Raw genomic sequence first — 144,179 nt, 5'->3', positions numbered from 1 at the left:
CAGTGACCGTGTTTCCAAATGGGGCCATCCAGGGGTCGGCAGGAGGTTTATGTAGGGGTGGGTTTGCGTGTGGGGGTGTGTGTGTGTGAGCCTGGATTTTCCTCATTATTTAGCAATAATAACGTTGGCTACCATTTGATTGTTGAAACAATGACTTCATTAATCCATTCTGAGCTCCGTGATCTAAGAAGTTACATTGTCTGTCAAATGAATGTGGATCTTTTGAAGTTATGTAAAAAACATCTTAGTAGTCCAGAGAGGGATACTGTACTTTAACAAAAAACAGATTGCCCGTGCAAAGAAGCCTCCTTTGACGTTGTGCCTGAATTAGACATGAAGCACCAGCTTTTAATATCTTTCACCGGCTGGAAGACAATAGAAATAATTTGTTTTTGACAGAAGTATGAAAATGAAGATCTTTATTTAAAAGCATTTTACATTGGTAGAAAGCAAGGAGATACTCTGATATTAATATTAAACATATAACATTTTTGTTTCTGGTAGATGACAGGACTCAACTGCAGACATGAGAGTCTAGTAACATGGTAATATAATTAAAATGTGGGCTTGTCTTGTACAAAAAAGGCAAGCATATGTATGCTGAACATTTCTATTGCATACATTCTACATTTCTATTCTATTCTATTTGAGTTAAAACAGGTGTATTTTATTTATAGTTCAATCAAAATTAAATGAATATTGTTTGTTCATAGATAGATAGATTAAACCCTAACATGCCTCAGCAACCCACAACCATAGAAAAGTAATAAGAAAAACGCTGAACACAGACCCTCTACAGTTCAATATCAAGCCAGTTTCTTTTTTCATTTTCTCTTCTCATTCTTCAGAAATGGGATGAAACAGTGTCTTGTTGATTAGTCTTACAATTTTGAGTCGAATTTGTATGGTAGTAAAAATTATTTTCAAGAACCTCATTAGTCAGGATCAGCATCTATAAAAAAAAGCACTTTGCAAAAAAAGCCATAAACTACGAACCAAACAATTACATCTTGTCTATGTCTTGCTGAGCCTCCATGAGTCACTGGGTGAAAAGAAAGGTACACACCGGACAGCACACTCCATCACCAAATGACTTTAAATGCATTTTTCTTCTTCACAAGAACATGAAGTGCCCAAACATCCGAGGCCCTTCTTACTCTAAGAGAACGGTTCATGCAGTCCACAACATCAACCACTATTGGGTTAATTCCACAAAACGCACCTCTGGGATTTAACAGCCAAAAATTATTTTAGGTTAATATAATGAAATTCATGCTTTTGCCCTGATACTTTCGTTTGGTAGTGACAGCTTGATGGATGTGTCCAAAACTTCAGTAAAGCTTTTACTATTGTTGTACCTTGGACTTGGTTCTCTTCTTTTACAGTTTAAAACATTGTCAACAAATAAAAATGTGAGTGACATCATGAAAGTACAGATACAAGAAAAGAAATTAAAATAATGAAATTCCCTAAATTACATGACATAATTAGCTTAAGTATTTAAACTTTTTGTACATTAGAATACATTTATCAGGGAAAGCTACTGGGTTAATCTATGATGCATGATCACAATCTGTTTCTTCCACAAATCGAATAGCTGCAATCTAAGCTTTTTGTTGCAGCCTGGAGATTTAAGTTGATGGCTTCTGGTTTCTGGTAAAGAGGCTAGAAAAGAGCCCTGAGCTTTTGGTTTCTGACAAGCCACATCAAACAGGAGGACAGAAAAGGGTTTGAACAGGTGGAGTAGCTTTGCGTGAGCACAGACAGATCTTATTTTGTATGGATCACAGCTCAGAAATGTCAGCTGTGGCGCAGTGAGAGAGAACATTTTGAACCTGATAGATCAGTGTTGTGTTGTGGTGCATGTCTGGCTGAGTAATGGACTTAACTTCACTGTGGCAGAGTGTATGTACTGAGAGCTATGGAAAGTATGGAGTCTGGTTACACGATGATTCCTTATTTTTGACCAAATGAAGGAATTGTGGGGACATTAAGTTTTTCCAGCATCAGAAAATTGGAAAATATGGCGAAAAACTATTTAAAGATGACAAAAATAGACATGGATTTCCAGGGAAAACCTGTGACTATATATCCTCCAAATGTCTTGAATATAAGCCACATGGATCATGCTTTTATGGTATAATAATTGTATCATTTAATCAGACTACTATCCAAAGAGGACACATATCTGAACAATTTATGTATTTATTTTTTGCCAATAAGATGTTTTTGTTGTGGAGCACAGTTCTCAGATTTCTGTATGCTTATTTCAGCAAGGTTTTTTTTGTCTGTTTAATCACCATAAAACAAAATTTTAGAGAAGAGATGAGGGCAGGAAGGGGACATGTGGTACAAAAAACATCCTTGGCATGTATTTTTCCAACCTCTACCTAATCAGGACAAAATGTGACAAGATGTACAAGTTAATGTCTATCTCTTTGCTCTTTTGCCAGTAGGCGAACTTCAGAAATGCTCTGAAAATGTAATCTGGGTTGGTTTGCAACTAATTCTGCAATTAGGCTCAATTTCCTTCTTGTCCAATTTGCTAATTCTCTTAAAACCCTGATAGTTTTAAGCTTGGTGCAGCAACAGAAAGCCACTGACCACAGTGTAAACCAGTAATTGGTTCACCTTGAAAGCTGATATGGCTTCCTTGACCTCCTGCCAGTCAGGCAGGCAGAAAGGTTCTCTCAGTTCTGTCCAAATGCTTGCCGGTTTTCCTGTGCTCCCATGGTCAGAAAAACAAACATTGCAAATATGTAAAAAAAAAACAAAAAAAAACTTACCTGGCTTACGGCTTGCTTGCAGAGCATGCAACCCATGAGTGTAAAAGCAAATGAAATGAGGGCGAGAGGCACATCTGAGGCTTCTGCTGGGATATCGATGTGAGGGAGAGACTGGAACAAATAATGTCCATCCGTATTTTGATACAAATACTTTAAGCAGGGTGATATTTTGAAAAAAAAATTAAAAACATGTTGTTCAGAAAATTCAAATAACTAAATAAACATATAAAAGTCAGTGACAAAGCAGCTCCAGTGGATTTTTAAATCTGCACAAACCAAACATGATTCAAATAGATAGTTTGGAGTTTCAGTGCCTGATCTCTTGCTTTACTTTGTATCCTATGACTAACCACAGTAAAGAAATAAATAAAAAACATTTATGAGGTTCTGCCTGATTTACAGTACACTATGTGCCATACAAAGAAAAAGTATTTTATCCCTGATGGAATTTGTCTGTTTTAGTTTTTTGGGGGTAGGGGTTTTGGCACGCTTCATTTTTAGACCGTTAAACAAATTTTACTATGATATAATGTAATCACATCAATGGATCATGTCTGAGCATCTAAAAAAGCAGAGGAAATATGTCCCTGGGCAAACACAATGAAGCAATGTTTGTTTTTTTTCTTTCTTTCTTTAACCCACATCTCACCCTGTCCTTACAAACTCAGACAGGAGAAACTGTCCTGTAGTGTAAACATTTATGTGATGTAGTTTTAATAGTGTGTAAAATCCGTCATCCTTGAGTAACATTTTTTCTGCATGATTGCACAGTTTAAAACTGTGAGCTTGAACAATTTTGCCTGTCATCTCATATTTGTTGAGATGACAGGCTTGTTGTAGAAAAAGCCACTGCCCTACAAAATCTGACATGAACAAAAGTAGATTTTCTAAATGCTGCAATTCCATATCAGCAACTCTGCAAACCGGTTTGACATGTTTGTCTGTGTGTCTTCTTCACCAGGTATTTTGGAGATCAAATCAGTGGATGTGGGAGTGGTGGCCATCAGGGGCCTCAGCAGCAACCACTACCTGGCAATCAAAAAGAACGGAGATCTGTACGGAGCGGTGAGTCCTGGCTCTATTTTACTCATGTCGTGTCATAATGTGTTTATTTATAAAACATATTTCATATGAAAATTGTAGGCTCAAGAAGGAAATACAAAAATATGAAATAAAAATAGTAAAGCTTATTAACAACAACAAGCCAGAGTCCAAATTTTGACCTCATTTAAATAGAAGATTCCTTGAAAATCGTAATTTCTGTGAGGCAATAAAGGAGAAGCTGATGTATCCAATTGTGCATCATCTGCTTTAGGACGTGTCTTAGTGTCAAATGAAAGAGCAATGGGTAATTACATATGAATTAGAAAGGACCAAGAATAGATATTTGTGGAACACCATGAGCAACATTTACCTAATTAGATTCAAACATTAGAGTATCGAAAGCTGCTCTAATGTTGACGAGAACAACAATAGAGATTTTATTGTGATCAAGACAAATTTTTATATCATTTAAAACTGTAACCATGGCTGTTCCTGTGCTGTGGTTGGTTATAAACTCAGACTAAACTCATGTGAACTTCCTTTTTATTGACTTACTTGAAGCATTTTATTTTTGGCAAGAACTCCTTTGAATTGCTAAACTATAATCTCAAATCAAAACTTTGCAGTATGTTAGATGGCTTACTGAAACACTTTATAAAACAATGGACAAGGCTTTAGCACTGACTGTTCCAGAAAAAGGAACCACAGTTTGTCAGCGTCAGCTCTCCTGTCTCTCTCGCCATTCAGAAAAAGGAAACACAATCCAGCAGGTTTTTCTATTCTGCTTCAGTCCCTTAGGGGAGAAGCCCTTGTTTCATCTGTTTTCTCCCTCTTTCTGCTCTTTTTCTCAGTCTCATTCTCTCCCTCTCCTTCTTTTACTTTGAAAGACCCGTTTTCAGCGTGTCTCTCTAGAGCTGCTACTCAGATGAAATGACATACAATGTAGGGGAAGGAGAAAAAAAAAAAAAAAGAAAACAAGAGATTTTGTTGCACGACCTGAAACTGAATTCCCATGACGTCTTCTGCCTGGTGCAACACAAGCCAGCAGTGGCGGCTGACTAGTGAGGGGTCGGCGTTCAATTACACTTGATGGCTTTGCACAGTGACTTCTTTATCTGGTGGTAATCAATTGAAATCATTGTTTCATTATATCACCAGATAAAATGTCAAAAACGGTCACAGTTATGTAGTTTGATCATGAATTTATCAGTGGTCACTGCATTGATTCTATTTTAAAAGCTTTTTCTCCATTAAAGGGAAAGATTTTTTTAAAATTTTTTTTAGGTTTGATCTTTCCAGTTTCTTTAAAGTAAAATGCCATTGTTACCGTAATTTCATCTAATTGAAAGGCAGACATGTACACACACAGTTTTTACGCAGAAAGTTGAAAAGCCACACAGCGTCTGTTAAATATTCTCCTTCTGCTTTGAGAACATTCAGTTTTACTTCTGGAACCAATTTGAACAGCTGTGGCCAGATTCAGATTCAGAGGGAGACAGTGAGCAGGCGTGTGCGTGTGTGGGTGTGTGGGTGTGTGGGTGTGTGTGTGTGTGTGCGTGTGTGTGTGTGTGTGTAGATACAGGGAGGGGGCAAGAACATTTTTCCTTGTGACTATCAACTGCATCCAGTTAACTGCCTACTTAAGTGACGCTAGCCTTGAGCACAGCGGCAGCTTCCAGTAAACTGACAAACAACGTTCCCTCAGATCTTTTCTCTGCTCGTGTACGAATCACTGCAGTAACATTAAGACTCAGACATCGTGTCACAATGTTCTGTACCTGCACCAAGCCTTAACCTTTGAAATGTCACACTTTACTAGATCCCAGGTCCCATGTTGAGGTTTTACTGCTGGCCTTAATTACACATGGGACTAGTCCTTAAACAATGGCTTACAGTTTGTTGATTTGTGTTGTCAGAAGAAGTGAAGGAGGACGATGTCTTTACGATGCTCTGCAGAGCCAAAAGGAAACAATTAAAAGCTTTTGCAACATATGAGTTGCAGTCGTTAAAAGGGAAAGCAGAAGTTTATTTAAAAAAGGGACATTGTGCAAAAAGATTAATAAAACGTGAATTGCACCAGAATTAGCTTAAATTATATCAGCTTCAAAGATTAATGACTTAAAGGTTAGTCATCTTCAGCACAATAATGGAAGAGTGAGTCCTTCCTAGAATCCTGTACAAACACATACGCATTTTCCATTATTCATCAAACTGGTGATATTCGTAAATGATTAAAAGACAGACAAAAAAAGGTATAATTGGAATTTCCTCCGTATGTGACAAAACAAAATTGTGACTTTGAAAGGAATAATTCTGTTATTCCAGACAGCTGATGTCTTACCTATAGACTCTCTTGGCATCTTTATTCAGTATAAATCCAGAGCATTTGGTTGACACTATGAATGGTCAAAGAACCACGCAAACTACTATAATAATAAGAGACGTTAGAGATTAATGTAAATGTTGTTTTATGAACCTTTAAACGCTTGTCACATTGTTGTCACGTTTGCATTGACTAGTTAATTCTACAGAGATTGTTTATTAATTGCACAGAAGAGGTAGGTTGTAGCAGGCGCACTACAAACAATCCTCTTGTTTTAGTATATGCACAGGATTCAACAATATAAGGTTTATATTTTAAAGTTATTTATGTTTTTTCTATCATTAGGTCAAGAATTTTATGTGTTTTCTTATTTCAATAAATACAGAATGTGCCACTAAAGAAAATTCACTTTTTTTTTTTTTTTTTACATAAAAGGGATAAAGCAAAGCAGCAAACAAAAACATACATCAAGTTTCCATCACCATGTTTGTCTGTAGGCGTGATGTTTTGAAGTGCTGTTCTGAAGATGTAATGAAATATACATCTTACAAAACGTTTTTCGGAAAGTCTTCGTAACAATCAAGATGTTTTCCGGCAAATGTGAGACGGGTCTTTATGTTCTGGGTGGCTTGCCTCTTCTGGGAGGGTTTATCACTGTTTATTGTTTTCTCCTTTTGTGGATAATGGCTCTTACTGTGGTTCCCTGAAATTCCAAAAGCCTTAGAAATTTATAACTTGATAGATGTCAAAGACATAGGTTGCCATCAATTCTTGAATTTCTTTTGATCACAGCATGATGTATGGCTTTTTGTTTCTTATTTAATATCATCAGACATGTTCTGTTCCAGTTATTTCTGGATTCTAAAGTTCTCAGGTTAGTGCAATTTCACCAGAAATATGTGGTTAACCGCAGGTAAGTCATGATTTAACAAGGATGACTAGTGTATTTTCACACAGGCCTGAATTGACTTGAATGACTTGGATCCTTTTGTATATAGTCAGGTGATCTTTGACATAAAAATTAGAATGCTGGTTTGAAACATTCACGTGTGACAAAAAGCAAAACATAAGAAATCTATCAGGGCGTAAATACATTTTCACTGCACTGTTGTTCAAGGAGACTAAAGCATTTTGGTTTATTACCAGACAACAAAGTGAGCCACATTCCATACATCGCTCTGCCCCCCCAAAGATTACATGATTATGGCTTCTAACAATCGTCTTGTAAAACTGGATTAATCTTCTGCCAGTAGAATGCCTCAGATATGTCTGTGTACAACCACACATCCTTCTGAGTGAATACATCACTCACTCATCTGGCTCTGTGTCAAGCAAAAGGCCGTTTGGAGCCACTGGCGGCACTTAGAGATGTTGCTCTTTTCAGAGTAGAAAACAAAGCACAAGCATTAAATGTGATTCAGAACACTTTGATACTCAGTCTTTGCGTGTTTCCTATCCACAGAGGGAGTTCGGCCCTGACTGTCGTCTAATTGAACGCATCGAGGAGAACAGGTACAACACCTACGCTTCTGCCGAGTGGAGGACAAAAAAAAACAAGTGCATGTTTGTTGGACTGAACCCCAGAGGAAAACCGCTGAAGGCAAAGGGGAAGAAGATGCGGAGGAAAAGCACAGCAACTCACTTCTTGCCCATGGTGGTGCATCCACGATGATGGGACGTATCAGCAAACTACAGGATATCTATTGGACTTACGGTGGTGGCTACATGGGACAGATCTGAACCTGGTCTGTAAAATGCACTGAGAAAGAAACAAAATGAAATATATGGAGTGGACTGCTTGTTTGGATAAGGACACTATTTTAAAAAAAAAGAATATATATCAGTATACAATGTATATATTATTTTCAGTTCTAAGTTATAAAGTACACTGGCACAATGAACACAAAAGAAACATCTGTGCCAAAATGTGATTCACATTTGTAGATTTGTGGAGTGCATGGAAAAAAAAGATAAAGGTATCTTTATAAACCTGAACGGAAGCAGTAAAAGGAGAGAATAGCTTGTTCATGATGGCACCACCACAAATCTTACTATATCATGTCTTTTTCTTCAGATTTATTTATTTTATGTTATATTTAACAGAAACAAAGAATAGAAGACATACTCTTATCTTTTTTTCTACCAGTTATGCTTCTCTTTTTAAACTAATAATCATTTAAGCTTGTATAAATAAAAAGAATATATTTGTCTTTAGCTTGTCTGTGTTCAATGTTTGGATTTTATTTTATAAATAAACCAAAAAAAAAAAACTAACCAATGAATTTTAAAAGATAATTATATAATTGACTTTTATATTTGGTTTGTACAAAATAACGGGAATACAAACACAGAAGTCACAAGACAATGTTTATTATTATGAAAATATTAAAGTGTTATATTGCAAAGACTTATTCAGATAAAAGCGCATAAATTCACAAAAGCGGGTAGTATGTGTGCTAATGATTTTACTACTTTCACTACCTTTCTGAAATATTAATGTTTAATTCCTAACTTTCTGCGAAATATAAATAAGTATTAATTACTTATTACTTAAGATACTATAGCAAAGTATTTGTAATACTATAGCAGTATTTTGGTTTGATCAACTGTCATAACCTCATATCTCATAAGATGTTTCACCCAAGCAGGGATCAGATCTGCAGTCAATGAAAATAGGCTGAAATATGAAATCTTCAGCTTATAACCAAGTCAAGTTAAAAATGAAACTTGTGTTTTTAATGATTTCATTGTTCACCAAAAATACTTACAGCAAGGACATACAGTAAGTCTGACCTCAAGCCACTTTTACTAGCTTGAATACTTATATCTGTTTATAGTTCCAACTGTAGGACGTTACTCTGAAGCTTTACTCTAAAAAGACACTCAAATCAGAAGTACAGTAGACCTCCTGTTTCCTGTTCATCAAACTTATTACTATCATCATTCAGTACATTGTCCTGTGTGTTTTCCTGAGACACTCGCACGTCTGCCAATTTGGGAGACGTGGCTCATAGGTTTTTGTGAGCAGTGCTTTCAGAGTGATGATAGCAAGCAGGTGAGCAGCTTTTTGAAGCAAGGCGTGAGTTGGGAATCTGTAAAAGATTAGAGTTTTGAAAGAAGCAGACGACCTGGCTGATTACTCCAGGGGTTTCCATTTCTCATTGCTCAGACCTTTGCATTACAAGTACACATGGCAAACATGGCTTCCTGGAGGATAAACACAGTCTTTTATGTGATAACAACAAAGACAAAACAGGTTTAAGAAATGGCCAACCCATTCACACACACACATGCACGCCGTGAGACAGAGACACACTCAAGCGGCTGGGTAGCGTCGTGTGTGCATCAGTGTGGTCCCAGCAGCTGGGAAAAACCTCCTCCTTGACCTTACATGTCTGAAACCTGTTGCTGAACCTCCCGAGACTGAAAGAGACATGGAGCAGGGCATATGGTGTAACATAAATATCACTGCTTTGTTTATCACCTGATTCTAATTAACTATGATGTCATGTTTTCTTTCGTTTCTCTCTGCTTCTCCTTAAAATCCCGCTCTCGCGTTGTTGCCCTCTGCTGCTCCAGCTCGGCTTTTCATTTTCTCACACTTCTTGAAACTTTTCCTCACATGTCTCCGAAGTTAAGACAGATTCCAGCTCTTTAACTGGATCCAACATGGAGCGAGGTTATCACACCGACACACACAAACAGAGTCCTCCTACCTGCCCACTCGGCTGCAGTGTGTGTAATTTGTCCACTGCGTACATCGCTATCAGCCGCTCTTCCTTGTGTTTCTGTGCCTGCCCTTGCATGTGTGTCCAAGTTAATTTCCACGTATATGACAGAATCCACCAGTGTCCGTCTGTCCCACTGTGTTTATTACAAGAAGGCCCTCGATCCTCTTATTATGCTCAGGAATCCTCGGCGTCCAAAGCTCATGTCAAAGCGTGAGTAAGTATGATGCATCAGAGGGCGATTCAGATTTCCTTTCATCCTCCCAGGGCATCTAGTCCTTTGTTTATATGATTACTTGGGTGTTCTGTAAACGACATATCAAGTACAATTACTTTGAAATGTGTTCAAGACACTGATACCCCTCCTTTTTCCCTCCCTCATAAAGTTCAAGGATTGGCATTCCTAGCCTGAAATGTCTTCATTATTTTGGTGATGCAGCTTTGGAGATTTAAATATCTCATTTAATACCTTATTGGCACAATAAATCTGGACTGAAACTTAGATATCTGAGGCAAATTTGTCCACTTGTTTGCTGTGAGAATTTGGATTGAGGTCTGCTCTTACAGTATAGCACGTGTCAGGCTCTTGGAATTGCTTGTTGCGTTTTTATTGAAACTTCAACATGACTTAATGCACTCTTGCCTTTGCCCATAATCCATTACAAGGCTTTGAGAGCGGGACATTTATTCAAGACAGATGTTTTACACTGATTACCACTGATATCTGAGTTAGTCGGTTCACTCTCTTCTTTCTGCAGAGAGTCTAATGTCTTTATTATAGCTGGTTCGCTTTTTTTAAGTTTATGATTATGCCTGGTATGCTAGGTGTTTGGTTTGTGGAGTTTGCGGCAAGGCTCAGTATGCGGTTTCTGTTTTGACTGCATCTGGATCTATCGGACCTGTGTTGGACCTCAAATGAAATGTACACTGTTGGCTTCACACATTCGCAGCTCCTCTGTTTGCTCAGAGTCCTGTGGCTGTGCTACCTGACCGCAGAAGCAGCTGTGAATATTTTACATCCTGGTGAGCCCAGAAAGACAGAAAAAAGGGGAATAGGAGGAGGCTGCAAGCTGACTTTGACAAAGACGAACTGGACTGGAGGATAGGTAAATGAACCAATGCAATTGCAGGTCTGGGGTAGCGGTGCAATCGATGGGAGGAGGGGCGATGTTTATTGAGTGGGAAGGAGGTTGAATGGGACGCCAAAGAGTGAGAGGAAGAGGGGTGATGGAGGTGATTAGAGGGGTTGCCAGAGAATTTGGGGATGAAGGGTGGGAAGTGACTTGAAGGGGTGTTTGCAGAAGGCTGAGGGTGGGGGTATTATGGGTGGAGGTGGAGGCAATCATTGGAAGCAGACCAAGGGAGTTCCTGGAACCCAGAAGGTAAACCAAGAGATCTCCCCCTTCTCACGTTCAACTAGTTTTTTTCAATTCTCTAAAGCGTTAGGGTTTGGTTTAATTTGTGGCCACAAATACATCTTACTGTTAGTTATGATTATATTCTACTGGTACCTGCACATACAATCCGTAGGTTGTAAGATTGAAATGCAAGCATACCCAGAATAATGGAAATGGAAATATATTCTGAAAAGGTTCTGAAAGTACCATCCGAAAAGAAAACATATCAGGGCCAAGTATTTTGCCATGATGAATGCCACATGTAAGTTGTACTGCATCTTAACAATATTATTACCTTTGACATATAACAAGTGATATCCTACATAAACCATATTATGCCATGTACATAATCTGTTTCAATTAGTTTGGTCATTTATCAAAAAAGAGCTTGAAAGATTAATTCTCTAACCACTTTAAGGAATGATACATCACAGGATTAAAGGAAAATAAAAAAAGATATTCTGGATGTGTCTGAGATTAGACTTAGACTTAGACTGACTTTATTGTCATTTTGCATGCACAGGGTGTATACAGAACGAAATTTCGTTGCATACGGCTCAGGACAATGTTTTGAGCTTTCAATGTTGTGAGGTTACTCCAGAATAAAATAAAATACAGTATAAAATATGAATATAAATCTAAATATAAAATATAAAGTGCAGGAATGACAGTAAAATATAAGTTATTTAGCTCTGTACATGTGCAAGGTATAAAGTGGAGACCAGATTTTAAGTGCAGTCCAGTTAAGAGTTCAGCAGTCTGATGGCAAGTGGGAAAAAGCTGTTTCGGAACCTGGTGGACCTGCACCGGACGCTGCGGAACCTCTTTCCAGAGGGCAGCAGGGAGAACAGTCCATTAAGAGTTATAACCTATTTGTTATTAATCACACTCAAGCTTTAATTTATAATTTATCAATTAAAAGAAAATAAGAGTAAAAGAAAGAGAGCCAGCTAAAGGTTTTCTTGAAAAGGAATAGAGCTTTTAACATTTTTATCTAAGACAAGTTAGCAAAAGCTTTCTTAGTCTCTCTCTTTCTGCAGTTGAAAAAAAGACTTCTCACTTTACTTGACAGTATAACATTTAATGTTAAATTTAGAAGGAGTTTTGGAGAGAAAAAAGGAAGGATCTCTAAGTCTTGGAATTGTCAGAACATCCAACAAACTGAACCAGAACATTAAGGACAAAGCGAGGAAAGATAGTGGCTCCTGTGGATCAGAACAGGCCGTTTGTTTTCTCTGAACCACTTGCATTCTTGTTCCATGGTTCTTTCACTTAAGTCCCTCTGTTGGTTAGAGAGTTTCTCAGCTTCAACTCCAACTGAAGTTCTGTCTGCCTTAAAGTAATTTCTAAAACGTTATGTTTTTGTTACATTTTTGAGACTACAAAAACTCAACTTGGAAATCCAGTGTAACATAAAAGCAGGAAACCAGCAGTAAATGCTGCTAAGCTGAAAGTAATCCAATATTTACTCTTACATAAACTATGATTAAAATATCGCTAAAACTAGGGTGAAAGTATGAAATACTTATAATTGGAAACAAAATGTTTTAAATGTAAAGTGTATTCTGTTGCAAATTTCTCTTTTAGTTTTGACTTAAACCGCTTCAACATTGGCTGAAAAATAAACCCAAAAAGTTGAAGAAATGGAGAGCTCTGCATTTTGCTTTTCCTTCTCTTTTTCCACTTCAGAGGTAACCTGTACCTGGATCGCAGTCGTGCTTCAGACTCCATCTTAACATCTCCTGAGGGCTTCAAGTTTCCTGCAACAGGTGGCTCAAACATTTGCCTTGGCCTGCGCTGAGCTGAGGCCTCTGTTTATCGCTTCAGAAAGAGTGAGCAGTGTTGAGGGAGGAATGAAACACGGACAAACAAGCCGGCAAAAAAAAGTATGTTTGCAAAGGAAAAAAATCTTGACGAGAAAGGGGCCTAAAATGGGACTCACTTGTGTTTCGTCTTGAAGTTCCTGATACAGAGATAAAAGCAGGAATGTAAACATGTATTTTTATGAACATTTTCGTCTTTTGATAAACCGATGAAACATTTTCCAGAGCTCGAGCAAGAACGGGCCAAAAATACTTTAATGTCATTTTTTCTAATTCTCTCTTTGGGTCACACATAATCGATTTTATTCCTCTCTTGCTTTTGCTTTTCTCATATTTCCTCACCTTAACTCTTCCTTCCCGCACTTTCCAGGCAAATATGCCTTCTGCCCAAAAGAAAACATATTTGTTGTTTACATTGGCCTTCTCTGCTCAAACTTTGGCACGACCCAGCGTTAGACCGTGGGTTGCTGGCAACGTCTAAGGGAGCAGAAAGACTCTATTAGTCCTTGATCTCTGGCTACCTGACAGCAGAGTCAACATGAAGGGCATGAGGGCTTGACATGGGATCAAATAAAGACAAATTTATTGGCTGCTTGTAAACGCAGAGACCACATTAACCATTGCATTTCCCAATCTACGTCTTAACACTTAGATTTGTTGTAATTAGGCAAATAAACAATATAATAGAGGAATATGTATTTCTACCACATCTTTTAATGTCTGAAAACTTGACATTTTGAACATTTATCTTTACAAAATCAATAAAGCTTAGTCGGATTTATTTGAGAGTTTTTGTGAATGCCGTTTTTTCCAAATATTCGTAATTGGTCTGGACTTTGGCTGGGCCATTTTAACATATGACTATGACATGATTGTGTTGTGAAACCTTTGCAAAAAGCTGGACTATGAATCTCTGTTTCAGGCTCAGTCTGATTTTCTTGCAGGATTGCTCTGTATTTAGCTATGTCCATCTTACCCATCAACTCTGATCATCTTTTCTGTCCTTGCAGAGGAAAATTCTTCCCATAGCATCATGCTGCCACCACCATGTTTCAAAGTTGCAGGGTAGCAGCCCTCAAAGGCCTGGAGTTGGGAGCCCTTAGTGTAAAACTATGCACTAATTACCAAACAATATATCTATACTGCACATCAAGAAGCCAGAAAATAACCAGCAAAAGAAATTACTTTGAGGGATGGTAGGTATATTTGTCTAAGTTGTTTTTTTTCTCTGAGAAAATTCATTTTTAACTTGGATTTGAAAAAAAAAACCCTCCAGCATGCCTATTTAAGGGTAGCAGATTAAAGGGGTCTAAAAAACGTGCACATGTTCAGATGAACTTTGTTGATGTATCATGGCAAAATTGAAAGAGTGTAAGGGGTATAAAAACTGTTGCAAAGGACAATACGAATCTGTTACTGTTAAAGGAAACAGGATACGTACATATACATATAGGGGAAAGTTTTTTGAAGTAGCTCATTATATGGCTAAAAAAGCCATTTTTTTCACTGCAGGAACTTCAAAACCTGTTGTGGAGGTGCTTGTAGGATGGATTGAATTAAACCAAAGCACCACCCACTAACAAAGGGGGCGCAAGCCTATACAAGGTCAATGTCTCTGTTCTTCATCATGTACCACAGTAACAACAGTGGAGGACTGATGCACTGGAGCGGTGGGTGGGCCGCAGTAAAGTCGGAACAAATGTGGCACTTTTTGAGGTTTTCCCTGTTGATATTTCAGCCTTGATTTTTTTCAACATTATTCTTTTGTTTCCATGCTGTTGCATTGTGTTTGTGCAAATGACAGCATGACAGTTTATTCAAAAGAACAAATTCTTTACAGCACAAACAGCAGTGTCCATGTAAGCTCACAAGTTACAACAAAACAGGTTACAGCTTCCTAAACGCTCCTGGAGCACTTTGTGAAGCTTTTGTTTTGTTTGAGTGCCATAAATGGACTTTTGAGTAACGATAACTTCCGATTGTGTTTAGTTTTCTCTGTATATTTCTTTCCACTCTTCCCCAACCTGCTTCTGCTGCTGCTGACCTGATGTCGGTAGGAAGTTGACCTCACTCATCTGAATCACACACCAGCTTCCAATAGTCTCATCAATGCTTTGTAAATGAAGACAAGCATGACTCACCATGTTCGTCGGTGTTGCAGGTTGTGGACTTTCAGTAGTCTAGTTCATCCTTGAAAACAATGCCTGACTGCATCACATTCATCTGCTCAAAACAATTACATGCAGGAACACCATGATGATTTCCAGCCATCATGCTGTTCAGTGCAAAATGTGGCAATCCACAACAAAAGATAAAGACCTTGTAAAATACTGGTTGAGTCTGGTAAGAGTGTAATTATTATGTTCTTATATGGGGTGAAAAGCCAATCAGTGAGGAAGAAGCCATGACTCCCAAAAGCAACAGATTACCATTTAGAAGGTAAAACTAAAAATAAAGGTAATTACCATAATGATTAGTGTTACATTTGGAGGAAAAGGTGTAAACTCGTTCCAGATAGACTGAAATTTCAGAAAACTATTGTGAGGCATTTGTGGAAGGATACCCAAATATTTAATTCAAGTCATACATCTAAAAATGCAACTTTACCAAACACAAAAACTTCTGATTTTGAAAAAAGTAAAAATAAAAAATAAATTCTACTCCATTATTTTGTCATTTATCAAATAAAAATAATGTCAACAACCCTAACTGACCAAAACTAGAAAAACTTAACTAATATATTTTGTTTCAGACAAAATTCTTTTGAAATTCTACTTTGTCTTACATAAGTAGTTGCCAAAATTGCATGTAACTACATTCATTCTTTCTCTGGTCAGACCACTGGAAATAAAAGAAGTTTGAGGGTGGAGCTGGTATATGTGTTGAGGGTAATGTGAAGTAAAACCACACTGAACATGAAGGTAGCACAAAGAGCCAGTGGGGTTTTTGTGGTCATGTGGGAAGGAGCTGTGGAAAAGACGTCTACCAGGGAGCTCGGGATATGCCTGTGGGTGTCTGTGTGTGCTTTGGATCTCCGTTATGCTACATCTATGTGGAGCTGGCATATAAACTGAAAAACCTGCGTTAGCTATGCATGCAATGCGAAGAATTATGTTGCTCTCATGCATGGTACACTGTCTACAATGTTTTTAGATAGTCTTTTTTTTTTTTAAGGTTGACATTTTTCCTCCTCTTGCCTTCCCTGTCCAAAGCAATTTGGAAAACATGTTCTTGATTGTAATTAACAGGGTTTAATTTAACCTAAATTATACAAACTGCATTTTTTAAAATATACTATTAATGTCTTTGTTATTTTAGTCTCATATGCAGCCACAGCACTATATGTTCTGTACTACAAACATTTGTTCAGGTACCTTCAAATCTTGAGCAGAGGAAGGAGAGCTACTCTGCACTTCATATATTACCTCTTATTTTAGTCCTTCAAAAGATGATGCTTCAATAAATGTTCTTTATGTCTTCCATGTATGCATTTTTCCATATAAACAAGTGACTTCTTGCACTGGAGCCGAGATTAACAGATTTATACTATAACCTACATGAAATCAGAGTAGTACTGAAGTAAAATTGACAATTGGGAGGAAAAAACAATATATGAGGATAACCCCACACCCATAACTTTCACACTGACATGGCCCTGACCAAATAATTTGACCCATTTCTCTCCCCTCCTTTCTGCTTTGCAGTAAAACAATGCCTGCTTCATTTCAGCCAAGCACGCTCCTACTGGGCCTCACAAAGGGGAAAATCACAGAGGGGATGAGTTCTGTGATGGTTTAGTGGCATTGTCTGTGTGCGCCTGCAAGGTGGGGTCTGAATATGTTGGAGTTTTCAGAAACCTTGATGAGGTTTTCAGCAATGCACTTAGCCTTTCAACACACTGGAAGATGTCCCATTGATGTCATGTCATGGATTCTGTGCTGGAATCAGCTTAAAATACAGACTCGCATACAGGAATAAGGCGATTTTAAAGGTCCTCAACTAGAATGGGTATTATACCTGAAAGCAGACCCTGTTTCAAATGAGACTGATGTTTAGGAGCAGCTTGATTGAACAAGGCATAAACTGGTGTGAGATTATCTTGGTAAATAAAAAATACCATGTTTTTTTCTGAATCATAGCTTTTATCCATATATTTCAACCAAACTGAACTGGAGTAAATTGAGAGCTTATCTGCACCAATTTCTTAAAAAGAAGAACAAGGACCATTGTGGTTTTAATAACCAACATTGATGATAAAGAGTGCACCAGAGGTCAGGGTAAGAGAATCATGGGTTCACATATCATAGTATAGAAATTAAAAGAAGAGAATACACTAACTAATGTGAAACATATGTTCGCATCACACAAAAGCAGTAAATTGTTTTTGGCCAACGTTCCAGCTGTCATACAGGTTAAGCATATATAATTACACCAAAGACTGTGGCAGAGTAATTTGCTTTATTTAATGCAATCTTAACCACTAATAAAGTTCAAGTGTCTTGTTATATTAGCAATAAACTGAGTTTGTGTTACATGATCACTAAATTGTGTCAAATGTTATTCTTCTGTATCAGTACATGATTAAAAATATACATAATAAGATGCCATTCTGCCAAATCATTCCACACCACATTCTTGCTCATGTTTTTCTAGGCCGTGTATACAAAAGCAGCAGACAGTAACTTCAGAACTTACAACAATAGGAAAAGGCCGATCGGAAAAGCTCCAGCTTTATTAGACTGTCAAAAGTGATGGCCGCCTAATAAGAACCGCAGGTTGCTGGACGCTTTGTGGTCAGAGACTAATCCAGACAGCCTCACAGTCTTTTTTATTATGGATATAATAGAGGGTGTTGCGCAAGATGACAAGAAAGGATGACCTCAAGTTCACTTACAGCACTTTGTCTGGATAAATAGTTGTGTGTGTAAAAAAGCACATTTATGAAGGTTGCTCCACATCTATATCTCAGGGTCCTTCAGTCTGAGGCTTCTTTGGAAGAGATCCTTTCTGTTACAGTCATCAGAATTTACAATAACTCTTTGAAGAAAATTGGGCAATATGAGTTATTTCCAAAGTAATTGAACTGAATTTCCAGTTCCAGTAACATAATTTGCCACATTTGCTTATTTTATATTATCTTGACACATAACATGTCGTAAAACGTACATTTTGTACAAATGCATTTCAGTTTCAAACTGCTCTCTAACATTTATTTTGTTTTATTCAATGCATGCTTTTTTGCATTTGTAATGTGCTCTCGTTCTAAACAAAGCTCAAAGGTCTCTGTTTTATTGTCTTTCCTCTGATTTCCTGCAAAGCACTTTGGATTGTCTTGTCCATGAATGGAGCAGTACAAATAAACTTTGCTTTGCCTTCTTGTAAGTAAATAAAATGTGAATGAGTCTTCTTTCATCTTGCTGACTGGCAGTATAACAACAGGCGGAGCAGGGACACAGAGTTTTCACTCTGTGAAACAGAAACCCTGGTCACTCCAGCCTCTTTCCTAGTGTTTTATTAAAGGAACCATAAAAACTTTTGTTTTTTAAACCAAGTCTTTTGAAAGTCTCTTTATACATTGACGCTGACATACCTGGTCAAGACTGTCTTTCTTGCCATCTGCACAGGTACCAGGATTACAGAGATTCCTCATGTTTCCGACTCCCCACTGCCCCAAGCTGCTAAAACAGACGGAAACCATTGTTTTGCTTGTGCTTTTGCATCTAATTGAATCATTTTTCAAAAATGTGCGTGTCCTGTGAAGGATGTCAGACTATTTCAAAACAGGACCTTAAATGCTGTGCTTGTTTTCTGTTTAGAGAGAAAACAAGTTGAGTGAGACAGAGGAAAGACACTCTTCAATTTCCTTATCTCTGATTCTCTTTGGTAACTGTCCAATATCCTTGCTGTGTGTGTTTGCGCACCCTCTTTTCCTGCAGAGTCCAGTCTATGTAACCTGTCTTCATGAGCTGACTATTTTGCTTCGCTTCCCACTCTAACAACCTCCATATGGTAGACAAAAGGATGCTGGAGTTTGTTTTGTTTTTTCGCATGAAATTAGACAGAAATTATGGCTTTATTCATGTCTCGTGAACAAACAAGGTCACAAAAAGCACTGATAGTTAACAAAACAAATTTCAGGATTACAATAAAAATAGTTCAGGAAGTTTTTAAATGGTTTAAAAATGTAAAACTCAAGGTTTAAAGGAGAGTGCAAATATGACTGGAATTTTCTCTAGCTGTGTGAAATAAATACAACAGAAACAAAAGATGAATTTACGTTTCCCACTGAGCAGGCTGCAACTACTTAAACTGATAATGTGTTATTACTGTATCCTCTACTGTTATCAATGCATTTGTCAAGCACAGACAATAGAAGAGCTCCATTTGCCTTTAACCAACAACACAGCTGGCGGTAAATTGGAAATAAAATACAATTGTTAAATGAATTAACAATTGTATTTTGTTACAATCTATTAAGTCTATATTTATGTGTGTGTTTGTTGAGCTCTCTATGTTGCGTCATTTGTCCTTCCTCGGGTCAGTTTATATGAAAAGACACAAAAAAACATCGTAAGATGAAGCATTAGAATAACACATTCTATTTTTTATCACTTTAAAAAAAGACAGACTTTAGCTTAATTTAGATATTTTATATTTCATAAAAAATATCTACCTTTATTTAAAGTGTAGTCTACTTTGCTTTGCAATATAATACCCTCAAATATAAAGCACATACCTACATAACATTCTACTTTCATAAGTACACAAACACACACATACATATATTACAATTATTTTATAGGATATTTTCAGTTGCTTCTTAAAACTGTAATCAGTACTTTGTTAAATTTTTGTGGTACGCTTAATGTCAGAAAACTTTACTATTTGGGACCCAAATCAAATTCAGATTTACAAAACATATCCAAAGAAACCAGAAACAAAAACTTTCAGAACAGGAGGGATGGGACTATTTTTCACAAATTTGGTCAGAAAAATGCCAAAATAGAGATTATATTGATTTAGTGAAGTCAGTAAAAAAAAATAGCATGATATTAATGATGCACATCTACTAATTCTGATCTGATAAGTGGAACTTGAGATATATCTGGTCCTACTAAATCTTTTTTCATATTTCAAGTTCTTATTTTCGCAATTTTGTCTAACTTCCTATTTTTTTCAGTCAACCCAGTAAACCTTTCCTCATCACTTCTTTACATGGCTCAGACTGCAGCTGCCCCAAACCTGTTTTATAACCACTGTGGCTCTCTTGGCCAGATGTATTCTGTATTCAGAGTTTATCTTACTCTTGGCTTTAAAAGCCTGGTCTTCTGCATGATTAGGAGTCAGAGGATGGGAACAGACTTCAAATGTTTGGGACGAGGCATCTCCAGAAGCAAAGGAGACAAGAAAGGAAGGGTAGACTAAGTACTTTTTGCTGACGAAATATTGAATTTAGTGTGTATTTATTTTCTGCATACGGCATTGCCCAGCACCATGAATAGAAGACAGCAAACTCTCTCTATTAAGTCCATTATTATATAACATAACCCCATCTTGCACTGTAAGCATTGAATAAAAGTTACATCCTAAATGCCATTGCTAATCTGTTTTGTATTTTTATTGCTGATTTAAAAATGTTCTAGGTTCCAAATCCATTTAGCATACCTTATATTTATTACCATCGCTGCTGTTTAGAGTTATTGTAATAGTTTCAAGGCTTGCCGTCCTGCAAGCAGCAGACCACAGTCCATACATCTGTAATGTCTGATCTTTGCATTTTGAGGATGAAGCCATCAAAGACTTCATGCTCCTCTCATATATTGTGCAACATGTTATAGGGGCACAGTCTGGTCTGCATTAGGCTTACACCATTTTCAGTATTACCCAAGACAAATACAGAACAACAGAGCAGGACAAAAATACATTTGAAATTGGCACTGATGTTTATCATGCTATAGTTTTTTATGAGGATATAGGGCTGAGGGTAATTTGCAAATATATTTTTTAACAACTCAGGCCCTAATCAGTACCCAGATGCTATAAGTTGTTTTTCTTTCTTTCCATATACTCTTTGTGGCTTTGAACCTCATAAACTTTTCACATTTGATCACATGGGAAGAATAAGCATTCATGTATTTCAATCTGGAGAGACTCACACAGAGAAGACAATAGCAGTTAAAAAGATTTAATGGTACAATTTCTTTGGCGCTCGGACCCGGCAGAAGACCGTGAGCCGAGGATCGCCGTGAGCAGGCGGTCTGCTCGGCGAGCTCGGGATAGTCTTCCCCCCGGGACCGAAACTGGTGGTGGAGTGGAGCTCGGAGAGCACAAGGGATCCTGGAGGACGACCCTCATGGTGAAGGTGGAGATGGGGAGGAGGTGGGTTGAAGCACGGCTGACGAGCAGGAAGACCCCAGGGTAGCTTGGACTTTTGAAGGAGTCTTTGGACGATGATTGGCTGGAGCGGCGTGAAGCTCCGGTCCGGATTGGCTGCGGTCGGGCGACGTGATTAGATGATGAGGTGAAGCTGGTCGAGTCTCCCAGTTTGAATTTTCGCCAAGGCTCCATTTCAATCTGGAGAGACTCACACAGAGAAGACAATAGCAGTTAAAAAGATTTAATGGTACAATTTCTTTGGCGCTCGGACCCGGCAGAAGACCGTGAGCCGAGGATCGCCGTGAGCAGGCGGTCTGCTCGGCGAGCTCGGGATAGTCTTCCCCCCCAAAGAGGGAGCCGGGCCGAGGCCTGGCTGACCTGCAGTCGGATGACTGATAGGCGCACCACGTTGGTTGGGCCCGCAGTCTGACAAGACTGATAGGCGTCGGATTGGGGCCTGCAGTCTGACAAAACTGATAGGCGTCGGTTGGGGCCTGCAGTCTGACAAAACTGATAGGCGTCGGTTGGGGCCTGCAGCTCGGCGAGACTGATAGGCGTCGGTTGGGGCCTGCAGCTCGGCGAGACTGATTGGCGTCGGTTGGGGCCTGCAGCTCGGCGAGACTGATAGGCGTCGGTTGGGGCCTGCAGCTCGGCGAGACTGATAGGCGTCGGTTGGGGCCTGCAGCTCGGCGAGACTGATAGGCGTCGGTTGGGGCCTGCAGCTCGGCGAGACTGATAGGCGTCGGTTGGGGCCTGCAGCTCGGCGAGACTGATAGGCGTCGGTTGGGGCCTGCAGCTCGGCGAGACTGATAGGCGTCGGTTGGGGCCTGCAGCTCGGCGAGACTGATAGGCGTCGGTTGGGGCCTGCAGCTCGGCGAGACTGATAGGCGTCGGTTGGGGCCTGCAACTCGGCGAGACTGATAGGCGTCGGTTGGGGCCTGCAGTCTGACGGGACTGATAGGCGTCGGTTGGGGCCTGCAGTCTGACGGGACTGATAGGCGTCGGTTGGGGCCTGCAGTCTGACGGGACTGATAGGCGTCGGTAGGGCCTGCAGTCTGACAAGATTGATAGGCGTGGGTCGGGGCCTGCAGTCTGACAAGATTGATAGGCGTGGGTCGGGGCCTGCAGTCTGCCGAACTGATAGGCGTCAGTCGGGGCCTGCAGTCTGACGAGACTGATAGGCGATAGGGCCCGCATGCTGGCGGGACTGATGGCGAAGCAGCGTGATGGACTGCGAGGCCAAGCCGGCAGGGCTGAGGGCCTGTTAGGCCCTGCTAGCTCCCCTAGGTGTGGAATAAATGTTAGAGGTGACAGTAGCGGCCTCTCGGAATGGACAGCCGAACGCAGGGTGTTCCGAACGGGTGCAGTTTAATCTTGACCTTTCTTGGCAGACACTGTGAGAACTGTAGCATAAATAAAGGATACAAAATGAATAAATAAACATAAATGATCACAAAACACAAATGCGCACATTCCTACCTCATCCTGCTTTCCAAGAGCGTTAGTTTACGAATTTTCTTTTCTTTTCTTCAGGCTCTAACACTGACTCTGCGTGGTTAGCGAAACAGGAAGTGCTTAACGCAAAATACGCAAAGAAGAAATCTACCGCTCTTCAAAATAAAGCACAAATCGACCGCTAAGTGTCACTGTGGGACCAATGAACAAAAGAAGGATTTCACCATTTAGTAGCTATTTACGGTGACTAAGGCTCCACCACCAGTTATTTGGAGAGATGCTCACCTGCAGACATTGCACGTGGAGCTACGAGCACAGCTGAAAGAATTAGTAGGATAAAGGATGAGAAGGCCGGGGATGACCAGCGGCTGAGCTGAGGGAGAGAAGCTGACGGGACGCCTGACGATGGCGATGTGGCAACGCCTATTCTAAAAGAATGGCCCGAGAAGTGGCAAGGGGGAAGATCTCAGCTGAGAACAGTCTGAGGTGGCAGATGAACCAGACAGCAGTTGTAGTGGTCAGGGAAGAATTTAGTATTGGTGTTAGATAGTCTCTAACAGATGAATACTTTAGATGCAGATTTGAACTCACTCTGTATCAGAAATCCATAGAAGGCTAGGAGGAAAGCGCATGAGTGGAGCTCTGATGTAGGGGACGAAGGCACCGGATTGGTGTGCAGTGATGGGATTCCCAAGTGATGGGAATGAGATGGGTTTCCAGCTATCAGGATTAGAGGAGCTATGCTTAGAAATCCCTTGAGAAGGAATTCACAGCGGGTTTGACTAGACTAGATGACCAGACTAGACTAGATGTGCTAGGTTGCTAAAGCTTAGCATGAAAGTTGCTTCCAGCGAGCAGACTGCGGATGTAGGAAGGAACTGAAGAAGGGAAGCTGTAGGAATGCTTTGCACGGAGGCAAATGTGGGAGTTATAAGTGGACCTGAAGGGGCAGACTGGCTGCCTGTGATCTGCTGTAATCAGATTAGGTTGTACGGATATACGAATCCTGCTTAACTAAGTAATTAATTAATGCAACTACGGATGAATGCATGGATGTAATTCTCGAAATCCTGGAGTGTTTTTTTTTAATCTTATGCTGGGGGCAATGAGACGAAGTTGGATCGCTAAATAATAGGGGCCTGTAAATCCCCCCAAAAGCTCTTTAGAGAACGCAAGGAAAAGGGTAGAACAAGTCAGGATTCCTACTGCGCGGTAGACAAGAGCACGTACACGAGACCGAGAGTCGACGTTGGGCCGGAGTTTAGTTTCCTGCCAATGAAGATCGCCATACGTCCTGCTGCAACGGGTGGTAGCGACTGACAGAAGGGGATTACCGAAACGCTTTTAGGTAATCGGCCACATAACGGGGAAGTTAGATCTTCGTAAGCCGTATTGCCAGCGACGGTCCGGCTTGGTGGTAAGCAGTCGGATTATCGGGGAACGGGAGGCTTGTTTTATACGAGCGAGCTTTGTGGTCGGCTACGACTAGCTCCAACGGTAATTACTGACCATTATTTACCAGAAGAACGTTGGCTGGTTTTATCCCGTCGCGTGTAACGAACTGACGGCTGTACGGATGACGTGACCACCTAGCGCGCATATCTGCGTACTGACTGTGTGTATGCCTCCTTGATATGGGTTGGAACCAATGGATGACGAGGAAAGAAAGCTGTCGGAGTGAGCGGCGTTGTGAACTATGAATCACTTGAAAAGAACTCGTGAAGTTCGGATCGCTGTGCAGGTGAAGCTGACTGATCGAGGGTGGAGGTTAAGATCGACGACTGGAAAGTACGCAGATGAGATCTGGTCTGCTGGCTGCAACGAAGCTGCAAAATAAGAGAGCCTACGAGCGGCTTCTGATGATCAGACTACTCGGGGTGCGACATTGGCCCGACTGAGGGGGAAGGAGAACCAACCTCCCCGCTTTGTGCACCAGGAGCGGCCCGGTGATTGATGGAGCCGCTAAGGTGTGTGTGCGTGACTGTTTCTCCCCGTGTATGTCAGCTGCCTGAGTGGCTTGCGTTCCTGATTGCTCGACTGAGATTGTCAAGCCATCTACAGTCGATGGCTGGGATTGCGGTTGTTGTGGATGCTGGACCTACTAATGAAGCCATTCGCGCGTTCCTGCAGCGTTGTACGGTTCCACCTGGTTCACCAGATGATAAGCGCCGATCTGGGTAGGCGTCTCTGCTCTCGGGTAATCTACCTGCTGGGTCCATAGTTAAGGTATTTCCTCTTTCAGACACCTGATGACTGCACAATTTTGGAGCTGCAGCGCTCGGACGCTCTGCCGTCTGTATGGATGGGCTGCTTCAATGGATCTGGAATAGAAGGGGGCAGTTGGATGGGCAGCACGGCTTTTTTTTTTTTTTTTTTCCAACCAGAAAAGAGGAATTGTAAATAAAAGATTGCCCATGACTCCGTCTGTTTTCATGTGCGTTTTATATGGAACTTTAGTCGGATCCCCTCTACTAGTCATGAAAAGCTTAACGAAAATGGTGCTGCGATTAGGAGACCAGCGGCAGCTGGGGCGGAGGCCAGAATGAGCTGAAATGCGAACTGGAACTACTGACAGAATTTGGAGCGATCTTAGCAACAGAGGGAAGAGAGGGCTACGGCGGCCTGAGCGGGGAACTAATGGAACGAGCTAGTCGCGACCCTGGAAATGCCAAGACTGACCGGCGATAGGAGGCGTGGTAAACGTGAGTTAAAGGCACTGGTACGCTGACAGAGACGTAAAGCGAAGGGAGAATGAACGAGTCAGGAGCAGGTACGTCTTACCTAGATGACACCCAATGGGCGCAAATAAAACTGCGGGTTGATGAGGCTGACGAGCCAGCTGCGAGCCGAGATAGGTGGAGGTGGGCGTAGCGGTCCGATGTGGCGTCCTCTCGGAGGTGAACTAGGAGAGACGAACAACGGATCGAGTCCATGGTGGGATGAGCAGGAAGAGCCGACGTGCGTCGGTGCAGCCACGGCGGATCGTGGAGACAACCAGCGCTTGCTGCGGGGGACAGCGCCGATGAGCCGCAGCAGCCTATGGTGAGCCGGAGCGGGGAACCGGGCAGATAGCGGAGGACTGCGACGTCAACGAGGGGAGGACGAAACTTTTCGGCTCGTCGTCGCCGATGGAGGCCGAAGGGAGGCGTGACGAGGGCGGTTAGATTGGTGAAGAGTAGCGGGAAGTCGACAGGAGCGAAGCCAGCCGGTGAGGGACACTCCCTGGATCTGGGCGGACGGAAGGCAGCAGATACCTGTTGACTGAATGTCGGAGAGGTAGGAGAAGCATGCACGTAGGTTGAAGCACGGCTGACGAGCAGGAAGACCCCAGGGTAGCTTGGACTTTTGAAGGCGTCTTTGGACGATGATTGGCTGGAGCGGCGTGAAGCTCCGGTCCGGATTGGCTGCGGTCGGGCGACGTGATTGGATGATGAGGTGAAGCTGGTCGAGTCTCCCAGTTTGAATTTTCGCCAAGGCTCCATTTTACTATCAGTGACAGACCAACAAAAAGAGATTCATAAGTGTTAACTTATGGTGTGTATTTTTATACAACCCTTCTTATTATGATACCACTAACGAAAATACAGCAGCTCAACTGCCTTTAGAAGTCACCAAATTAGAGTCTTGATATGTGTTTTAACTCTGCTGAAGAAAAATGTTCCCATTAGCATGACCCTGCCACCACCATGTGTGATCTCTGTGGCTCCTCCAGTTAGAATGTGTCTCATGGCTGCTTTTCTTATTAATGCTATGGGTTTGACTTAGACGTATCTGAAAACAAAATTTATTGATTTGAAATGAGAAAAGGTGGAGAGAAATAAAACAATACTTAATAAATACAATAAAAAAAAAATCAAATATTGTAAATTTAATGTGTAATTTGTTACAATTTAAATAATGTTTTAAAATATGTCTCCTTCTATCGCAATGGTATTTGTTTTCCCAGTTAATCTTCATCTAATGCACACTGCGCCACTTAAATAAATTTGTGAAATGTCCTTTTGGTTGTTAATGCCTAAAAATGGTTTACATTTCAACAAACTTTCAATGTACCACAACCCAGTAAACAGTTTTGTAGCACACTGATATAACGCATGTAGAGAACAATGTTGCTTTCTTTGTAATAACAAATTCAATCTGGAGAGACTCAGACGGAAAAAACAGCGATTAAAAAAGTTTATTGACATGCATGAATTTAAAGTTCTTTGGCGCTCGGGCCCCGGCTGAGGACATTGAGCTGTGAATTGCGATCAGCTCGGATGAGCATTCCCGATGTAGGTTAGGAATGTCATCCCCCGGGACCCGACACTGGTGGTGGGGGTCGGTGAAGGATGGGAGCCTGAAGAGTGGAGGTGGAGAAGGGGTGGAGGAGGGTTGAGCGCAGCTGGAAAGCGGAAGATGCCATGGATGGAGGTCCTTATCAACTGGGCCTTGGTCGGTGATTGGACGTGACGTGGCTTGGTCCAGCGTTGATAGGTCGGCGGTGATGAGCGGGACGCGCCGACTGGATGATGCAGGTGGGGCTAAAGAGTCTTCCAGTTTGAATTTGCGCCTAGGCTTCATTTCAACAAAAGTGAATAATGAGGTTAAGGAAGACTGATTAAGAGTGCTCTAAAACTTAGAAACCCAAATCCTCTCTAATGCAACAAGAGATCCAAGCTTTACCTCAGCTGATAGATGTTCACTGGCTGTAGCTGTGAAAGAATAAAGAGATGTTGAATCACATCACATTTCTACTTGTGAGTGTGTGAAAATGCCTGACTGGACTGAAATAACAAAGAATGTCTGAAATCAAAACCCTTGTCAAGGTAAAGTAAGAACAAAATACTGTTTACCAGAAAAATAAGTAGGTTGAAAATATGTAACTTACAGATTTAGCTCTCTATTTAGTTGAGTCTAATGTCTCTTTAAGAGTTTTAATTAAGAACATTTCAAATGTTTTTTGTCTTGCCTTCTTGTACCTACTTCCTTTTTAATAATTCTAAAATAATATAACTCCATTATGAAAACAAGCATTGCAATTGAAGGCAGGTCAAAAGGGTTAGAACAGCAGTGGATTATCAGTATCTAAAGTCATGTGAGGTAATAAGTTAAAAGACGTTTTTGATACCTGCTCAATAGGAAGGCAGCTGTAATTGTGCATGAAGACACTCCATTCCCAAATGTGATAAATATTAAACAGCTTTGACCAAAGCAGTGAAAACCTTCTAAATCATTCCTGCTTTTGTTGTTTCTTGGTTCTAAGTGTAGTTTTTCTTACATTCAAATAATGACTTTTATGTTTTTTGATGCACAGCAGCAGCAGTTTCTAAGGATTTTGCTGTTTGAACTAAAAAATGTCTATAGTTGTACAGCATAAGGTATTAGAGTAGATTCAGTATTTCGTTTTTTTATGCCACTTCCTTATTATGTACCACGACATACTGAACAGTGACATGTCTCCTGCTTATTTGACTTGTCTACGAAGCAACCATGCATTCAAAGTTCAATTGTTGCTGTAACATGATACATGGGACAATAGAAGCATATGTTTAAGTGTGAAACATCTTGCAAAACTCAGACCAAAGCCTTGGATCAACCTGCTCATCAAAGACAGAGGGGGAATTACCCTACACGCCCCTTTACAAACAGACACACAGGCATTCAGGCGGAGACAGACACAGGTCTAATGAGTCCCAGCTGTGAATGCTTGCGTGATACGGCTAGACAACAATTAATGTGGAGAAGAGGAGGAAGATTTTGACCCAAAAGGAGATGGATGGCGAGTAGCAGAAACAGGAGAAGGGATTCAGTGTAAAGGAAAGGTGATAACAAAGATAACAAAAAAGATGGGGTGTTAGAAAATGGAGAATGAGTTATGTATCCTCAAAACCTCCAAAAAGACAACAGATCCTATTTTCAAATAATAAATATTCTAATGATTATGGAAGACTCACCTACATATGAAAAACAGACACATTTAAACCAAAAGTAAAATATTTCTGTTAGAGCATCACCTTTTAGTTTGTATCTTTATCTGCTGTACTAATACAGATCCACAGTGTGCCTAAATGTCCATCGCCACTTTCACCTAATAAAACACTGACTTCACACACACCCAAAAAGAAACTAATATTAACTTCAATTTTTGAAGTTCAAAAGTCTTCACTTAATTGTGCTCATTGAATTTTTGAAAGAAGCTGTTGTACCATCATGGGCATGACCTTTGCACTGGGAGATTTTTTGCCCCATCAGTTTACGGAGGAAACACCAAAAGATTCATCATGTCACCAGCATAAATGAATGTTTTAAAGGGGTTTCAGTATAGCAGTCCTGTTGTTCAGTAAGCATGCGACCCTTCACTATAATTTAACATTATTTAGTGCTCTCTGAACAACTTTATCCAAGTGCAGTCATAAAAAATAGAAAAAATAGATGCAGAGCACTAGATTTGCTCTGCATCTAGTGCAGTTACACACTAGATGCTCCTGTGTAGTTACACAGGAGCTGAACTGCTAAGAGTGTTCCTATAAAATCACTTGGAGAGCTGCTTGAGGCAAGCGCGGTTAGTCCTGCTATAAATTATATTGTGACCACTCTATGCAAGTGAATGCAGGCTGCACTTCACAAGCCACACAACACCCAGGTCGCAGATATGCAGCCACCAAGAGTTCTGTACAGCTGTTTTGTGTGTGTCTGTTTGTGTTTGGGAACCTTTATGCTCCATCACATGTAAAGAGGACAAAAGTGCATTTCTGATGCACTCCAGAAATCTCTCCATATGTTTTCATCTATGTTATTTTTAACTCTCTGGTGACCCTGTGAGATTTTTTGTGCACCAGTTGTGTACAGTCTGGCAGGATCGCACTGACCCTGCATGCGCTGTCAGAATTATTTTGTGTGTGTGGTTTTGGGAACTCAATTGACAGGCTGACAGGACAACTCCTGTTTCCCCACAGTCACATTCTCGTGAGCATTGTGCTGAGACCGCAGGAGAGTTAAGGTTGTGATATTGTCTTAAGTTAGGTGTAAGTAGTACCTAAGATCTACATGAAGAATTTTAAAGCTGCATGAAGCAGTGAGGAACAAACTTGTGAAGAACAACAATGCATAAACCAGTTCCGATAGTCAATTAATTAGCATCAAAAAAAGCATCAGCACCAAACCCAAAGTTTTTCCTGTGAGAATATTCTTGCTAAGGTGATAGTGAGCATAGTGAAGATGAAAGAGAAAAACATAGTAAAAATCATTTAAATAGTCTTCAATTGTGACTTCATTATACTGTACATACTGTATATATACATGATAGATAGATAGATAGATAGATGTGGTTTGCAGGAGGTGTTTAACAAGGGACGGTCATTTGACACATTTTTGAACACCACATACTTAACAAAAAATGGCCAAAGTTCTTTTAGTCATTGACAGGAAAACCAATTAACTAATTAAAGACTCTAAGATAGAATTCTGCAAACTTCTTTACAAAACCCCACTTCAACAAATTAAAGTAATTTCTTTGACGTGGTCCTGAAATACACCTGTCATCTGAAAACAATTCAACACTGATTGACTTAAATGCTTCTTAAATGCTTGCATATTTTTCTTTTGAGACTGTTAATCAAACAAACAAAGCAATAATCACCTTCCTGAAAAGATTTTAAAAGGTAAATTCAGCTTTAAAACGACCACAACATGTGGGCTAAAAGCATCTAGATGTCCCCGCACACATAAAATATTGTAGAGGTTCGGGCAGCAGAGAAGAACATGAATGCATAAAATCCATGTAGTTTTTTACCACACATGCACACATGCAGCAATGGTTTTGCATTTGGCCACCTCAGACTCACCCAGCTATTAAAGTTATTGGGTGGCAGCCCAGAAAAGGGTCTGTATGTGAGGTGGGTTTGCAGAGTAAACAGACCTTTAAAACAATAACAAGTCACTGTTAAAATATTCAGCGCTGGCGGCGGCTCTGTGGACTAATAAGCCGTATGTTAGCAGGTGACTTTATTGAAATTTTAGGGGAAACGTGTAGAGGTGTTTGCTTTTGAAACATAAAACACATCAGGCAGCTGAGTGTTGCTGAATCCTAAATAATGACACATTCAGATTTTTGATAGGGTTGGATTGTTTACCTAAATAAACTTGTTCCTTCACTCTTAAACGTTTTCAGAAGGTAAAACCTTATATTTAACTAAAAGTATTAAACGACAAAAGCTGCTTTTTTATTTTCCAGTGCCATGTGATTAAAAATAAAGGGCCACTCTAAGCTTGTTGCATCCTAGTTGGGCTAATTTTTTAATATCTTTTTGTAGTTATCTTGTGTGAAGATGGCATATTTTGCAAGATGCAAATGTTTGCTTATTGACATTTTTAATCAGTCTGAGAGTGGTGCTCAGGAGGAGCGTGGCAAATTTCATGGTCAGACAGCGGGAAAGCAGCGGGGTTGTCCTATCAGTCACACACACAAAAACTTGGTAAAAGCGCACACAGGGTCAGCCCAAACTAGCCAGACCGCACACATAATAATAAACTCATGGGGACTAAATGACCCCAATTTATAAAAACTAAACAGTCACAGAAACATTGCCATGTTATTCACGCTGCAATGCATTTTGGGTAAATGACATCTACTGGGTCCGACTGCGCTAGCTTGGTCCAGCCAAAACAGCGATGCGTAATGTTTTTAAGCCTTTTCAAATTGAACGAGAGCGCATTGAGATCAATGGGGATGTAGAAATCTAGAGAGGTAATGAAGATAAGGAGGATCAAACAGACGAAGAAGACAGAGTTGGGCGAAGAAGCTGGTGTTTTGCTGCTGCTGCCTTCAGCTTCGTAAATGAAACAATGAATGACATGTTCCTCTGGTCGGACTGTGTGATCCGGTAAGTACTTCTGTAGGTCTATGTCCTGTCTGGTTTAGGGTTCAATGTCAGTCCATAGTTTGACATTCAGTACCGGTCGCAGTAGCAATAACTCGGTTAGCGTTTAAAAGCGCTCCGAGCCCTGCTTTTCTCTGATGTTTCTCCCAGCATTTTACGCTCACTAGCCAGCAGCAGTAGGGTTTAGGTGCTTTGTGGATAAAAACAGCCGTCACTGTATGGTAATGATAACCTGTTTGATCCTTCAGCAGTTTTGCTCGTACAAATGACTCAAAGTCTTCTGGAGAGAAATGTTGAGAGCAGAAAAAAATTCCTTCAGAAGTTGTGTATCGTCTTTCTTTTCATGTGAGAAGACTCACCTCACCGTGTTTTTTTTAAAATTACAGTCAACAGTGACGCAGTGTGGTATTATGAAAAATTACGCCAATAAAACTGAATATGATTTTTGTGTTTACTCTGTGGATTTCAGTACAGATGAAAGAGTGGTGACTTCCATGGATGAAAAATATAAAGAAAAATACTCATAAAAAGTAACTCATAATTACTTAGCAAAATAATTATGAGTTTTGGCATATCACAAAGAGCAATTTTTAGTGAATAGGAAAATTACAACATATTTATGCCACTATGTTCAACTAATTTAGGATCCCTTTAAGACCACGGAGGGTTAAACAACAATAAAATTTGCTAAATATTTCATTCCTTTTATTATTTTGACAAAGTTTCAACAGGCTTGAGAGACCAAAGATGAAAAGTTCTGTTGAATTTTTGGATCCATCACGTCTTTTCAGAGCTTGTATATTATTTGTAGCCAAAAAAAGTTAGAATTTATTAAGGGGATTGTGTTTTGCTACAACAATAAAGACTTCTGCTTTATTGCAGCAAAACACATTGCATGATGAAAGTTCTAAGACATAATTTGTTTGGAAATTATTCATCAACTCAGACAGACTCACACAGTTCATTTGAAGCTTGGACCATTCACCTAAGCAGTCTCTACAGACCATGGCGAAATGAAACAATGTTCACACTGAAAAAAGAAAATACACTCTCGCTATCCAAGGAATGAGCAAGGAAAACAGCCGAGCAGCACTGCTAGTGAGGTGGAAAAGTATTCCTCACACATAAAAAGTCTGCTTGAAACACCAGGGACAGTGAGACTGGAAGATGTAGCCACAAAATTCTGGCCCTGAAAACTTCATAAGAAAACAATAACTGTTGATCTTTGAAAAAAGCAGCCCACAAGCCATTTTATTACAAAGCAGTAAAACTAGAATGTCTGTCTAGAAATTTCTGTTGTCTTTCTCCAAATCATGGAGAGCCGTTCCAATATTAACATAATCCTTACGACATGAAGACAACGTTTTTACATCTGGAGGTGAAGTATCTGCTATGCATTTGTAAAATTACATATAGGAATGAGAGAAGATTAACCTTTAGCAGCAAAGTTTGACAACCACCCAAACACACAATGAAGTCTGCACTACGTTTATTTTCTTTCATCTAATTTCTGAACCCCGGTATGAGCACTGACAGAACTGTGAAACAGCAGCCAAACAAAGACCAGACTTGGACAGAAGTGAGACCGAGATATATTCGTTCACACTTTCCTAAGTAAACGCCAACATGTGCATCATCAGTCATATTTACAGTAAAGGCCTCAGTGTTGCTTTCTTTTGGAGAACACTGAATTAACTTGAGGTATTTACCATGTGAGGTAATTTTGGGGATTTTATGTTTAGATTTAAACCAGCCTAAAAAAATAAAACAGTGTCTAATCAGGCAATTATTTAAGTTTTCTACTGGTCGGAAAAGGATTTGCTGTATTCCAGTCTGATGATAGGACATAGTTTTTAGTATTTTAGAACAAACCAATAACCTTTGCCCCAAACTGGAAAATGCCAGTATGTCAGTGTTGCTGTCTGAGGTGAAGTCACTTTTACACCAGGATGTATGGGGAGAGTGATAAGCAAGAGAGAAGCTCCTTCTCCAAAATTGACCTATAAGCTAAGAGTAAAGGTTGACAGTATAGTGGAGGAAGTGAACGAAGCCATTCAGTCCGTTTTGGTCACTCTTCCAAATATTAGATTAATATTAACCTTCGGTTCAGTACTTCTGTCTTTGCAGTGGAGGATGGTTGTTTACAGCGCAGGCAATTTCCAGTAAGCTTTTTAGTATCAAACCGGAACATTACATATGTCACGGGCAGTGATTGGGTAAAATTTAAAACCTTCCTGTAGTCCAGGAAGCAATCGTTTCTCATTAGTAGAGAGCCCAGACTCTCTGTACGAAGCAAAGAGCATAGGACAAGGGGCTGGTTCTTACCAGGCTGTCTTTAGACAAAACTTAAATGCTAATTTTGACATGAAAAGTTCCTAAAGTGATGCCAGCAGAAAACTGAGAAAACAGTCTGCTAGCAGCAGGGCAAATTAATAATAACTCCTCCCTGGGAGGGAATCCCCTCATCAAAGAGCATTTTAAAATCTTCACTAACACTGTTAATTTTGAACCTGTTTGGACTACATGAACTGTTAGGAAGGTAATTTTAGGGTGTAGGATAACAAATTGGCCTCTTTCACCCACTCAAGTCAATCAGGAAAGCAGAGCAGAAAGACACAGGCAGATAGACAGAGAAAGAAGGCAAAGGACAGGTAATCTTAGAGCAGCACAACCGAAAAGAAAAGACGCCTTAGACTCAGACTAAGATGTGCACAAGAAAAATATATCATAAATACCAAAGAGAAGCAAAACAGAAACGGCTCTAAATTCTCTGGTGGTCCATACTCTCACTACTGTTGCCACTCTTGATTTAATTGACTGGGAAGCAGGGAGATCAGAGTGGCAGCTTCACCACAAGGCTTTTATCAGACTTGAAAAACAATAACAAATAAAAAATTATAATGATGAAAGAGAAAACAACAACAAAAAAAGAAATAAATTTTAAAAGAAAATTGAACCTTGACAATGCAGGAGAAAAGTATGCAAGGCTGAGTACAAATTAGTGTCAGAAAGGTTGGAGAAAAAAGAGGAAACAAGTGGAGCTGGTGGTCTGTACAGTGGTTCTCAGCTATATTTTACTACCTGAGTAGGAGTGAGTTCAGTAGAAGAGCAGTAGGAGTAGCAGGCCTTCATCAAAGCTGCAGTCACTGCTCATTAGAATATATTACAGAACAGAACTAACCAGCCAGTGGGCTGATTACTGACTGGGTCCAATGGGAGGCCTCATTTGACTGGAATGTACGGAGGCTGAAATAGAAAACAGGTATAAACAGAGAAATGCCGTTTATAGACTAGGTGTTTTAATAGGGTTTTATATAAAACCCCAGGAGAAGGCCATCTGCTCTTTTTCAACAATCCCTGCTTTTATTTTCTTCAATTCTTTTATTTTAATTTTTTCTTTTGTCTTATAAGAAATTGCATTTTTGAACGTTGGAGGCTGATTGGAGGTTGAAGTAAATAAAATAAGTACTCAAATGTGGGCATGATGTGACATTTTTATTATCCATTCATGGTTTTGTTTCACATAAAGTCTCAATTTCAGATAACTTAAAATATGCAGTAGTTGAACTAAATCAATTGTGTAACTTGGAAGCATCAAAATGAATGCCACTCATGTAACTCCCATCTCTTTGCTCCTGTTATGTTTGTATCCCTTATTTTTTATTTTTATAATTTTTTTTTTTGTGTGTTGTAAACTACAGTTATTCTACCTTGCAATAGCCTGCATAAGCATCAGGGTTTTCACATTTTGTTTTGCCACAATCACAAATCTCAATCCTTTTTAAGATTTACCAAACATGACTGTGATTTTTTTTAATTATTATTATTTATTTATTTATTTATTTTTTATTCTTCAGGTGCTTTTAGAAAAAAATATTAAACAAATAGCATCATGAAGACAATGGGACGCACCAGGTAGTTGTGGGGTGGGGGAAGGTTCAAATGATGTGTGTTGTTGCATGGTGACAAAAATGTGAAAAATAAAATAACATGCTCTGATCACCAGCAAGAATTATTACCACCTCTACCATAAGATACACTGCTTGTGCACACTTTTCCACACAAAAATAACCATCCAAAGACAACCACACTGACATTTGAATAAGTCAGGTTTGTTTCTGCAGATGGGATTTAACTGGAGATGTTTTCATGACTTTCTACCAGTTGTTCATTTTTGCAGCATCTGTATGCACTAAAGGTGAGTATGCACTCATTATCTTCTTTATGTTGCCTTGGATCAGTTTACTTAATTTTTACGTCACTGAACAGTTATTTGGATCAGGGCCCTTATTATGTAGAGTCATAAAACAATTTTAGAACATATGGACAATTATTTTGTTCATCTGCAATGATCCTGTGATTCTAATATAAGTTTACCACCTGTTTCATGGCAAAAAAAAAAAAAAAAAATCCAAAAAAATACACATCAAGAAAGTAAGGAAAGTATAGCTTGTAAAATGTCTAATTTTGGAAGAATCCAATTTTTGTTCATATTGACCCTTCATAAAATCTCTTACTGTAAGACTGTGGGTTGACTTGTGTGTGCAGTGGGGGTGGAAAGTGTGTGGGGTTGATTCCTGGAACACTTAAAATTGCACACATGTGAGCAGATACGAAGCACACACACCCCAACACACACAGTTAACAAGACACGGATGATAAGTTGGGCAAATGCTCAGTGCCTGAATGCTGTATTCAATTAAGCAACAGAAGTGAAATTCCACCTCCCCTCAATCCCTTCTACATAAATGTGGCTTATTTCTTTTATAATTGGAACAGCTAATGTTAGGCAGTCATAAAAAGGACTTCACAAAATGTGCAAATAAAAATGTTGTGAAGCTCAGTATGGGAGCTGATTATGTAGAAATGTTGCTCAGACTAGGTTCATATTATTTTGTTTAAAAAAAACTAGCTATTGCTTTTGACTAATTCTGTATATTTGTTTGCTTTAAATAAAAATAAATAATAATGAAAAAATGCATTCAGAAGTTTGTATTAAATCTTGTAACTACACAGTACAGAAATAAATTTTATATGTCAAACAATATGAATTGCTTGTCAAACTCTGAAATGGAAAACTAACAAATTTATCCATATGGATAACTTTTATAAATGTTACCTGGAACTATAATATTCAGACTTTCAGACTATAATATATCCTAATGTTATAATAACATCAACTTCTTGGTTGAAGTTCAAGAACATAATTACAAGGGGAAGTTCTGTGTTTATATGTTTGATGTTCATCTGCATGGGACAAGTGAAGAGCTATTTGTCAGCAAATAGCTCTTCATGAAAAAGAGAATTTTTTTTATTACATTCCTTTTTTTAATATTTGTAAAATACATGAACAAACATAAACAGGATTCACAATGGCAGCAATGTGTAACAATAAAAAGCAGAAAATATTTTGATGACCAAAATGACTCCTTATGAAGGACATTCACAAGGACAGTAAATTACATAATTGCCTTAAATTCAAAGAGGACAGGTGTGTCTCGAAAAGTTGAAATATTAGGTTTATTTTTGTAATTCAACTGAAAAGGCAAACTTATGGAGATTCGGTTCTAAGCTAATTAGCAAGAAACATTTACCAAAGAAAGTTGTACTTTGGCAAATGTACACAAAGGACAGTTATTGACCATTTATTTTGGTTAATTACTGAAGCCTGATGGGCTATCAAACATTCAGTTTCTAAATAGGAAATCATAATTCTCTCTTTGCGATATAAGGATGAATGAAAGTAGATGTTGGGCAGTGTTCTGTTCTCTGACAGTCATGGGGTTACTGAGATCATGATGGAAATCAAGATGCTTTCATGCCTGTTAAGAAAGGCCAACAATTAATATTTTGGTAAAAATCAAACTTGACATTATAATAGTTGATCAAATTAAATGTCTTAGCAGGGAAAATGCTTATGTTTGCAAGTATATGGTAATAACTAAAAAACTTTGTTTGAAGTTAAAAAAAAACATTTAGTCTAGAATAACTTGGACACCCCTAACACCACTTTGACTCGGTTTTTAATGAATACTACATTGCTATAGATTGAAGCATTTGTCTTCTTTGTGTTGTTATTCATTTCTCAGAATAGTAAAGGTAATCTGCTCTGAATTTGTGTTAGACAGTTTTATCAATATTGATATAATCGTAAACTAAACACGGCTGGAATGGAAAGTTTTTCCCTTCTAGCCCTCCTTCTGTCTCTGCATATCTTGTTTTCTCTTAGTCAAAAATGGGCCAGGCAAAAATTTCAACAAATAAACTCAGGAAGTTTATTTTATTTTATTATATGCAAAATTAAGAAAAATATATATATATATAGTTTTTGTTCATTCAAAAACAAAATACCACCTGTATTTTTTTTTTTCATTTTTCCTCTCTGTTATGTCACCCTGCTCCCTTCTATTTTTACGACTGCCTCCACTTTTCTATACTTTCATTTATACCACTTCCCTATACTGGCCTCCCAATATCTCATCCACCTATTCTTTCTTCCATCACGCCCACAGACCCATCAGTGCTTTTGAGTCCAGACTTGTATATCCATTAGTCAGTGTTATCTTTATGTCAACAGTTCCTCTCAAATATTTACAATAGGCCCTAGTTGGGAGACAGACAACCACGGGTGGAATGATTCACCTTTTGTTAACAAAAATCCACCCAAAGAAACTCTGAAGTACTCGGAAAAACATGGACAGAAGTAATGGGGTAATAAAAAATCCTAAAACATGTTTGGTATACTGAAGTACTTGACCTTTTACAGGTACTTGATGTTTGTTCAGAATCAGTTAAAACAGGAAGCATCCAACTGGAAAGTAGCTACTTACAAGTTGCTAATTGGGTACAGTTTTCTTTTAACGTAGATGGAAACAAGTCACACTTTTATGTCTGCAAATGGTCAAATATTGCATATAGAATGAAAAAAAAACATGGTTGACTTAGGGCAGTCTGGATACATCTCAGTAATTTACTGTGCTTTTAGGTTAAACTACTAAAACAACTTTACTAGCAGATACCCACTCCATCAATCCTTCTACACCCACACATTTTTCAGCTGTTTTGGCTTACATTACATGCAGCATAAAAACCTGCATTCCAATATTTGCAATAACTCGGCCAAATAAATTTCTGTCAAAAAACTAAACAAAGTAAAAATGAAATTAGTTTTTTAGTTTAAGTATTTTGCAAACTTGAGAATGGTTTCCATTCCAGTTCTGTCTATTAGGTTTTATTAGGGAGAGAGCAGAGCCAGAACAGAAACAAATGAGTCCGTACTTCAAGCTCATTAATGTGAAGTGTAGGCAACAAGGCACTGTCATTGCCTCACACAGTTGCTGAGGACAGATGGTCTTGGATTTTTATTTTTCTAAATAAAAATCTAAAACATAGTGTGCCTTTCCATTCAACTAACACCTTTTACTGCTATAACACCTGCAAGAAATTGTTGCTTATTCTAATTTTCAAGATAAGCTCATACTTAGTCTCATTGGCTGATGAGCATTTATGAACAGGAATGTTCAAACCTTACCAAAGCTTTTCATTTGGATGTAACTTTGGATGTATTTAAGGTTGAAGATGAACAATCTTTCGCAACACTAAACTTTTCTTTCAGCATTGCTCTGTATTTAGTTCCACCCATCTTCTCTATAAACTCTGACCAGCTTCTCTGTTTCCGCTAAAGAAAAAAATCCCCAAACTCATAATGCTGCCACCACTATGTGTCAGTATGAAAGTGGTGTGTTAAAGGGTTGAGGGAGATGCTTTGGTTAACAAGGACACAATAGTCAATGAGTTGCATTGATTTATTTAGAGGAACACGAGTAAATGGGGGCTGGATATAAATGTGCACTACTTCTTTTCCCATGGAAAGTGTACCTGGTTCAGATTAAGCAAAAATCTACGAAACTAAATGTTGAAAATGAGAATAAACAGAGGCTGTCTCAGTTTGAAGGGTTATGAGCAAAAATGTAAAGAAGCTTTGAATAAAAGTTTCAATGAGACAGAAAGAAAACACAAAAACTTTAAACTATTTTCTGTCCTTTCTCCAACATTGGTGACGTAATTTACTCACAATGCATCAGGGACACATTCTTTCCAACCACAGATCAGGCAGTAGCAGCTCAAGCAAGAAAAACAAAACTAAACATACACTTGAAATATTAACTGGCAGTGGCAGAAAGGCCACCCCAGGTTAACCACAGACATGTTGCACGTGTCCGCATCGTAACACTTACTGCTGGGGACACCCATCCGCAACACAGGCCCAAAGGTCATAAAGAAAATAAGCAGATACTGTAAATCTACAATGCGCAGGATGCACATGTGTCGCAAGCAAACATGAACTTCAGGCTGTTCACTTCTACACATTCTGATGCAAACACATAGACTTTCGAGCAATGGGAAGTAAACTGAGTCACAAGTAAACTCAGATGGATAAACAAAATGTTGGGGACAGGGAGTTTATTTGGCATTTCGTTCTGACTCCTTGACTTTGGTAAATGGCATGTACTTGTACAGCTCTTCATCTAGTCCAGAGAAAGCCAAAGCGCTTAACACTACATTCAGTCATTCACACATTCACGTACTTTGTAAGATCTCTAATGACTCATCTCTAACAGTGATTTCCTGCAATAACTGTTTTAGTAGAACTGTTTTAGACACACTTTACATGCACAGAAACATACATTTTCAGATACACATATATCAATGAATCCAAACACACCGAATTCTCAAAGGACAACGTCTGACAAAAAAAGAAAATTCTGTTTTGCTTTTTTTGTTGTTTTTTTCTTTCTCAGAGAAAAGGAACAAGAATGAAAAAAAAATAACTAGAAGCGCTGATTTTGTCTTTATCTTTGGCTATGATTGTTTATTATCAAGTACCATTGTGTTGTCAATCTATGTAAACCAGTTATTCAAGATATGAAATGAAGTTGTTTGACGTAACTGAACTTTACACATAACTGTTTTTGTCAATATATAAAATGTTTAAGCCATTTTATTCCTGCAAAGTAGAGAAACATCAACAATCTGGAATGAGTTGGTCAACTAAGACGTTTACGTCTACCAGAAAGAACAAAAACAAAATCTCATTGTTTTATTTTTGAGAACTGACTTCCCTTTTCTGTGCAGTATTTTATTCTTCATTTTGTTTCTCATGTGTTTTAATACTCCTATGAATTGTGAACCTACATGCTTTGATGCCCTGACACTTTGCTGCTGTTGCACCTGAATTTCCTCACTGTGGGACAATAAAAGATTATTCTATTCTGTTCTGTTCTATTCTATTCTATAATGTAATATCTGATTGAAATGCAGACCTTACAAGGTGTGAAATGCTAACACACACACAGTAAGCATACTTATTTTTCCAGTCTGACTCTGGCAAGCACAGGCTAAGTTGCGACAAGCAACATTTAAAACACACACAAACACAAAGAGCGACATGAATCAGTGCACAAATAAAACAAAGAACAAAAGCTAGACTAAACCTCTGCATGGGAAACATGAAATACACATCTTGAACTAATGTTAGCTGATGACGGAAAATAAATATTTGGCAATGAACAACTAACATTAGTCTTGCCTATTAGTTATCAGGCTTTATTAATTGCCTTAATAGTTACAAACTGACTTCATATGAAAGAAACATTCATGCAACCTTAGTATAATATCATGACATGCACATATACTGTATGTATATAATACATGCACAGAACTTCACAATATTTAAAAATACATTCTTGAAATATTTACAGTTTGTATATTTTGTATCATGTTCAGTATCATGTTCAGTATCTGAACATGATACTGAACATATGTGAGCATGAGGTACATGAGGACATATTGTAACACAACAGCTTTGAACTGCAAACCTAAAACAACACAAATGTTTATTTTTAAAGCTATGTTCCTCATATTAATAAATCTACTAAGGTTTGACAGTGGAGCAAATTCACCATTAGTGTATAAATAAGTAAGTAAATATATACAGTAAAGGTATGCAATAAATGCCCACTCCCACTTGAATCACATGAATAAACTCAGAATTTTTTTTCTCTGATTCATAAATGTAAAACTTTGCTCTCAACATCAAAAAATTCATTGAATAGTGTTTCGGCTGCTCTCTGTTTTTTCCTCCCTACTGAATAGAGCTCTAGGGAGGACCTAATGAGTTTTTAAGGCAAAATCCTGCCTAAATGCTGATAAATTCACAGACAGTAGATGTACAGCACTTTAAGATATAGGACTCCAACAATTTATTTGGATCTTGACCAAGAAAGACCCATAATTAAAACAAACCTTATGCCGAGCTAACCAAACATCGGTGCAGAACTAGTAACAATGTTGGCACGTCACTGCTTATAATCTTTCTTATCTTTATTGGATGTTTATTTTGCACCAGAAAATGTAGACTTTTTGATAGTAGTACTGTATGATAAGTAAGTAGATTAGGTAAAACACTTGTCATTTTATGAAGATAACATCATAAAACAAAATTCAGGATCAGATACTTAATATTCTGGACAAGGAATTTTCCGACTGCGGTCACATTGACTGTATCTTTGCACAACTCCACTGCTGTTTCTCAAGACATCCACTGCAACAGCTGAGAAACATCTCTGACTGAACACTGAAACCCACACACATACGCACGCACACGCCAGCCCACGCAGAAAATTATAAACCAACACACCCTTTTAGTCGGCGCACACACAAACACACCCCGGCAGGTCACAGCCTCTTATTAATATTTCCTATTCTGGAGTGCTGTTTTGGCCAATTTCTCAGTGCTGCTGCAATGTGTGGCCTGGCCGAACAAATAGAAGAATTTCACAAAAAGCTCCATAAATTAACTTTTATTACATTTCCAAGAAATGAGTCAGTGAACTGTCACACTAATGAGGGGTTTCCTTGCTTCTAGCACCGGTTTTCTCCTTTTCTGTATATTTCTGCTTGGTTGTGGGCTCATCCTTAAGCTGTCCTCTTTCTGAATCATCACTAACAACTTTAAAGTACTTCATAATGTTTGGCTTGTTTTCTTTTTTTTATTTTACTGAATAAAATTTGCTTATTTGAAAAAATTCCAATTTATAATGGTGAGTAATTTCAGTCGGTACCATTCACATTGTTCAGTAGCATGCAATTTATTCTAACTGTGGTCCGCTTTATTACAATACATTTTGATTCAGAGTGAAATATAACTGCATGTTGTTAGGTTCAAACTAATTCTAAATACAAAATATCTAATTAAAATACAAAAAATAAACAACATAGTAACAAAAATAAAGTCAATCAGATTCAATTTGGTAATAAATATAAATGAAAAAACAAACCACCTGAAGCTTGAGGTTTGTATTTTTAAAAACATTGTGGAATTACTGCAACTTCAAGTATTTTTTAATGATGTACACTGAGTTCATTCTGTTAGGTTACATTTAAAATCACATAAATATGATTTGTTATTTTGAATGAAATTCTTACAAAATGCACTCTTCACAAACTCTTTAGTGGCAGAGGAGGCAAATGTCAGAATATATTACCGGTGATGTCAATACAGAGGATTTGATTACATTAGATGTTTCTGAAAGGGATGGACTAGTTCTTGAAAACAAATTGGTAAATAAATAAATGTAACTGTAGAACCATCTTTTTTAGCACCACGGGGTTAAATCTTTGCCAGCTTTGAGCATCTATGCAATAAATGTTTGCCAAATAGCCAAAGTTTATTCAGAATGCTGAAAAATGTCAAGCAATTTTCCAGTTTTACCACAGTGCTTCAATTGGATTTAGATCTGGGACTTTAGCTTGTAATTCTAACACCTAAATATATTTTCATACAAAACCTTGCTACTTTAGCTCTGCTTATATGTTTACCCTACACTGATAGAAGGTGAAACGTTGCACTATTCTCAAGTCTTTTGCAACTAATAGGTTTTCTTTAAGGATTGATGTGGCCATTACATAAGCTCTAACAAGCAGCCCAGTCCTTGCTAAAAGGACTGGGCTGCATAATGCTGCACAATGCTGCAATGTGGTGGCACATTGCATAATGCTGCCACCACCATGCTTCATTGGATCATGTGTTCAGGGTAATTTAATTTGCATATAGGCCAGGAGTAGACGTTTATCTGACCAGAGCATCTTCTTCCAATTCTTTCCTTTGTCCTCTTTGTGGCTTTTGGCAAACTCCAAATGGGACTTCAATGGATTTCTTTTAACACTGGCTTTTCTCAATATCACAGTGTGAACTGATTTGATTCCCACTGGCATCCCATATTCAGGACAGGCACTAGAAAAGCTGCTTGTTTGAAAGTTGTTTGAAAACCGGATATCATGTCACATGGGTGTCATCAGTCTGTATCACAAGATCAGATATGGGTCATTTATGAATAAAAAAGTATACATATTTACACCTCTGTAGGCAACATCAGTAATCAAACATCAGAGACTCAACCTCCATGTCTGACATTCAGATTTCATCAAATACCCACTCAGACGGTGTGATCAAACACTTCATGTGAGCTGCTGGGTTTTGAATGGGCCACCATGCAGCTGGGGAGCGTTCAAAGAGACGATATGCCGGCTGCTGCCGTTCCCCTCTCCTCTAACCACTCAATCATACACGCACATAAAGGAAGTGCATGCACACTCACACAAAGACACACAACTTTGACACAAGTGACACATTCCTTCTGAGACCAGATACTGCTCACATCCAGAGCTCAGGTGTTCCTGCCTTTGTAGTCTTACAAAAACCAAGAAAGGGCCAGAAAGTGAATGAGGCACAGACAGGGAAGAGATGTGATGTTTTCCTTTTTCTGCCTCTGCTGTGAAACCTCATCCTGCTTTCATTCCCTTTTTCATTGTGTCAGTCTTTGCTTTTGTGTGGATTTCTGATGAGTCCCACCTGTCACTGAAGAGGTCATCCTGCTGATATATGATTCCCATTGAAGAACTTTTTCTCCCATAGACAAACTTACACATAGAAAAGCATATTTTAAATATGAATGTATTAAACTTGTATTTAACAATTACATTAATGTTCCTCCTATAAGAAGACACAGATTCACAAGTTACAAGCAAAATGTTTGTGATTACTGTCAGAGAGTTCTTTGTATGATGATACTCTCTTGATAACTTTGCAACCACGGAATAAAAATGCCAATAACATCTGAGAAAAGGGAATTATTTCTGGAAAACCACAGTAATGTATTCACTATAACTAGCTTTAAGTCACATTGAGTACCTGAAAGGGAGTTTCCAGCTTGCCTCAGAGTAGACCTGGCTGTTTTAAGTATGATCTGCATATATGTACATTTTAATCTCCATCTCTTATTATTAAAAATGAAAAGAGGGTCTATAATTGAGGCTTAGATTTATGCATCTGTATTCTTTAATTTCCTCAGAAACAAGCCTCTAAGTGACAACTTTCTCCCTTTTTCTTGGTCTCTCTGTTACTTTTTCAACACAGGCTATGTAACCAAAGATGGTTACCACAGCACAGAAAACATTTAAGGAAATGAGTCACACTTTTATTTTTGTTAATTACCATTTGGAAGTCTTTTCAGGGAAGAAAACCTTAAAAGCAGGGAATTTATCAACATTTCACATATGCCATTTTATATGCATTCCTTTAAGGAACAGCAGAATTAGATGCCACAACTATTCCCACAGGAAGTTGTTTGTCAGGGCTTGATTGAATGAAATTCTAAAATAAACAGATCTAACTATTAAAGTTTAAAATTTCGCCATAAAACCCATGTAGCTGACTGCTGCTGCAACATTTTCTTGTTGTGTAGATCCTTTTCTATATTAAGTAATTTCTCTGTAATTTTCAAGGTTCTTGAGTTAAAGTGTTTATAAGCGAGTTCTCCTTGCTCTGTGTTCATAGCTGAGATAGAAACAAGCCTAAATTTGTGGGACCATTGTTCTTGACACATTCACAAAACAATAGCCTTTTTATTTAAACATAGCCCATTATTTTAGGTTTCAAGCTTTTACATGTCCACTATGCTTCTTTAAGTATTTTGTTTAAGATTTCTACATTGTTTACCAAAATATATTGCTAATTCCCTTTCACTCCTCTAAATCATTAAATTCAGGCGTTGGAATCGCTTCCATGGCCACAGGTGTATAAAATTCACCATCTAGGGAAACAGACTGCTTCTACAAAAGAAAAAGAAAAAAGAAAAGTCAGTGAAACACTGGGTTAGAGAATGTAATAGCCAATGCAGCATCACTTCCATCTTAATAGTTGCAGCAGCGAGTTTGATGTGGAAAACCTTGACTGAAGAGTCCAGACCTCAAACCAACAGAGCAACTTTGAGATGAATTAAAGTGCAGAGAGTGAGTCAGGCCTTCTTGTCTCACATCAGTGTTTGACCTCACAAAAGATTTTGCAGAAATGTTGTAATATAAATAAACATAAACACACACAATGGCAAGTAATTCAATACTTTTGGCAACACAATGTAGGGTTTTAGAAAGTGCCTGTTGGAATCATGGTGAAAATCATTGTGGATTGTGAAGTACAAAGTTTTATCTCCAAAATATTATTCAAAATTAATTGTTAGCGGTGGTTACATGAGATGGTCATAAATAGATTAAAATTACAGAGTTGGTGAAGTGCACAATTTGTCAATGCTATCATTGGTCTCTGAGCAATGAGCTAGTGGGTAGGAGTACTACCAGGTAGTAAATGAGAAGCTGAAAAGGTTCAGTCATTGTTTTATATAAGTTGTTGGCACAGTATTCCAGTTAATGATTTCTCAGCATGTTCAGAAAGGAGATGAAAAAAACTATTTACTTGCAAAGCAAAGTGGTGCATGCTTTAAACTTCATGGTACTGGGGATTTGTGGTCATGAGGCTGAATTGCTTTATGGTGTGTTTTGTTAGGACCACCACTGCTTCCCGTTTTACTGCTTTTGTCACTTGTTCTAGATTCACCTTTTTACTCTTGGTGTTTGTGGTATTATTTTTTACATTGGTCTTTTTTTCTGTGTCCCTCACACACCTGGTCCTTGTTTCTGTGAGTTACCTGCTAAACATCACCCCATTACTCCTTCAGAACAAATACATCCCTATGCCTCCAAAATGGTTTCTTATGAGATCAGAGTAGCTGCATTGTGCTTTCCTAATGTGATATATTTTTGTCACAATATATCTTAAGTTCTTTTAATATATCAAGGAAAATTTCAGTTTTTACTAGAGAATGCTGGATATGGACTGGATGAAAACTGGTTATGATACACTTCCTCTGGGATTAAATTGAATCCACAACCAAAATCCATTGAAATCTTACAGACAACAGTAGCTTGGTGTGATTGTTTTTCTTCCCTTTTAGTCTAATCCCCCTAAATAAAGTCCAATGAAACCATCTGCTTTTGAATGTCACTTAATTAGTAAACATTGTCGACATGACATGTGTTTATATGTCAGATATATGTTTCACTTTTGCCTAACAAGTCTTGACTGCCGAAAAGACATTAAAAAACTAAAGCGGAGGAGCAGTTTGGGAAGATGCTTAAATAAACATTTCTTTCTCCGGTCCTAATGCCTTTGCATTAATGGTTCTCATAAACCAACATGCAAATGGCCAGACATATACAAACTTTAATCTAAATGTTTTTCCATTTTGAGTCAGAGAAAATGTCATCTCACTACTTCTAACCTCCCATCTGTTCCTGCTGCTGCCATCATCCTCCAATCCCAACATCTCAGCAGTTTACAACCAGAGGTTGGGAAGCAGCTGCACAATAAAAGCAACTTAAAAGGACAATGTTTACAATTTCTCCAATTTTGAGCAGCAAAGACCAAGGAAGCCAGTTGTTTTTGTCAATGGCCTACATCTATCTCTAGCTGTCACAGCTTTAAAAAAATGTCCTGATATTTTGGGGACACTGTGCATGTTAGGAAGTGTGTCCTTGAATTTGATAGGCCTCGTTTTGGGGGCTCGAGATACTTTTAAAGCACAGCTCAGTAATACAGTTACTCCAAACAAATGTTTGGGACGAACAGCTCAGATTTTAGGATATGAATCCAAGACTAGATCAAGGATGAAATCCATAAGACCAATGATTCATAATGCAGTATTTTCAAATTTAAAAAAATCTCTGATAAATACATGATTTGTGCATAATGACCTTTTTCAACTGATAAAATAATGAGGATAAAGTCAAGGGAATGCTGTTGCTTTCAGAAGAAAATTTTGTTTTTTTGCAGTCATTAAAAATACTAAATAAGAAAAACACAAGACTTAGTGGTACTGCTTCATTAATCATTTCTATATAGAGAGACGTGTGTGTATGGCCAGGGGCACTCTCTATAGGGAGAGAAACATAGCATACAGAGTTAACGGCAGCAATAGCTCTGTCAATGACCACATCTAAGAAAGCGGCAGGTGAACACAGGAGTACTTTCCACGAGGAAATAAATAATGAGAATACACAAAGACAATAGTAACTGTAGGTCTGTTAATGACTACATTCAAGAAAGAGAGAGACAAATACAGGAGCACTTTCAACGGAGAAAACAGAACAAATACGTACAAGTTAGTTACACGCATCTCATATTTGTTGCTGCCTCTTGGCAACCATCAAGACAGAAAGAGACACAACTTAACAGAGAAGCAACAAGTCTGAGGTACTTTCAATGGGAAAAAACACAAAGTCTACGAAATTATTGGCAACAATACCTCTATTAATGGTTCTGTCTAAAAATGAGACACAGCTAAACACTATATAAGCAAGCCAGAAACACTTTCTACTGTAGGGAAAAACAGAGCACAAAAAGTAAACAGTAGCAACATCTCCATCAAGGATTTGACCCACAAAGAGACTAAGACAAAAACAGAGGCACTGGGGCAGGTGTATCTTTTACGGAAAAAGTAACAAAGGACATAACCCTGGACATAATGACTGCTTTTAAGGCATAAATACAGAGTAGGAGTAAAGTGGTCAGTGAGTCTTTCAGCAGTATAGGTCTATAGCAGAACTGCAATAAGGACAACTCAACATGACCTAAGCCACTCAACTATAGGTTCTAGTTAGACAGTTTATGCTAACTGGCTATATGTTGACTGGCTGATTTGACTTGAAAATGTAATGTTTGCACCATTTTGGTTTGCATCAATGCTCTTGTGGAATCCCACAGAAGCATTGGTCTTTACTTAAAAATCACAAGAAAATAAAAAATGTCCAAATCTGAACTCCTTTTTTGTTTTCCTGAAAAATAAGTAATTATGGAGATTCAATTTAAACACTCAGATTTATTAACAAATGGGCTTAAATAATCATGTTTTTATGCAACAAGTTTTCTAACAGGTTGCATGTTGAAGCAATCAGATTGAAACCCAGCCACACATCCACCCATGTATATATCTTTTCAACCACAGTTTGATGTGCAAGGCTTTCAACATGTATAAAGAAATGCAGACAGCTCTTTTGTATCCACACACACAGAGACATTTTTGTTTTTGCAGAATGAACTGAGACTGCACGTAATAAGTTTGTAACTTTATGTAAAATCCCACTGCAATCCAGTTTGAGCAACAACAATGCAAATTGTCCTGCCTAATCTAATAGTGCAAAAGTGTTTTATGCATTTCATTTATCTGTAAAATAGATGTGAAAAAAGATTTGATCTGCTAACACAATGTTGGCAGTTCAAATGTTTTGCATTCCCAGGATGGATTTTTAAGGACATTACATCAGTTTTGTTATATGTTTTCCCACATTTCTATCCTCAATTACATTTTAAATTCAGACATTTCTCACATCCTTTGCATGCAAAACTTTAAAGTACCTGAAGCTCTACAGCCAATCAAACAGGAAAACACACTCTACACAGACATTCATCTGTAATTAAATACCAAAAGGAATCACACGCAAGGCTTTTTTTTCTACATTTATTTTGGGCAACATTTACCATGGAGGACAGGCTATCCTGTTGATGAATCATTGTTTATTATGTCTAGAAACTCTGGGTTGCCCTCAACTCTACTAAAAAACTGTAAGTCCAGTCAAGATCTCCCTAACCTTAAGTGGAGATAACGGCCTGAGTGCCACTTGTTGCAGGATGAAGCCACCCTCATCTTCTACACATGCAATCTTTTCTTCCAAAATCCCTATCTGTGCTGTGATCTGCTGTTTGGGCAGTGCCGTCTTAAGCACCTCCAGTTAAATCTGCGCTGATGAATAGCAATCAGTGCAGCTTGTAGATATTTACATTTTAGTCATTGTAATAACCCTCATCATACACTCATGCAATCCCATTAGGAGGACATGCTGAAGTTATTGATAAGAAAATATATTTTAATTGTCTGTGCATCATCTTCAAACTGCATCTTTTGCCTTCATTTTTTAATAGTTGCTCATTTACAACTAACGCAAAACCTGGTTTCATGAATAAAGTAGAAGAAAATGGATGCATGCTTTTTATTTATTTCAAAAATAAAAACTTGAAAAGTTTGCCACATCTTTGTATATGGCCCCTTTTCTCTAAACAAAACTTGGTGCAATAAAATGCATTCAGAAGTCACCTAATTTGAAAATAAAATCCACCTGAGTGGTTTAATCTTATTCTGTTCTGTGAAGGCTTAATACGTTTGTTGAAAATTTGTGAGCAGATAGCATCATGAAGACCACCAAGATGGATCAAGGATAACGTTGCCGAGATCTTTAAAGTTAGATTACAAAACAATACATCAGAAGAACAAGAACTGCCATTAATCCAGGTATTTGCTGCAAAAATTTGACATCTCAGTTGTGCTATGAAAAAACTGCTTTATAGCCATAAACCCCAAAACTGTGGTAAAAACAAAGTCATCATAGGGAGTCTTGCACAGCAACTTAACTGTTGAGAAACTGAATTACACCTTTACACGTTTAAAGGGAAGTTGAAGAAAGAAATGACACCTTCAGGTGACATCTAGTGTAAATACAGCTTTATTAGGGAAGAAAATGTTCAATGACAAACAAAAGAGGGAAAAAAAACAGTTTCACAGTACATTTCATTCTCTTAAGATGGTGCATTGAAACATACCTCTTCCAAATCCCAATGTTGCTCTGCACAAACAAGATGCCTTCTTACAAAAATACAACCCCTCAAGCAGAACAAAAAGCCTAAGTTGAAAGCAGGGACACTTAGAAAATACCGGATTTAACCATTCTTCCTTACATAATTTGTTCAAGAATGGCAACAATCTACATGTTTTAATTTTAAGAAAGCCTACTTGCTTGCACCTCTTGACGTAACAGGGCCACCTCTCAATTCAGATGCACAAAAAGAATAAACTATAGCAACAAACTGTTGAGGTCTGAAAATATAAGAGAAAAAAAAACCATATTGGTCCTGGATTATTTGGAAGTATTAGAGCTCGCATGCCGAGCAAAGTGACTGGAAAATAACTTGGGTCCGATCATGTGAAAGTGACACAAATCGTTGTCCTACAGAGGAGTTGGTCGTTTTATAGAGAGGTAGGATATTTGTCATGGTCAATGCATGAGGTCCCAGGATGAATCATTATCCAATAGTTGTTCTTAAGTGTTTGAAGTAGATAAATTGAACAATATACACTCTAATTAAATGACTACAATAAAATAATATCAAAGAGATTTAGTCTTTGTTTAACGAAATACTTGAGTGGTTACACAGAAGCCAAATGATGTGTCTGCATCTGTGAAACTATCCAGATTGAATTGGCACATGATTAAGCAGATGTCTAAAGTCAAATTAAAATGAAGAAGACAAACAGTTCGTGGTGTAGCAACAATTCCACAAAGCGCACTGTTGTTTAGATTCAGATACAACAGATTAACAAATGGTCCTACTTATAAACTGTGATCCTTCATTTCCCTGTGGAGCAGTAATGAGGACGCACTCTGGAGTGGTTGAGTCACATTCACTTAAACAAAAAAAATAACAAAAAAAAACATCTACTGTAATATCTGAACCTGGCAGCATGATTGAACGCACCATGACGGAAAACATAACAAAATCCTTTCAGCTAATCTGAGCGATGAGAGTGTTTGTAAGAGCAGGATGTTTCAGCAAAGCTGTGGTAAAAGCTCAACGCCTGTCTCCTACGATCAGAGGAGGGATATTTTTAAATAAATTTTTCCTGATCTTAGGTTGGAGCCAATAAAAAGAAAATGAGCAAATACTTTAAGCAGATGCTTTTGAAAATTATGAGACCAAGTAAATAACTTTCTCACATGTTCTCACTATTATGTTTTATAGGTAGATCAATGGGGGGGATGACCAAATTACAAAAACTAAAAAGAATATAGAGGGAAGGAAAAATAAAACTCTACAGCAAATAAGAACCTATTGGTGCATCCCTCACCTTTTCAGTCCAATTTCTTTTCTTTACTCATTAACTATGTCCTAAGACATCTTACAAGTGAAACTGAAAATATCTAACACTTTAATGCATCTATGATCCTGATTTTATTTATTTTACATCAATAAATGTGTCTAAAGTTGCACTCCTGATTACAGTGCAGCCTTTCCTCATGATCTAGAAATAAAAGATGTCCCGTTACATCAGTTAAAAATAAATATACAGTATCTATTATATAGATCCCACTGCTGCACAAGACAACATTCCTTCATTTTTAGATAACATGAAGGGGATCCCAAAAACTGCTCATCTCAGTTGGTGAAGTTACAGCTGTACAAAGATGAATTTTTAAATCTTTTCCTGTTTGTGCTCTCAGATGGAGGTGTCTCTGAACTGGGGGGGAGGGGGTCACGTTACTGGTTCTGAGACTCCCGGAACTTGGCCTGCAGGGCGTCGCACGTCTTCTTGGCGTCGCCGAGCAACATCGAAGTGTTAGGTTTGTAGAAGATGGGGTTATCCACCGCTGCGTAACCAACGCCCAGAGATCGTTTCATCACGATAACCTGCAACAACACAAAAAAAAATGATCATCGATCATTAAGGAAGAAAGCTTTAGAAAAAAATTGGAGGCAAAAACTTTTATTTTCTTTGATTTCTCCAGAGAGAATATTAAATATGATCTATTATGCTACCTTAAACAGGCTGGGTCAGGTCTATTGGCTATACAAAACATGTTCATTAAATTCTTTTGTACAAATGTAATGATAAGATTCTTAGATAAGATTTTAGTCTGCTGCACTGCGGTTGCTGTGTGAGGGGTGTTGCCTGCCTGATTTGTGACAATCCAAAAGGTTTTTGAAACGGCTTAATTTCTATACCCAAAAAAACATCAACTTATTGCCAAAAAACAGCTGGGTGTTTTTCTTAAACAGTTAGGCTGTTTTTAGAAGCAGCAGGAATCCAAATGGAAGTAAAAAACTGTGCAAAGTGTGAATTTTGCGTAATATGTCTCTTTCAATGGAAAAAAATAAATTCACACAACTGTTGTAACACCATTGTGATGCTCTGAATGTTGTCATTCCACAAGGACAAACACTAATAGAATCAGCATGGCTCTGCACCTGCACTCATAACAATCTGAATGTAGGCCAGCAGATGGACACAGCTCTGCTGTAAAATCTCCCAGTTGTCATCATCTCTCTGGGGTTTGAGACAGATCTTATCCCGCCTACGCCAGATGTCTCACCTGCTTCGCCTTCCAGACCTCCAGCACGGGCATGCCAGCGATGATGGAGTTGGGGTCTTCTTGGGCGGCCGAGTTCACTGTATCGTTGGCACCGATCACCAGAACCAGGTCAGTTTCTGTTTTCACACGGAACAAATCACAGGTTTAAAAACCACCTTTGTGTGAAAAACACGTGTTTCACATCTGCAGTACAGCTTGTTTTATTAATTTACAGTATATGTCTTTTAGTGTTGGATTGAGTTGTCATAAAACAGCAGAAAATAATAGACAATTTACATACTTTTCGAGCAGAGTTAATGAGTACTAATGTCACATGTATCTGATTAGGCACAGTTGAAAGTGGGTCCACTGAATCCATTTTTTTAAAAGTGTGTGACGCAAACGTAAAAGATAATTCGGGGCATTTAAACACATTTGTTCAGCATTTGTTACAGCGTTTAGATTTTTTTTCATTCCCAGCCTTTTGAGTTAACCTTAAAGTACAAAGGATAAAAAAAATTGAAAGTACCAAAAGAAGACTCAAAAAGGGAAAAATAGGGCACAAAGAAAGAGAAAGGTAAAAATCAAGGAAAGACTGTAAGTAGGACAGACTCACAAAAAGACACTGGAAAGAAAGGACACAAAGAAGAAATGAAAAAGATAAGAAAGGAAGAGAAAGAGAGGAAGAAGAAACATTAGAAAGGAATCAAGGAACACAGGAGAGAGAGATGGGGAAAGTAAAGGATAGAGGCATGAAACAGGAGGGCAAAGGAATAACAGAAGAATCAAATAAATAAGCATGAAAATATAGGTGTAATACCGCAAAAAGCAAAATAAAGTTAGAATATAGCTTGAAATAAAGAAAGAAGATGTAAGACAAAAAGGGACAATTACATTATATAAAATTTCTTAACTAAATGAACAATAGTTTACAAATTCAAATGAAAGCATCAGACTTTCCATTTTATCAGTAACAGTCAATTCCACACTTTTGTATTCATTTCTATAGTTTAATTACTTTTGTCTGCAAAATACCACCATGAGTTGAAGAGTAATTGTAACAAAACTGCGGAAGAAAATGAAAAGCTGGACTCACCAGGGAAGTCCTCATTGATTTCTTCCATTTCCAGGACAATGTCATATGGGACACCTGCTTCAGCCAGCAGCACGTTGAGCTGACCGGGCATACGGCCGGCGACAGGGTGAATACCGAACCTGAAGGAAAACACACCTCAGGTGCTCACTTTGCACAAAAACTTTACTTTACAAAAACAATTCTGACTGGACAGAAGAGATGCCGGAGGTTGCCAAGGAGGAATAAAAATAAACCAAATCGAGAAGAGGAGGATTCAGAATAAATCTAAAGAGTTTGTTGACAAATTAATCTGAGAGATATGAGCAATAACAATCAGATCACATCCAACTCTCAGTGCAAACATCATCTGATTAGTGAACTCCCTTTGTTTGTAACTTGTGCACAGCTCTCAAACTCAATTGACCATGACATGTAATCAGTTTAGGTAATTAGTAGAAGGCTGCTTGTTCCTTTCACCGTTCAAGCAGAGTTTAAAAGAACTCTTGTTTCTAGCAAACAAGCTGATCTGCATATGTTATAGATGAGGATTAAGGAAAAAGAAAGTGGAGCTTTGATCTTAGAAGAATCAGCATTTTGTGTTGTATTGCTGCATCTAACGAACAACAACAGAAAGGCAGATTGCTTAAGACATATGAAAGACACAAACGATTACACAGGCTGTTGGGAATAAAGGGATAAATTAGGAAACAGAGTAAGAAGACAAAACAGAAGAAAAAACCTGAATGTTTTCTACTTTTTTTCCCTCTGACCACCCACTTTCCTCTAATCAGGCACAAATGCTCTAAGCAGCAGCAGCTGCCACGGCCAGGATCAAACGGCAGAGGCAGGAAAATTAGACGAGGTTCCGCTGTACCTTTTCTGTCCCTCGTTAGCATTTCCTTCTTTACAAACATACACTGGTCTCTACATGCAATCCCATTTTCTTATCAGCCAGATGGAAGCAGCACAAATCCTTTATTACCTACCAGTAAAAAATGAGCACTATTATATCATTGTAATCTACGTTCATCCATCTGCCCATGCATTTGTCTTCTGTGGTTCTTTATTGACTATAAGTTATAAACACTTCTTTCTAAAGCAGGATGGAATAAGTTTATATTTCTGAATGCCTCCTTTTCAAACATATAGTTGTGAAAAATGTATATTGTGGTATTTGAATTGTGAATGAGAATATGTTTGAAATAATAATAAAAAACTAAACTAATCCCCAAAGGGAAAGTTTTGCAAATGTGAGTTTCTTGTAGAAGCCACACAGGCACATCTCCATAATTTACAAAATCAATGAAAAATGTATTTATGTCAATAATTAAACTAAAAACAATTGAACTCATTATATTGTTTATAGTATTTATAATACTGATCATGATAGCTTACTGTTGTTTGGAGCTCAAAATCCAGTTTATCACATCATATGAAAAAAAACATACTTTTAAGAAGCAGAAACATAAACACAGTAAAGACAGGTATTATGTAAAAACCCATCAAGACACATCGTGATAAGCTACATAAGGTCATTTTTAAACAAGTTGTGACTTATACAAAAACAATAATGGAATGTTAATTGGAAGAATAAAACATTTATTCTTCCAATGTGCACAACAAACAGGGAGATTGCAGATTTGAGATAACTGTGAAGCAAAACCCTTAAAGAGAGTTTGAGGGGAGATTCACAAGGCTGGATAAAGTGCTTTAAGAGCCACTGCAAAGGCTTCAATTATCCTTGTGTTAAAGTGAGTGGTCCACAGACTCCTTTTTAGATGAAAAGTACATTTTACAACTTATTAACAAGTCATGGCCTTGGAATCTTGACACAGGGTTGGGGGCTGCTCATGGTGTTTTATCAGGTCTAAAGCCAGAGCAGCCATATACAATCATATTTTACTGGTTCCATTTGCTTGCAATCCTAATAGATTTATTTCTCTCAGGACAATTTGGCACCTGTCCACACTACGAATAGAAAATGTGTTAGTGGTGATATCATTGTGTTTGGCTGGTAAGCAAACAGTGGTGTAACGGCACACAAAAATCATGGTGTGGTAAATAACTTAGTCTTAAAAGTCATGGTTTGGTGCATTTTGTCAGGAGAAGCATAGCAAAATGTTTAAGACTTGGGTTTTTTTTTCTTCTCTTTACTCAGCCGACAACAGAGACAAATTTAAATGTTCCGATAATATAAATATGTAACATTATACTGTCTCTTTTATTTGAATACAACATACTAGAGCTCTCTAGAGATTTGTTTTGATTACTGAAAGGATTCAACAAAAGTCAATCAGAAATGTACCTGACTTTCTTGCCAGCCTCTGCGAGCATCTTTACCAGCTCGGCGATGGGATACTGAGCCTTTGCAGCACAAAGTCCATAACCTGAAAGAGATTTTAAAACAGGAACATGAGTTGATTTCGACCCTGATTCAAAGAATTCAAATTTGACAGTTTAAAGGTAAGATGACCTGAGTGAAGTAGCCCTTCCCCTTCACCTCTCTACAAAATAAACAATTGGTTTCAAATGTTTGTGTAGGAAAAAAAATTGTTTGTGTACATATCAATTTAAAGATGTTAATAAATGTTTCCAGAGGTCAAAAAAACAGTCCACATTTTAGATTTTTATCTTGCACCAAGCAGTTCAGTGATGTTTACAAGCCTTGTCTAAAGCAGTCAGAAACTGCCCTGTTACAACACAACAGACAGCAAGACACGGCTCAAAGAATCTCACCAAAACTATGTCGTCTGTCTTCCAGCTAAACTATCCGAAGATTTTCACTTTACACCCCTTCATAGTATTTCTTTTGCGAGTTTTATTGCCAATATTCTCACATGAGTTGTCTTGCGTAAAAGAAAACACATGCTTCCAGACCATGCCGTGATGGTTCAGACAAAAGCCAGGAAAACACTTCTGTTTATCAAGCCGGGCCTTAACTGTTTCCACAGACGTCAATCAGCCAAAGTGACTGTGACGGCTCCAATTAGGAAGAACGCTCTTAATGGAAACAAGGGCAGTGACTAAAAGCTGGCGCCAAATAATGATGCAACACTATTAGACAGTGTCATGGCACAAACACGTATTAGTCTTTCGCAAATTGCGATTTTGTTGTATTTTACATATTTGTAATGTAGTGCTACACATGTCAGAGGGATGACGTGTTTATAAGAAACAGGGAATTATAAGAGCTTAAAAAAAACAATCCAGCACAATTTTTCTGATCAAAATTCCTTATTTCTTCTAAATAAAATTTATAGACTTCACAATCAGTTGTTCTGTTTCAGCCCGTAAGTAAGAACGGAAAGAGACGGACAGAAGGGTTCACGAATGGATAGAAATATGCCAGAATAAAGAACAAATAAAGTTATTAAAATATTTCTGTTAGTTTATAAATCACTTGACGGCTTAGCACCAAAACCATAAAAGATCTGTCGTTGTTGTTGTATCAATCTTTCAGACCACTCAGGTCTTCTGGTTCTCGTCTACTCTGCGTTCCCAGAACCAAACATGAAGAAGCAGCTTTTAACTTTTCTACACCACAAATCTGGAGCAAACTTCCAGAAAACTTCAAAACTGCTGAAACACAGAGTTCCTTTAAATCAATGCTAAAAACCCACCTGTTGAGAGTTGCCTTTGATTAATAGTAACTTGAACACAGGTCAACATATTTGATGAGTATTTGCTTAGTGGTTTTGGTGATGGCAAAATCACCAAAATCAAATATGTTTTTATAGTGTAAAGCAGTATGAAATGTGCTATATAAATAAACTTGACTTGACTAGAATGGATGGATGACTAATTATTGACCTGAAGGGAAGACTGATGAGTTCAGGATGGACTAAAACTTTTCTACTCCAATTTAGAGTAATAGTAAAACCCAGGTTGGTGTCTTTAAATACATGCAAATGTTTCAAGAAAGTTTTTTCACATACACATATGTACATATTATTATATAAAATAATCATGCAGGAACATGCCATTTTTGTCCATCTTACTGATTGTAGGTTTTAATGAAATTTCCCGATACTTTCAGAAGGGAAAGCTGACTATCTGGACCTACATTTGATGCCTCGCTTCTCTTTCACTGGGCCACGGGAGTGCTGTAATTTGGCAATTCTTGTAAATTGCTGTGATTTCCTCAGACGTTTTTTTGCAAAATTGGTATTGTGCTCTGTGACTGGAATGGCCAATTTGCAGAATAGGTGCTTTTTAAGTCTGTGTTTACATGTACCCACATGGTCATGGCAACCCAGAAAGCATCACAACAGTCTTAAGGAAAGGATTCAAATGTTGTCTGGGGCCACCCAAAAATTCACGCAGCAGGCTGAAACTGTGACACGTTCTGCGTCACCTTAAATATGAGAAACATGTGAAACAGAGAAATATGCAGCTAGAACTAAAGTTGTGTTTAGACCCCACGCATCAGTCCCGAAAAATGAACTACAGGCCAGTTTGGATGATAGTTGTCAACAAAACCCTGTAAAGCTTCATCTTATCTAATTTCCCTCTGACCTTGCATACATACGCCCCACTGTAGAATGTCTTATTTACTGTCGACCACACAGAAAATCAGGCGAGGGTGTTTTTGTCTCTGTGTACGCTCTGCTGGGACTTGTCAATTACCCCAGAAAACTGTGATGCAACATAGGTTGAGACGAGGTTAAACAAACAGAACGCACTTTGCTCGTGCCGGGAAAGAAAAGTGACGAGAAAAGTCAAAGCGCCATATTTTTCCACTCATGAACCAGACCTCTGTGTGTTTTACCTGGAGTGATGATTATGTTGTGGGCCTCTTTAATCATGTCGACAGTCTGTTCCACGTTAACCTCGGTGTGTGTCCCTGTGATCTCCATGGGCTTTCCTGTCCCGGTGGAGGATGTGCCATAACCTCCAAGGATCACGTTAGCAAGTGAACGATTCATGGCCTAAGAAGGCAGGAAATATTTACATTTTTCTCCCAAATAAAACCCCTTTAACTATAATAAGAAGGTACAGAAAAGACGCAAATCAAAAGGAGTCAAAAGAGGTTTTCACATTTAAAATGGTAAAGAGTCCCTCCTGCAGGACAGGAAAGGAACAACATTTAACAGTTTGTCCAGCCAAGCAAAACAAAATCATCAATGTAGCTCATTTTTGCTAAATCTTAAGAGCTATGACATTTTTTAAACTGTACATTACTTACCACACACATAATGTAAGACAGAATGGCTCCAGAGGAGCCGATGAGAGCACCGACGATGGTGAGCAGGTTGTTGTTCAGCAGGAAGCCCTCAGCACACAGCGCCCAGCCTGAGTAACTGTTGAGTACAGTGATGACCACCGGCATGTCCGCTCCTCCGATGGCCGCAGTCAGAGTTACACCCTGAAGGACAGGAGGAAAATGAGGATGTTTCATTAAACGCGAAAAAGACAATAACTTTTGTGACAATATGCCTATATATCAACATTCCTATACATTTTTAATAAAATGATTTAATTAGAACATTTATTCTTTCAGACTCAGAGTGGAAGGGGAAGAACAAACAAGATGAGAAGAGGAAGGGGGTAAGGAACAAAGGGACAGGCGCAAAGAAGGAAGCAGAAACAGATAAGGGGCAAAACAAACGGGGGGCAAACAGAAAGTAAAGGATGAGAGGAAATAAGTTAGAGATACAAAAAAGAAAGAAGGAAGAGGGAGGGAGACAAACAAGGAAGAAAAACAAAGGAAGCAGGTCTTGTTCTAGTTGAAGGATAAATAAATGAAAATTGTCCTGTCTACTCTGTTTTTGAATTATCGATTTTCAATTTTAACTCTTTCTTTTGCAACGAAGAACACACCATGTTCTTCCAATCTAACACTTTAAAAACAGAGTAAAATTTATGGACATTAATGCCTCTCATGCATTAATGTTCCAGTGACACTGTTAGACCCTGCCAAGTGTTGGCATGAGGAGCTTTATTACATTGGACATGGTGAAAGAATCACAGGTTGGGGACAACAAATATGGAGCTCGTGGGCCACTTCTAGAGTGAACAAGTGCATTCAGTTTTGTTCTCTCTGTTCATCTTGAAAGCAAAGGTGAGAGCCCAGAGAATGACAGGGTTAAATGTTAGTATAAAGTTTCTGTAAAGAAGACTGTCAAGTCTGAACATCACTGGTGAGCATGTTATTTGGGAAATAATCACAATATCAATGTAAACGAAATACAGTGTTATCTTTTAACTCCACTGCAAATATATAGTTTCAACCATCTACATTGTTGTGATTTTGTTACATTAAATGTAATATCAAACTTGGACTCCATTGGAAAATCATATTGGGACATCCCTGTTGTAAAATTTAGGTATAAATTTTAGGTATCCCACTTTTTTGTCTTTTTTACCAAACCTTACACTTGATGAAAATAACTGAACAGGTACATAAAAAGATGGCTAATTATCTATTATCTTATATCGCTATAACTCTGAAAGCCACAGATTACAAGCAAATAATAATAAAACCAGCTGGTTTAGTGATTTATTATTTGATTTATATGCTTAAAAAAATGAAAACTCCACCTGGAGAACTAACATTTTTCACAATTAGGTACAGATGCTCTTTGTTCCTTTATCATCTGTACAGTTGTTGTTTAGGAGAGGCCAACTGTAGTTACCAAAGAAGCAACAATATCCAAGACTGAGTGTTTCATTTATTTCAGTTCAGACTTCATAAATGGTTCCTTCTGACCAGCTGCAAGGTCTATTTTTAAAAACCTCTGCAAACGTACAGTGGATAATTCATAACTGTACTTGTTCTTGAAATACTGATTAGATCCACAAGTTGAGGAAGCTGAGACAATAATCAGCAAACCAATTGTTGGATGCAATGACACTGAAACTCCAGCTGCTAGTTTAAGCAAGAACCCATGCAAAAGGAAGTATTTTTTCTATTTTTTGTGAATCACAGCTGTGAATTTATGCCTAATCTGTTCAGATTTGCATGAGTATAATCTATATTAAAATATAAAACTCGAGTAAAAGATACCAGAAGCTTTAATGCATAACCTAAGGCAGTTTTATGTTTATTTGATAACTCAAACTTTTGGTTAAAAATATTATTCATTAAAAACTTTTTACTGAAAAACATTTACAAAATGTAAGATTTCTTTAATAAATACGCAATGAATAGTTGGAAAAAGCAGAAGACTTTGCCTTTTATTGTTCCAGACTTCCTGAGAAGCTTAGTCTGTTAACCAGATGAGATCAAAACCTTTCAAACCTTTAAGTGCTGAGACCTTATTAGTTTATCAGAAGTTATGTATCAAACTTGTCTGCTTGTGACTGCCAGATTTCTGCTCCACTCAAACTTCCCAGACAGCTCCTGTTTTCTGTAACTTGACATTTATTAACAATTCCCACTCTTGTTACATTTCTCCTTATTTCCCCTCCAACATACCTTTTTTCTGACTCTTAAAAACTAGTTCTCCTTCCTGGAGTTTATTGAGGTTTTTAATAGCATTCTTACATGTTTAGCCTGTCAGTCAACATGTAAGAACATTTCAATCTGTGATGTCCAGGTTTTTCTACTTTTAAAAAAGCCCCACACTGAGAGAGACAACAAATCTAAGAAACACACGCATGCAGCATACCATGACGGCAGACAGGGCAGAAACCGATCCCAGACAGGTCATGCCTGTGGTGTAACTTGGATCCAACATGTAGGGAACCATCCCACCGACGCTAGCAGCCATGAGCGTGGCATTGAGAGCGTGGCGGGCGGGGAGCATCAGAGGAGCGCTGTTCAGGATGCCTGCAGAAAAACAGAGGAGAGAAGGCAGGTGGGTATAAAGCAGAAAAATAGATGTGTTTAATCATTTTAAACACATAATGCAGAAGTAGGCACACACTCTGTTTATTCTACATAATGTAGGCCTATCCTACTTCCTATCTGCAGAGTGTATTTATTGTGATGATGTGGAATGACAATGAAATACAAAAATTCAACCAATTTTTGTCTAAAAATCTGTCATGGAAAACAACCTGAAGCTTTACTAAAACTAATACTGCTCTAAAACTAAAACATGCCTATTAATTAGGCCGCTTCAAGGCCATTTACAATAAATCATACAACTGTTTTACTCATGATAATGATAGCCCATTAGTACTAATCTCTATACTTAACTTGATGGTGATGGAAGTCAAGAGTTCTCCACCACTTAGATCCATTGAGGTTGTAAGCATTAATTTATATATTTACAAGGAACACTGCACTGATGAAGGCAGAATCTCAAGCCAAGTTTCTATACACTGATCATTTTAAATTTCCATCCTTTGTAGATTCCAGTTTGTAGAGTTCTCTGTTGTGTTTTACAGATTTTTTTAAAACATAAACAATAAAGTTTCCTAATAAATAGATGGACAGATGATAAATAGATGGATACAAAAATCAATGGACGATGACAGGAGACAAATGGATGGATGTTACAAAAGGATGGATGAATAAAATGAACGACAGACTGTGAGATTGACAGATGGCTGGATTTAGGGATGAACATATGGATTAATAAATGGCAAAAAACAGAAGAAAAGACAGTAGAATGGATAGATTCAGTCGGACGCATGCATGGACAGACGAATGGATGGATGGATGATGCACACCACTTCCTGTACTCCTCCATAAACTGATCTTAGCAGCTAAAGGCTTCAGATGCCTCAGTTCTCAGACAGTTTTCTCAGCTCGTCTCACCTTGCAGTTTTCCGTACGCCACCAAAGAGCCGCTGAAAGTGATTCCGCCGATATAAGTGCCAAGGTAGGCGACTATCTTGGTCAAGTTGGCCGCGGGGTCCGTGGCAAAGTGAGGGTACTCAATCATATATTCGGCCACGCAGGTGAGCATCGCAGCCAGCCCGACCAAGCTGTGGAATGCAGCCACCAGCTGAGGCAAGTCGCTGATCTCAATCTTCTTGGCAATGGTCAAACCTGGAGATAGAAACATAAAAGATGAATAAAAAAAAAAAAACGCAGAATGCCCCTTAAAGACCCAAGCATAAATACCATGAGAATCACAAGCACGCACACTCAGAGTACTGCCGGGAAGTGAGCCCTGTGGAAGAGCCAGGTGCTGCTGACGAGGCCCACCTTGGGAAATGTTTCTGTCGGCCTACAGTGAGTGTGTTTGTGCGCACACATGTCCTGCAGGAAGCCTTTCAACACGGCTATATCTGGTAAAGAGCATTATTATTTGTGTGGATAGTTTAGTCTGGATTTCAGCTTTGTTACTGGAACAATTAGCATTTAAATGATCCAACTGTCCCAGAGTGGAGAGTTAGTGAGTAATACCTGACGCTGGTTGTTCAGATAGACCTCAGGCATCTGGAGAGTTAGTCATGCTGCGTTTGATGTAAACATCACAAACCCTGAGCACACCTGCTTCTTAATCTTCTTAAGCTTGGAAAACAACAGAAAGCCCCACGTCCATCTGCTACAGCACCATTCTTAAAGTATTAGGAACTGCCTTCAAGTCTCTCTGGTTATTCTGTTCAAGTAAATTCAAATACGCTCACCAGCCGTTCCACCCACAGCCATGGCTGCGCTCATCTGAGCCAGGAGCTCGGGACTCGGTTTGAGGGCACCCAGAGTGGCAGCCAGCCCTCCTGCGACTCCTATCATTCCCAGAGCGTTACCAAGGCGAGCGGTGGTCTGGTTGGAAAGACCTGCCAGGGCACCGACACAGCACAGGCCAGAGCCCAAGTACATCATCTGTGGAGGAAAAGAAGGATCTAACAATTCTAGTTGTACAACATCTGGATCAACAAAGGTACATTCAGAGGTCTGTTTTCCACTAGTTCTCATTCAGACCAGGCAAGTCAGTTGTTCCTCTTGTTTGGTCCAGAAGTGAACTTTTTGTTTTTTTTCCGTTTGGTGCAGTTTGCTTTCACATTTTGTTTTTTTGCATGTGGACTATCACTTGTAAACAAAGACTATCATCGCTCCTTTTAGACAGCATAAGTGCACTTATGTCCAGATCAAACAGGGGAAACAAACTCTGGTGCGCAGAACAAATGTCTCGGGTGTGAATACACCCTCAGACAAAATGTCCACAAATCCTCTATGAAAATATGGCTACGAAATCATCATCATTCTTCACCTGTTCTACATGGTATCCAGCTTGCAGAGCAGCTGCGTAGCCTCCAACAAAAACGCCGGCTGGAAGCAGGTAGAGGTAGTTGTGCTCAGGAGGATCAGTGGGACGTTTGAACATGTCCAGCATCCTCTGGGTCACCAGGAAGCCACCTGGGACGAGACAAAAAAATATATATACATGTATTTTATGTACTTAACAGACAACTTTGCAAAGAAATAAGGTTTAAATTTTATTTCAAAGAGCAAAATAAATAACAAGTGGAAAAAAATGGTTCAGGGGGAAAAGTGTGGAGGCTGCCAGTCAGAACACCTGAAAGAGGTCAATAGGTGCCACAAAGCCAACAGCTTCCACTTGTTGCCAAGTTCAATAACAAATTTCAGGAATTTAATGAGTCTACTTTATGTCACCATAACTATTTCAACAGAAACATCAGAAGTTTAAACCAGGGAGCAGTGTCCCAGTGTTTTACAAACAGATCACATTACTGTCTGGTATGATTGTAGCCACATGCACACACACATAAAAGGTGAACCTGAGGTTAACTTATGTTTCTATCAGGTACTCGTTGTTCGACGGAAAAATATCCCAGTTAAAAACACAGAATAATATATAGAGTACTATTACTGCAGACAAGTTTAAGTAAATATATTAATATGGAGGAATTTTATTGTATTTAAGCAAACAACGGCCAGAATCCAATAATATTCTTTTAACATTTCCTTTGGGTTTATTTTAACCAAGAATGACTCCACTGGTGGAAATAAAATAAAGGCTCCAAAAGGAAAAGAAATTTGAAAACCTAAACAGATTTTTTCTAAAGAGCTTTTAAATATTTAAGGTTTGAGGTTAGGGGTGGGTACATTAGGTTTAGGTATGAAACAAGGTGAGGGTTAGGCTTCCAGATCTATTAACTTAAATTTAGTTTAACTTGTAAATTATTTGTATGCATATTTTGTGCCTGGGTGTGGCTTAAGTGTCCCCCCTTCAATTATCATTACAAACTCCAAAACACTTGCAGGCTCCCGTTGAAAATGAGGGTAAAAGCATATCTTCTCTATGTTCCTGTTGTACTGAAAATAGTAAACCTTCCCCTCCTGTTAGTAGCAAATGGAGCAGATTATAGAAAAAAAGCCGAAATACTAAACGTCCAGTGCCTGAATGCATAAATACCTGTTCATTTAAATATTTCATATTTAAATTATATATTTACAGACAGCATAAAACCAGACCTTAACACTCTAACTTTTATAAATGAAAAAATATATATGTTTTGTTGAATAAGACGAGTTAAGTGAGCTATTTTCCTCAATTGATAAAGAATAATACCCCTTTTAAAAATATAAACACCCGGTTTGAAGTTTATAAAAACAAGCCAGGTGCCACTGGTGCCATTCTTTTTATGCAGATATTGCACAGAAACATAAAGAACTGCTAAAACCACCCTTCTGCATTGCCTTTATAATTAAAAACATTTCTTATTTGGTTTTATAAGAGCAGCAGTAGACCAAAGAGCCACATGTGGTTCTGGAGCCTCAGGTTGCAGATCTGTGCTCTTTGAATTTTGATGTAGTTAATTTAGATATTATCACTACATACTAGAGCGGTGTGGGTCTTTCTGTGTTTTGCGGTAGTTTCAGAGTCCGCGTGGACACGGATATTTGTATAAAAGTAACAATAACATCCCTCAGCTAGAGACTCAGATTATATTTGGGCCCTGTTTGCATATGCAAAGTTAAACTGTTTAGTGTAAATACTTTTTAAATGGAAAAGTACAGTGGTTACGCTATATCTGTATATTCCAAAGAACATAAAAGACCAAAATAGTTTATGTAAAAATCAACCTTTCACTTGAGTAAGTGCTGTGTTTTCCTACTGTATGAAAACCCAAAGATGCTTATCGTTAAAACTTAAAACTGAATGTGAATGGAGGGCTTTGCAATACTAAAAAATCTTGCGAAGGTAGTATTATTGGTAAATAATGTGTTGATAATATCAGTTGTGATAAAAGCATCGGCTGCTGTGAGACTCTGGCCAACTGGCTAAATATTAGCATGAAAAATACAAGTTCATTACACCTGGCATATACTGTATTAGCCAACAATTATTGGTACCGCCAGGTCATTTTTGTAAAGAAGAATTTGTTCTTAATAATTCACCTACTTACATAAAAGTTAAATAAAATTATTGGACTCCAACCAGTCCTATGTGATATGAATGTTGTGCAGACTGATATTGCAATGAAGATACAGTCGCTATATATTGTGTAGCTTTACTGACATCGTTATTTAACTGTAAAAAAAAAAAAAAAGTCCATAAATGCAAATGTTTCTCCACACTCTGTTTTCCCTTTTCCAAGAAAACCTGATGCAACACATCAGGGCAAAAACTGGATGTAGTTAATAAAAAACACTGATGTTCAATAACATAATTTTTTTAAATGAACTAAATTTTATCAGTGAGCAAATTAGGCATTAGATTTCAGGTTCTGTTTTGAGAGAATGAGATTTCATGAGATGTTTTCCCATCTCGGTCAGCAGTGTGTTTCTTCTCATGAGAATTGTTTCTCATGAGTTTTTGGGAAAATTTGGCAAACTGCTTAAAAATGTGGAGCTGTCTCCAAAGAAAACATACAAAAAAAATAGCAAGTATGTAATACAGGGATGCCCAAAGTCAGTCCTCCAGGGCCGGCATCCTGCAGGTTTTAGTTCTCCCTGGTGGTACCAACAACCTTTTCAGCATGTCAGTGTTCTTCTTAGGCATTCTAACGAGCCATCATTTGATCCAGGTGCATAAAACCAGGGAGAGAACTAAAACATGCAGGATGCCGGCCCTCGAGGACCGACTTTGGGCACCCCTGATGTAATACATACCTTGTATGAGCTATGTTATAATCAATTACATGATGCCTGTCAGCTGTTCATTTACTTGCGTAGGTTTGGCCTGAAGGCCTCCTGTTAGCATACAGAAATTAAAGTGTGGAAGAACACAGTTTCCCAGGATTATTAGAGAGTGATGAATATACAAACGATTTCAGGAATTTATCATCGTAAAGGGAATTATTCAGGGGAGACAAATGACTGGATGTGTGTGGTCCAAGCCTTAGCCACTGGCTAAAAAGGGACAGCTGAAATTATGTTTTGGTGCAATCGACACAAACCAACTCGATCACCAGCGTGAGTTGATATATTTTTGTCTTGGCGTTGCTGTAGCTGGCCTGGGTCGCTAGGAGGAATCTGCATTTGGGTGACTCACCAGCAATGTTGACTGAAGAGATGAAGGCAGCAAGCACAGCCAATGTCTCTGCAGTAGTAGATGGCAAGTAGCTCCCTCCCATCAGGGACAGACCACCCACAGCTGTCAGACCTGCAGACCACATATACATACATATACGTGTACCAGTGTTCATGAAATTACATTTTCATAATAAAGGACATGGCAATAAAAAACTTGGCGAAGCTGGCGAATAAAAGGGAGGAACTCTAAACGTTGAATCAACACTTATTAGATTTGTTTATCAGAACCTCTACAGACACATTGCTCCGAAAACAGTTTGCCTGCCGGACTGGAAAAAGAAAGAGAGGGGAAGATAAAACGATAAAAAGCACAAAGAGAGAGTGTGTGTGTGTGTTTTAACCAAAAAGATTCAGGAAACCTTGATAACATCATCCCTGTAATGATTTACAGGCAGTAAATGCAATACACGGCACTGAGAACTTGCCTTCACACACATTTCTGTGCATTTTAGCTTGACTAACAGGTGTGTGCATTTGTGTGCATGCATGTTTGTGGTTGAAGTCTGCAATTCTAGATTAGCTTCTCAACAGAAGAAAAGAAGAAGTGGAGATTTGGCCTTATTTCTCTGCCAAACGCTAGCTTTACAATCATGTTTGTATATCAGGCCTTATACAAAGTTTCAAATGTTGCCAAACATCATTTCTCAACTTCTATTATGTAATTACAAGCTCATTTAAAATCTGTACTATAATCAAAGAGATGAACACAGCAAGAAACATGTAGATACAGTGCTAGAAGACAATCTGACAGAATAACAAGTTCTACAAACATCTGAATATAAGGTTTCTGCACATTTCTCATGTTAAATGACCATACATTCCCCATTTTTTAAGTACAAATACAAAGGTTCCCTGAACAAAAGACTGATTAAAGACAAACAGATGGATAGATGAATGGATGATAAAATGGCTGGACAAATGGTTGGAGAGATAGACAGCTGGTTGGATGATGAACAGTTGAACAGACAATAAATTATTAGATGAAAAGATCATGGTTGAGCAGACAAACACTTTTTCTAAAAGATCAGTGTGGATGGAATACATTCTAACAGTGTTTTGTAGTATTATTGTTACATTAGAACTACATTTCTTGGAAAAAGATTAATAAACAGCCAGACAGTAAAAGGGCAAGCTAGTTCAGGGCAGATCAAAGATGCAGATAATCAAAAACCGTCTCATATCCAGTTACACACCTAATGTGGAACCCAACGGCGTTGTCTGACCCCAACAATGAACATATCAGTCATATCACTTAGACAAACCTTGATGCCAACTATGACACATACGCAGGTGTATATTTGATCAACTTTGAAATCACAACTCTGAGACAACAATGAGGTCTCCTGAAACAAAGAGAACAGAGTCAGTGCTCTCAAGTAGATTAAAGTTTCTCTCCCCGGTCAACAGATATGACAGATGAGCTTCAGTTTTCGACTGGATATGAAACCAGTATCTAAAGAACCGAGGCTGACCCACCAGCCGGTCACCAGTGGAAGCAACACTATAAATGTTCCCTGAAGAATATAACTGTCCATCACTAAAACTCTAAACTCCACCAAGGTTCTCTAATGTCTGCTAATAATTGTGTTTTAGAGTATGTGTGTGTGTGGCTGAGCGTGTGTGTTTTAACAATGTCTGGCACAAAAACAACAAGATCTGACTGCGTCCATGATCCATTCAGTGACAGGAGTGAAACATTTACACAACTACAGAAGATCTGGATACAGAACAGACAGAGAAGGAAAAAAGAAGAACTAGGTGGCAGGCACAGGTCAAAGAGTCTTTGAAATAAACTTCAGACCCGTTCCCCTTGTTCAAGTAATGTTCAAGAAGATTTGTGGGGGTTTTTGCAATGAAATCATACATTTTTAAAAAGCAGCAAAAACAGGCAAAGAAAAACATCAACAGCTTAAGAGGTCATTCTGGATCTATAGTAACGTTTTAAATGAGTGTAAACTGTCCTTTGCTTGATAAACTGGTTCGCACGACAACTGAGCTCTAATGTCCGACTGTGTTCAAGAGGGAAGATCACCCTGAACCTGAAAGATCACCAACAGTGTGTTGCTTCCTGCTTCATCGTGATCAAAGCCCTGAGAACCTCTTCGACCTCTTGTCGACAAAAACAGAAGAGACTTTATATGCAAAACACTCAGTTTTCTTCTTTAGTCTGTAATTCTAACAAGGATGCTGCTCTTCAGTATTAGAATTAAAAACTCACAGCAAAAAATGTAAAAAAAAGTTTATGGAGCCTTTTGTTCCATATTTCCTGTAGTTTTGTTTTTTTTTAAAGTTGCTAGCTGCTACTTTTGCAGCCCTGTTTTTCCAAGAGTCAACAGATGAATGGGTCAATGTTACATGTCAGAAACTCATGTGAAAGGTTTGATATGGTCACCAACCTGAGATGGCGTTGGTGACAGACATGAGCGGAGAGTGCAGCGCAGGAGTGACTCCCCAAACCGTGTGGTATCCCACGATGCCAGCAAGACCAAAGGTGGTGACAATCTGGGTGAAGGCGGCGTTTGGAGCCGACAACCCCAGACCGAGCAGGGTGCCGATGCCTGTTACAGAAAGAGAGAACAGAAATCTATTAAATTTAAATAAAATTTTAACACAATTAATCACTTTGTTTAATATGCAAATCTTTGTATTGTATTTCTGATATGCCCGTAAGTCTGATGCACCAGCGGCATCCGCAAACAACAAAGATGGATGAAAAAGCCGCTGGGAGTTCAGATTTGCTTCAAAAAAACAATCTGAGGGGCGTGCTGTGGTGGCGCAGGGGGTTAGCACGCCCCACGTTTGGAGGCCTTAGTCCTCGACGCGGACGTCGCGGGTTCGACTCCCGGTCCCGACTCCCGGTCCCGACGACCTTTACCGCATGTCTTCCCCCCTCTCCTCACGCTCCTTCCTGTCTGCCTACTGTACGGGAAGATGCGAGCCACTAGCGCCGCAAAAAGCTCTTCGGAGGAAAAAACAAACAAACAAAAAAAAAAAACAATCTGATGGGAAGCTAGAAACAACTATTGTTGGAGTTGGCCTGTCCAGCAAAATCCTAAGATACAACCTCAATGCAAAACATGTTACAATGCTAATGTCAGCGTTCACAACCCACATTTCAATAAAAATGAAAAGGGGCCAGAACAATTCATCTGGTTCATCATGATGACTATGACAAATTATTGTTATAATACTTTAAAAGGTAAAATTATAGCACCCTTTGTGAAATCTGCATTTCTTTGCTGACTAGTAGCCATTTAAGTGTAAGTAGGTTTTAGCAGCAACCAACATCAGTAGCTGTGTGGCTTTCAGGAAACAACTCCAAGATCTAGACAACGAGTAGAAGCACAGAGCTACAGGTGGTGAACTTTCACCAAGCACTGTGTAGGACCCCTCACTAACGCTCTACTTCAAACAACCAGCATAAAACTGATTTTACAATGCACACTTCCTGAGACCAAAAGGTGTGTGTGTGTGTGTGCATGTGTGTGCACGCGTTAAAGCCTCCGAAATGTGCCTGTCACTTCTCGTCTCCTGCACACATTCCAGCAGTGACTTAAAAAGCGGCTTGTTAACCCATCCTTCACCTTTCAGCACGCCTCCACCTCCCTCAGGAGCCGCTGCTAACCATTAACAGTGATGAAAGAGAAATATGGACAATTTTCTCTAATGAAGAATCAAATTATAGTGGGACAATCAGACTCGCCCAGAACTACAAACCTGCAGTGTACAAGCTAGCTGTGGTGAGTGTAGCCTTGAAGGGGGAGACCTGTGCGGCCTTCTCGGCCTCCAACTCCTGGACGCTCTTGGGTTTAGGAGGAGCAGCGGTGGGAACGTTGTTGGGCTGAGGAGCGGGGAACAAGTTCTGTCCATTCTAGAAACGAAGACAAAAAAGAAGTAGCATGGAATAGATAATAAATAGAAGATGATAATTTACACCATTCAAAGCCGTTATATTATTTTATTGACTTAATTATTAATATATTAGAAATTCAAAGTGTGTTTTTATTTTTCTTCTAATTAAATTAAGGCTTATTAAGGACATGACCTTCATCTGTGGCTGAAACATCTTGAGAACACAGTGGAAAAGATCATGCTGTCTTGGAGTGACACCTAGTGACTACTGAAGGCACCTTCATTCTTTTAATTGACTAAGGTATCTACTATGTAAAATAAAAGTTATGCCTCATTCTTTCAGACTGCAAAACTTTCCAAATCAAGTTGTATAGATGTAACAGTACGTTTACTCATCCCGAAAGATTAAAACTGCATTTCCTGTGTCAGATTTTACAATAAGCCCAAAGATCTGGAGTGACAATAAATGGCAACAAGGATTTGGAGATATAATACTATCAAACATGGAGCAAACATGCATCTGTTTGGAACATGCTGTTTAGTGGAGGTCAACAAAAATGCCGCTTATCTTTGGAAACCTGATGTACTTTTATCTTTTGTCTTGGCGGACAAACAAAATATCAACTGGAAGAATCTCAACTGTTAACTGACAAGTTTAAAATATTCTTCTATTTATTATGTGCATATTGGAGCTTTTCACAATAAAAAACAACTGACATTTCCTTGATAAACAAAGAAATTTCATATACTGATTTTAGTTTTAAAAAATAACAAAATTGAGAGCATTTTTGTCCACTGTCTTACAAGCCTGATATTGGGTAAATCCTGATGTTTCACACCACGTAAATGGTGTGAATTATTAATTATCAATTTAGAAAATATTATTTTCTATATTATATTTCAAACACAAGTTTCAGAATATTGTAAATTTTTCATATTATATTACAAAAGAATACTTTCGTCTTTAAATGTAATCAAACGTTTTGTTTGACAAATTCCCTATTTTAGGTAGAGATGTGTGTTTATCATATCATTTATTCTTCATTGTGAAAGATTTATAATTGTAATAAGAAATGTGATTTATTGCGACAACAATAAATTCTAATTAATATTGTATGAAAAGTACCAAAATTGAAAGTATAGTCAAATATAGGATAAGATTTTTGGCGCATATCAGCCTCCCATATATTTTATTATTATTAAATCACATTTAATAGAAAAAAAATAGTTTTGTTCTACTTGCACTGTACTGGTGCATTAGAGTTTCCTCACTAACAAGTTTGATTTCTTTTGTTCTGTGAGTTATTTTCTGTTCAAATTCAGAACAAATAAACTTAGCACTTGTTTCTTTTTCTGTTGCACCGCAACTGTAACAAACCAAAATATAAACCAGACCGCAACATATGTGCACCATTACATAAATAACAGAGAGTGCATCACAAAAAGACAAATGTTTAGTCGAGCCCTCATACCTGCATGACAATCGATCCTCGCACAACGTGATCCATGGTCCCGTAATCAAATACATCCTTGACATCAAGGTAAAAGTTCTCCTTGTCTGGGCTGATTGCCCGCAGCAGCTTTGTGATGTTGTTGGAGTACAGAGTACTGGACTGTGTTGGCAAGCGGCTGGGCAGATCTGTGTAGCCAACGTGAGTCACTCCCTAAGACAATCACAAATTGAAAAATTTAGAAAAAGTAATACATATTACATATGTTATTTTTTCAAGATCTTTCCACTTTCTTGCAGTTTTTCTCGTAATGCTGCTGCTCTGCACTGACCTTGTGTACTGACAATTCTCCTGGAACTGTGGTCTCAATGTTTCCTCCGGCCTCAGCTGCCATATCCACCACCACAGAACCATCCTTCATGCTCTCTACCATTGGTTTAGTGATGAGAATTGGTGCCCTTCTACCTGCAGTATTACAATTTTAAGAAAAAGAAACACACCCAATTAAACATTACATTAAAAATGTAAAATGTTAAATGAAAGGCATCTAAAGCTGATGTAAATCTTTGGATCACGTCAACTATATCACCTATTTCCCTAACGTCAGTCTGATATTGTGAGAAATTCTCAATAGTTGGAGGAAAAACAACTTGTAGTGTACCTGGGATAAGAGCCGTGCTGATGACAATGTCCACTTCCTGACACTGCTTGGCGAACAGCTTCATCTCTGCCTCTATGAATTCCTTCGACATTTCCTTGGCGTAACCTCCCTGGCCTTCGCCCGACTCCTTTATGTCCACCTCCAGAGGCTCTGCGCCGAGAGATTTAAACTGCTCCAATGCTGCAGCTCTGGAAAAGACAAGAGATGAATGTGAAAAAAGGGGATACATTTGTTGGAAATCTGATTAAGGAACAAACATTGAATGTAATAAAAATTGTAAAAAAAAAGAAAGAAAATGTATTCATGAACAACACATGGCCAACTCTGTATTTTGAATTACAGGTCAAACAAAATACTTTATCTATACATTATGAGAAATGTGGATAATAATGAGAGGGAAATCAAACTGTGAAAAGAATATTTCCAAACATACCAACAAAACTATATGTTATGTAAATCTTTTTAAAAGCCTTCATCTCTAACTAACAAACAAATTTCTCAAAAACAATACGTCAATTTATTCAAATACTGCTCAGCTTGCTGTACAAACCTTTGTTTCTGTTCTAATGTAATTTTCAGGTGAATGATTCAGAACAACAACCGTGAACACCAACCTGGTATCAAATCCTCGGACAATGGCTCCCATGGCCCTGGCAGTGCCAGCAGCTGCCAAACCTGCCACACCTCCTCCAATAATCAGCACCTGTTCACAGAAAAGGCTGGGAGTGACTAAAGCAATGCTGCAGCACAGCTGCAAGGCAGTTTTAACCCAATAGATGGATAGAGAACACCAGATCGATTCACAATCACTCTGCTCTCACCTTTGCAGGTGGCACTTTACCAGCTGCTGTGATTTGTCCTGTGAAGAAACGTCCAAAATTGTTGGCTGCCAAGACGACGGCTTTGTATCTGAGGACAAAAATAAGAGAAAATTTTGAAGTTTAAGCAGAACATAGACAGTTTACTGAAAAACACTGTAGGAGTTGATAAAGTAATATTTAAAAAAAGTATGCAACTTATATATAAATATGATAGCATTATATAAGTACTGTTTAACTATGGAAATAAACTATTAAAAACAGGTTTTAACATCCCTGCTTCTATTTGCACAGCCTTTAATTTCAAGTAAGTAGTCCATTGCTGCTTTCAATGCACAAATATACACATATAATTTTTTTAAGTAGTTCTATTGACTTGCACATTTTTTTGCGCCTAGTATGTTTAATGACTGTCCAGTATTACTTTTTCCTACTCTATAAATTTCTCTTACAACTCAATTTCTTTGTCTTATCTTTTTCTGGTTTTATTTCTTTGCAACATGCTGATGATACTCCTGAATTTCCTCACTTTGGGACAATAAAGAAGGTTTCTCTAAGATATTTCTATTTTTTTTTTGCTTGTTGACCAAGATGTTTGTATTTTAACCGTGGCTATTAAGGTCTGGTATTCTCAATTAGAATATAAGCATGTTATGCAGGTATAACATATCTTCACATTAAAACATATTCTGTTCTATGAACCAAAACATGAAAATCTAAATGTAGAACATTCCAGCTTGTGTACCTACCCTGCAATGTTTGCCATGGAGCTCAGTGCATCGAAACCTTGGGCGATGGTGACCCTGGGCACCTGGTCCATTGCCAGGACCGTGGCGTTCTTCTTGGACAGCATGTCCATAAGTTCAGGGTTCTGAGCTGGGTAGATGAAACTGAGTAAAGTCGATGATTCCTTCATCAAGTCCACCTCATGAGCCCCCAAACCAGGGTTAAATGTGGGCGCACGGACCTGGAACCCGACAAATCCAATTGAGAAAAATACATAGACTTAATATTATAAATTCTAGACATAGATAGTTACTGGTATTAACTCAGTTTAATTACTTTTTAATTGCTTATTTTTTATATTATTATTTCTGTCTGCCTGCATTCGGGAGAAAAGTCAAAACCTTACAATAAGTCTAAATTAAAAGTAAATATGTAAATTAATTCTCACAAATTTCAGCTGTTTTATCAGCTATGAAAATATGTTGTGGGATGGAAAGAAAATACCGACTACAGATTAAATTAATTTTTCCTCTTCAGCCACTTCATATTTTTATATCCTCCTCCATCAGTTAAAGCCTACCTTCACCAACAAGTCGGACGCCAGCACATCTTTCACGTCTTTAATTGTTGCTCCGGCTTGAGCGTACTGTTCATCAGGGAACTTGGAGGGCTCTCCGGCTCCGGACTCCACAACGACATTGAAGCCCTGCTTGATGAGAGCCTGGACACCAGCTGGAGACAGGGCCACACGACGCTCGTTCTGGAAAATTTCTTTGGGAACGCCAACGGTGAGTTGCTTGTATGGGATTCCTGGAAAGGCAAATAACAAAAGAGATTTGAGATAAGGTCAAACTGTTCAATGATTCACATTTCATGACATTTTATGGCTGACTGATAGAAACGTGGAAAATAGAAACAAACAAAAGCTTTACAATCAATGTGATGATTTTAAAGACACTGAATCTATTTAAGTAAATCTTTTGAACATTTTTCAAAATTACAAATTGACACAAAACAGTCAATAAAACATACTAGAATTTTTTTTTAAGCACATAAATGAGAACCTGCCAGAAGAAGTCAGAATAGGCTACATTGCAGAAGACTAATCTATTTAAAAAAAAAAAAACAACTTCCAGTCCCTTAACTTATTAGCTAAGAGTATAACAGATATTTCACCATGTGCATTACATGCACTATTGCTTTTTAGAGGTTGCTTTTTACCACATGTAATTAAACTGAATAAACATTACCCTGAAGTTCAGACTGTTTTCTATAAATCCAGTGTGTTCAAAATATGGCCTGCAGGTTATTTGTGGTCCTCTGAATAATTTAGTGCGGTCTATGACCACAATTCAGGAATGGTACAATTGTGGCCTGCCAGAAAAGATCATTGATGCAAATGGAGACTACTTTTCTTTTTTTTTTTTAGTCTAACTAAAATGTATGTCAGGTACAACACATTTGTCTATAACAATTTATAAATTCTTTTTCTACAACACCAAAAAAAACACAAAATTACCTTTTGGTTTCCTGAAAATATTGCAAGTTCAGTTTTACAGTATTATGCTGTTGTGTTTGTATAATATACAGTTAAGCTTAAAGATAATCATACTCCTTGCAGATTTAAGTTTAAAGTAGTGATTTAACTTTGCTAATATTTTTATTCTAACTGCAAAAATTATTATTGCTTTGCCAAAATCAAGCCAGAGTCCTGACTTGAATCTAATAGAGACTCCAAAGATTACAATGATGGCAAGAAGACCTGAAACTAATCATCAAAATACCAGTGAAAACAAGCCAGTGATTATAAAAGTGGTTTGACTGCAATAATTCCAATATTTGTTTTTTTTCCAATTGATTATTAATAAGGGCGTTGATAACATTTTATTACTTTTTGTAATAAAATACAAAAACAACACCCCTTTTCCATTCAATTATCCAATTAGATTTATTGAAACCAATTTTAAATCAAAATCTTCCTATTATTTCTGGGTTGAAAATACATTCCTGAGATTTAAACTGGTATAAAAAGAAGGCAAACAACAACAGAACAAAGTAAATTCTGCGCCATCTTAGAAGAAAGTTATTTCTGAATCTTTGAGCAACAAGCAGGTCACATGCTGCATTAGCAGCAATGGAAAATTCCACCTCAGACCTTTTTTTCCCCTTCTCTTCATATAAACACAAGTGTGATACATTTCTGTTTCCTTCCCTTTTCTTCTGTGAGAATCCATCTCAATACCAAGATACTTAAAGGGATTTTAAGTGTCTAAAAATCTAAAGGTCAATAATACAATTTTATTGGGTGTTCTCTTGTTTTAATCCCAGTATAGATAAGTCCATAGAGGTCAAAGCTAGGTCAAATCAACACACAGCACTGTGCCTGCTCTACAGAAACTTATTTGTAGCGTTGTGTTCAGGACAGATGCTGCCAGCTGTTACTGGACCTGTCTGAACTGCAGGAATGTCAACCTGTCACCATAAACCAGAAGGAGAAGCAAACACATGCAAACATTAAGCTCCTGCAGGCAGCTAGCACCGGTTCATCGGACACACTTCCTGGCTGCTTCAGATTAATGGCGGCAGTATCCTCAAAGTGATATTGAAGCTCAAAAACAATACAGGTAGCACTTCCAGTAGTACTCTAAAAAAATTGTCCTCAGTTTGATTATTCATGCCTATATTTTTACAGAAAGAACACATTTTTTAAGCAGCTATTTAAAGATAACAATGCAATGAAGAACAATTAACAGGTAATGCTACTATAAATAGAGATGACAAATTAAACTGCAGTACGGGAGCAACTTTGAACTTTTAAAAAAATCAGGAGTAAAAACAACAACTCAGCTAAAGCCATCCAGCTGAAACACAAACTCATGACACTTTCCACCAAAGCTACAGGTGGTGTTGCCTTCTTGTTTGTAGCAGTAGGTGATACTCACATCCCCATTTTGTCATATATGTATAGTAAATAGTAAAGTGGGGGAACATAGATAAAAGGTTTTCACAAATTGTACAAATAAAAAACAGAAAAGAGTGCCATATCTCAGTCTAAGGTCTGTATTTAGCTCCATATTTCTTCTCATTAACCCACCCATCTTGCCTGTCCCTGCTGATGAAAAGTATTCCCACATCATGATGATGCCACAACCGTGTCTCATTGTGGGTATGATGTAAATGGCTTACAGAATGTCACAATTGCTTTCATTATTCTGTAAAATGTGGATTTATACTGAGATAAAATTAATACAGGCAAACACTATTTATGAAGGTAGGAGGCATATCTGTAGTTTTAGACTCTAACTTAGCTAATTGTAAAATGCACTTTGTGAGAAACTTTGCTAAGCAGAGACAAAACCTTAGTATATATGTAAGACTATTGATACATGTATGAGTTTTACCATTTTTATTATCTCAAACCACCAGATTGTTTGAAACAGTTGTATTTCCTCAGGTTGCAGATTATATCTGAAAATCAGCTTTACTCCAGGAAAGTGTCAACATTACAACTGCATGCTTTCAATGCACACTGTACAAAAATCAGTGTGTAGTGTTAGAATTTCATGGCAGCAAACACAACATGACTGTGCTGAAAGTCTTCACTAAAGAATTACTTCTCCAGCATGTTGCTTAGGACTGTAAATGTAATTTGTAATATGAAACCTTACTTTTATTTGATTATTTTTGGATTAAACTTTGTGTCTTACCTGGACCTGTGCTCCGCCAGAGCGCTTGATGAGTCCGGAAAAAGCGCACACATGTTGATTTGATGGCAGGGCTGGTCGGCACCTTCACGGATGAGACGCCCCCGAGCACTGGGGCTGAGCAGCTGGACACCACGACGCGCAGGAGGCTCGCCATGGTGCACGCACACCTGACACTCGCACTGCAGCAGGAGCTCAACAGGACCGACAGCAGGCGTCCTGGGGAGGAGACACGATGGATGTGTGCCAGCAGAAAAACAAAGCAGGGGGTGGGGAATTAGTAGAGGTCAGGAAAGAATGGATCCAAGAAGGTAAATAGACAGGTCAATACATTTTCTGACACTATCAGGGGATTTTAAACAGAAAAATGTTCAACCCTGCAGGAAAAGAAGGCACAATTGCTATTTTGTCTGTTTGTTCCCTATAGCTTTAAAGAGGGAGGAGTGGGGTTATGTTATGTGCATTGGCAAAAAAAATCACAACCAACCATTCACTTAGGTTGTTGCTCACTGACCAATACCAAGCATGTGGGACAGCATGTTTACTGTACAACAAGATAATCAAACAGGCTAAACTGGACTTGGTGTCTGGTATAGTAAGGTTTAATCTAGACGTAACTGGTTAGCAACAGGCTATAAACTTCTCTCTGCCACTCTTTGACCTCAATAAAGAGGACAACTAAGCGTAGATGCTAAGCACACACGCACACACAAAGCAATGTGAGCACCAAAATCAAAGTAAAATGAACCGACATTACAACTTGTCCCAGCAGAAAAAGACAAGTTTGGGCAAAACGTATTCATTTGTTTTTTAACTACCTCCTTCAGAGCACTTGTCAAGCGGTAATTTGCTATTACCAGCTACTCAATTATATTTCCTGCTAATAATATGCTGCATCTTGTGAATTCTTTATGGCGATTTACTGCAAAAAAAAAAACTTTTTAATTTCATATTTATGTATAAATTATATTATTGATCTAACATAGTTTTAGGAAAGCATAGATCAAGCTTTTCCTCACCACTAGCAATTTCTCACTTCCATTGTGGTCTGACTTACTGATTCTCACTGGATCCTAGATTTTTATTATAAGGACAAGAACAAATCAAATTGTGTAAAAATGTGAAAAGGAATTAAATAATCATATTTATTCAAAAACACTATGTATCTCAGTAATGACTGCTGGCACTTGATGTAAAAATGATGGAGGTTTGTGGTTTTGATGCATTTAAAGATTGAAGGGAACTCAGATTTTATGGGGGGGGTTCTCTCTTTTTGGTGCATTTCTACATGCTATTGAATCTAATTGAACAATTTTAGCATCCCCTGTAGTGTATTCAAATTAGACTGATCACTTAGTCTTCAAAATCACTTAGAAAGCATAGTTGACTCTACTTAATTACAGAGAACCACTCAATTTATATATATTCCTTTATTTAATCAGGTAACCCCGTTGAGATCTAGATCTCATTTTCAAGAGGGACCTGAGCAAACAATTTGCAATTACATAGCAACCTGGTTACAAGAAACAGGCTTAAATTTAAGTTAGCAATGGAGTAAAATTATAAAGATTTGACCATTTTGAAAAAGAGTATGTAGTATCATGTTTTTCATTCATGCATCTTGTACTTTTTATAAATCAGGTTAGAGAGATCTGGCTAACAGCTGCCCGTTCACCTCTAAATCCAGGGAAAGTAACAACTCAAATCAATGACTTCCCCGCAACAGCATTGTTTTCCAACAGTGTTATTCACAGAACCTGTGTGAATTTATTGTGCTTTAGTCAGCAATGGAGTTCCTCTGTGCGACACATCCATGCTGACTCCACCGCTTTCTTTTTTTTTGTCCCCTCTCTCTGCAGAACAGAGGAGCTAACATGAGCTAGCTAACCGGCTGGCGCGCTGAGTGGGGTAGAAAAATAAAAATCCCCAGGCTTTCATTGTAGTGGGCGATGAGTCAAAACAGGACCACTGCGCATTCAAATGTACCCGAAACTAAATAAATGCAAAGTGAAAAGTGGGACAAGTGACGTTAATGACGAATACCTTCACTGACCTTTGCAGACAGTCCGGGATCTGTGCAGCACAGCCGACTTTCCGTCGACCCGGAAGGAGTCGGCAGAGAAACATTGACGTGTTGGCACCGCGGTCAGTGACGGGGCACAGAAAGAAAAAAAAAACTGTCGTAGCTTGTGTATTTCAGCTCCTTATAATTAAAGTGAAAATGTAATAATTTTGGATGTTATTACATTTATTAAGCGATGCGGAAAGCATGTTCTGAGGCTAGATTTGACGTAAATGTAAACTGTAAAATGAAAACTGCACTACATAGATATAAACAGATAGACAATTATAAATAAACTCCCCAATGAACGCATTAGTCAAAAATACTCCAAGTCAACTATTGCAGGTCATTTCAAAATAAATTGTACTGAAGGTGCACGTCCATATCCTTCCACGGTGTGTCGCTTTATTATAGCCCAAACTATGAAGAACATTTTGTTCCGCGTTCTGGACGAGCCGTCGATTCACTTTTCATATTATGTTTATAAGGAGATGAAAGACAAAACAAATGTGAAAAATGATCCTTAGGGTTAGTACAAATGACAATTTCATTTATTAAGGGGAAAGAAGCTGCACAAACCTTGGCAGAAACAACTTACTTCAAGCAACTTGCAAAGAAACTTTTAATCACTATGGAGAGATATCACTTCTCTCTACGTTGGAAAATTGCTTTATTCAGGCTAAACTGGAGAGACTTTGATAATAAATTAGCTTTTAAAGGTCACATCACAGCATCTTGTTTAGATTTAGAGTCCAGACTTTGACTAGGCCACTCTAAGAAGGATTTTTGTTTGGTTTTTGAGGCATTCAGAGGTTGGCCTGCTGTTGAGTTTCTTTCAGATCATTGTTCTGCTACATAAGACATCATGGTACTATCAGTCTTGCCAGGCATCCACACCCTGTATCGTCATTCAGTTGTGATCAACAGTACGAAGATACAGCACTCCATAAGAAAAGGCAAAGCTTCTGAGTTTAATTTTGTATTTATAAACAAACAAAATTTTAAAAAATCATTAAACATCAACAATCACAAATTAGGCTAAACATTTTCTATTCCTTTTTGATAGTTGCCAATAGTGGCACACTTTGAGACAACATGTTCCAATAGTGAGGTTCAGTATGTCAAATATGACACATTTTAGAACCACAAATGGTTTGTTGCTAAAACGTACAATGGGACAAAACACATTTTTCAAAATGTCATACTGTAAAAAGCACAAACTGAAACTAAATGCAAGGTTTCATTAGTGTTTCTGGTGTTTAAAATATTTTTGTAAACAAACATATTAATTTTTTCACTGTTTGAGGGGGTATTTTTAGGAAACACACAGGAGTTTCATGGGGATGACATCCCAATAATAGGATATTTTTATCAGTGTGTTGCAAAATGTTCTGTTCCAATGAAGAAAATACTAAGTGGGTGGTAATATGATCAATGCACTGTCTATGTTCTGAAATTATTTTCTTTCCTTTTTGGAAACTTCTTTGTCATTTCTTGGATGATTTTAATATTTAAATCCCACATCACATGTCATGTTACCCTTTCTTTGGCCTCAGACGCAATAAATGTGCCTGGGATAAGGTTTTCACGAATGTTCCTGCTGTTTCTATCTGTCTGTTTTTGTGCACTGCAGTCTTGTCAATAATTTGCAAAATAGCCCTGGTTTAATAACTTTATATACTGCACACATTGGTTTGTGTTTGAACTCTGACACATTTAAAACTTGCAGGACAGAAGAGAACTGTATTGACTGTATTCTTCGACTTTCACATGATCATCTGGTTCTCTTTATCAGGCGCTGAGGGAAGAATGCATAGTTGCTTTTCTTGCGTCGTGTTCTAGCATTGCACCCGCAGATAGCTCTTCTAAACAAATTGTCTGTTTTTTTTTCAGTTAGAAACTATAAAAAATGAAAAGATTGAGACACCACTTTGAGTTCAAGGGACAACCGGAAGAATATATTTACCATCTTTATTAAAAGTGGTTTTGGCTCAGTTGTAACCTAGCACTCAATGATATTTTCTTCCATGCACATCTAGCTTGTAGCTGTTTCAGATAACACCGAACTGAAACAAACAAAATAAGCCTGTGTTTATTCATAAATAATTAAATTTTACAAAGGAGAACTGGTATGTTATTAGCACTTTCGGCTCAGCAAGAATGAATATTCGACCAGACGATCAGCAGATCACTCCTCAAAGTTTCCACATTCAGTTAAACATCCTTTGACACGACATCTATTTTTCGTTTCGGCTCTGATAAGCTCAATAACACCCAGAGCGAGTGAGGTTAAACAAGAATAGTAGTTGTGTTGCAATCTGAAAGTTGTTAGTTCTTTCCAGTCACTATCTACTGCAGTGTTTCTCAACTCTGGTCGTCAAGGCATATTGACCTGGATGTTTCAGATGTTTCCCTGCTTCAACACACCCCATTTAGATGATTGCAATTCAGCAAAAGCCTGTTAATCATGCAGGGCAGTGTGCCTTGAGGACCAGAGTTGAAAAACACTGATCTACTGCATGGTTTTCAAATAAGTATGGCGACAGTTGTCGGGAGAAAATGGGGCATCTGTTCATCAACCTGTTTCTTTTGGAAACTGTAGTATTTTTTGTGTTTTTATTTAAAAAATATATGAAACTTGTGCAACATAATTTCATTCTGCATTGTATCTTTGAGGTGGTGCTGAATTACAATAAAGTAAATCTTGAATCTTGAAGGCCAAGTTCTATGTCGTTCAGTATGTAAACATTTCAAGTACTATCAGCTGTGTTGTTGGCTTGTGCCGAGTTTCTTTGCTGTAAGCTTTTTTTTTTTGCATAGTTACTACCTTTAGGCATTGAAATTAAAATAAATACGTACTCATACAAAGAGTAATTGAATTTACCTTTCTGGAAAATATAAAAATGAATAATTAAAGAAGAAACAAATCACAGATACAAGATACAGATTAAATACACAATGCATCACATAAACACGAAAACAAAATGTACAATTTATGAAAAACTACTTTTTGGATGCAACTTGGGTCAAACTAAATATGTCTCCTGATTTTATGGTGTATTATTGAGTACTCTACAATATTTTTGCATTTGGTGATACACATATATGAGGTTAAACATTGTGGGGTGCAACTGTGAAAAAATTGTTTGGTTTGTTTTGGAACTAATTCTTAAAGACTAATTTGGCTTTGCACAAGTTTTTCTTTTATAGTCAGCATGTTTTATCCCGCTTGAACTTTTTTCATATTCACCATCTGTTCTCATATTTGAGTGTATTTATGGGTTTACTGTCATTTCCCTTTCTGTCACCATTTTTGGACATCTGGCTGAAGAGTGAACTTCCTGCTTCTTTTCTCCCTCTGGTCACTTTTGTAAGCTTCATTTCTCAGTTGTTTTCCTCTATTACACAAGACAATCAGCAAATTATCTTCTTTTCTAATTAAAATCCATAAATATGTCAAACAAGTTGCATCACTCACAAGATAAGTGATACTAATTTTTTTATCTAACATTTTCTTAGCTCTGCATTTGTTTCCAGGGAACACTCTGCATGTGAATATCTGCTCTCTTGATTAAATGTGTCGCAGGCTAGTTCCTTTCACTCTGACCAACTTTCTGACTTAAGTTGTGCAACAACAAGCTTCTTTGACATATACAAGTTCAAGTTTATTTGGGTATACAGCAATGTAGTTCAAAGTGCTTTCAAAAACTTTGAAACTGGGTTAATGTACTGCATTTTTCTGGTTTTGGTGAGAACGCGAGCAGCAGTGTTCTGAATCAGTGTTAAGTGCAAATGTGCACATGTGCATTTATTGTAGCACTGGTTAGAGTGCATCTGTGATGATTGTTGGATTGAAAATAAACAAAAATGTGTCTTGTTCAGACACAGATAATGTATGTGCATGCATGAATATAAGAGTGAGAGAGAGAAAGAGAGACAGTGAGAGATTTTTTTTTTCCTCAAGAAAAGTCTTTGAAGTTGCAGAAAATTCCAGGAGTTTCCTGTTAACAAGCCTGGACTATAATGTGAACCAGGAGTGTGTCTGTGAATGAGAATCAGTTTCTTGGCTAGTGAGAGGAGTTAGGATCCCAGCAGTCTTTGCTGTCCTTTCCAGATTCCACATTTGATTCGCTTGTTTTTTTCAGAATGCAAAGTTCTGCAATGCTCAGAGGGGCTTTGAGGTTCGGAATGCAAAGGTTTGAAATGTATTAACTCAAGGTTTTTGTGAATTTTCTTGTTTTTTTAATCATTTGTGTGACTGGGATTTCCTTCCACTGTGTTTTGAATGCTGCTCTGTTTTCCGAGAGCAAGCAGTGGAGAAAGCAACATAAGAACTGCAGATTTTTATTATCCCAGATGACATTTTACCAGCAGCAGCGGAGCTCTGACGCATGATCAAATTCGGTTTCAGCCATATCAGTAAAGATGTTGCATTTGTATACTTCACACCACCTTGTGTCACTACTTGCTTTGTGGAGCCTCAGCTGCACAGGTTTGATCACAGCCTGGCCAGGCATTCCTGGAAGTAAGCCAAAGGCTGATTTGGACCCAAATGTGAGAGACTGGGGAGATTACTCAGATCTCCCAGCTGGAATTGAACATGGACTTGGACTGGAAGAGGACAGAGAACATGAAGAAAACAGAGGAGTCAGGGAACCATCATCCAACTTGGCTCCTGAGCTGGATTTCCTGGCTGACTTTGCAGGCAGGAGACGTTAACTAATCAGCTGATGCATCCATTTGCCTACTTACACTTTATTCAACTTCAATGTTCCCTCCAGGTAAGAAGCGGCTGTGGGTGATAACTGCTCCATCACACAATGATAACTACCTACGGATGATGGAAAAACAGCTTGAAGACATGGAGCAGGTAATTTGCTGAAGAATTCATAATACCAAGGTTTTCAAAATGTGTTACAATTAATACTTCTGGTACTTAGACAATCTTTTAAAAATCTCACGAGTTAAATCCAGCTGTAAGCTGTAAATATAATATACAGTGGTATGAAAAGAGGCTTGATCCCTTACAGATTTATTCTTTCTTGATGGACTGGGAAACAAATTCTGATATCATAAACTGAGTAAAAACAAAAGGCAATATTCAAATAATGGCTTAAAGTGAATAAAGAGGTAAAAATACAAATTTAAAAATTAAAAAAGAACAGCTAAATAAACTGACTGACCCCTTTCTTAAATTCTGAATTAAGTTTGATTAACAACAAAAGCACAAAGAACTAAAAAATCTGTTGTTTAGGGACAGTTTTTCAAACAAGTTTTTCTCAAAATAAAAATACAGTGGACAATATTTTGAGAACTCCTGGATATTGCTGAACTGGATGATGGTGGAACAGGAGTTACTGATGTCTTGTATTCTATTCAATAATCTGTGACTTGGATCAGGGAAACCAGCATAAAAGGGTTCCTGTTGTAAGCTAGAGAGCTTATCAAAATTGCTTGGTTTTCTGCTTAGTGACCATTCTAAATGTCCAAACATATATTCATTTGGACATTTTTGGACATTTTCAGTCTTCTTACTGAGTTATTTATACAGTTTTTGTTGAAACTGTCTCTTGCTTCTTCATATTTTTCTTCTAAGGAGGAGGTCCTTCTCATAATATTTTCAAGTGATCTTGTGCCATTTCCTTTCAAAGCATCTTAAAGCCTGTGAGCACAGTTTCCTGGACACAATGTACACCTTATTTATCTTATTTATGTAATTCATTTAAAATCAATAACGTGATCTGCCGTTGATGGTCAACTAACGAATGATGCATTGCTCTGTTCCTGTGTGGGGTGCTTTCTGTTTTTTATTTTTTACAAACATGACACTAAGATCCTGTTCATTTTCTTGAGTTAGTTTTTCATAAAGGGCTGACACATCTGCTCTAGTACTCCAGCATTCCCCATTTCTTTACAACAGACTGCACATCTGCTGCTTTCAAAGACTAGAGAGAAAACAAGTGAAAACAAAACAAAGCTACACGGGCATATTTTGACTCGAGAAAGCCTCAAGAACTACTGATCAAAGCCACTTTAAAAATGAATTCTTTGAACGTGAATGATAAGAGTGAATGGAAACCTTTCAAACAGCTTTTGCCTGTTTTTCTCCTGTGCTGTTTTCAGAAAAGGCTGAACTGCCGTTTAGCAGAAAGAGACACTTTCATCATAACCATCATCCAGAATGCCATGATGGAAGGTCGCATCCAGAAAACGACTTTTCAAGGAGATGCAACTGTGGAGAACCTGGATCCTGACACTGTTACCAAACTGCTTCATTACCTGGAGCTTTCCAGCCAAGTAAAACTGAAAACAGACCTTCTTTTTGCTGTTTTTGCTTCTGTATCAGTTTTACTTGCCTCTAGCTTACTGTAAGTTGTGCTTTATCTGAAATATTTCAGGAGCAAACCTTCACCATACTGGTCATGAAGAAGAACCTCCAGGTCAGCGAACGTTTTCCTTATCCAGTCCGTGTTGAGGCAATTTTGGAGCTCATTGATCAGTTCCCAGTGAGGAAACTGGAGAAGATGACCAGAAAAGGATCAAACTTAAGGTTTTGTCAGTGGACAACACTGGTTTAGTGAGAAACTTAAAATCTGTTGAAAGTTTTATAAATCAGACATAGAAATGTGACATACAGATGAATTGGTGCTATTCTAGCAAACGTTAGTAAAGAAGTTTAAACATCACAACTCAAGAAAGTTTCTTTTGACCAGCTTTTGCAAAAAGATGATCTTAAAGCTTTTTTCTTTTATAAACTGTTAACATGTAAATAATTACATGATGAGCATTTTGAATGGTAGAAACAAAATAAAGATAAAAACTCACTAAAGACAAATATGAAAGAAGACTATTAAATTCCCTAAAGAAAAGCTTTTAGAAATGTTATATCTAATTATGTATGACTTAAAGAATGGGAATTAAAAATGCCCACAAGCTAATTAAAAATAAAACAAACTATATAGATAATAAATTAATAAGATATGGGAACATTTGCACTGATAACATATCCCACAGATGACAGATGGTTATATAATATGATTAATATAATTTTACTATCTACTTATTTTAATGAATTGCATGTGTCAACATGACTTTAGTCAATATGAATGGTATGAAGAGCACCTCTTTTTCCTCTTCAACTTTTATTTAATGATAGATGATGATAACTTAAATTATTTTAAGGCGCAGTACATCACAGGAATTGTGAACTAATAAAATACTGAAATAATAAGTCTATACTGAAACTATCAGACTTCTGAGTTTCTTACTGAATTGAATTATGAACAATGGGCATGTTAATTTATTTGTAATGGTAATATATGAATAATAATAAATTCTTTGTTTCGTAATTATAAATTATTTTGCCTGTAATTACGCCATAAAAATACACTTCTATAATTTTTTTAATCAATCGAGAGTTTAGTCATCTGTGACAGTTCACCTCTTTTTAAAAATATTTTAACTATGATTTTGTTGTAGGTGTAAAACCACAAAAAAGAGAGTTGTAATGAAAAGAAAAAAGAAGATGAAGAAGATGGTGCTGAGTCCCCAGAGAGCGGGAGACGTGACTTCAGTCGTGGCTTCTCAAAGACAACCCTTGGACAAAAAGGCTGCCCTGAGAAGTAAGATTCAGGATATACTCAATGGCAAGTCGAGGTTTGTGATTCGTAAGACACCTGCTGGATCCACAAGAGGAAAGGCGTCAAACAGTGATAACTTGGAAACCTCCAAAGTGTCCAGTGGAGTCCAGTCTGTTCCACAAACTGATGAGAAAGTGGAGAAAGACAAGTAACGTTTGTTAAATTTTTATGCTTTACTAAGAAGTGAACATTGAGCATTAAAATGCTAGATGAACATGCCTTTGGTAGAGTTTTTCTCTTGCCCTTACAGGCCTCCTTCTTCCACTGACAAAGGAAAGGAAAAAAATGGAGGACAAAACACCAAAAACAAAGAACCAAATATAAAGACGGAGACAGAGAAGAAACAGAGCACAAAGAAAAAGGGCAAAGGGAAGAAAGGTAAGAAAGGAAAGGGAAGAGGGAAAAAATCCAGCAGAGAAGTGAATGAAGAGGATAAAACAGCTCTGAGAATATTTTTGGACAGTATGCGAGGGTCCAGAAGGCTGATGGTGAGAAACTTGCATTAAAACAATTTTGCCCCTTTATTTTAATCCTTTGCCAACAAATGTTTCTGTTTTTGGTCACCAGCTGATCTCGACGCCCAGCAGGGACACAACTCTGTACATCCAGCAGACTGAGGAGAACAAAAAGCAGCACTGTGAACTCGCCATCAGGAAGATAACCGTGGCAACCATTGTGGGAGAAGGAAGTGACGCCACGATCTCTGTGCAGCACCAGCAGCTCGGTAGGGAAAATATTTTGAACGTTTGGCTTTAAATCATTTGGTTATAGTTCCTTGAGTTTAACTCAAGTTTCTGAAGATATTTTAAAGACCTAAAAAACCCTGCCATTAATAACTTCGGCTAGCAGGGGAGTGTTATATATGCTTTAGAAAACCATGACATGGATGAAATACGGTGTTTCTATAAAGCACTAACAAAGAGTGTCTTTACCATCTGTTATGACGTCTTTAGCCCAATATCTTACACCCTCAGGGGGTATAAATAAATTTATGCCTGACAAAAACACACAAAAGTAAATCACTTATAGCCTCACAGCTATTAGATTTAAGAAGAAACTTTTGGTACCTCTGTAAAGGTAAGATGTCATAGAATGGTTTTCTGGTGTCAGCACCATTGTAGCTTTGACCCTGCCTGAAATATTAGGGACAAAATACAAAATATTTTGCATTTTTTTAACCTCGCCAAAATTTTCTTTGAAATAAACATTGCAAAACACTACCAAAATATTATTTATAGCACAAAAAAGTAGTACAGACTTTTAAATCTAAATGTTGTGTAAATGTATACCAAATTTGGACTCAATCAGATGAATCATATTGATTTTAGAATGGTATTAGTGAGAAATTTCTAAGGCGGAGAGGCCATTTCGGCACATTTATCCAAAAATGTCACCAAACTGTGCCAAATGTGTTTTTTACATCAATACTGGGGGTTTGTTAAAATTAAATAGCTTATTACCATCTAATGACACTTTCTACATAAAATATAACCATTGGTCATGACATTTACCCCATTTATATGCAAAATCGAAACCTATCCCGAAAAGAACCATTCACTGAGCGCATGCACTGAGAGCCCACAGAGGGAGCACGGATGGCGCACAGAGAACGCAGACGTTTAGATCGGGTTCCGAAAAATACGTCATGATTTTGCATAGCCGACATCTTGTGCCATGCTCTGAGAGTCTTTCCACTGTCTCGTGAAACCACAAAATTGTCGTGATGATCAGCTGATCGGGTGTTTTCCGCGCAGTTGCATCATCGCCCGAGGAACTTTATATCTCATCAGCTGTTTTTAAATAGCTCTAAAATCTTAACATTTTGGGCAAAACCTTTATGCGGAATAGTTTTTGAAAGATTAAAGCCTCTTTTAGCGGATAAAAAAAAAAAAAAAATTAAAGGCACGTGGAGCCTTTGTTTACAGAGCGAGCCGAGGTCACGTTTCAGCTGGACCCACCGGTGGGTCCGTCGGGTTCTAGACGACTGAGGACACAAATTTAGAGTAGAAATTTGTGTCCTCAACACTCAATTTATCGAGCTAATATATATATTTATTGAAAGACTTTTGTCGGTGGTATTCCAGATGGCACTGTTCATCTCCAACAGCTAGGGGAACTCAGGTAAAGTTATGGGTCAAATACATCCCGAATGGGTTAATACTGCTTATTTGCATGTAGATTCAAAGGACAGTGGATTCCCTGTGTTGTGCAGTGTATGAACCCATGGAAAATATGGCCAAACACCACAGCCCTTCAATATTTATCAAGGAATTCCTCTTGATCATATCTTGAAAAGGGAATATTTAAAACAAAGTTTGGGATATATCAGTACTTTGTTCTATTTGTGGAAACATGCACACAAAAAAAAGCTTTTAATTCTCCCGCAGTCCTGGCTCAGTACTTGGAAAGAGCGAGGCAGATGTCACGGTTGGATAGTGGTGAGGCACAAGCACCGTCACTCAGACGCATTTAACCCACCCACAGTCCCTCCTGGGACACAAAGTCCTTTATTGTTTTACTTTGTAATAAAATACGTTCATCTTTGAGACCCTAAACCTATTTTCTTTGGCTTGACGGTAAAATCTGGCAAATATTTGCAAACCAGTGTTTAGCTTTAGCTTAGCATTGGCTTGATTTTAGTACATATCATATTAAAAATAAATGCAGTAGTCCAATATATATCTATATCTATATCTATATCTATATATATATATATATATATATATATATATGCTTTATAGCACATGTTTAGTTTGAATCTTGTAAAATGACAGCTACACTTCAGTTGACATCTTTCAGAAGAACTAAACAGTGTCATGATGATCTCAACAGAGTGACATGATCTGTGGAGAAGGTTTTAATATGTTGTGCTGTGTTTTGTGGATTTGGGACTTACTGTTTCAGTGTTTGGCCGTGGTATTTTGTCTTTTCTATGTGTTTTCTATGTGTGTTTCAGAGTCTGAGCGTCCTCTTAAGGATCAATCAGAGCAAGACTTTGACTTACGTCTGATCCCTCTGTTAAGAGCAGAGCTCGGCTTGTCCTCCTCCGACCTTTTCTCAATGACCGTCACGGATTATGACATCAAACCTAAAGTAGGAGAATGTCTCACTCAGCTTTGTGGCTTCCAGTTTGGCAGTCATGTTCTCTTGTTTTCACAAATATTAACATTGAGGGGTGTTAAAATAATCATAACCATCAACATTTAGGGTAAAGGTAAGATCAGGACTCTATACTACAATGTTTTTTTAAAATTATTATTTGTGTGAAAATGTTTAAGTTCATTAAAGTCTAAAATGCTTTACAGTAAAAATATTTCAATCTGAGTTTTATAATTTTGGATCATGTCACATTAAGCAACATTAACATAAAAGTCAGTGTTAATGAAATTCAAATAAACTAAATAGGACTTTCTTGTTGTCTCTTCTTTTTTCGTTCTTTAACTCGCCCTCATCTTTGCTTCAGAGAGTCTTTGAGGCTCCTCCATCAAGCCCAGCTCTGTTCGAGTACATTGACAACTTTCCCTCCAGGTACTCTGAGAAAGAGAAAGAAAGGAAAAGCCCTGCTGTTTGCTCCAAAGACATACAAGCACCTGAGGTTGAAAACTCACTACTCAGGTACTCATTCAGTCATGCAAAGGATAACTGAATCCTTTGCATGACTTTTTAAAATAGATTGAATAGATTTTGTTTAGCATTTATTTTTTTATGCAATCTAATTATGAAAAATTTACTTTAATTCTAGTTTGATAATTTTTTTGTTCTAAAGAAGATTAATAAATGCTATCAGTTGTACAGTACTAGTAGAACAGTGGATGTTATTTGAATATAGCACTTTTATTTCTGTACAGATTTATGTCTAAGCGGAGGCTGCTACTGATTTCTGCTCCCTCAGAAGACGATTACTCTTTCCAACAGCAGATTTCTGCTCTCAGTGGTCAAGAGTGTCAACTGGGTAATAAAATAGAAATATTTTGGTTGAGTTCAGCTTTCACTTTGAGTGATCAGCAGTTGTGATTTTACCTACTTAAGGATCTTTCTGTTAAATTAATAAATTAAATTGGTCTATTTGTGGATTTCTTTACAGAGCACATTCAAAATATTTCAAATAAATTGCAACTTATGATGTTGAAATACCTAGTTTAGTTGTAGGCCAGGTCCTTTTGGTTCCACAAAGTCCTGTGAACTTTACATTTCAAGTGGGACATTGTGAAAGGATAAAGAGATGTGTAATGTTGGACTTGTGCTTGCTGTATCTGTGCATCTACAATCTGAAGGCGACCTTCATAAAATATATATACATAGAACGATTTTTTTTGCATACACAACGTCTGCATATCCTGAGTTTCAACAATCTTCATTTCATTTCCAAAGCTTTACAAGTCTTTGATATGAATGTATGGCAGCTGTTTGACAAAAAAAATGCTTTAAATATGAACCCTTAAAAAACTACAAATGGATGGATAGATGGATGGATGGATGGATGGATGGATTATTAATCTCTTCAGTGTTAAATCTGAGATCTTTCTTCTCTTCACAGGTATCCGACACTTTGCTCTGTTGAAATTGACTGGAAATGGACAAAAAGCTTCAGGGACTGTTGAGCTATATCCTATAAATGGTAATAATTTCTAGTTTTGCTGGAGCATAAACCATATTTAAAAAAATTAACTGTACAAGGTGAAAAAATTGTTGGTTCTTTATTTCATTATCATTTTTACCATTAAAGGCTTTCACTCCATCCTTTTTCCTCCAGGTCGCAGTCAAAGTGAGGTGGAGCCATTATCTCGTGTTGTGGTCAACAACCTGAGAGAACAGCTGAAAATCAGTAAGGACTACTTCAGCATGTTGGTTGTGGGGAAGGACAGCGATGTCAAGGCATGGTTCTCGTCACCTATGTGGTCCCTGGACAACATCTATGACCTTGTGGACTCTATGGAGCTTCGTATCCAGGAAGCAAACCTCCAGATGAGTGTGGGGATCCAGTGTCCCAAGGACATAGGAAGAGGAGGCGGTGAAGCAGGACACTATCCTGGTTATGATGAAGACCGGGCTGAAGAAACATACTTATATTACCAATCAGAGAACTAATTAGATTTCATTGAACCTAGAGGATTCATGAAAAGCATCATATGTATTCCTAATAGATTATGATGGATAATGCTATTTGTTTGATGAATACATGAGGACTCATGCCAAAAGGACTGACTGATCCACAACCTACAAGTACAAATAAACTTCTTCAGGACTCATTAACAGCATCATATAACTATAATTGGACATGATAGAAACCACAGCAAAAAAATGCAGAATTGCAGCTAAATTATGAAGTTGCAAAATAAGTAAAAAGAACGATTTACAATCTGCACACTACAGGTAAATATATAAGAAATTTTTAAATAAAAACTTGATACAGAAAAAGAAAAGGAGTGTTTTGTTGACAAAAGAAATGACGAACAGATGCTTGACCTCCATCTGTTATGTGAAGCTGTTTGCTCTGATTTTACCTGCTGTTTGCAGCAGGGGAAAGAGGCTGTATTCCAGGCGGAGGAGGGGATTGTGATTTTTGGCAGCACGTCTGTCCAATTTGTCTCAACCACATACATTGTTTAAAGTAAATGAAGAGAAGAGGCTTATGTTGAAGTGTTGCAATTCTATAAATGTAAGTTAGGCTTTGCTTGAAAATGTGTGTTTTGTTTTCAAAACAAATCTTACAAACAACTTTGGTCTCCAAAATGTGGAGTTATGGCACATAAGTTTGTTTTGATTAAAAGTATGAAAAAGGAGTTCAGTAAAAACTTGTTTAAGAGAAGAAAAACAGAGGCACCTCATCATCTTGTCTCACAGAGAAGCTGATGAAGTAGCCACCTGGACCTCATAATAAACCTGTTGAAGTCTTTCCAGTTAGGATATCTCTGATAGTGATTTAAGAGAGAAACATGGTGGCTGAGGCCTCTTCACAGTCTGGCAACAACTGGTGAAGGTCTGCTTAAAGACTGTGCAAAGATGAGGGAGGAAACCTGTGGAAACCATCTGGAACTGAGAGAGAGCAGAGAGCCTTATGAAGCCAGGCAGTGGGAAGCCTCTCTATGTGGAGTGTAATGTTGAATTGAGCTAAGGTTCACAAAAAGTGACTACACCAGGAATGTTAATAAATGATAGCAATAAAAATGGGTTCATCTGCAAATCTGGGTTGGATCATTGTAGAGTCGTAGATATTTTGTTCTGAAGGAAATCTTTGAGAACTGTGCCAGATCAAGCTTCTGGTCACTGCTCTCTCCCAGGAAAATAACACAAACACAAGTTTCTTTATATGAAAGCTAAAGCTTTCCTGTACTTGAGGGGGCCACAGTCTGTGAAGGTTATATAGGATCAGACCTGTTTTCTGTTTCTACATCACAGCAGTATAACACGGCATATTTTTGTGCCATGCCCTAATAAAAACCACTCTTTTCAGACTTTTGTACTTCCATTTGGGACTCAACTGCTTCTAAAAACAGTTCAAAAGCTTAAAAAACAACCAGTCATTTTTTGGCATTAAGTTAATGTTTTTGGTGTCTGGAAAATGAACTGTCTCAAAAACCACCAGCTTGTTAAGTCACAATTGACAGGCACTGCATCATTACCTAGCAAGCTGAAGCCAAGACTGCCTTGCAACCCCAGCAGAGAGCTAGCTTTTTTGGTCAGCTAGTTTTACCACTGTATGTGCTGTACAATGGCTACTGGAAAAGACAAGAGTTGTGCTGTTGACTTACCATTCAGAAAACACTTGCTGCATACTTGATGGTTATGCTCTACTTCTGCTTTCTGAAAATATACGGTTGTATAATTGCACATCTGTTTACCGGCAAATGTTGAGTTGGGGGGCCTTAATCTGGAGGTGCTAACAAACAGTTAGTGCAGAGTAAATCTTGGAAATGTCCATCATGTGTGACAGATAAATGAGGATGGAAGTAGTTACTGTAATCTGAAAGTGAGAAAAGCAACTGGGCAGGATACGTCTGGAGGGAACTCTAAAGAAAACCGACTAATAGATACTTTAAGGTCTGTGAAAAAGCTAACAGTAACCATGGAAAATGAAATACAACAAGAGGTGAAGAAGACCAGAATAAGTGGGAGCATCAACACGGGAAGACTAACTGAACAATGGAGTTAAACAAAAGCAATAAATGATAAAACACAGACAGTAATCTAATTAAACGAGAATATAACAGGAACAATGCAGTCGGTTAAGAGAGAAATTAAGACTCAGACAAAAAGCAGACAAATTGTGAGAGAACAGTAAACTCTGCTCTAAATTGTAGGTTTAAATTAAACATAAAAAAACATATCCAATTAAAACCCTCAAAAAGTGAACCGTGAAAAAAATGCAAAAGAAGAAGTAAGGAGGGTGAGCAAAATAGAAAGCCACTGTGAGCTGCTCCGACTAATTTTGCATCTTGTTACATTTCACCTTCTGCGGTCCAGATAAATAGGAAGACATGTCCAGAGGGTACAAGAGCTGAGGAGCAGGAAAAGAGCCAGATGCCTTTTCGACAAGATTCACTGTAATCTTTACTGAGCTAAAATTGGAGAATGTTAACTCATCGTAACAAACATCTGTTCTGACCTAAAAAAAATAACGTAATATTGAACTGAAGAAAATAATTATGCACCACCATAGTTACATTTTGTTATGAGGAAGTGTGAAATGTGTTAGGTTGGGGTTCTTTTTCCTGTTTTATTTTGTTTTCTTTTCCTCTTCTGTCCTGGGTTTTTTCTGGGAAGCTGCGTTTCCTTTAACAGCCATCAGATGTCACCAGTGGCGGAGCCCCTGGAGAAGTGTGGCGGCCAACCTGTAGACGCACCTGTGTCTAATTTTCAAGAGCTGCGGAGGTGCTTCATAAGGACAGCCTAGCTGACACTCCAGTGCCTGAGTGTTTGCCTTCACTGGTAGACGTTTTTCTTAGGAAGAAGCCTTCTATGATCGCTCCCTGTGTTCTGATCGCTCCTTGTGTTCTCCCCGTCAGATTTCCTTGTGATCGCCCTGTGACTCCTGGATGTGGACAAGCGCTCCCCCCTGGATTTCCTTGTGTTCCTCACGACGCCATTGGTATTACCAATCGGTTGCCTTCCTCCGTGCACTTACCTCCCTGGTCCCTCCCCGTGGATCCTCTGTGCCTCGCCACCGACTGAGCCTGCCAGCGTTTCATGTTCCGGGAGCTAACTGTCGAGGCCCCGCTCGGAAGTCAGCCCACTCTGCTCTCCAGCTGCAAGGCTTACCTGCTCGCTCTCCGACGGTAACTCACTTCTCCAGCCGCCACCATTGACAATACTAACCTCCGCATTCAAGTAAGCGTCCTACGAAAGATTCTCAGAATTATTCCATTTGACCCATCCCGTGTCTCACTCCGCTTTTTCTCATATACAGTCTGATGACCAGTTTCCTCCAGTCCCAGGTTCCAGAACTATTTCCCCTGACCCCTCTTCCTTTCACCAAAATAAATATTATTGTTGTTTCATATCGCTTCTCTTGGTGTGTTCTTGCATGTGGGTAACCCGGCTATCACCCATCATGACAGAACACTCAGGCCAACAACCTACCCCAGCAGACGCTATAAGAAGGGCTTTATCGGAACAACACGCTCTCATACAGTCACATGATTCAGCTTTAAGAGAGTTGAGTAACAGACAGGCCGAAACAAACCGTCGGTTAACCGAGTTGTCTAACTTTTTGCAAGGCTCCGTTCAGCAGGCGCAGCCTCCAGCCCCAGCCTCACCTGCAGTTCCAGACCCGCCAATCCGTCCCACGTTTTCGGAGATTCGGCTGCCAGTTCCCGAGAGGTTCACAGGTGATGTGCACAAATGTGGAGGATTTATCTTACAATGTTCCATCATTTTCAATTCCTGTCCTCAAAGTTTTCCACACGACAACGCTAAAATAGCATATGTGCTGTCCCTGCTGTCCGGTCGAGCTCTGGCTTGGGCCGAAGCTAAGTTTTCCTCCCCCACTGATTTTGGTTGTTCCTATCCCGATTTCATTAAAGAATTAAAACAGGTGTTTAGTCAAGAGACAGACCAGACTTCAGCTTCCCGAGAACTTTGGAACCTAAGACAGGGGCAAAGAACTGTGTCTGATTTTGCCATTGACTTTAGGATAAAGGCAGCAGCCTCAAATTGGGATGCCACGGCACTTAAAAGTGCTTACTTTCATGCTTTGAGTGAACAGATTAAAGATGAGTTAGCTACTCTGGATGAACCTGCAACTCTAGAGGAGTTTATAAGTCTGACCATAAGACTGGATAATAGAATTCGGTCTCGAGCCAAAGAGAGAAATCGCCGAAATCCCTCAGTCAGAGCCCCCCTACAAGCTACCCGTCCTAGTCTTCAGGAAGCACCCAACCCCTCGGAGACCGCAGAACCTGAACCCATGCAGCTGGGTAACACCCGCCTGACACCTGAGGAGAGGCAAAAAAGACTAGTCTCTCGATTATGCTTATATTGTGGGGGTCCCAACCATTTCATTGCTAACTGTCCCGTACGTTTAAACTTGCAGGCCCGGCGGTAACGACGAGGAGGCTGCCGGTGCAACCCACTAATAGAAGATCTCGTCTCCTTATTTCCGCTACACTGTTCCATCGCCATCAATCTCTTCCTCTGGCAGTTTTCATTAACTCAGGTTGTGAACAAAATCTAATTGACTCTACCCTTGTTGAACAACTAGGAATCGCTACAGAACCACTTCCGGTCCCACTTCGTGTTTCAGCCCTCAATGGTGAGGTCCTGCCCAGAATAACCCAGAAGACTACACCCGTCCGTCTTGTGATTTCTGGTAACCATTCAGAGCAGATTTCTTTTTTTGTTTTCCCCGCAGTCAGTTCCTCTGTTATCCTGGGGTTCGAGTGGCTACTCGCACATAACCCACAGATAAATTGGAGAAAGGCTACTATTGAGTCATGGTCCAGTGATTGCCATGCAACTTGTCTCCACTCTGCCGTTCCCCCGACTTCCATAACAGCAGAGCAGCATGAGACCGATTCCCCTGACCTTTCATTGGTTCCCCTCGAATATAAGGATCTGGCTGCAGTTTTCAGTAAGAGCAAAGCACTCACTCTACCCCCCCACCGTCCCTACGATTGTGCCATAGATCTGTTACCTGGAGCTCCACTACCCACCAGCCGACTTTATAATATCTCCCGTCCAGAGCGTCAGACCATGGAGAAATACATTAATGACTCGTTAGCAGCAGGCATCATACGCACTTCTTCGTCACCCCTTGGGGCAGGGTTCTTCTTCGTGGGGAAGAAGGATGGGTCCTTGAGGCCCTGCATTGACTACAGGGGGTTGAACCAGATCACCATTAAAAATAAATATCCTTTACCTTTGCTTTCCTCAGCCTTTGAACCCGTCCAAGAAGCCACAATTTTCTCAAAACTCGATCTCCGTAATGCCTACCACCTCCTTCGCATTCGCGAGGGAGATGAGTGGAAGACGGCATTCAAGACACCCATGGGACACTATGAATATTTAGTTATGCCGTTTGGGTTATCTAATGCGCCTGCCTTTTTTCAAGCCCTCGTAAACGATGTCCTCAGAGATTTCATTAATGTGTTTGTCTTCGTTTATCTAGACGACATACTGATTTATTCCAAGTCCCTGGAGGAACACAAGATGCATGTCCGGAAGGTTCTCCAACGCCTTATGGAGAACAAACTGTACGTTAAGGCAGAAAAGTGTGAGTTCCACCGATCATCAGTTACCTTCCTGGGCTACGTCCTTGAGAGCGGGCAGGTAAGACCCTCAGAGGACAAGATTAGAGCTGTGTTGGACTGGCCTAGACCCGAGACCCGTAAACAGCTGCAGCGGTTCTTGGGCTTTGCCAACTTTTACCGCCGGTTCATACGAAATTATAGCCAGACCGCTTTACCTTTAACTGCACTCACATCCACCAAGTCTAGTTTTACCTGGACCCCACAAGCAGAGGAGGCTTTCAACCGACTCAAGAACCTGTTTGCTAACGCCCCAGTACTAGTCCAGCCTGATATAGCAAGACAGTTCATCCTCGAGGTCGATGCTTCTGACTCTGGAGTGGGGGCCGTGCTGTCTCAAGTCTCAGAAAAAGATAATAAGACTCACCCCTGTGCATTTTTCTCCCGCAAACTTTCGCCAGCAGAACGCAATTATGACGTGGGGGACAGAGTTACTGGCTATCAAGCTCGCCCTAGAGGAATGGCGACACTGGCTAGAGGGAGCTGAGCATCCCATTGTAGTTTGGACTGACCATAAGAACCTGTCTCACATTCAGTCAGCCAAACGTTCCAACCCTCGACAGTCTCGCTGGTCATTATTTTTTTCTCGATTCAACCTGTCTATCTCTTACCGTCCAGGTTCAAAAAATGTCAAGCCGGACGCCCTCTCTAGACTGCATGCACCCGATGACTCTGAGAAAGAACTTGCTCCCCTGCTGCCCTCCAGCTGCACGGTGGGAGTAGTTACCTGGGAGGTTGAAGACCTCATCCGTCAAGCCCAGTTAACCGAGCCAGTCCCTGAGTCATGTCCACAGGGAAAGACGTACGTCCCTGCTTCCGCTCGATCCCGCTTTCTGCAGTGGATACATTCCTCCAAGTTTTCCGGACATCCAGGTATCAGTCGAACTATTGGGTTGGTCAACCGAAGGTTCTGGTGGCCATCAGTTCATAAAGATGTCAAAGAGTTGGTATTAGCATGTCCAGTCTGTTCCAGGAACAAGTCCTCCCATCAGCCACCCACAGGATTACTCCAGCTATTACCCATCCCCAAGAGACCTTGGTCCCACATCGCTGTTGACTTTGTCACGGGATTACCTCCATCTAAGGGTATGACCACCATTTTCACTATTGTTGACCGCTTCTCCAAATCCTGTCATTTCATTCCCCTTCGCAAACTCCCCACTGCCGCTCAAACTGCCATGCTCCTCATAAAACATGTTTTTAAGTTACATGGCATTCCCCAGGAGATCCTTTCCGATCGGGGTCCTCAGTTTATCTCCCAAGTTTGGCGACAATTTTGTTCCGCCCTAGGGGCGAAGGTGTCATTAACCTCTGGTTACCATCCCCAGACTAACGGCCAGACGGAGAGGTTGAATCAGGAGCTGGAGGCCATGCTGCGTTGCCTGACTACATCAAACCCTGGAGACTGGGCTCAATATCTACCTTGGGTAGAATATGCACACAACAGTCACATTTCAGCAGCCACAGGGTTTTCCCCGTTCGAGGTGTCACTTGGCTACCAGCCCCCTCTTATGCCATACGATGAGAAGGACATATCTGTCACGTCAGTACAACATCACATTCGCCGGTGTAAAAAGATCTGGTCTGAAACCATCTCGGCACTTCATAACACTGCCACGCAGAACAAGAAACAGGCTGACCGGAGAAGAACCTCTACGCCCACTTACTTGGTCGGTCAGAAGGTCTGGTTGTCTACCCGGGACATACCCCTCAAGTCCATGTCCAAGAAATTGTCTCCCAGGTTCATTGGCCCGTTTGAAATAGTGTCGATCATCAATCCGGCAGCTGTACGCCTTCGCCTTCCTTCCTCCCTACGTGTTCATCCTACTTTCCATGTCTCCCAGATTAAACCGGTCCTGTCCAGTGATCTTTGCCCTCCGGCCGAACCCCCTCCTCCCACCCGTCTTATTGATGGTCACCCGGCATACTCCGTCTGCCGGCTTGTGGCTTCCCATCGGCGTGGCCGGGGTCACCAGTACCTCGTTGACTGGGAGGGTTATGGTCCGGAGGAACGCTCTTGGGTCCCTAGCTCCTTTATCCTGGACCCCTCCCTTATTAGGGATTTCACCGCCTCACAGCCCTCCTCCTCTTCTCGTCCGCCAGGTGGCGTCCGTTGAGGGGGGGGTACTGTTAGGTTGGGGTTCTTTTTCCTGTTTTATTTTGTTTTCTTTTCCTCTTCTGTCCTGGGTTTTTTCTGGGAAGCTGCGTTTCCTTTAACAGCCATCAGATGTCACCAGTGAGCGGAGCCCCTGGAGAAGTGTGGCGGCCAACCTGTAAACGCACCTGTGTCTAATTTTCAAGAGCTGCGGAGGTGCTTCATAAGGACAGCCTAGCTGACACTCCAGTGCCTGAGTGTTTGCCTTCACTGGTAGACGTTTTTCTTAGGAAGAAGCCTTCTATGATCGCTCCCTGTGTTCTGATCGCTCCTTGTGTTCTCCCCGTCAGATTTCCTTGTGATCGCCCTGTGACTCCTGGATGTGGACAAGCGCTCCCCCCTGGATTTCCTTGTGTTCCTCACGACGCCATTGGTATTACCAATCGGTTGCCTTCCTCCGTGCACTTACCTCCCTGGTCCCTCCCCGTGGATCCTCTGTGCCTCGCCACCGACTGAGCCTGCCAGCGTTTCATGTTCCGGGAGCTAACTGTCGAAGCCCCGCTCGGAAGTCAGCCCACTCTGCTCTCCAGCTGCAAGGCTTACCTGCTCGCTCTCCGACGGTAACTCACTTCTCCAGCCGCCACCATTGACAATACTAACCTCCGCATTCAAGTAAGCGTCCTACGAAAGATTCTCAGAATTATTCCATTTGACCCATCCCGTGTCTCACTCCGCTTTTTCTCATATACAGTCTGATGACCAGTTTCCTCCAGTCCCAGGTTCCAGAACTATTTCCCCTGACCCCTCTTCCTTTCACCAAAATAAATATTATTGTTGTTTCATATCGCTTCTCTTGGTGTGTTCTTGCATGTGGGTAACCCGGCTATCACCCATCATGACAAAATGTAGCAAAGCTGTTCTTAAATAAAGATATTTTTTTAGTTCATTATCTGCCAAACCACTCATTCATTGTTTTTCAGAGAATTTTTTAGGTTTTCTCAGCTAAAACAAAATGCCATACTAGAAAATTCAAGTTAACAATCTCTTTGCAATTATTGGATAATATTTCTACATAGCACAATTTCAGCAGCATTTTGACAACATTGTGACCATGTTTGCTTGTTTTATTGTATTTCTGAACATATATAGTACTTTAATATCTTGAAAATAACGTGTAATTGTATTACATCCGCTAGCTTTCCCACGCTGTCAATGTTTTTTCACCCTTCTAAATTGCTCACACATTCAGTTAATCATTAACTACACTATCTTTTGGTCCTCACCTTGATTCCTTGCAAAACTGACATGTGCATCTATTTGTTAAACATTCTCTATCTTAAAAAAGAGAATCAACTGCAGAGCAACATTTAAAGCCCAAATGTGGAAAAAAATGTGTAACTGATTTAATATTGAAAAGAGTGTTGGGTTTATCTCAGTGTTGCTGTGAATTGGATGAATTGTCTGAGCCACTATGTGCGCCTCAGACAATAACAAAAAGTTTTTGAATTCAAACACATTTCAGTAGATGACTGACTTAATAAAAAGTCGCACATATACAAAAACTTAACCAGTCACATAAAACGTAACCCCATCTTTGAATCATATCATCTGGTTTGTTATTCGCTGCTGTGTTACTCAGAGAAGTGTGGTCAACATTCTTTTATTTTTCTGTTATTAATTAATTAAAATACACTTTGGATAATGATTATTATTTCCTTATGTTAAAATCATTTGAGACGGAAAATCAAACAGGAAGAAACTTTACCCAGAATGGATTTACAGATGATATACCAGTGACTGTGCATATAGGAATTACATGTGTGTTTCCTGGTATATTCACTAGTCGATATGAAGGAAAAACAATACTTATAGTTAATTACTATACCGTTTTCTGAACGGTTAATGGCTTAATGGAGCTATTTTCAGCTTCCTGTATCAGATAGCTGTCCTACATTGCTAATGCTAGCTTTAATAAGCAAGTGGTGGTTTGATTTCATATTGCATCATAACTTTTGCCTTGCTTTTTAACATCTATAGCAGTGCTTTGGCTCACAACATTTTTCTTACATGTCTACTTTAGTATTTGTTTTATTTTTTTGTTGGTATAAAGTTGACAATGCACTGTTAAATTCACCTTGCTATCAGCAACCACAAGGAGGCCGTATGCATTTAGTTTAATGGATTTTGTTGCAGTGGTTCACTGTGTATGACTGTGTCATTACAACTTCAAAGAGCTAAAACCACAACTTACCTTTGAAAAAATATGCACTTTTTCATCCACTAAAGATTGATTGAATTATTTATTATAATACTGGAATATTTAATCATTTTTGTAATACTTAATATGGTTGACAGGGATACAGTGTCCTTAATGTGTTATGTGTTTGATTTTACTGAACTTTATTTTTGTTTTGTTTGGTTATTTACCTATCTTTCACTGAGTGAACATCAGTTACAAAGCACAGAGGAGAAACTGCAGGGAGTTCGCCACAGGTAGGCAAATCCACGAGATCAAAACCCAAAGATAACAGAGTCTCTGCGACAGTCACATTCTCACAAAGCACACACATACAACTTAGAGAGGAAGTTGTCAGTTGTAGACAAATGCTTATGTCACGACCAGAACTTGTGTCCACCCACAAAAAAAAAAACCTCAGTGTCACACAGTTTGTTCCTCTGTGTTTGTTGCTCAGCGTCCCTTCGCACTTCAGTGCTTTTGTTTCTCTTCAACACCAACAGAACTTCGCTGAGGAACGCAGATCAAACACTTTTGTCCACTGACTACAACTGAGCTGAACTGCCTTGGACTGTTGTTGCAAAGATGGTGAGTAGAAATTAATCTTTGACCAATCATACCTTTTCTCCTGATCCTCCGATGGAGCTTGGTATGTTTTGATAAGGGGTAATTTTATAAATAAGAGTTCATTAGTCATAATTCAAATTAATCAGACATTACTTGATATTTTGTCAACACAAATATGACTGCAATGAAAAAGTTGTTACTTTAAAACAACATCCTTACTGTCAAGATAATGAGAACTATGGATTACCCCAGTTTATGTCAATATTTGATACTTTTGTTTTCAGTTTGACCTACAAGTTGGTTCTCAGCTGTGTTAAATCAGAAAGCATCTATCTTTTTGTGCTGTGCAGCTGATTCAGAAAAATCTCAACAGATTAGTGCCCACCAGAGCTTCTATTGATACAAGCCTTTTTACTGATATCTGCAAAAACTTGTAAAACATATCTTATCTTCCAAAGTCTTCTCAGCTATAAGACGTTATGAGGTTCTTCATGACTCCTAAACTGTATTTTCTGCATACAAACTATGTAGTTATAATTATGATGGCAGTTTCTGTATTAATGCTGCTCAGGGTCTCTTTCCACACCTAGCATATACTGGCTTCCTTCCAAAATAAATAATTTAAAAGGTTTTTGCTGAACAGGAAGAAAGGCAGAGAGAGAAGAGAAAGACATGTTGCAAATAGCCCAGAGCTAATTGTACCAGGAACAACTGCGTTGAAAACTGCAACCTATTAGATCCACCTGCTCTTCCACTGAGCCATGTGGTAGATCGGTCATTAGATTTTCCCAGAAATCTCTAGAGAAATCTAAGGATCGATTTTGTTTTTATCTTTTACAAACATGTTTCACAAAACTTTGTTTGAGTTGTCTGTTATGGATTAACCTAGTCCAGGTTTGACAAGGCAGAGGTTTTCACACAGGTCTCAACATAGGTTGGCCTAAATGCCCCTAAAAAAGCTTTAAAGGGCAATCTTGAATCAATAGCGAACCATGTTGTAAGACAATCATTTCCAACATTTCCTTCTTTCCCATTAAATGAACATTAGAAAAAGCAATGCTGAACATCTTAGAATGTAAATGACATCTTTTTTATTTCAAGAACTTGTGTTTCTCCCTGAAAAATCAGTACCCTGGGCAGTAAGCCACACTTAACATGTCAAAAATCAATAACAATCTAAATCATACACATATCTAACAAACCATATGATACAGCCAATATTGTTTTAGTTACTAAACTAGTGCTCTCTGAGACTGTGTAGTGGGAGGAGTTTCCAGTATGTCACAAAGCCCTCAGGTTTTTACAAAATTGCAACTGCAGTTTACACATTTTAAGAGAAGTGACATGCGCAACAGTTTGGCTCCGAATACATTAAGCAAGTTATAGATTTCTGTGGTGAAGAAGAGGAAGTTACAGGAGGAAACCTTTTTTTTATCCCCTTATTTTATATTCAGCTACAGTTTATGCCTGGTCTGAAGATGCTTTTATAAGCTGAGAGATGTTACTGGCAAGAACAGGGAAGTGATATTGACCCTGAAACTTCAGTGGCATGCACTACCACTGGCGGATTAATCATTTGAGTAACAAACAGGCTGGCACCTGACACCAAAAATACACAAAATTATAATAAAAAATTAAAGTTATACTAATGTTATCTACACTATTACAATGAACATCAAGTATTCAAGGGGGTTGAGGACTGCCGCTGCCTGCAAATAGCTAAAATCCATGGATACTTGAGACTCCCTCTAATAACACTTCAAACTGCCAACTGTGAATAGGCGCCAGAGTTCACTTCAACCGAACTGAAACCTAGGTTTTTAGGCAGATCACAGTTTGCCTTTAAGGTTTTCATTAGGGTTCGATTGTCCATTCACACCTCCCCAAATGCAGCAAACGTTCTAGCAAAATGAACTACATTTGGTTAAAGCGAACTAAACAGTGCTGGTGTGAATACGCTTTTATTCACCTCATGACCATTCAACTCTTTGCCAACTGTATAACTCCATGGAGTTGATGTGTTGTTCGCCTTTACCGTCATTGCTGATTATCCACAGTTTTTGCAACCAGAAAGGTTTCTGAATTTGTTCTTTTTTTCCAAGCAAGGGATAGAGTAGTAGACGTTTCTCACCCAGTTAACTTGCAGTTCAAGGAAGTGTGGAGAAGCGAGTATCGTGCTTATGTATGCCACGGAGGTGAAAATTTGAGCAGTTTTAAATATTTAGCTTCTAAATTTATTCTTTCTCCCAGGTAACCAGTCCATGCCTTGTAGCAAGTCAACAGCCAGTCAGCCACACTGCCGGAAACCCGAATGCATGATGGTGGCTGCCTAATCCTCTAGCACTAAACCACTGAGTTACTGAGTCATAATCTCAGTAACATGAAATGCAGCCAACAATGTACAACTTTAACAGGATAATAAAAATCCTGCTGGTAAAGTACCGCTTCACACAGACGTAAAGCAAACAGAAACAACAGAAGGACAAAATGTCTATGAATAATTTAAGTGGCAAAGAAACACCTTCTTCATTAATCAATACATAAGCTGTTAGGTAACGTGAATGGTGACATTTTAGTGAAAAAGACTGTATTACTCTTGTTAAAATTTATAATTTGAGATATATAAAAAATAAACTTTGTTTTTTCAGAATTTTTTGGTGATTATATTTAGGGGCATTTCATCCATCCATCCATCTTCCTCCGCTTATCCGAGGTCGGGTCGCGGGGGTAGCAGCTTCAGAAGGGAGGCCCAGACTTCCCTCTCCCCGGCCACTTCTTCCAGCTCTTCCGGGGGAATCCCGAGGCGTTCCCAGGCCAGCCGAGAGACATAGTCTCTCCAGCATGTCCTGGGTCTTCCCCGGGGCCTCCTCCCGGTGGGACGTGCCCGGAACACCTCACCAGGGAGGCGTCCAGGAGGCATCCTGACCAGATGCCCAAGCCACCTCAACTGGCTCCTCTCGATGTGAAGGAGCAGCGGCTCTACTCTGAGTCCCTCCCGGATGACTGAGCTTCTCACCCTATCTCTAAGGGAGAGCCCAGTCACCCTACGGAGAAAACCCATTTCGGCCGCTTGTATCCGCGATCTCGTTCTTTCGGTCATGACCCAAAGCTCATGACCATAGATGAGGGTGGGAACGTAGATCGACCGGTAAATCGAGAGCTTCGCTTTTTGGCTCAGCTCTCTCTTCACCACGACGGACCGGTACAGCGCCCGCTTGACAGCAGACGCTGCGCCAATCCGCCTGTCGATCTCCCGCTCCCTTCTTCCCCCATTCGTGAACAAGATCCCGAGATACTTAAACTCCTCCACTTGGGGCAGGACACCCCCCCTGACCCGGAGAAGGCACTCTACCCTTTTCCGGCTCAAGACCATGGCCTCGGATTTGGAGGCACTGATCCCCATCCCGGCCGCTTCACACTCGGCTGCGAACCGCTCCAGCGAGAGCTGCAGATCACGATCTGATGAAGCCAAAAGGACCACATCGTCTGCGAAAAGCAGAGATGAGATCCTAAGGCCACCAAATCGGATCCCCTCAACACCTTGGCTGCGCCTAGAAATTCTGTCCATAAAAGTGATGAACAGAATCGGTGACAAAGGGCAGCCCTGGCGGAGTCCAACTCTCACCGGAAACGAGCCCGACTTACTGCCGGCAATGCGGACCAGACTCTGACACCGGTCATACAGGGACCTGACAGCCCGTATCAAAGGGCCCGGTACCCCATACTCCCGGAGAACCCCCCACAGGGCTCCCCGAGGGACACGGTCGAACGCCTTCTCCAAGTCCACAAAACACATGTAGACTGGTTGGGCGAACTCCCATGCACCCTCCAGGACCCTGCCGAGGGTGTAGAGCTGGTCCAGTGTTCCACGACCAGGACGAAAACCACACTGCTCTTCCTGATTTAAATGTTATTTAAATGTTATAATCCAAAGTAAATTATTTTGACTTTTAAATTATTTTGACTTTCTGTTTTCATTAAAAAAAAAAAACAGTTGGTTAAAAATAGCTAATTTAAATATTAATATCCACGAATAAAGAATTTAGATGTAAATCTTATGCAATGTTCCACATGAAGTTCACCTTGCTGTGACTTCCCATTCGCCCTGACAGTGTAGACTGGAGCTTTCCGTATTTTTCATTGCACTACAGCTGGATTAGAAGTAATTCTGTGTCTCCAGGCTCTTATCTCTGCTTCCTGGTTAGGTGACTCTGGCTCCAGTCAAACAAATCTCATTAAAATAGGTGCGGCTTCTGCTGCTCAGCCAGTCACCCAGTCTATTTAAAAAATATCCAAGCACAGCTGTGGAACTGACCCTCAAGGCAGATACAACTGTTGCACTGTTGTTTGTCGGCAAATATGGATATGGCACATTTGAATTACAACCTGATTCTTTCAAAAGAGGATAATAGGACAATGACCCTTTTTCAGGTTCATGGTTAGTGTAAAAATCTTTAAAAAAAAATCATTTTACGTGGCACAATCGTTCTGCCAGGGCTAACAGGACCTTATTATAAATCCAAACACATCTTCTTTCAGACTGAAACTTAAACATAAAATAGTGTGGGGGGGTTTTCTGTCCATCTGCATTTCACAGCATGTGTTTACAAAGAGAGGCCAGGAAGTTGGTGCAAACTGTGGTTTGAGAAGTATCTGCATTGAATATCTGTATTACAGTAGTCAAGACCAACTAGCCAGAAGTAAATGTTCTTTTGTTTTCCATAATGCCTTGAAAAAGTATTCATATCCTTGAAATGGTACACATTTCTACGTTGTTACTTGTAAAAAACTAAAATGTATAATAATAATAATAATAATAATAATAATGTACAATTTATTTTTTGATTCACATTTAAGCTCGACTTTGTGTTGGTCCATCACACAAAATTGAAAGAAATACTTGTGGTTATGACCTGAGAAAATGTGAAAATATTCAAGGGGCCTGAATACTTTTGAACGGCACTGTAAAGTTTAAAACAGATAAATACACGACTCTACCTTTAGGCGGCCTTTTTGTCATGAAAGTATAGTTTCATTCTTCCACCTTTGGCACTGCACTGTTTTTTAAATCACGTTTTACTTTTAATCCTTTCATTTTTATAACTGAACATGTGAGTTCCCACATTAAAGATGACTAACTCAAAAGCAAAAACCTTTGCTTCTTTTACTTTTAGTTTGCGCAAATAGATTTTAACCTTCACAAACTAACTCCTGGGACGATCTGACATGCATCACATCTGTCTGCAGGGATGATACTGTAAGCTTTTAAAAGTTAACCAGGCCTTGTGAAAGATGTGAAATGAAAGAGAAATTCATACCCCTCTTATGAGCCCTTTACAAACAGCTGGCTTCAGTGTTGTCTTGACTCTACTGACAGTTGAACATGTTTGAACCATTCGTTCAAAGTTGTGACATGTACCAACCTGAACCTCTTAGCCACAGGTCTTTGTGAACTTATTTCAAAACTAGTGTAACTAACCTAACGCAGAAAAAAAGAAACTGACTGTGAGAACAGGTGGCAAGAGAAAAAGCCCAAAATCCAATGTTAAAAGTAGTTGATTATGAGATATGGAGGAAACAGGGTGTTTTTCTCAGTTTTGCAGCTTTCTGTTCCTTTTTGAACTTTTGTCTGTCGGTATGTGTCTGCACAGCATATCCCTTTTTCTTTGATTGGCAGTTTTGGTTTCTGTTTTTGTCTGTCGATGTTAAAGCAGTATTTTATTAGGATTTGATTAAGTAGCATGTTACAGTGAAGTGGATGGACATGTGGCTTTAAATTTTATTTTGGAATTAAAAATCTGCATGGATGATGCAGAACCGCATTTGGCTGCTATTTCAGCTGCAAGATATTTTGGGCATGTTTCTAACAGCTTTTCCCACTTAGAGACAAAAGATTTCTCTTTGAAAATAGCCCAAGTTGAGTCATACCAGAGAGAGAGCAACTGTGAACTTCAATTTTCAATTTTTACAGTCTTGAGATAAAGATTTCAGTTGTAACTCTGGCTGTTGGGGGTCTTTGAATTGTTGTAGTGCTTTCTTTTATAGCCTCTACTTGGCTTTCTTCCTGTATTTCTCCACAGTTAGCTTTATCTATCTATCAAGCAACAATGACAAGCTTTTCTTTCCTTGCTGAAGAGACACATTCCTGAGCTTATTATACATATTAATAAAAAGTGCTCTGAGAGATGTTCAAAAGTTGAGGAATGTTTTATAACCTTATCCTGCTGTAAATTTCTGCACATCTTCGTTCTTGCCACTTCATAATTCTGTGAATCTTTTTGTCTCTGTCAAACTAACTCTAAAAGCAACAGGAGGTTGTGTTTGAAAAGCAGCATAATGCATTTTCAAGAGTTTCAACTGTATATTTCAAACACACATTGTTTGTTTTTTGGTTTGTTTGTTTCAGGCAAACAAGACTGATGTGAAGGCCATGATGGCTCGATTCCAAGCAGGAGGAACAAGCATTGATGACTCCACTCCAGTTGGACGCCCTAAAGCATCCCTGCAACCGACGTTATCTTCTGGCCCAGCCATACAAAAGAAGTCTGTTCTGGAGAGCCTCTCAGGCAGTGCGATAAACTCTACGCACAAGCCACCTTTTCCGAAAAACACACCATTGATTAAAAGTGACTCAGACACACATGAGCCAAACAAAGCTAAGGCTCTGGCAAACAAGTTTGCCAACTCCCTGGATGACACTGCCATCAACAGACCTCCCATTCTTAATAAAGTACAAACACCACTGAAGCCACCTTTTTCACAGGCTACTGAAGCTAAAGGGTCAATACAGAAACCTCCTTTTAACAAACCTCCACTCAACTCCACTTTGCCTGAAACCAAACCTGCATTTCCAAAACCCCCTGGAGCACTTAACTCCAAGCCTAGCAGGATGAAAGAAGACAGTGGTGGGGGTACTACACCAAACACCGGCCCAACGACGCCCAAAACACCAAATTTGCATCAAAAGCCACCCAGCAACGTTCTAAAAATGTGGCAGCAGAATGAAGAGCAGTCAGAAACAAAGACAGACACTGTGAACAAGCCGTCATCTCAAGCATTCACTGCTCCGAAACCCCCCACCAACTTCAAGAATGCTCAAAGTTTGTTCAACAAGGAGAAGGACCCATCCGAGCAGACAGAGAGTGGAGGGGTCAACAAACCACCCTTCACTGCTATTAACTCTACTCCTCCCCAAAAACCTCCTGCCCACAAAAAGCCAAGTCTGAAGAAGCCGTCAAAGGGTCCTGCCCAGGCTGATGGTATTAATGGTGACATTCCTCCAGGCTTAAAACGCAACCCTCTCCCCAACAGTTTAGCCTTGGGTCCCCCTCCTGCTAAACCAAATCGGCCTCCCAAAGTAGACCTGGATGGCTTTAAAAAATCTGCAGAGACCCGTGAAGATGGTAAGTTGATTTAAGAAACACTATTAAAGGGGACTTGTAATGTAAATTTCACTTTTAGCATGTTTTTATACCTTCATTTGGGTCTCACATCCCAAGAGCCTAAAAGAAAACACAGCCATTTTTTGACAAAAGTTAATGTTTTTTTGAGTCTTGAAAGTGAACCATTTCAAAGACCTTCCAAATATTGAGTCACAATCAACAGGCACTGTGCCGTTACCTAGCAACCCCAGCCAAGCCGGCAGAGCTCCAGCACGTTTGATCAGCTGGCTTTGCTGCTGCATGTGCTGTACAATGGCTGCTGGAAAAGCCAAGTTGTAGACTTACCGTTTAAAAACCACTTGCTGCATTTTTGTTGGTTGCGCAGAAGGCTCCACTTCTGCTTTTCAAAGATGTATAGTTATATAATTGCACATCTGTTTGCAGCCACTTTCACATGCAAGTGTAAACACTGAGGTGTGGCTAGAAGCATCTTATTTGAATTTAAAGTGACAAGAAACTCTAAAGCAGCTCATTCTAAATGGATCTCAGAATTAGCAGAAATGACCAGACAAAAAGCTGGTCATAATTATCTAAAAATGATTAAGTCCTTACCTGTTCAAGGAAGCATAAAAAAGTCTCTTTTAAGAACGTGTCCCTGTGTTCACATTAATAGTTTCCCCCAGAATATATTAGTTTTAAGGAGTGAGGTCAGACTTTCATGTCCCTTGTTGAAATAAGACCACTTTATTTAGATCTAGGGAACAGTTTCAAATAGTAACTGTTTCAGATAGGCATCAGTCTATCGACTAGCTGACAGTCTTTGAGTAAAAGAAGAACAGGTAGACAGTCGAGAAGAAAAATTAGTATGACTAAATTCAAGTCAAATTTTTACATAACGAATAAACAGAAAATAGAGTTTTTCGGTGAGAAATCATTCAATTACAATGTTGAGTTTTATTTGAAAATAATGATGCAAATATTTCTTTGTGTTGCTAGCAATTTGCATAAGTACAAACTTATGTCAGAAAACAAAAACACAGTAGCAGTAAGATGTGAAGGTGGCAGTCAAAACGGACTTTAAATTACATCAGCCTCTATGTCTTCAAACAGAGGTTGTCTCTTTTGAAGCCTCAGTCACGGTGCAGAAGTAAGAATAACACACAACTGTAGGGGCTAAATTGCAACATAAAATACTGTGGAGTTATTAAAAATAGCATACTCTGACCCAAAAAAATAAAATAATAATGAAAAAATAGAAATGATTCAATTCTTTTCAGTACCTATTTATTGGCATTATTACTACTACAATGTCTTCAAATCATAGATATCTTGATTTGACCATAGACAAATCAGAGATAACTTTAACAGGCTTATTGTTTTAAAAGCAACTTCTTGAAGGCAACAAGGACATTAGAATAGTCCCACAGGCAGGAGTTTCTGATTTTTTTTCTCCTAATCAAAGATGTTTTTAGTCTTTGTTGAGGAATCGTACTTCATAAAGAAAACTGTTTCTTAAAGTTTAACTGGTCACTTTCTGTCAATTAAAAATACAAAGTGAATGTTTGCCTATATTGTGAGTCGAAAGGCAGAAAGCTCTCTCATTTATTTAATTATTTATTTATTTTTATCTCAAGGACATTTCCTGTATATCACAAGAAGCATATAGTTGTATTGTGAAAGTTTTAGTGTCAGAGGTGTGAAAAGACTTTGCTTCACAGGTCTGTGTGGTTTTTCTGACATTTATAAGTTAGCTAGAAGAGAAGTAAAGTTTGGACAACTTTTGGCCCCTGTGCCGTATTAATGTGAGTACAGAACATTAATTGGACATTTTTAGAGTTTGTCAAAAACTAACTTGTGTTTTACAAATGCTTCTGTGTCCAAAGTCATCAAAAACAGGCAGAAATTAGAGAAACACACTTGGTTCCTCAATTTTTCCCCAGCAAGTTCCCCATACAGTTTCTCCACTCTCCCCCTTTGACAGCTGAGCTAGTTTCACCACATGAGGAAGTAAGTAACAGCAAACATAGATCGTTTCACGCTAAACTCTGTTTCTAGCAGCAAACTCCAAACTAATTTGACTTATTATAGCAGGATCTACTATGTGTGTGATTGCTGTTGTACATAGCTGTTAAGCTGGGGCTCTAAAATGAACTAACATTTATGTAACACATCTCACAGCACATGCCGTTTGTATGTTGCAACAATATTGCACGGTATGGTTGGGCAATTAGTCAAGCATTATTCTGAAAGATACTTTTTGGAGCAAAACCCTTTAACAAAACCTTAAAGTTGGATGTTTGTAAATTCTTCTACATCATATTAGTTCCAATTTATTTATTGTCCTTTAATGACTTTCCAATTGTTCCAGTTTTGAAAAACTTTGGAAAAGACATTTGTTAACATTCCAGTTGATTAAGTTGGTTATAATGAATTCACATATGAATTTACTCTCTGTTGTCTATCTGTATTAGGTCCTGGCTTTAAGAAACCCCCTCCTTTGGCACCTAACAGCCAGACCAACCATGCACCACAGATTCAAGCCCCACCAACACTACCGCCAGTTCTGCCTGCAAGACATGTCGCCATGTAGGTCCAGTAAAACCCAAACATATTGCTAATCAAGATCCAGACTGTGCTTTATGTGAGCTGAGTACATGTACAGTGAGAAACAGCTAAATCCTAACTGTGCTCCCCAGGAACCAGTCAGATGATATGCCTCCTCCTCCCCCTCCTGTGTTCAGTAAGTTCATTAACTGAGTGTACATTTATTGTAACTCTCACTCAGTTGCATATGAGAGTAAATATAACACGGACTTGAGCTGATGGACCTTACACCTCATTCAGTTGATCATTTGCATGTGATAGCTGCTTTTGTTACTTCCTTTCAATAGATGTTTTGACAAAACAGAAGCTAAAATGTTTTGTCGTCAGAGAAGTCGTTTCAATTGTAAAACTACTTGTTCCATATACTGTATTTTCTCTTTTAATGTTGTATCTGTTTTACAGGCCACCCAAGTCAGAGGGCAAAGGTGAGACATATTGTCAATACTATATTTGCTTACAGATGTAGATTTAAATAAAATCAAATAATAATTTACTTCAGTACTTCAGTCTGAACAGTGAAACTCTTTAAACTGATTCACCCAGTTTATGTCTGTTTATTTCTGATATTTCTGGGGATTATGTTTCAATATCAGCCTGCTGGAAACTATCCCCGTGTACCATATAATTTGTGCACTCAGTACTTTGCAGAAACTATTTTGCATGAATTACTACACCCATCCAGCATGGCTTGAAGGCGATCAACATTTGCCTCTGTTAAGATGTGAAGAAAGCCCTGGCTGCTTTCATAACGCCATTCAAGTCATCTGTTTTTGAGTCAGAGGCCTCCATCTTCCTCTTCCAAATGGGCAAAAATCCCCAAGCAGTCACTAGACTGCTTCTCCACTATTCATTCTAGATTCTTGGACCTTGGTTTTCAAATGAAATGCTGAATATCCTTTGGACCACTGAACAACCGTACAATCAATGGAAGACGTTCCTGGTTCAGAAGTGGCTTACCATAGGCAATGCTGTTGACACACCTTTGTGCGGTGGCTCTTGATGCACTTACTCCAGTTACACCTTGTGAATCTCCCCAAAACTCTTGAGTAGGAATTTCTTTGATATGATATTTTCACGTGTTCCAAAATTTTCCATCTTTATCTAGCATACTTTTTTCTTTCACTCATCTTTCCATTAATATGCTTGGACTCAGAACTCGATGGAAAACCAGATTCTTTTGAAATGGCCTTTTGTGGCTTAACCTAGTTAAAGCTGCTGTTGAGGGACCATTTTTGACCACACTTTTTCTTTCCACTTAACTTTCCAATAATGTTCTTTGGTGCAGGAATCCTTAAATTGCGAAGTAATTTAGAGCATAGCTTGGCACCTTATGGAGAATGCCAGTGATTGTATGCTGGATAATAGGCTTAACCATTATTGTTTAGGTGATAACATTGTCATAAAATAACACTTCTAAAACCTTTGTAAGTTTGAATAATTTCAAAAATTACTAATTTTTCAATGCAGACTTTTTTGTTGCATTTTTGGAAAACTAAACTGTGGACCCCTACACAGAGACATGGAATGTGTTTAAAAAGGCATGTAAAAATTATTTGCTTCATATAATCAAAGGCAAAAAGGAAATTTCTGATATGTTCTGGTATTCTTTTTATCCATGTCCTCTGCCCAGGAGGAAAATGATGATGAAGACGAAGAAGTGTATGAAGATGTCGAGGAACGATGGTGAGCAAATGACTGAAGCATGTCCCTGTTAGTGACAGTTGTCGTCTTGATTTATAATGTACCATCTTGATGTTTTGGTGATTTTGCAACAATTAAGGAAAGACTTCAGTCTTATTGTAAGTCAAGGGTAAAGATAAGTTAGGAAAGAGATTCCACATGCAACTTCTGATGTTGTTTTCACATTTACTGCTTGCACTTTGACAAGTTATTCTAATTTGTTGTATCTATAGGGACCAAGAGAAAAAGAAAGATGACAAAGAGGAGAAAAGGCGATTGGAGGCAACAAAGAAGGAGCAGAAGGAGCGAGAAAAGAAGGAGCAAGAAGCCAGGAAAAAGTTTAAAGTAGGTGAAAATGACAAAACCTGTTCAAAGTTAAAAAGAAGACATTTCCATGACACTGGGAAGATTTTTGCTAACAGTGTTCTTGTGTATGTCTGTGTTTTATAGTTGACTGGAGCCCTGGAGGTCATTCAGAAAGGAAAAGCTCTTACAGACTGCAAAGGCAGCAAGATGGACCTGGCTCTGAAGCAGGGAGACCAGCTCGATATTGTCCGTGTTCAGGGCAACCCAGAGGGGAAGTGGTTGGCACGGACAACAGATGGAACAAGTATGTGGCACGTCGTCATCTGCACAGTTTCCTTTATCAGCTTTGTTCAGGCCTGTAGCTCCAGATATGCTTATTCCCAAATCCAAAGATGAGGAATATCCATCCTGCACTGAATCCAGGGAATTACAAGCAATCTGTTGCAAGTCTTTTCAGCATGTAACTTTCCATAGTGGTAAATGACTGGTTGTGACAATAATTGTATTTCATAAAGCTAAAATTTTGAAAATGAGAAAGAACACCAGCTGTTAAACATTAATCAGAGGACACCGCCTGTCAGACCATTTAACTCTGTAAACTCACCTACAGATAATTCCCTTGCAAAGACATGAAACTAAAAAGTATCTTCAAGTTAGTCCTCAGGCTATTTGCTGACGGAAAAGTAAAATATTGATATACTATAAAACAAGCAGAAGCAGTCAAATGCTCCCTCCCTTCTGAATCTCACTAAGCTCATACATGCTAAGGTATAAATCATACACTTCTGATAATTGAGTCTCTGGTTTAGGAAGGCAATACCAGGTATCAGAAACATGCAATTTGAGTGACTTATCTTGCTTCTAAACCAATATTATATATTTCCATTCAATGGATAGTCATTTTAGCTGTTAATAAAAGCTTTACTAAAAATCAAGTTCTCAAAATGATCAGTGTTTCTTTTTTCTGCAGTTGGCTATGTCAAGACAACCTCGGTGGAAATTGACTTTAACTCCTTGAAGAATCGTCCTGCTCAGCCGGCACATGAACCTGAAATCTATGACGACATTGACGTAGTCTCGGCAGACAATGGGTAAGAAGAAGGTTGAATTTTTCAGAATTTGTTTGCACATAGAAGCAGCTTTTTCAGATGAAACAGAAGCCATCTTTCCCAAGACTAGTTCTTCACTCTAGAAACAAAAACATAACTGACCTTTACACAAGTTATTATATTTTTCCTTTTTTTAAAAAAGAAAATACAACACTATGCTATTGTTAACTGCATAAAAACATTTAAGATTTTTTTATATGGGTTAAAAAGTTGTTATTGTGCCAGCCACAGACATGCTTTTTAAAAAACACAATTTTTCTTTCTGCAGAGGTGTGAAAGGGCCAGCAGGTAAAATTTTACACTAATTGTTAAAGTATTTCTTTACACAGAATTACATGTTTTGCATCTAATTTAAGGTTGCTTCTTAGAAGCATTCTGACTCATTCCGATTCATTTCATGGTAGTTGTCCTACCGCCACCGCCAGGAGAAGATGGAGAAATATATGATGACGTAGTTGATCCAAACCTCGAAGTCAGGTGGGAATTAAGTTCTTAATTTAAGAAAGTATTTACATTTTAACATCTTTGAATTCCTTTTATAAGGAGCAAGAACTGAGCAGAAACAAAGACATCCTGGAAAGTGACAGAAATAAACCAGGGAAAGAAATTTCAATCTTTTTATTCTCGGGTGGCTTTGCAGTTCTCTTGAAAACCAGCCCTCACCGGCGAGGACCCGCAGCATCCTGCGGATCTTTGACCGAAACAGACGTTCTCCCAGCTCTAAAGTGTAAAATACGCTCCGTAGTAAGATTGATCACAGACCTACTGTCCACTGTCGTTAATCTATAATATTTCAGTCATAACTGGCTGCTTTAAAGCTCACGTAAAATCATTTCAAATTTTAACATGCCTTCTGAGATCAGCATCAAATCAACCACTTCACTTTGGTCTGAATGAGACAAAACTGTATTAACTTGTTGTCTGGTAGTTGCAGTTCTGACTGCTTTAATCTAACAGTAATTTTTAGGTGTGCATGTCTTATTGTCTGTAAATTTAATAATCATCACGAGAAGTTTGCATGCGATTGATTACAGCATGGCATATTGAGGCATTAACAGCTTTAACTAACATGTTGTAACATAGATGCATGATGCTTCTTTTTTGATTGATTGATTGATTTATTAATGTCATTTTAACAATTTTAACCGTATGATTTCTGTTGAGCCAGACTGCCGGCACCTGACCAGTTTGCAGCAGCAGGGAATGCAGGTAATGTTCAGTTTATTAATAGCACTTTGTTATTAGTGTCTTTATCATTTAAGCTTTAGCTGGATTTATAGAGCCTGATGTTAGATCAATATCAGGTATTATTTAATTTGTTTTGATTATTTTAAGGTGAATATGTGTGTGGAAACCTATCTGTATCAAAGAAAGCCTCTGCTGAACTACACAATTTCATATTTATGCTAATTACTACTTCATATATTCAGATTGCGCTGTACCTTCATTGTATATTATTTAACTTGAAAACACATGTTTGCTGTAGATCAATTAAGCATTTTCCTTGTGCTACACAGTGCCTGCAGCACCAATTGATGAGGAGATATACGACGATGTTGACTCTCAAAATGCGCCTCCGCCTCCTCCCATCAGCAGGTACGATTACATCTTTTTTATGACTAAACAGTTATTACATAGTTTTCTGGGAAGTCAGATCTAGGTTTAAATTTCCATTCATGTTTTATCCTCCTTCTGACACGTGTTTACCTATCTAGCCTCCCAGGCATGAAAGGCAAAAACAAAGCAGAAGACATGGACCCAAAGAAACAGAAAAAGTTTGAGAAGGAGGAGAAGGAATTCAGGAAAAAGTTCAAAGTTTGTTGCTATTTTAACCGCTGCTTTTGTCAAATGAAATACCTTGTACAATAACACAGCTTACATTGCAGTTTTGATTATGTCTCAGTATGACGGGGAGATACAGGTCCTGTACCAGGTGACCATCATCTCCCCACTCAACAATAAGAAGTGGAGCGGGAAAGACCTGCCACTGAAAGCCGGAGAGAAACTGGACGTGATTGTCAAAGCTCAGGATGACAAACTAGTCTGTCGGAATGACGAGGGAAAGTGTGAGTATTTACTCACAACGCCGATGAAAGTTTGCATACACATGCGATGACAGTAGTGTCTTCTTTTATAGCTAGCAACCTCTCTGTCCATGATAACGTTAGACTGGCTTCAGTGTGGACTGGTCTTCTAGTTAATAACAGGTTTACATATTAGTGGCTCCAGGGTTGACATTGGCCCTCCCAACTCAGTGGAATCTTAGTGTCAATTTTCTTTTATCTGAGGCTCTATCACCCACAGACCCAAATTGTCGAAGGGTGACTGTTTGGGTCAGATGGTAAAATGTTATTCTTTTTGTTGACTAATATTTATTTAGCATTATTAATGCAATTCTGCAATCGTGTTCTATTTGTCTAAACTCAAAAATCTCCATTTTACAGTTGGTTATGTTTCAACCGGCCATGTGGTGGAGTAAGTACTGCAAATATTTACATATAAACCACAAATAAGGCATCTAATATAAAGTACATAATCTAATTGTTTTGTTTACCCCACAGTGATGGAGAAATCTATGACGACATTGGAGGAGATGGTATATAAAATCAGTTTTGATCAATTTATTAATACATTTCTGCAATTAATTATTTTATAATACATTTTCTTCTCCTCATTTCAGACTGCATCTATGACAATGACTGAGAAACATCCTTCACTGGCTGAATACATTGAGACTATTAACTTTTCACTATGCGTTATTTATTATGCTCACTGATGGTACTTTAGGAGATGCTGTAAGTTAGCTGCACAGTCTTTAGTTTCCCTGTTCTAACTTATAAATATGCTTTGAAAATGATAATTATATGAGAACCAGATATGGGAAGACGGGCAAGCCTGAAGTCATTTGAACAATCCCATGTTGTGTTTTTTTTAATGTTTCTGGCTTCAAAAGCAAAACAAAAAGAAAAGCAGAAGCTGAAGTTGGGTAGATCAACAGTATTTTATTATTTCCTTTTTTTCTCCTAATGTATTCTTCTTTGGTTGTCATTTAAAACTCTACAGAAGTGAATTTTATTTTCCTTGTTTTGCTACATTATAGAAACAGTATGCAAGAAAAATATTAAGCTTTTGAGGCTTCGTTCTTTCTTTGTCAGCGTCGATATATTATTTGAGCATTTTGTAGCTACCTATAAGTCTAACTGGAAAGGCATTTGATCAGTAAATACGTCCTGTTTATGGTGCCAAATAACTTTCACGTCTTGTATATATAATATTTTCTCACAGCTTGAGTTTGTCCTATTCTGTGCACACTGAAATAAACAGCACTTTTGTTATCAAACTTAATAGATCCTCGGGTTAGACTTTGTCATGCCTGTCCATGCAAATTAGACACATGGAAACATTAAGGACGAGGCACATTCAATGATTTAATGAAGAACTGTCCTAATTCAGTTCCCATGATGATAGTTTCCATATAAGGATCCTTATCTTGTGCTCAGTGGAATCTTAATATCATCTAGTGGTAAAACCTTGCAACTACAACCTTTATCATATTTTCCAAATTATTTTTTAATTAAATTATTATTTAGCACTTAGTTGTGTCTGTATTTGTTATTGATGTCTCATTTCCTGTTCTGGTTGCACAAAATCTGCTGACTTACACACTTTATCCTTACAGGCATGCATGGAAAATAATTATAATTAGAATAAAGAAGATGTGTCTTTTGACCACACTTGTTTGGAATATTTTACTTTACTCATTCTGGTTGACGAAGATACTTTCAGCTAGATCAGGTCACCTGTGTAAATGAATTAACAAAGTTACTGTACATTCCTAGAGCATAAAGCTCAGTTGAACATATACAGATATTTTAGAGGCATGAAATAATTCATATTTGTCATGGATATAAGAATGGTTGGAAGGACAGTTTTTAGTAATTTGGAAGTCAGAAGTTCACGTACCTCATCGTCCACAAGAATCTTAAATTTGTAGATTTGTGTTCATCATTTAGTTTAACTCTTAGGGAAAAACAACTTCAATTCCTTTGGGAAGCGTTAGGTGTACAACTTTGAATCTATTGGGATTTTTCAAATCATTAAATGCTTATGTCATAGATAAAGCCTGAAATGTAAACACACACTTCAGTGTTGTTTGGATGCAACAGGACTGTGATTATAAACACATCAAAAGTAGTTTTAAAAAAGAATATATGCTAATAACAAGCTTTGGAAAGCACTGACCCGTCAACTTTACAGAAGATAGTGGGCACATACAATGCAAGAAATGAAATGAACTCTACTAATTCTGTTTAGATAGGCCAAATAACCATTTTATCCCTTATATTTTAACTTACGATTATCATGTATGCATGCATGCCATAATTTTGACCTTTTGGGGATTTAAAAAAAAAAACAAAAAAACAGCAAATCCAAAAAAAACACAGTAAATTCAGATTTGTACACCCAAGTCATGTTTTCGAAATTCATTGACCATTTCCACGCTAAAATCATTCCACACCAAGAAAAGAACAATTCAAATGCACCATCAACCACCAAATAAACATATCATTCAAGTCTTAAGTGAATATAAACTTCTGAGTGGCGCTGTTGACGTTCAAATCCAATGTTTGTTGTCCCATTTATCGCGCAAAATCCAAATGAGAAAACAGGCTATATGTGTTAGCTTAGCTTCCCTTTGACTTACTTTGAAAAACTGCTTCCGCTCTGACAGGAAGTCTTGGTCTGTTCTCATCCATCATGGCTCCTCCACTCGCAGTGTCACCGCTAATCAAGGTAAAAACACAACACAAAACAATTTATTTAATCATGGAATCGGATAGTACCTGTTGGGTAAATTAGATAAATTACTTGAAGCTCCAGGTCCGTTTAGGATTTAACAACAGATAATATACCGACCTGTAAAGGTTGTTGTTTGGTAGCATGCTAGCGGATACCTGCTAGCTGTGACATTGAAATGCAGGTGAATGTTTTGCTTCTCAGAACATCTCGTAACTCTATTCTTTCCACATTTGGGTAATGCAAAATGTGTCACGTACATTGCTAAATGTATGTAATGTTATCTTAAAAGATAAGCTGATTACTTATGTTTTGTGTCTCCTAAAATACAAAATTCATGTCAAAATAACCTTCAAATAATAAAAATAATAATAATAAACAAAATAGCTGTTTCATTTATTAGGAACCTGCTGAGAACCTTTTTATGATCAATAACATTTTTGCCTCACATGCAGCTAATTAAAAAACTTTGTTTCTGTTTTTTTGTTTGTTTTTTTCTCGCAATATAGACGGCCAGGTGGTCCGCCCTGCTGCTTGGTGTGCTCTATGGGAAGCAGAGATTTGGTAAGTGGGAATCTAAATCTGTTTTTCCGAGGTTAGCTTTTGAATGATTTATATATTTTTGTTTGTCCATTTTCACAGCTTTTTTTCCCTTCAGGTAGTTTTACAGAGGTGCAGTGTCCAATCCTTTTGGGACATTTGTTTTAAATAAAGAATAGCTGTACTTACCTTCTGGCTATGCATTAAAAAGTTAGGGAAAATTATATTGCAAAAAAAAAAAAAAAAAATAGTCAGGAACAAATTTCCAATCATTAAGCTTCCCAACTTAAAGTTCTGTTGTGGCAGACTAAGGAAAAATATATATATATTTCCATTATATTCATTTATTAAAGAAATGGTAAACATCTTTGTAAAATTGCTAGCATTGGCTGTAGCTGTTTTTATTTCATACAATAAATTGTTATGACAGAAACATGATTAAAATCAAACCAGAGCAAAATCTTGCTTGTACATCATCATAAACTGTAAATTCTTAAAATAAAATATATTTTAAAAGCAAAAATGATCAGAGACCTCATATTTAAATAAGTAATTATCTAGTAAATCAGTTAAAAAATGTTTAAATAGCATTTTTGATGTTGTAGTTCACACTAAATGTTCAAATTAAAATCTCACTCTTTTACACAGCAAATATCCTTCTTTAAAGTTTTTTTTTTCCTGTCTTTGACTTAGACTTAGACTGACTTTATTGTCATTTTGCATGCACAGGGTGTAATTCTCTTTGAGTTGGATACTTTACAGTCACTGAATTACACTTCCAATTGACTACATTGTTGTTCTTAAGATTACCTGAAGCCTATTGCCGAAGAGGAGAGGAGGGTTGAGGAGGCAGAGAAGAAGCTCAGAGAGGAACAGGAACGCATCTACAAACAACTGTCAGAAGGTGATAAAGAATTATTTTCTGTAGTATATTCTCCATTTTTGTCTCCTTAATATTTTGTTAAATGTTGTATTTATACAAAAAAATATTTTTTACATGAATACAAAAACATTTTCTTTTTTTCTCCCTTTGCAGCAAATTCTGACAGCATCCTCCAATGAACTTACTTATGGACCAATCATGAACTCAATAAAAATCTTCAATATTTTTCATGGCATTGTTTTAGTCTACTTTTATATTACATAATGACCTTTTTGTACCAAAATGTTTTGGTGAATACATTTCAGGTTCATAATAGGTAACTGTGAGCACATATGCACGCCCTTCAGTGAGAGATGAGCCTTTGGAAAAGCACTGCTGTAATCCCAGCCTAGTTTAGCTCTAATCCCGGGATTAGGGTCGGGGCCAGTAGTAAAAAGTGCAGTGTGGACAGAATACTCTTCTGTTGTGTAACATCCTAACCTTCATTATGAACTCTGAATGGAAATCTTGTTTGGCACAAACTACAAGAAAACACAGGCAGACTGTTAAATTTTCATGTATCAATGCTGAATTATTATTTTTTTTATCTCAATATCTAGGTTAATACAGCTGGACCGATACCTCTGTTGGTTAAAAAAACAAAATCTGTTTTGTTTTTTCTTTTAAATAAATTCAGCGTCATCCTCTGTAAAGTTTTACTTTAGAATGGCAGGAATCAACTCGCATCATGACAACATAAAAATACATTTGCTTTATTTGAGTCATCATTGTACACATGGACCAGACGATGCGGCAAGCTTTAACTCGCTGGCTTTAAATTAAAATAACTACAATAAATATGTTACAGATGTATCAACAACACACAGAGGTGTCATTAATACCTAATATTTTATCTTATACATTCAGATCTCACTTTAATAAGTGGAAAATGAACAAGCATGAACTCATGGCTCAATAAGAGCAATACAATTCTGGAAGCGCTACTATTTCACCTTTAAAAATATTGTATTTACAAGTGTAGAGGCAGTATGTACATGTCGTTACACAAAGTCAGGTTACTCTTTTGTTTTGACTGAAACAGCTTTTTTGAGCCAGGAGTCTGAATGGTTGGTAGCACTGCTGCCCTACAGCAGTTCAGTTTCTTGATCTTATGAATGAGTAGTTTCCACATTCTTTGCGATGTGTGGATTGCATTCCGTTCATGCTCAACGCAGTGCCTGCATGACATAGTACAGGCTTATTTTTAAAGCCATTTATTAGCTTCTTGCTCTTACTTCTTTGAGACAAGCATTTCATTCCAAATAGATAAAATTCAAAAGAATTTGAATCCCAGTTTTCATCTCAGACCCACCAATGTCCCTGAACAGGATCTATTTCCAAATACATTGATCTACTCACTTTATTCAAGGTTTTCTAGGCTATTCTCTCTCGCTCTCTCACACACACATACAGACTCCATATGGACATTATAAAGGCATCACAGATAAGCAGCTACAGATTGTGTTGATTGGAAACATGCATATCTATTGCACATGATTACCACATGGCAAGTCGCCTTACTAATTGTAGCAAATTGTACTTGTAGATCTCTGCAATCAAAGTAAACACACTCTCATTTGTAAATAGTGACTGGAAAGAGTGAACATTGAAAACAATTGCTGGAAGATGTAGATGTACTACTTTCTAAGAGGCCTTTTTACAGTCTGATCTTGTCCATAAAAATGTAATAGAGCTATATTTTCTCTGTCATGTAATGCAGTACATATGGTACATGGCAAGGTTACCATTGGCTATGTAAAGTATTTACAATGATTATCTTGTGACATCTGCTGGAACAATACAAACAAAAGAAACATATACAAAAATGTATTATCTGTACAGAAGAGACAGTTTGTTAAGTCTGTACCTGTGAAGTACCTAAAAGTAATTCTCAAAAGATAAACAACATATTTGAAACAAAAGTGAAATCAGAATGCAAAACAATATTTTCAGAGGAGTCTAAAGTTAAATACAACAAAATTTGATTCAGGGGCTCAGTGATGTCCCAGTAATGATTGATGTTTTACCATGTCCCATTATTTTAGCTGAAGTGCAGAGCTCTTTCTGTTCAGGCTTTTCTTCTCTGACTGAAACTTGTACTCTTTAACCCTTCTGTGGTCTTAAAAGATGGGATCATTTAAACCCCACAATTTTTTTATTCTGTGCACAGCCCAGCTGAGAAGCACCAACCCGATGTTGACTTTTACAAGGTTTTTTGTGTGGTTTCAATAATTGACAGTCCAATGGGGCAACCCTCCCAATTCCCCACTGTCTGACCGTGACATTTGCTGCGCTCCTCCTTGGTGTCGCGCTATGACTGTGGGAAGCTTATAAGTATTTTGGGACTTTGCAAACATATCCAACTTCTTTATTTTAGATCTTTTTTCTTGCCAGTCAGTCTAAAATATTCAAAATATTTCTTTTCAGATGATTCTCAGCTTCCACTGTCTTTAGAGTCTTTTAGCAAACGGAGCAGGTCTTGGAGCCTCCACCACTCGGGTTGTTTGCAGCAGCTATGTGAAGAATAAATAAATAAAGAAAGTTACTTTTTACATGTGTAGTTGTTTACATATTAAACTTTTCAAATATGTAAAGTTGGTCTTATAAGTGCTCTTCCTTCAACTTTTTCCTTTGTAACAGAGAAGTTTGAAGATACAGCTAATCTTGACCACTTGTGCAAAATTAAGGGCTGATGTTCGTTCAACAACACAGAACCATTGTCAGGAGAGTTTTCACTTTTTATAACATTCATGCCTTATAACATGCATTATTGGCATAATCCACAGTGGCTTACAGAGATTATATAGTACATGATTTTATGTCTAAGTCAAGCTAGATAGTGCAAAATATCAGATGGCAACAAACTTTTGTTACAGAGCAGTGAGTTTAAAGGATCACTTTACCTTTTGCTGCCTGAGCAGCCTCTTTTGCAGCCTTCTCCTCCTCTATGGCTTTGAGTTTAGCTTCGTATTCCTCTTTTTTTGCATTCCATTCTTTCCTGTTGTTAAGGATACCATCTAACATAGGCTGGATTTGGGGGTGGAAACGAGAAAATTCCTGAGAAGACAAAATTAAGAACAAATGGCTGAAGGGGAACAAAATGAAAATTACATCAGATGGTGGGTTTTGGTCAAACCCGTTGTTTTGCTATGAAATCAACACAAACATAGCTCGCATTGCTGTTTTATAGATTAAGATCTATTGTATAGATTAAGACCTATTGTAGGCAATACCTTGTAGACAAATGTGCAGACAAAGTCAATGAAACCACATTGTAGTTTTGGGAGCTCTGCTGCTTTGTTCCTATCCATCATGGGCTGGTGGAAAAGACAGAATCAAATCATTGTTAGTGAAAACTCAATGATGGAAGCAATTTCTTTCATCGTCATTAGTTATCAGGCGATCAGTTTCTCTTGTCTATAAATATTATTATTCACCCAGATATTACCTACATTACGCCCACCATCATTTTGTAAATATGGGTAAAAATGTTTAACATAAATTAATTTCTGATTGGAGAAGCAGAATCTCAGATCAACAAAATAATAAAAGAAAATACACCTATTTGTTTTTGTTTTTTTTATCTCATGTTTCAGGCCCAGTAAAGTAATAGTAACCATTACTATAAAATAAATGTTTTGAAGCAAATATACTTTACTTTTTTTTTAATTGAGAAAGAGCTTTGAGGAATTAAATGGTAATTTATAATTTCATGAATCTCTTAGTTTTAGATCTGATGTGATGCAAAGGTCTATTTCTCTGAGATGGTCTTCAAAATAGGACAAACAAAAAACTAGAACATTTGCGAAAAGCATTTGAGTGTTAGCCATTATAACTCAGAAAATAGCTACAACACAATAGTTTTTGTCCATATAAACTCACATTAACAGCCAGAGCAATAAATTAAAAGCTTTAAATGACTGAGACTGTGACAAAGCCAATCAAGAACCCTATTTTTTCTTGCCAGTGAGGTGTATGCAAAGGAAGTGAGAGATCCAAAGCTTCCTGCTGAACTAATCTGTTTTTTTCCATGTGATATTATGCTATAGTATAATAAATGCATATTTCTTTACAATCTTTGTAAAACATTTTTGCAGGGTGCCGATAATTATGCAGGATTCTTGTATTTGGTGCTGAATTTATCCTTGATGCAGTGTACTACCTTTTTTGTTATAACACCCATTTATGCAATGTTGGTGGAACTGCAACTTGCAAACTCACAATAGGTTGCTGTTCCAGCACTGTCCTCTCCAAATCACCCTGCTCCCAAAACTCTGCCGCCACAGACAAGGCAACCTGAAAATTACACACTCAGTTCATTATCTGCTAGCAACCTGCTTCCCTCTTTGTTTAAACCTTTTATTGTCATTACTCTTACCTTGCTCTGCACTTCCCAGGGCTTCGTGATGGCCGACAAGTCACATGCTGTCATCATCATGGCCCTGAAATAAACATTATCCAGGTTATAAACCCACTGGACAGTAGACGCCTGAGTTGGTTTCATTTCACTCACATGACGATCTCTTTTCTGGTTGTTTCTAGAGACATGAAATCCACCCATTTCTTTTCATCTTCATATGTTTTTGAAAGGTCCACAATCTTCTGGAACATTGTTCTTTTCCTGTGATAGTAGAAGATGAATTACTTTAACTCATTTTTAACCAAGAGAAAAATGTATTGACAAGACTGGACTGAAAAGTGAGAGACACTACTCACTTGAAATAAAGAGCTAGGTCGGTGGCGATGATGGCAATGTCAGTAAGATGAATCACGTGATCTACCTGCCGCCTGTTCAGGTTCTGGTAGATATTCAGTGACTGCAGATGAAATACAAAGAGTGAGGTCGGTATATTCAGAGACTGTGAGACACGTAGCCTACGTGTTAGGTTAAACGACATTTCTTTACCTCGTCAGAGAGAAGAAACTTTCCAAACTCTAGATGGTGTCGTTCCAGGATGGAGGAGCCGTGTAACTTGGCCAGAGGATTACCAGATCTGTTGGATTCAATTAAAAAGAAAATCCTTAAATATATCATATACATAATACATGACAACTGAACCCTTGTCTGACTCAAGTGAAAAGCTAAGTCTTAAGAAGTCTAACTCAAAAGTATTTTTAAATTGCCTTTCACTCAGGCTTGCCACCGCAATAATAACTTAAATTGGTGAGTTGTTGCAAAACTTAAACCATAATTAATAAACTGGCTCAGTAAGAATTTATGATTCAGTTTGCTTACAAGCACTTGAAATTTACAGTAGTTTGCTGGATTCCCTGTAGTTCACAATAGGTTACAACTTTTTAATACAAAGTATTCAATTTAAATGTGGAAAGAGATATCCTGTGAGACTGTAGTCACTTACTTGACCTGGTACAAGTTGTTTGTTCCTCTGTGATCAATATCATGCAGGAATCCTGCCGTTATCATGGCCATGACTTCTAGGTCTGTGTAGTATCGTTTCAGATGCCCTGTCTGAGGACAAAAAGAAATAAATATGCAGTGCAAAATAGAAATATTTATGTTTTGAAGAACAAGCTGCAACTAAACTAGTTAAAATGAAAATTGGTTCATTTTCTTTTAGTGTTTTATAAATAGGCACTGCACTGAAAACAAAATATTCAAACTGATACCGTTAACAATGTGAACATGGTCTGTCCCACGTTGAAGCCATGACGCCAGTTGTGGTAGGTGATTTTTCTGTAGCCTTTACTGACTGAGTACATGAAACGAACCAGCACCTTCGAGGAAATTAAAGAGTTAAGATCTCAAACTTTTTGCGCACACTCTCAACAATAACTGCTGTTTACATGTGCAACTATATTACTTCTTGAGGAATCTGGAACTTCTTCACTACACCGACTTCATAGTACATCTGGATCCCACATTTCACCAGCTCCAGTTCTGTGCAGTTAAAATCTGAGAAGCGAAACTCGTAGATCTCAAATTTCTTGATAAGACGTGGCAGGTCTTTTTTCTAAAAGGATGACACCAGAAAATGAAAGCTGAGTGAGAATGTTTGCATGAGAACCATGTTTGCATGAAATATTTTCTATGCCTGTAGTCTCACACTCTGATTTTATTTATTTAGGTTTTTTTTCCTAAATAAAAGAAACCTTTATAGTTGGAAACCCAAAATACACAAGTTCAGGCATTACCAGAATGTCAAGAAGATCCTCTTCTTCACAGTCCCAGGGTTCACAGTCATAGACCTCTCTTGTGTTCTGGAAAAATTGCATTTATATAATTAAACCAGTCAAAACTCAAGGAATAAAATATGAAAAATCCTAACATTTAAAAGGCAATCAAAAATACTGACACTTTTCTATCAAGATACTAGACATTTTATGGTGCTTTTTGAAGAATGGAGAATTAATGCATCCATTTAGTCTAATTTAATGTGTGTCTCCCTTATAGAACCTTGATTCATTATCCTACTTCAGTTATTAACCCTGAACCTTTAACACTTTGTGGGCTGTTTGTAGTCTGTCTTTTGACTCACTTTTGCCAACGATGAATGAACTTGTATAAATAAAATGCTGACACTTTGTACAATAAAATGCAGATGACAAAAAATTCACAATAGCTTTATGTTACTTAATTTATTTAAAGTCGCTCCAAATTAGTTTTAATGTATTTTGCAGCCAATCCCTTCTCACCAGTTATTCTGAAATTAATCTTCAAGAAACAATGCTCAAAAAATTCCTCAGGAGCATAATGCTAAAAATCCACTTTCCAATTTGTGACTTAAAAAAGTGCTAAAGCATCTCAACCTAAGCAGATTAAAATCCAAAATCATTAAATAGAAATAACAAAAATATTATGTGAGGAAAATAATTTAGCTCTCTCAACAAAGCATCATCCAGGTTAATATGAAAAGTACTGTCTTTATACCAGGGCCGTTTTCTGGGGTAGATTTCTATTTATGTAATCTAACGGATTCCTGAAGTAAAGATGCGCCTTTGAAAATAAGAATGTTGTGGGTGTTTTTTAAGTAAAGTACCACTGACCAGGATATTCTGAATTTCATCATTTCGACATTTGACGTGGTAGAGCACCATATCTTGAGCGATGTCCTTTCGGTTCTCAAGTTTGTTCATTTTGTCGTACGTGTCCGTGTTCAGAGCTGACCATCCTAAGAACTGAGTCAAAGCCTGGGAATCAGAAAAATTACATGAAACATGAAAAACTTTCAAAGAATATTAGGAAAAGATTTTTTATGGATCTTTGTAATTAGACGAAATTGTACAAACTCATTTACAATTGTACAAACCAACAAGGACAGATTAGCTATACCTCCATGAGATTTTCATCATGATCATCAAATGGCTTCCCATCTTTCCTGTTGTAAAACGTTGCCACACCGACTATTTCTTCTTTCTTGTTGACAATTGGTAGCGAGAGAACATTTTTTATGGTCCAGCCACTGTCATCCAGTGGCTCTGTCTGCGATGACAAGAAAACACAATCAAGTCTGTAATTGTCTGTATGTATAACTTGATTTCAGTCAGCAATTTCCAAACATTTCCAAAACACTTGTCAATGAGTAGAAATTAAGTGCATCAGCAAACAAAGTACTTAGGGACCAAAATGTAGCTAGATGCCTTAGTTTAAGACAGATACAATCACATTTGTTTTTAACAAAACAAAGAAAAGAAAACAACATGATCGGTGAGATAATACTTAAAATAAATATTAATTTGGTGCAGATCATGTCCAACAAAGTACTGATGATCATGCCACATATATCTATTCTTTAAAGATAGGAACAATAGTTTAAAATAAATATTTTTATAATTCTTTTTTTAGTTAATATATCTTATTTTCTTATTCATTCAAATGCAGTTATTTTTTAAATAAATAAAAAAATATAGTTTGGAAGGACGTTTTGTATGGTTTCTAATTTCTTAGCATAGAACAAAGTACAATATTGTTGTTAATTTATCATTATAAATTCAACTAGCTGTAGTTCCTACAGCTTTCTTTTTGTTATCTATAAACCAGGTGAGTTGGTTTTTCCTGTATGATCAAATACTTTCCACCATAAATAATGTATGAGATTATCATGATAATAGCATGACAGCATGTTTTTTCTAATTCATCAATTTCCTTTCCAATGTACTTGGAAGCTGTTACAAATCTTTACCAGAGAAATATAATGTACATTATTATCATAAGGAAATGAAGGTATTTTTATATTACAGTTAAATTTGAGTCAATCAATGTTTTATTAAATGTGTTTTTTCTCTAATACTAAAACTCTTCTACTGTTACAGCAAACCAGCTAGAGCTTTTTAAGTCACCAACAGCAACCACCGATCCAACAGCATGTTAACCTTTTATTCAACACTATTATCCAAGCTGCATTTACTGCCATTAAGGTCGACCATCCATCCAGCCATTGTCATCCAATAAACTGTAAATCATCAAGTTTTTACAAAAATAAGCGCTTGGTGAAGCACCTGGAGGCATGTAAAGTTTCTCACCTGGAAATGAAACATCTCATCAGCAGCCGCATTCATGATGTTGCAAATCTGAAGGGCGGAAAGGAGCAGACTAATTAATTTGGCTTCAGATAATTCAGCAGCTCGCTGCAGTTGTTGAAAAGAAAACTCACAAAGCCGCTCTCTGCAACATAAGTGGGAAGGCCGCTGCTCAAGGCCCAGTGGTCTGCAGGTGGATTTCTTTGTGACAAATTGAAAAAAAAGATAAGTCAGAAGATGTGACCACAAATTATTTCCAATCTGTTACTGATCTGTGATTATTAGTTAAACTCAGATGAGTTTGAAAACTTTTCAAATGAGTTTTCAAACTCATTTTGGAAGTTTGAAGTTTTTTTCACTGACCAGAACCACTGGTCAGTGAAACATAAAACAAACATAAAAAAGAGAAACTTGTACTTACGGTATTACTTTGATGTCTTCTTTTCCATGGAGTATGTAGTCAATAACTTTGTAGAAAATTACTTCCTACGGGGTAAATTAATAGATTAGCAATAGAGACCAAAGCCGAACTAAAATAGAGACTTTTAATGAATAGATGAGTGATGAGAACATAGGAAAAGTTAAAGAAAACAATGCACCCTGCCATCTGGAGTTACAGGTCCACTGTAAGGTGGCTGCTCTCCCATCAACACAGGCCAAATGTCAAAGAACTCCTAAAAGAAGGAGGGTGCCAGTCAATAACTTCATGGTAAATTTCACAAAATAATTTGACCAAAAAATAAAGATATACACTAAACCTTTTCCTTTGTCATGTCTAGTAACCCCACAGAATATCGGTCACAGTTGAGGTAGGCCCGGACTGTGTACAAGGCTTTGTGAAACTGTCGCTCGATGTCTGTCAGCTCTTCAAACACCTTGTTGGCAGACCACAGCAGCAGCTACAAGGAACATAAAGGAAATGCGCAAGATTTAAATGCAGCATACATACAGACAAAGAAATGACAAACCTTTGTTTTAACTTTTGCCCGCACCTGTCCTTTGCGTGTCTCACAGTTGTGGAGGTAACTTAGGTGAAATATCTTAAGGTTCAGAGAGGCAATTTTCAGGTACTTCAGAAAGAGCTATAAAAGAGGAACAGGAACATGATTTATATGTCATATTTCTTTAAAATGATTCCACATTTTGTCACAATACAACCACAAAAGGTGATGTAACATAAAACTTTTATATGATGAAACACAAAGTTGCATGTAATTCTGAAGGGCAAGGAGATTTGGTTGTAGGTAGAGGAGCTAGTGTGTATTTCCAGCTACAGATGGGCAAAATGTCACCTATAATTTCTTGGTCCTTCATAGAGATAAGCATGACCAACAACAATTCACAAATACAATCATACCTAAAAAGTAGAAACTGTGGGAGGAACCCAGACTACCCAACCTACACATAGATGGGGAAGACATGCACTGAGTACAGAATGCAACTAAAATTTAAAGTGTGGCATGCTTTTTTTCCATTTCCACTTGAGTCAATATTTTTGTAGAGCTCCCAAATATCAACAAGTTTTTTGGGGCTCTAACAAATATTTTCCAGTAAACAGCTCAGTCAGATTAATGTGTTTTGGTATGTTTGTTGTTTTACCATGCAAGGCTTAGGCTGTCATTTTGTAACTAAACCCTGATTGAAACTGTTCTACATCTTTACACCTGGTTGTACCAAATCTTATTCAGAATTAAGGGGATTCAATACATTTCAGATTTATTATTGTATACTAAATTTTAAAACTCTCCCTCTTAACATTTACATATTACTTTTCTTGGTTAAATCACATAACATAAAATACATTGAAGTTTGTAACTGTGATAAAACATTTGAATGTCCTTTGGTTGTTTTCTAATATTGGTAATTCTTTTCTTATTCATTCAAATGCCCATCTTACAAAATATGGAATAGGGAAGTGCTCAAAATTAAATAAATAGATGAAAAATAAAATAAGCATCTACATGAATAATTAACAGATACATATAGAATGCAACAATATAATTATAAAATATATTAAATTCCAATCTCAGTATGCTTTTCAGTCTCTTAGAAATATGTTCATTAAAATGAAACTTTATTACAAAAATAGCTTTTGCATGTGACTGACAAAAATCTTGAAATTAAGCTTGAAATAAAAGGGTATAGTAGACTGTTTGTCTTTTTTTGTTTCAATCCTGCATCATGAACCTGCACTAGGTTACTTCACTAATGCTCCTAAGAATTAAATTTTATCCAAACTGTTGTGATACTCAGTCATCAGCTGTTGCCACCAGTAACTTGTGGACTCACATCTTCATCCTGACCAGTGAAATGTGGTCCTGTGGTCTTGTTCAGGGCCATGATCACGGCCACCAGGTCTTTGCCATTGAGGATGGGCGCTGCCAGCACATTCCTGGTCTCATATTCTGTGAGTTCATCAACGAATGAACTGAAATACTGGCTCTGAAAAGGTAGAACATATTCACAAACACGTGTGAAAGTCTCATTTTTTTATGCTACTTTAAGAGTTTAGGAGGAAAAATCGTATCCTCTTAAAAGTGGTTCATCTGATTTAAGCACTTTGGATCTTCGTACTTTGGATATTTAACTAGAAAACGTCTCAAAATATTAAATAGATCTTAGTAAATAGGCCAATGCCATTATTGCTGTCTAACAAACTTGATTAGAAAATAAGCAATCAATTAATTTATTTTAATACATAGGTTGCATGGAAATAACACCAAGTAGTTTTGATCTGTTTTACATTCCTGCTGACAGCCAACTAAATGTCAGCAGTGTCTAATCCATGGCTACAGCAGAGGATGATGCGATCTGAGAATAAATGGATTATGTCTGACAATGAGATTTACAACCACACTTTATTCAGGTCTACAGCAGGGAGACTGTACATGTACATGTAAATACAAATTAATTAAATTTCTATATGTCATTCGTTTCTATTTAATTCAAATGCTACATTTAAAATTATGTTTGATATCAAATAAATTAACTTTTAATTCACAGGACTTCAAATATCTGTATTATTTACTTTTAGATTATCTTTAAATATTAATTTTAAGGTTTTAAATTGGGGGTTATATTGGGTAGAATAGCCAAATACTGAAGCACAAGACTCTTGATCAGAGCTGCTTCGAGGTTGGATGGAGCTTAGTTTAATATAATTAACATCATCACTAATGCTTATTTGCTCCAGCTTTGTGAAATTATAATTTAAGACAATATGTTTAGGTTAGTCATCTATCAGTTAAATTGTCCAGAGAGTAGCACAGTTCACATATTATTTGAACATCTGACATTTTCCGACATTATTACCTTCCTTATATATTTACTCTGCAGAAGATTGTTATGAGTAAATTTAAAAGAAGACTTGTTTTGGAAGTGCTTGACAACAAATATGAAGTTTTGAGACTGAAATACTTTATGGTAATTCAATAAATTTGAGGGGTGTCCAGCTGGCTACGTTTGCTTCTGTCTCAGGCTGTGTGCATCATCATTGAAAGCTTAAGAGTAATTCTCTCTGGTTCATCTTTTTGCTCTGACTCACAAACTGATGCCCAACCTCCCTGCCCCCACTTTACCTCTTTGACATCTTTCACGTTGACATTCTTCTTGGTGAGGGCCACGTTGCCAACTATTCCCAAGTCCAGAGGGTAGACGATCTCAGAGTCTGGTGAAACCACACAGTCCTCCAGGACTGAATTGGTTGAGACGTTGAAGAGCCTCGTCGCCAGCTCTCCGATGCCGTTCCGCTGCCGGTACATGAACAGGCTGCAGCGGTCGGCGTGAATGAGAGCTCCAAGCCGCTTCAGGATCTTGAAGACCACCTTTTCCATGTTGATGTTCTCTTGCATGTCTTTGATCAAATCAAACATTATTCGGCTTTCCTCAACCTTTGAAAATTAGAGAAATATAATCTTGTTTTTCTTTTTAATTCACAAAGATTATTTTGCTTCTATCCTGAGAAATCATCAAATATATAACTTACTCGACAAAGTTCCTCCAGCTTTCCAAAGTCAATCTCTTTTGCTGGGAATCCTGATATCTTCGATATGGAAGAAGGGCTCATTGTTTTGCAAAAGTATTTTGTAGCAAACTCAGGGTTGTCATGAAGAAACTTCTCCACGTCTTCTTTTTGCACACCCATTGTTCCTCCTTCCTCTTCTTCTGTCAGCTATTCCTTGTCCTCTTCCTTTTGTTCTCAATAAAGCTCCAGTGCTGCTCGAATGGAGCAACCGCTTCTCCAACAAGAAACCACAAATAAGCAAAACAACTTACACACCAAATACCATTTTATCGACTCAGGAAAAGAAGCAAATCTTACCCAGGTGATGTACAGGTTGGGGAAAATTGGCGTGAACACATTCAAATGCACCAAAATAAGGTTAATAATCCCCCTGTGTAGTTGGATGAGTGGACTGCAAGAGGGAGAGCCCTAAGGAGAAGGCAGAGGGCTGAATCCCAGCAATCCCTCTGTCATCAGCATATAGTGCTGAAGGTTAGCAGGGATCTACCTATGCTAAACTCATCAGCTGATCATGTAGTAACAGATATGTGGGCCAAAGGACCCAGCCTTCACTCTGGATCAGTACGTTCAGACCAGAATGACTCTACTCCTGATAACTGTGGTCTTAGTAAGAGTGTAAATATGGATTCTAACATGTTTTTATTCAGGCGAGCAGCAGAATTTGATAAGCTTATGTTCTGAAACACCCTTTTAATTCTTCTAATGAAATCAAAATTGAATATTGTTGAAGCAATTCTATTAGTTGCAATGGAAAAAAATGAAATCACACACTTGCACCATAGAAATCGCATCCATTTTAAGCAAACGTCTTTTATATTAATATCCCACATGTTAATGTATACGAACCTGTACAAGCTGTTTAACTCTTTTAAACAAGGTCTCCTTTGCATGATCCTCTGTTTTCTTCAGACACTGATGATCTCACCAGCCAAACTCTTTTTCTGCAAACAATCTTTATTGCACGTTGACATGAAAAAAAAGGGATGTAATGCACGTCTAAAGAAAAACTAATCCTTTCATTCAGAGCTAGCAGGACCCGTCTATTATAAGGCTGCATAAAGACCTTAAGCAAAAGGTCAACTAGATAATCTGCTGCCACTATAATACATAACGACAAGTGTGTATGCATGTATGTGTGTGAATGTAAGTTTGTTGCTCTGCTAGTTCTCAAACTGTGAGTGAATGTGATTTTATGCTATAACAGGATACTATCTTGTTTGACCTATGATTAAAATTAGATGCATATAGTTATACATAACACTAATGTATGGTATGTGGAACATCATTTTCATTGTTTCAAGGTTTTGGAAAACAGGCTACAAAAAACGTGAAAGGAAAGTAGAATGTGTTTAAAAAGCATTTCATGGCCATTGTAAAGTAAGGTGGAGGATGTTTAATGCTGTGGGCCAATTTCGCTACCAAAAAATAATCTCATGAACTGTTACCAGGATATTTCAAGTTCAATTCCAAGTGCCTCTTATAGTAAACTGAAAATGAGTCATTAGTGGATCTTTTTGCTAGGTAATGATTCAAGAAATTTCTACAAGAGCTTGTTGAGATGGTTAATCAGACAGATAGAATCAATCTTCTCCCTTCCCCATCTCAGCTTTTGGACCTAAATCTTTTAAAGAACCCATGAAGTGAGCTGCAGAGGAGAGAGGACATTTGGCACAACAAGAGCCTAATGTTAAGAGCAGGTTTTTAATAATTGTGGAATTGTTGATTTTGTTACAGTAATGTGGGATTTCTTCCCCTACTGAATAAATATAGAGAAATTAACATAAATGTAAATTCCACCAAAATGTAAACATGTAATAATATTGTGTTTGGAGCGTAATTCTGCTTGAATCAGAATGATTGGCTATTGAGATGAATTTTTAAGCAGTAAGCGAAACAAATAAAGCCACATAATTATTTATTTAACTTGTATAAGGATGGGTCCATTTGAAACACTTATCCATTCATTAGCTTATACTTGTGTGAAAAACCCAGAACCTTCTTACTGCGAGGCGACAGTGTTACCCCCTGCACCACTGTGCAGCCCGCAGTGGCGCAGTTGAAAAACTTCTGTTAAGTAAATGATGTCTATTTAATTTCTTGACTTAAAAAGAAAGGTCTTGAAATTAATAGGTGTTAATACAATGTTCTATAGTTATTGTGCTTTCTTAAGCTTTATGTGGAATGTATTTTATTTTTGTGGTAAGCTAGGCATAATTTACATATTAGAAGTAAATAACCCCAAAAAATAAATAAAACATTGTCCACTGCACTGGTTGCACTGCTGACAAGCCCCAGTAGATGGAAGCAAACACAATTATAAGTTCTTCAACTTGACCACACTTCGAGCTTCAAATAACTGGGGAAATTCGGGCAAAATGAGTGTAATATTTCAACTTGAGAGTTAAAGTGAATCCTCCAAATATTCATAATAAAGTTCTTGCAACATTTCTCTTGCCAGCTGTCTTCTAATAAGAATGATCCCTGGATGCTTCCCTATTGAAGTTATCCCAGGAAAGTGGGTAGAACCAGGGAAAATCCTAAACCCAAAGCTGAAGGGATGATATATTTCATCTTTGGGGATATATTGTACTATTTGGGAGCTTTTTTCCTGAAGCTGAGATCCAATCTTAATCATTCAGAATACAATAAATATTTCAGCAGCAAGGAAAAAACCCTGCTTCTTCTCCACATGTCCTCAGTCCTTTTGATGATGAACTACAATTTTCCAAATTACATCTTCAAAGTCTCCTTCAGTGAACCTCCACAATCATATTAGCAGCAAAACAAATATGCCGTATCCTCCATGAATGATGATCAGCTTTTCACACTGACACCTATAAGATAAAACAAATTTTTAAACAGCCACATATCAAATACAGCCTCAATGCATCACTAGATCCAGACCAGTTTGCCCATCAGCTCCGCAGCTCGAAGCAGGATGCAGCATCCACCAGTTTGGCCCAGACAGTTTTTGATCTTTTATTCTAAACTTTCTAGTGATACAATCAGAATTTGTCCTCTTTGAAAAAGAAATAAAATTGAGCAATGGGTTTCCACAATGCTGTGTGTTCAATCCATTGGTTAGTGGTGCAACCAAAAGTCCCATTTTGGTTCTTATTCACAATTTCAAAACAGAAATGGACATTTCTGCCACATATTTAACAGATTTTGCATTGAGCCCTTGAAGTTTCCATTCAAAAGTTATATCAGTGTTTTGTCAACTATCTATTTTGAGCAGCAAAAGTAGGATTACGTGCCTGATATAGTCAATGGAAAAAAATAGATCAGTAGTCTTGGCTGACTTCCCTGTTATCTTCCTCTCTGAGGAGAGCCTTTACTGTGAGAGTCAGTCTACTGGACTGACCTTTTCTGTCTGCACACATAATAGTGAGACGGCAGACAGCTATATAATAAGTTATTATGCAATTAGCAATTACACAATATACTGGACTGATAGTGATAGGGATAAACCAGGGAATGAGAGCCAGTGATTGTTTAAAGAGATAAACAAATGTCTACTTTCTCCCTCTATGTGGATTGAGTTAACAAAATTTCATACTTTCAATACTTAGTGATTGAGAAATTATGTAATTGATAAAGCGAGTTTGGTTAATAACAGCATCCACAGTTAAGTAACTTTTATTCATCTAATTATCTAACTGTATTACTTGGGCTTGTTTACAGACTAAACTCTGCCATCTGTCCAAAGTGCCAAATATACTTGTGTTTATTTCTAGACTTACCCTGACCTTTCGTGACTTCTTCACCCAAAGTGTCTCAGAATACCTCTCATTAAGTGCAATAAGTTGTTCTCCTTCATCAGGATCAGATAGTGGCTGATGTTTAAGAGCGATTGCCATCGCTATTTTTAAAACAGTTAAGTTTGCACAATCACATGTTTATTTTTAGAGGTGATCTATTGTTTAGTTTTTGTTTTATTGTTTTTAGATGTACTTTTATTAAACTCTTTGCAGCTTTTCTAGAACCATTCAAATATTATTTTCTTCAATTTATTTATCACTTAATATGAAATCTCTGATGTGGGTTGTGAAACAACGTCTCAGGCTTTCAGGTACCACTCATAAATCAAATTGAACTATAATTGATTACTAATAATATATTTTTTCTAAAAACCTTCAAAAATGTTCTTGTTTGTTTCAGTGGAATTACGCAAATTATTTATGTTGCCTAAATTCCATAATGCATCTTCGATAAATGTTGAATTAATATGATTTTATCTGTATTTTAGAGCATATACTGGGTATCATATTCTGTTGTATGGTATTGGCAAACATAATTCAGCTGTTTATAAAAGACCAAACAAGAATGCTGTGTTTTTATTGTAACCCACGGAAGCAATTAATTAAAAGCCTCTGTTTAAATACAACTAATTTGTCAGCCGGTGTTACGCATGTGCCTGTTCTGCTGTGTTTCCAGTCAGTTACATAATGGTCTAATTGTTTTTATCGTAAGTCTTGGACATAGAAGCCAGATTACGACAAGGATTTCAACCCAAAGAGATTACCTCTAGATTTAAGCACCTTATTTAGTTCCAAGCAATGAAAATCAGCCATAAGTTTGACTGTTGGGCACGTATATAAAGGCAGACACCAGCCCAGGACCTGATCTGCTGCAGAGCGAACACATCCACACCCAGAACTTTGATTTTTAATCTCGGCTGCTACTCTTAACCCAAACAGGTAAGATGCTGGATTTGGATTTTAACATTAGTTGCCTATTTACTAGTTAAATTTTTGCTATTGAGCTGCATCTATACCTTCTGCGCTCTAGTAAAAAAAATGCAGGAAAGTCGCAGACTAAAGACAATCCTCACTGAATGTTGAACCTTATTTGATATTAGAACAGAGAGTTCAGACTGAATTTAAATGTTGCAATAGAGTTTTTGTGTATTTTGTTTAAAATTACTCTAAATGGTGAAAAAGTATGTTGCCTATTTCTCTTAAACACATGTTTTGGTGTGCCTTATGCTTCATTACAGAATGGGATCCTTTAAGTTGGCCCTGCTGCTGGTCTTTGTGTCCTGCATTGAACGCAGTCTGTCTGCCTCCTGCATTGTAGATAGTTTCTCAGTCAAAGAAGACTTTGATCCAAAGAGAGTGAGTACAAAAAACACATTGAGATATGAATGTCAGGAGAAAAAAAAGATCAAATATTTCTGACTTCCCTTTTATGACAGTATGCTGGGAAGTGGTATGCCCTGCAGAAGAAAGACCCAGAGGGGCTCTTCCTGCAGGACAACATCTCCGCCGAGTACACCATTGACGATGATGGCTCCATGACTGCCTCTTCCAGGGGACGGGTCACATTGTTTGGGTAAAGAACAGAGTTTTCAAAAGAGGTTCTGCATCAGATGCTGCTCTTTAAAATGTTTTTCCCTTCTTTAAAAACTGATGATGACCTGACCAGGGCAGGAAAACATGTTATTTTTCTTAGCCAGGTTTTAAAAAAAGCATGTTCAGGACAGAAATATTTAGTAGCAAAAGCATCCTAAGCATTAATTATAAGCAGAGTTTTCATTCATTAATAAAGGAATTAGGAAGAGATGTGTCATGGATGTTTTTTTTTTGTTTGTTTATTTTTTGCATGTTTTGAAGATTTGTAGTTAGTATATTACAAAATAATTGTTGTAAGCATTCAGAAAAGAAAAGCTAAAGAACTTTTCTTGCATCATTGATCTGATTTTTGGTTTTGCAGCTTCTGGGTTGTCTGCGCTGACATGGCTGCTCAGTACTCTGTACCTGACCCTACCACTCCTGGCAAGATGTTCATGAACTACCAGGGCCTGGCCAGCTACCTCTCAAGCGGAGGTATGTTCAACACTACTTCCCATCACACATTTGCATTTTTACACTTCATTCCTACAAACATAGTACTTTTCTGTCAAACTAGGCGACAACTACTGGGTCATCGACACTGACTATGACAATTATGCCATCACCTATGCTTGCCGCTCCCTGAAAGACGATGGCAGCTGCGAGGACGGCTATTCCCTTGTGTTCTCCAGGAACCCCCGTGGCCTGCCTCCAGCGATTCAGCGCGTCGTCCGTCAGAAACAGGAGGAAATCTGCATGGCCGGACAGTTCCAGCCCGTTCTGCAGTCTGGGGCCTGCTGAGCAAAATCCAAGAAAGAGAAATGGGGATGAGAAGCAAGTGCCAGTCAGATGCTGTCTTTGTGGATAGAGAGCAAACAGAGGGAAAAACCTGAGAGCATGTGTGTTTGGTTAATCTATGACAGTGATGGAGTTGAAAAATGCAAAGAGATTGACAAAAGAAGAATATTTCTCTTCTTCTGCTTTTTATGAATTTTTCTTCCACCTGCTTCACATATCCATGTATTACTAGAATTATGATTAGTATTTTGACCAGAGTTCTCTTGAAAAAGAGATGCAATCTCAATGAGACTTTCCTGGTTAAATAAAGGCTACATACAGACACAAATACATACATACATGCATACATGCAAAAGAAAAATTTTACTTTGCAGTAATGTTTGTGAGTGAATGTGACAAAACAAATAAAGATTTTTTTTACACAAAAATGATTCAAGATTTTATTTATTAATTAGAAATTTAAATGCATGAATTAGACTGCAACTGTGTTATGGTAAATTCCATGTACACAAATCTCGACACTTGCAAAAAAATTAAAAATGTAAATAATAAATGGTTTGTGTTTTTTTTGACAAATAAAACATAGTTTTAGAACAACTTTTGGATATGTCCAAATCTGTTTTATAGAACTTGATCTTTGTTTTTGGTTGTTATTCATGATAAAGTTCATACATTTCGCTGGCAGATGTAGATGTTTATTTTTGACAAGAAATGAGATGGACATTTCCAAAAAGACAAAAAAAAAACAATGTAAAAGGAGCGTTATTCTTGAAATAATAATGAAAAATATATTTTCATTTCACTGAAAAAAAGAGTAAAAAATTATTGCTTCCCTTCTCAATCCTCAGAGGAAAAGTGTTGGCAGTACAGCACTTTGTGTCTGATAAATACAGACTAGTTTTTTGCATCTTTGCACTAACATTCTGAATATTCATCTTCTGTGATGAACTTTCATTAAGATGACAGAACTCTGCAAACTCCTAATTTTTTGCTCCTTCTACAGATCAATATATCAAAACTGTTTTGGTCCCTGCAAAAAATTGGTATTGCCTTCAGTAAGAAGAAAGTGAAATATTACTTTAATCTTACATTGGTTAAGGATATGAACAATGTTCGGGTTAAAAGTTCTTGGTGAGAATGCATGAAATAATGTGCTTACATTTTTATTCCTTTTTCTGTTCTCCTGGACACTGAAACTCATCTTTTTTTTACACAAAGGCACCTAAAAACCTTTACTTTAAATAAGAGTCCCTCACAGTTTGTTCTTTAAAATATGTTTTACAGTTTTTGATTTCTGAGACATTATAATCCAAATTTTGATTAGAAATTGCCCATAATAAAAGAAGCTGTAGTGTTTTATACCAGCATTGATTGCTTTGGTTTAGATTTTCTTTCATTCACAAGCTGGCATTCCACATTCCACACACAGCCAGATTATGGTGCAGATAATCGACATGGTTCCTGAATTTACTTTCCATCTTGCTCACGTTGCAGCTAACCTCGCTTATCCACTCTGTACGTGTTGGGCCCACTTGTAAGAGGCTTTTTTCATGTTTAGAGATTTTTTTTCTCTGTCCTGGCTGTGTGTGAAGCCAAAGTTTAACCATCAGACTGGGAATAGTGTGGGGGTGGAGGGTGGGGATTTGGCAGAGTAGAGTTACTGTTACTCTGCATCAAAGAGTAAAAATTAGGTGATTCAAATATCTGACTATTATCCCATATGAGTTTTATCCCTAAGCGTTCTTTGGGCCCCAATCAACTCCAAGTAGACCTTATATGTCTTATAGACTGATAACACACTGGATATCA

General features: G+C 38.2%; 6 protein-coding genes and 3 long non-coding RNA genes across 13 annotated transcripts in view; 6 read left to right on the top strand and 3 right to left on the bottom strand.

The window, feature by feature from the left end:
- Positions 1 to 8,008, top strand: part of LOC114150230 (fibroblast growth factor 10-like) — a 20,986-nt gene extending 12,978 nt beyond the window's left edge. The window contains exons 2-3 of the mRNA XM_028026562.1: positions 3,748 to 3,851; positions 7,616 to 8,008. Coding sequence (XP_027882363.1) covers positions 3,748 to 3,851; positions 7,616 to 7,825 — 314 coding nt within the window. The 3' untranslated portion in view covers positions 7,826 to 8,008. The remainder of the gene's footprint in view (positions 1 to 3,747; positions 3,852 to 7,615) is intronic.
- A 42,713-nt stretch (positions 8,009 to 50,721) lies between these two features.
- Positions 50,722 to 81,203, bottom strand: nnt (nicotinamide nucleotide transhydrogenase). Of its 3 annotated transcripts, none has more exons than XM_028025234.1 (22): positions 81,106 to 81,203; positions 79,056 to 79,271; positions 75,929 to 76,158; positions 75,372 to 75,589; positions 74,626 to 74,713; positions 74,419 to 74,507; positions 73,805 to 73,992; positions 73,475 to 73,608; positions 73,165 to 73,356; positions 71,558 to 71,711; positions 70,237 to 70,398; positions 67,800 to 67,910; positions 64,551 to 64,696; positions 63,967 to 64,162; positions 63,149 to 63,382; positions 62,052 to 62,212; positions 59,627 to 59,806; positions 59,210 to 59,369; positions 56,747 to 56,828; positions 54,463 to 54,581; positions 53,388 to 53,503; positions 52,555 to 52,704 (listed from the first exon to the last, which is right to left on the bottom strand). In XM_028025234.1, the coding sequence occupies exons 2-22, from the start codon at positions 79,207 to 79,209 to the stop codon at positions 52,555 to 52,557; spliced, it is 3,264 nt and encodes a 1,087-aa protein (XP_027881035.1). In that variant the 5' UTR covers positions 79,210 to 79,271; positions 81,106 to 81,203. The 3 variants fall into 3 exon arrangements, with proteins under 3 accessions (XP_027881038.1, XP_027881035.1, XP_027881036.1); XM_028025235.1 differs by having other exon boundaries at positions 81,096 to 81,176; XM_028025237.1 differs by lacking the exon at positions 81,106 to 81,203 and having other exon boundaries at positions 50,722 to 52,704; positions 79,056 to 79,209.
- Positions 81,204 to 85,539: 4,336 nt separating this feature from the next.
- On the top strand, positions 85,540 to 95,207 carry ccdc80l2 (coiled-coil domain containing 80 like 2). The gene is made up of 12 exons (XM_028025252.1): positions 85,540 to 85,819; positions 85,896 to 85,984; positions 87,238 to 87,411; positions 87,513 to 87,664; positions 88,594 to 88,902; positions 89,005 to 89,242; positions 89,322 to 89,478; positions 91,711 to 91,847; positions 92,218 to 92,369; positions 92,603 to 92,706; positions 93,292 to 93,372; positions 93,508 to 95,207. Exons 1-12 carry the CDS (start codon positions 85,540 to 85,542, stop codon positions 93,840 to 93,842), a joined length of 2,208 nt encoding a protein of 735 aa, XP_027881053.1. The 3' UTR covers positions 93,843 to 95,207.
- A 1,372-nt stretch (positions 95,208 to 96,579) lies between these two features.
- Positions 96,580 to 97,252, top strand: LOC114149411 (uncharacterized). The gene is made up of 3 exons (XR_003596498.1): positions 96,580 to 96,683; positions 96,761 to 97,082; positions 97,162 to 97,252. It is a non-coding gene; the product is annotated as an uncharacterized LOC114149411 (long non-coding RNA).
- Positions 97,253 to 101,788: 4,536 nt separating this feature from the next.
- LOC114149412 (uncharacterized) lies at positions 101,789 to 102,436 on the top strand. The gene is made up of 3 exons (XR_003596499.1): positions 101,789 to 101,867; positions 101,945 to 102,266; positions 102,346 to 102,436. It is a non-coding gene; the product is annotated as an uncharacterized LOC114149412 (long non-coding RNA).
- A 1,808-nt stretch (positions 102,437 to 104,244) lies between these two features.
- On the top strand, positions 104,245 to 121,074 carry fyb1b (FYN binding protein 1 b). Of its 2 annotated transcripts, XM_028025250.1 has the most exons (19): positions 104,245 to 104,418; positions 110,804 to 111,800; positions 114,251 to 114,365; positions 114,476 to 114,519; positions 114,786 to 114,808; positions 116,014 to 116,066; positions 116,297 to 116,408; positions 116,514 to 116,673; positions 117,340 to 117,460; positions 117,747 to 117,766; positions 117,883 to 117,955; positions 118,119 to 118,205; positions 118,647 to 118,687; positions 118,996 to 119,074; positions 119,194 to 119,293; positions 119,382 to 119,544; positions 119,923 to 119,953; positions 120,040 to 120,074; positions 120,159 to 121,074. In XM_028025250.1, the coding sequence occupies exons 1-19, from the start codon at positions 104,416 to 104,418 to the stop codon at positions 120,179 to 120,181; spliced, it is 2,280 nt and encodes a 759-aa protein (XP_027881051.1). In that variant the 5' UTR covers positions 104,245 to 104,415; the 3' UTR covers positions 120,182 to 121,074. The 2 variants fall into 2 exon arrangements, with proteins under 2 accessions (XP_027881051.1, XP_027881052.1); XM_028025251.1 differs by lacking the exon at positions 118,119 to 118,205.
- Positions 120,413 to 122,267, bottom strand: LOC114149413 (uncharacterized). Its single transcript, XR_003596500.1, has 2 exons — positions 121,442 to 122,267; positions 120,413 to 121,278 (listed from the first exon to the last, which is right to left on the bottom strand). It is a non-coding gene; the product is annotated as an uncharacterized LOC114149413 (long non-coding RNA).
- Positions 122,268 to 123,928: 1,661 nt separating this feature from the next.
- On the bottom strand, positions 123,929 to 136,758 carry LOC114149408 (rod cGMP-specific 3',5'-cyclic phosphodiesterase subunit beta-like). 2 transcript variants are annotated; one of them, XM_028025248.1, is made up of 24 exons: positions 136,537 to 136,758; positions 136,201 to 136,450; positions 135,794 to 136,105; positions 134,505 to 134,657; positions 133,208 to 133,297; positions 132,974 to 133,114; positions 132,815 to 132,889; positions 132,637 to 132,701; positions 132,350 to 132,416; positions 132,219 to 132,266; positions 131,029 to 131,178; positions 130,743 to 130,886; positions 129,891 to 129,956; positions 129,560 to 129,709; positions 129,366 to 129,473; positions 129,098 to 129,207; positions 128,644 to 128,731; positions 128,454 to 128,554; positions 128,251 to 128,358; positions 128,116 to 128,179; positions 127,959 to 128,033; positions 126,971 to 127,054; positions 126,641 to 126,794; positions 123,929 to 126,250 (listed from the first exon to the last, which is right to left on the bottom strand). In XM_028025248.1, the coding sequence occupies exons 2-24, from the start codon at positions 136,357 to 136,359 to the stop codon at positions 126,198 to 126,200; spliced, it is 2,565 nt and encodes an 854-aa protein (XP_027881049.1). In that variant the 5' UTR covers positions 136,360 to 136,450; positions 136,537 to 136,758; the 3' UTR covers positions 123,929 to 126,197. The 2 variants fall into 2 exon arrangements, with proteins under 2 accessions (XP_027881049.1, XP_027881050.1); XM_028025249.1 differs by lacking the exon at positions 136,537 to 136,758 and having other exon boundaries at positions 136,201 to 136,528.
- Positions 136,759 to 140,831: 4,073 nt separating this feature from the next.
- rbp4l (retinol binding protein 4, like) lies at positions 140,832 to 142,438 on the top strand. Its single transcript, XM_028024846.1, has 5 exons — positions 140,832 to 140,939; positions 141,239 to 141,356; positions 141,437 to 141,573; positions 141,955 to 142,067; positions 142,150 to 142,438. The coding sequence occupies exons 2-5, from the start codon at positions 141,240 to 141,242 to the stop codon at positions 142,371 to 142,373; spliced, it is 591 nt and encodes a 196-aa protein (XP_027880647.1). The 5' UTR covers positions 140,832 to 140,939; position 141,239; the 3' UTR covers positions 142,374 to 142,438.
- Positions 142,439 to 144,179: the final 1,741 nt, after the last annotated feature.

This window comes from Xiphophorus couchianus, chromosome 8 (genome assembly GCF_001444195.1).
Source record: "Xiphophorus couchianus chromosome 8, X_couchianus-1.0, whole genome shotgun sequence".
Taxonomy (NCBI): Eukaryota; Metazoa; Chordata; class Actinopteri; order Cyprinodontiformes; family Poeciliidae; genus Xiphophorus; species Xiphophorus couchianus.
This window is presented reverse-complemented; position numbering and strand designations above follow the sequence as displayed.

Bases quoted from the DNA above. Each gene is read 5' to 3' on its own strand.
- nnt (XM_028025234.1), bottom strand. From the start codon at position 79,209: ATGGCGAGCCTCCTGCGCGTCGTGGTGTCCAGCTGCTCAGCCCCAGTG. The intron at 73,357-73,474 runs GTCAGTGCAGAG...TGATTGTCTTAG, and splicing joins GAGAATTGTCAGTACACAAG to GGAGTGACTCACGTTGGCTA. The intron at 67,911-70,236 runs GTTGGTGACCAT...TGTGGTCTGCAG, and splicing joins TGTCACCAACGCCATCTCAG to GTCTGACAGCTGTGGGTGGT.
- ccdc80l2 (XM_028025252.1), top strand. From the start codon at position 85,540: ATGTTGCATTTGTATACTTCACACCACCTTGTGTCACTACTTGCTTTG. The intron at 87,412-87,512 runs GTAAAACTGAAA...GAAATATTTCAG, and splicing joins ACCTGGAGCTTTCCAGCCAA to GAGCAAACCTTCACCATACT. The intron at 88,903-89,004 runs GTAACGTTTGTT...TTGCCCTTACAG, and splicing joins GAGAAAGTGGAGAAAGACAA to GCCTCCTTCTTCCACTGACA.
- fyb1b (XM_028025250.1), top strand. The intron at 117,461-117,746 runs GTAAGAAGAAGG...TTCTTTCTGCAG, and splicing joins GTAGTCTCGGCAGACAATGG to AGGTGTGAAAGGGCCAGCAG. The intron at 120,075-120,158 runs GTATATAAAATC...TCCTCATTTCAG, and splicing joins TGACGACATTGGAGGAGATG to ACTGCATCTATGACAATGAC.
- LOC114149408 (XM_028025248.1), bottom strand. From the start codon at position 136,359: ATGGGTGTGCAAAAAGAAGACGTGGAGAAGTTTCTTCATGACAACCCT. The intron at 131,179-132,218 runs GTGAGAAACTTT...TTGTCATCGCAG, and splicing joins ATGAGATGTTTCATTTCCAG to ACAGAGCCACTGGATGACAG. The intron at 126,251-126,640 runs GTAAAGTGATCC...TTCTTCACATAG, and splicing joins GGCTGCTCAGGCAGCAAAAG to CTGCTGCAAACAACCCGAGT.
- rbp4l (XM_028024846.1), top strand. From the start codon at position 141,240: ATGGGATCCTTTAAGTTGGCCCTGCTGCTGGTCTTTGTGTCCTGCATT. The intron at 141,574-141,954 runs GTAAAGAACAGA...TTGGTTTTGCAG, and splicing joins GGACGGGTCACATTGTTTGG to CTTCTGGGTTGTCTGCGCTG. The intron at 142,068-142,149 runs GTATGTTCAACA...CTGTCAAACTAG, and splicing joins CAGCTACCTCTCAAGCGGAG to GCGACAACTACTGGGTCATC.